The following is a 144179-nucleotide window of genomic DNA, read 5'->3' as shown; positions in this document are numbered from 1 at the left end:
AGAGAAAGATTTGGGTAGTGGAGTGTTATTTAAAAACCCCACAACTGTTCTGAAGCAAGCAGTGAATCCACCCAAATTGTCTTTCAGATTTGAAAGGCATCGGCACAAAAAAAGTGGGGGGAAAAAAAAAAAAGCTGGGAAGTTCAATGTTTAATAGAATCTCATTGATTTTTTTTCAAACTTGAGGCCCATTTTTAACATATTTAAAATATAAACAAGTCTGGGGCTTTGCAGCTATGGCAGTGCTTGCAAAATCTGAGAAGGAAAGCAGATAGATTGCTGTTAAATATTTCTCAATACAAGTCACAGCTCTGTGCAATATGCCCATATCAGAATTATTTCCTCATCTTTATCAATTTATCCCATCCCTGGCAGTGCCCAAGACCAGGCTATATGGGGCTTGGAGCAAGCTGGGACAGTGGAAGGTGTCCCTGCCCATGGCAGGGGTGGCACTGGATGAGCTTTAAAGTCCCTTCCAACCCAAACCATCCTGTTACTCTATGATTTATTTATTTGTTGTTGTTGTGAATCCTAAATTTAGGGACATGACTGCAATATTCTTTTCCCTGGTTCTGGAGGAAACTGAAGCATTAGAAGAGGCAAGTACTCGTGGTGCTGTACAGTTTGTCCCTGCCAGCTGATTCCCAAAGTCTTCTTCTGGGAGAGAGCAGAGTTTCAACTGCTTTGCAGGCAGATTGTAAACTGGCAATCTAGGTCATTGTAAATACAAAATAAACCAGCTGCCAATAAAACTGAAATATAATTCTCTATTCCCAGTACATGCAAGCAAAGAAACAAATCCAAGATATTGGCAGTGACAGCTGACATTCCCTCCTCTGTTTGTGGTGCTGTGTTCTTCCACTCACTGAGCAGCCTCAGGTGTTGCAAGGACAAAGAGATGATGGGGATGCAGCTTGAGAAAAAGTTCCCTTTTTGTGGCAATCACATTGTAAAGGACCTTGCTTTGCAACTAAGCACTTGGCTTTGAGTTGATGTATTTGTGGGGTGAGACACTGCCAGAGGTGGCTGAGGGCAGCAGGACTAGACACCGGGTTTATTCTGAAAGAGACCCAAGGTTTGTGGTGTCTTTTGGCAGCTCAGAGTCCCAAACCCATCCTGGACTCCATTAGCTTGCAGGATGTAAAAGATCAGGTAGGTGTTTAATTGCTTCCAAATTCCTCCCATGCCCACGTGCTGAGAGCTGCCTAGTCATGGAAAAAAATATAAACACAAGGGAGCTCTGAGAAGGTAATTAAAGGATTGTTGATCCCACAGACATCCTTTAATTTGTCAGTGTCACAAATTACATCATTTGTTGGTGTTGGTGGACTGGATGGTGCTTTCTGCAGCCCCATCTTCTTGGGTATTTTTCCTAATAATCATCTAATTGTCCCAAATGATGGACTTTAGTTCATCATGATGATTTTCAGCTGTCAAAGGAGGGGACACCAATTTTATTTATGGTTGTAATTTATGGATTTTCTGAGTTGTCAGATGAGATACAAACTTCAGCATTTCTTCCTCTGATATTTTCATTGACCTGAACCTTGGCCTGATTCTCATTAAAAATCCTGCATACGAGGATTATATCTTCACAGTTTTAAGAATAAGAATTGGTGTCACTAAAAAAACCAAATCTATATCTTATTTTCAATGTAATACTGAGATAAGAAGAACTACAGATCTGTTCTGGCAGATTTCTGGCAACAAAAGAAATCTGCTGAGATGCCATGGACTCCACTGGAGTCAGTTCTAGTTGCTTTATGCTGGGAGAAGACCCAAAACCATTTTGAGCAGCGTTCATTTTCTCTTAGACAGCATTTAATAATTTTATTTGCCAAGTTTCTCTCACAGCTGGATTAAGATTTAGCAATTTTCTTTCCTCTTCTCCCTCAGATCAGTCACGAGCCTGTGGGAGATGGCCACAACTCTGGAGCAGAGCCCAAAAGTGCTCAGACCCAGGCATGGCTCGTGGTGAGGCTGTTTTTGGCTGGAAGTGTGCTCAGGCACGGTGTCACAGGCATTTGTGAAACAGAGGGAAGGTGAACAGGCACAGCCTGGGAGGTTTTACACCACAGAACTCCCAGAGCTTGGGAAGGGACGTCAGAGAGCCCGCTTTGGTCAAACAAATTGGTGGAATCTCAGTCTAAAGAAGTCTGGCATTACTTGCAGAAAATAGGAATTATGAGGAAGCTCTGGAGGAGGGGGCAAAATCCAACTAAATGTTTTTTTTTTTTCTATAGAAAAAGATGATTTTTTTTTTTGTGATTTATTGAGGTAAACCCCCATTCTCCCCTTACCTTTCTTTAACCAGAGGCATCACTCGATGTTCCAGAGGCAAACTGGAAAAGAAAAGAATGATTAACAAATGAGTTCTCATGAAGACCAAGCAGCAAAGAGAGGTTGTAGTGCCTTTTCCACTGCCCCTCCTTCAGCAGTGGATCCAGGCTGCACTGGGGAGAATGGAAGGATTTGGGTTGGCAGCAGCTCACTCTTGGATGAGACAATTTATAAGCTGCAAAAGTTCAAATCCAATATTATGTATACAATTTATTCACAATGGAAATTTCATCCCCGAGTTCAGAGAGACCAGAACATTACCATAAAGAATTCCATATATTTCTGGTAACACTGATGTTCTTTCCACACAGCGTTTATTGCAGTCAACAAACTCCATTGTTGCCAGAGAAGCTCAGGAGATGCAGCTTATCTTAAATCCAGAGTTATCTGTGTGCCACACGAGGCCTTTTTGCAAGTTTGCTATGGTGATCTATCTATGTTTAAATTTTAAAAAAGAGAGAAAAAGCAATATAAAAGAGGGAGCAGAACACTGGGCTAGGGAATGAGATGTCTGGTTTCTCTTACAAACTCTGCTGGTGTGACCTTGCACAGCCTCTTCAGTGAGTTTCAGCAACCACCACCATAAAATGTGAGTAATGAGGTTATAAATGTATCATTTTTATTGAGTAATGGCGTTGCACAGTTCGCTTTTGTCCTTTATTTCTGTTTGCTGTGTAGTTTAATATTTGCCAGTAAAAAGCATGTGAGTGGCTAATTGCATTTCAGGGCCCTCAGTGCTCAGCTCAGTGCAGCCTACGTGTTTATTTGTTTCTGTGCAAAGGTGTTATTAATCATTGGCAAACTGCTGCAGCCAAGTTAACTAAACACAGAAAACCAGACGTGCAGGGCTTTTGTGGCTGCAGGTGCAAGGGAATCAGGTCTGAAACACTGGAAAGTTTTCTAGGACACACTCATCCCCTAAAACCCAATGTCAACCTCTTCCTGCCTCCAGTCCATGCAGTAAAATTCAATTTTTTTTTCCTCTTCAAGTAGTTTGCAAAGAATTAAAACCATCCCTTATGTCTTAATTTTTCTACATTCAAATTATAATTCCTGTTCACTTATTTAATTTAATCTTAATCTGTTCACCTTTCCCAACATAAGAAGTCACCCCTAGAAGGTTTTCAGTGCACAAACTCTACAGGTCATTTTCTTTGAAGTGACACTTTTGAAACTGCAAACAAGTGATGATAAAAGGCCCCAATGCCCCAATGTCAGTGAAATTATATTTGTCAATTTACAATAAATTTCCTGATAATAGCACAGTAGTAAATCTGTACAGGTTCTGCCCCTATGGTGTTATTTTTCTTTGAAATTGTAGCAGAAAGGAAAATGGTAAAAAACCAATGGACTTAGAGATCTGCAGAAATATTGGCAATAGTTTTGTTTGATGCTTAGTGTGTTATTTATATGAAAACAAGATCTGCTGTGCCCATTGTAATAATTTATCACATGAGCACTCCCCCTGGAAATTGTCAAGTGTCAAAATGTGCTTCAGAGTGGCTTTGTGGTGCAGTAATTAAGAAAAAAGGGCTTATGTTTTCTTCCCATTAAAAACCTTCTCAGCACACTTGTCATCAAAGCATTTGTGACAATAAATTTAGCTACACTTTTGTACTTCACAAAATTATTTTTGAGCTACATTAGAAAGATTGAATAGAACTTTCACATGAAATTGCTTTAATGATATTTTTGCGACTCTCAGTGTTTCTCTGAAAATACACTTCATCTTCTCTCATTCTCCCGTTCCTCTATATATTATTAGATACCTGTGGAGTTTAATAAAAATATACTTTATGTCAACCTTGTTGTTAACAGTGAAAATTCTCTTTTTTTTTTTTTTTATGTCAGCACACCCTGTGAAACAAAACTCATATTTTTTTTTTTTCTAGGAAGCAAATACATGGATTGTGTCTATAAACCAAGGGAGCTCATGGATGCTGGAGCAGCCTTTTGGAAGTGATGTTGGCTGTTTAAAGGTCTCCTTGCTGGAGGTGCCTCACTCCCCAGCCCGTGGTGGTCTCAACCAAAATCATCATTAAAAGCTGCAAACCTGCCAGAGCTCTGGGTGGATCTCTATGGAAAACACCGGAGCAGCTCTGCTGAGCTTGTCTCAGCATATTTTATAACAGTGATATTTCTACTTCTGTAAATTCTCAGCTTCAAACTTCTCCCTCTCATCTATTTGAGCCATCCTTTAAGTAAAAGTCTTTGATTTTCATCATTTAATCCCAGTTTTCCCCAGGCAAGCCGTGTGTCTTCCCCTCCATGGCCATTTGTTTCTGCATTTCTAAAGAGCGTGGTAATAAGGGAGGTGGGGACTTTTAAAGATGTTAAAAGTTGTCTTTGTAAGGGCTCCCTGAGTGTGAAATTCCCTCATTTGTTTAAATTGGAATGTTCAGTTTTTGAGGCTTTTCCATTGATGTGCCCTATCAATTAGTGGGTGGTAGGAGCTGCCAGTGCCATCAGCAGGTACAAAGACACATTTTACTTTTTGGGGTAAAATACAACTTTTCTGAGGTCAATTGACTCATATCAGTGTGGCTGAGATCTGGGATTTTTTTTTCCCCCCAGGTTTCTCAATTTATCTAAGATAACTTATTTCCTCTGTCCCTGTTTTTGTGCGTGTTCATCTCAAGGACATTAGTTTACCTACACATTCTTACATGGATATTTGCTTTTATGATGATTTTTGCAGATTTTCAGGCAGGAAATTTAAGAGGAATGGAGAAATCAGAAAAGGTAAAACTGATAAGCACAAATCACGGGTACTGTAAAAAATCCCAACAAAGCCAAACCAGCCACTATTATTTTTATTACAGCAGGGCATCAAAAATCCAACAGAGACTGAAGATTTATAGTGCTGAAAACTTCACGGATAGTTACAGATAATTGTTGCTTCAAAAGAATTAAACACAGCAGGTAAAAAAAAGTCATTTTCCCAAAGTGCCACGCTTGAGGCTGGTGGGAGGATGAGGAGCTGCTATGAAATCTCCTGGCTATCAGCTGAGCAGTCAATACTCAATCAATAATTCACAACACTGAATAGATTTACTTCTGGGGAAAAAAAACAACCAAGCAAACCACAATGTGTTTGATATTTTAATTTTGCCTGCCTGTTTCCTGTTCTCAGCTTTTGTGGTGGCAAGGGGCTCTCACTTTTTAATGATTGTGGCTTTAGTTAAAAGAAATTATCACAGAATACTTTCAGGTATTTTAAGCAGAAATTCTATCAGGCCTCCAAGGTCAGGCAGGTATGTATTTTGCAGGGAAAAGAACAAGAAAAATTTTCTGGATATGTTTTTCTTTTGTAGAAAATATTGAGAATTTGTGTGATAGGTGAAAGGAAAGATGAGAGGTACTGAACACTCATGACATGTCCAGCAGCTGAACACAGTTTCTGGGTCAGATCCATCAGGGAGTGACCAGGGAGTGCCACCGTGGGCTGGGAATGGTGTGAGAGGTGACCACATGTAGCTATTGGACACAAAATGAGTACACAGAAACTTGGTGAGTTCAAAAGAGAAAAAGACCCAATTTTATTTCTGACCTCGCAATGTATAGAATTCGAAAAGTGACGGTGGGTTGGAGGGTGAAATTGCCACCTCTCCAACCACACTGGTCAAACCAACAGTCCATCAATTCTCTCCTCCCACAAAGAAGAATGCAAAACAATCATTATCTACAGGAACAGTGCGTGAGAACTCCAGTAGAAATATGTAAACATCCGAAGGCATAGAAAACTTTTAAAAGAACTTTAAAACTTTCAAAAGAACTATAAAAGAAAACTTAACACTTTTAAAAATCAGAGCAACAACCAAGGATGAAGGAACAAGTCCAGGAGAATTGGCAACCTCGAAAAAATGTCAGGAAGATTTAAAAATTTTCCACTTTCACCAGTTCTAGATGTTCCTGAGCAAAAAGGGGGAGAAGAAGTTGAAGGGAGCTCAAATTACCTCTGGTTTGAATTTCTGGCCATTTTGAGAAACTGTTTCCAGTTGCTTCCAGCATGTTCTGGATTCCACTCATGATCTTAATGATGAAGGATGCCACATCCCATTAGCAAACTTCTGAGCCATGCAGCTCTCCTGAGAGCTTGTTTCAGGGAGGTGGCTGGTGTTTCGGTGCGATGCATACAAAATATATTTTACAATTAAAGTATTTTCTTCCATTCGTCGTCTAAATCAAATTACAAGGCACTTAAACGTTGAGTAATTTATATTCCCCAAAAAGATGTTAGGCTATTAAATAGCAGGAATAATGTTAGGTTTATTAGATTGTTGTAGAGGACTCTATCTTTGGTAATGACTCAAACTCATAATTCTTAGCAAATGATTGTTTCCATCTCTGCCTTGATTGTAGGGTTATTTCAAGAGGGTTTTTTTCTCTTTGTTTCTTTTACATTTTAGTGTTTACTGGGCAATTCTTTTCAGTACAGGCATTCCCCAGCTGGTTTACCCAGTCACTGAATTCTGTAAAAGAAGGTCCTTTTGCCCATGTAGTCTCTGCTTTTGGAGACAAATGCCCAAATCCTCTCCAGGATCTCTATTTCCCTCCTGGCAAAGGCATGTGTTATTCCTCAGATGATATATTAGCATATTTATAGAAATGAATGCATGTCTTCTGCTGAGAAGCTTTCAAAGAGATGCAGAGGCTTGTGGGGGACACCTGGTTGCACGTGGGTGGTTGGAATGCTGATCAAGTGAGAATAACAGCAAAAAGTTACGGTTGGTTTTGCTCCTGGATTTCAGCAGGGTGACTTCAGGACCCCCCCAGACTGTTCCAAGGCTGAGGCAGGATGCATGGGGATGGGAATTTGCCCTCGAGAGAGTTGTATTTATAGATAGAATTGTGCAGACACAGTTGTTGCAATCCCAGAAGAAAAGGGGGAAAGAAAATTTCACCGAGATCGGGCAAGTTAGTGCCGTGTTTGAGGGAAGAATTAAATCCACAGTGCAGGGGACATTTATAGCCCTTACCTGCTGCAGAACCACTGAGATGAAGAAAAGGCAGCACTCAGAGGATGATAACAAGGGTATTATTATGGGCAACATGACTTTTAAGTGCCAGTGGAATGGGCAATTCTAGAAGCCCTCAGGAAAACAAGTGTTGCTGGAACATGACAATTTATTGAACGGATTTCGTGCACCCTTGTTACCATTTTTTTTCCCTGCAGTACCACGGTGGATTTTGTCCTGACTTTTGTTTCAAAAAATAAAGGGAAGAGGAAAGAATGTCAAGCAAGAGCAGGGTACCAAAGCCTGAAATATCTGTCTTCCCAGATGAGGAAGATGAAGGAGTTGCTTGGTTGTCACTGCAGAAGACGGAGAACTTCTCCACAGAAGATGGAAGGTCCAGATTGGCCAAGGAATTTACAGTAAGATCTATCTTATCTCACTTAAAACATTTGGAATAGTAGTGGGAGGTGTATGTGTGAGGTGGAAATATTATTTGCTACCAATTTGGAGCAGGATAGTTTTTACACGGAGGGAAATGGAAGAGGGGGAAAAATCAAGGTAAAAAAACAGAATGGTTTGAGTTGGAATGGTGACTTCTAAATTTTGATTACTAAAAATACAAATAAATACATGCCACATTGAAAAATAGTTTAATTTTGAGCCCAACACCACCTGTTTTGTTTTATAGCAAAATTCTGTCAGTGGTTGCTGAGTATGAGGGCTGACATCTCTTGACTTGCTTGGACAGCTTTGGGAGCCACTCAGAGCTGTATTTGTAAGAAAGGCAGATCTCAGTCCATAAAAAACAGTGACCACATGGACCAGCTCTGTTCCTTATCCCAGTCAATGCCCTGTACAGCAGCCACACACAGTAATTATTGTGTTTATTGAAATAAAGAGCAGTTCATCCACTGAAGTGCAGTGAATATTTATGGTTATATTGGCTAGTTTGGCTGTGTCCAGTGACATCAGGTGACATCAACCCAGAGGTCAGCTGGTGACCTCCCCTGACGCTGTGAACTGGAGGGAAGGAAGTTAGGAAGCAAATGAAACATTTTCAGGGAGGAAATTTCTAGAGCTCATGAAATTGTCTGTGTATCCTTCAACACGAGAGAGGAAGCTGGCAATTGAGGGTTTCCATGTCTTCCACCAAAGCACTCCCAATTGCTGCCTTGAGGATTCATGTTAAACCTGGATTTTTGGGGCTGGAAAGGGAAACCTACACCCTTTCATCTCTAAGGTGTTTTGTCTTCCTCCCCCCCGCCCCAAATTGTGTCTGAATCTGATCACTAAATATGGGATATGGTGTTTTCTCTGTGAAAGAGGTACATGAAGTCTTTCCTGGCTGCAGTGGTAGGAAAGATCTCATCTGAACTATAGCTGAGGCTTAAAATCCTTTGGAAAAAGTCTGGGATTCATCGATCCTTAGTGAAAACAAACAAAATGGTTTAAAGTTTACAGATCAACATGCAGGAACATTGAGCTAACTCAGGTGTTAATGGTTCTAATGGTTTCCCTTAAGATTCTGTTTGTACTTTTCCCACTGAAACGGAATCTCTTGAGGAAATAGTTTTTGGTTTTTTGTTTTGGGTTTTGTTTTGGATTCTTTTTTTTTTTTTTTTTTTTTTTTTTTTTGGTACCAAAATGTTACAGAAAATACCTAAGTTCCAGCAAGTTTCAGCCAAACCAGTTGTAATGTAACATAACAGCCTTTCCTGGGTGATACTACAGTGATTAATGTTAGTATTAATCGCTCCAGGTTATGGCTTTAGCCACTGCTGATTAATACTCCAGTGATATGGCTTAAACCAAGGCTGAAATACTTTGTGGCCAGTATCTGTGAACAGATCCAATTTCTTTCTCAGCAACTGGATGCAGTTACAGTCACTTTTAGTGCTGGGTCCAGTCTTTTATGTGCTTTTAAATTACTGGGAAGCTCCTGGCTGGAGAGGAAGGGCTCAGTGAAATAAAGGAGATGACCACAAAGAGGGACCTTGTGGACATGACAGCACAGAAATATTTGTTTGACCATGAAACGGCTGAATCCCAGCACTTCCCTCTTCCCAGTGAGTCACTTAAACTCTCCACATTGCAGGGCTTTTAAAATAAAATCCAGTTAATTTCCTGCCTTCAGGAGGGGTTGGGAGACTAATGAATGAATGTTTGCAAAGTACTTGAACGCTGTAAAGTGCAGTACTGACTGCTGAGTGTTGTTGCCACCTTTTGGAGACAGATCCAGCAGGAGCAGTGGCTGCTGCTGTGGATTGGTGTGGAGGGCTCCGTGCTGGGTCAGACTCTCCTCTGCTTTCACTGATTGCCTCAGTAACCTCCAAAAGAAATAAACATAAAAGTACCTGAAAGCTGAACCCTTGGCTGCCTGCGCCTGTTGTGCACATTCCCAGTCTCAGGATGGTGTGACCTAAACTCCATCCTGCCCTGGAGCTGCCTGGAAAAGAGTGCTTCCATTTACATTTAGCAAAAGTTCCTGGAGTGCACAGAAAGTTTGCATGGAAGCACCATCATCGTGTGCCAGGCACTGGCAGTAGGGCTCACCAAAGACAACAAACATTTATAACAACGTTAATCCCTGGGATCTTGGAGAAAGCCTCCCCTCCTGCCTTTATCGTGTCCAGAATCCCCTTTTGTGTTTGTTTTCCTGACGGATCATGACCCATAGGGCCCAGGTGGATTTCCCATCCCACTTCCTCATGTCCTGTCCGTGGCCACCACCTGTCTCCATTCATTCATTTCTCTAATCTGGTATTCTGTGCCAGTAGTTTTCTTCTTCAAAAATCACAGACAAAATAAGACAAATGTGTCAAAATATACTAAGAGTCCAGTTTCCATAGCAATTGTAAGAGATATTCATCCCTGGGTATGGAGTTTTGTTGTATCAGCTTTTGAATAGAAATGACCAGGTGCAGGTTTCTGGAATTTTCACTGCTTTTGATGTGATTTCATTCCATTTACATAACACAGCTCCAAAATGGGTATCTCATGAAGAAAGGCTAAGGAAAGGAGTTAAGACCTGTAATTAATATTGCACATATCTTATAATATTCACACATATGGTATATATCGATTTTATATGATAGACGTACATATAGGCAGAATATAATGCAAAAATATATAATTATTTTATTTATATATTGCATATAATTATTTTACTTATATGTTATATAATATGCATTATTATTATTATCATCATTATTATTATCATTATATCTTTGGAATACATGATAGATTACCTAGAAAAGGTCTAGCTCACAACTGAAGGCTGCAAGGCTTAATTTAGAAAAAGAAAACAATATTCAAGTTTTCCTGACATATTTTTATGTTTATTTACATTATAAACTCTTTATGACCTTGATTCTGAAATTGTCTCCACAGACTTATCCTTGCATGCATCCATCTTCTACCACGTGGCTGCTACATAAATAAAAATATTTAATAGGTAAAAGTGGCAGTCTCATTGCTGTAGCCAAGTCTGGGAGTAGATGAATTGTTAATTCAAGTGAAATTGCTTTTATGAACTTCTTGTTCATTTATATTAATTGCTTGTACTGACCTGGCCTAACCTACTTAGGTGGAAGTACAGAAATTAAAGATGCTCCCATTTTGCATGCACAAAGTGCACAGTTTCTTGTTTAAATGCACTCACATAGACTTCTTATGCAAAAATGAATAAAACTCGTTGTTGGGGCACAATCAGAGTTGATGTGCCTTTGACAGCCATCCATAGAATCAATAATACCAGGTGGGATCACCTGAGCCAGCACTTCTTGGCCAAAACAGTCTAGACAAGATGGGCCAGGAACCTGTTGAGCTGGATCTTGAAAGTGTCCAATGTTGTAGAATCCCCCACTTCCCTGGGGAGATTATTCCAGTGGCTAATTGTTCCCACTGTGAGAAAAATTCCTTTTGTGCCTAATTGGAATCTCCCCTGGAAGAAGTCATACCCATTGCCTGTCCTCTTTTCCATGTGACTCCTTGTAAAAAAGGAGTCTCCAACTTTGTAGCCACCTTGAATACTGGAACAAAGAGGTCTTTTTTGAGGTTTTTTTCCTGTCAGGATTGAGGTTGTGCTTCACAGTGGGACAGGCTGCGATGGTTCTCTTGGGGTTTGAGTGTCCTATGGATTCAGAAGTGTTCCTGTTGTCCCAGGCGTGCTGGGAGGCAGAGCTCTGGGGATGGGGATTGTCCAGGCTGCTGATTTCTGATCGCTCAGCAGGGAATGGTGCAGCAATAACTCCTGAAGGGTGGCTTGTCCTCCTTCCCCACCTCCTGCATTTATTGGGATGGTTCCATCCTTGCTCTGTGGTTCACTTTGTGCTGTGTGGAACCTCAGGAGGAGGTTCAGTTCTGGGGATGGATGGGGACAGGGAAGATGTGTGCTGATGCCTCCACAAACAATTCCACGGGTGAGGGGATGGGTGTCAATGGCTTTAAAACGGGGCTTAATGGCTGCACTGACATTGGGCAGCAGGTTTGGACAGAGCCCAGGCACTCTGGCTCCTGTCACAGACAAGGGGGAGTTTCTGAACATTGGGGTGAACTTTGAGCAGCAGGCTCCTTACAGAGCCCAGGCACTTCAGCTCCTGACACAGACAAGGGTCCGCACAGGACTGAACCTCTGGATTTGGGGTCAAATGCCAGCTTCAGGGGGGATATGGGGTAGGTGATTGGGAAGGCTGCACCTTCCTGGTACCCTGGAGGGGGGAAAGGAGGAGGGAAATGTGAGGCCAGAGTTTGGGATAAAAGGAGCCTTTGCCCTCTGAAACCTCCAGAGAAAACCCGGTGGGCTCTCTCCTTTATTCCAGTAAAGCTGCAGGATTCTGTCTCCTTTACGGACACTGGCTTTTCCCAGTGGGATTTGCCATCCAACAGGATGAGGAGGGACTGGCCAAAGGCACAAGGAGACCCCCAATGTCTTACAGAAACGACTAATCCGAGCTCAGCTCCTTGGAGGATTTTATCTCTTCTCCATCACACCTCATCTCAGGACTTCTCTTTTGGTAAGCATAAATGTAAACACTGGTCGTGGAAATTTTCTTTCAAGTAATAACAGCTCTCCACAGGACCAGAAGCTTTGGAATAGGTTGACAAAGTCACCTCTAACATAAAGAGCTGGTGGAAGTTATATATATTATAATTTTGTTCAGTTATATAAACTAAAAAATGAAGGAGAATGCTCTAAGGTTCTCAAAGTAGGCAGGAGAGGGAGCACATGTTGCAGCAATGCCCAACATCTTTAGGAATTCTGTATTTTCATGTCTGGAGCTGGAATGGTTGCTGCTTTGTACCATCCCTAAGTGTCCGTGTATTACTACATTCATTGTGATTCTGATCAATTCCATAAAAACTTTAAGAGTGCAAGATTGAGTGGCTTCTGTAAATAGATTAGAACTAAATAATGGATATTTTGTATTTCACTTTTGTATTTTCTCTCCTTTGGATCTATATCCAAAAAAATAAAAAAAGGAGATTGAAAAAAAAATACTTGGCATTTCATCAGATATCTCTAAAATACTTTTCAAATCTCAGAATACCTTTTTATATGCAGCATTTGAGGAGCAGAACTATTACTGCTACCTTCTTATTTAACCATATCCTGTGTGCTATTGGCTGTTTTCTCACAGTATCAGCCTGCAGAGCCCCATGAATACAGGCATGAAACAGTTTTATTTTATACTGAAGCACATTTTTAGTCATTTTGCCTTCAGAGTGGCTGTGGCAGCCTTCATCCCTTGTGGGATCAAAAGCCAGAAAGCAAATACAATAAGACTGATAATAATGTTTATGATTGTCAGGTTTAGAGCTGCTCTCTCCCTTTTTGTAAAGCAGGGGAATTCTCACTGTGAACTTGCTTGTTTAGCCCCTTGGGTACGGTTAAGGCTTCTAAAAGGTTTACAAAGCTCCCAAATAAATATTTGTAAAAGGACTACTAGCACTTGGAGAGAGAACTGCTGAAAACTGGTGATATGGCAACTTAATGCACAGTAATTATAGATCTTATTTCCAAGACTTTTATTCCACAGATGGCTCCTTTGCAAGGGAAGGAATAAAAAAAGAAAACAGTTTCTTTTTCTTTTTTCCTTTTCTTTTTCTTTTTTTAGGTACACCAGAGTTTTTTAGTTTCAGAAAAGAGACTCCTCCACTGAAAGGAGTGGTAGTCTGTTAGTAAAACAAAATGAGCTGCAAATGAGGAGGTGATAGAAATCGAAGCCCACAGGTATTATGGAGTCATAGAATGGTTTGGGCTGGAAGGGATCTTAAAGCCCATCCAGTTCCACCTCCTTCCATGAGCAGGGACATTTCCACTCCCTTAGATCACCCACTGAGTTAATGGGTTTATATATATATATATATATATATATATATATATGTATATATTTATGGGTTTTTTAGGAGCTTTCTAGATTTTCCTGGTGGCCATGGTGAGATTTGACTCCTGTAACAAGAGGAACAATAACAGTGTGTCTGCATTAGGATAATAACTCTGCTGCCCTGTCCAGCTGGTGACACCCACCCTGGAAATTTGGGCGCCGAGCTGCTCTCCTGGAGTCCCCCCCAGGGTGAGAAACACGGCTCACTATTTAAAACACTTTTTAAATAAAAGTTTAATGAGGGATAAAAGGGACAATATCCAGCACTGGGGTGCTTGGCAGTCTAACAGCCAAAAGCAGGCTGTTAGCTTAAAACAATGTTCTTATAGACTTGTAGATTACAGGGTTAAATGCATATTAATGAGGGCTATACATATTCAAATATTCCTGGGGGTTTACGTGTTCTGGGAATCCTTTTGCTTGGTTTTAACCTTTGACTTGTCCGCATGCCATCCTGTAGATTAAATCAATATATTTTATTTCTTCTAGAGGCTCCATTCTGTTGTTTTGACACTTCCTGATAACTGGAGACTCAGTAAATTTTTCTCTTGGTGTCCTGGTTCTTGTCAGTGTTACCCTATCATTCAACGTAGCTATTTCATATCGTTATCTGAGTTAGTTACACAAATTAAAGTATTTTAGCAGTGCATAGTCTCTATTTTAATATTATGGGCAGGTCTGAGCTATAACATGATTTTCACACTTCTATTTATATAAACTATATGACATATACATAAAGCTGACAGATTATACCACATCAAAAGGCAGCTAAAAGGTATTACAAATTGTACTATATCAGAATCTTTGTGATCAATAATATCTTGCAAAAGCCAATACATAAACGCTAAAGTCAATAACTATATTGCCTTTATAACACCCAGGGTGAGTGGTGCAGAATTCAGTTAGCACTCCCATACCTCGGTACTGCAAATTCCTGGCCAGGATCTGGATCCTAAACCACAAAGGAGCATCAGAGGGTGTCTCTGAGTTCAGAGCCTGGAAAGATTTCCAGGGTTTGGCATTTGGGAGGCAGCAGGGTGGCTGGGGGGAGCAGGGCTATGCTGTGTAATTGATGCGTTGGACCTGTCGGGTGCATGCTAAATTATTTGATGGCTGCTCCTTTCCATGGATTCTAGACACTGATGATTAACCTTAAAGACTGCAGGAATCCAAGGGTGGGAGCTTTTCTTTCCCTCAGCCAGCAATATAGGCAAATAACAAGTAGATGGCATTCTACCTCTATTTTAAAATTAAGACACAGCTGCTTAGGATGGAGAGTGTGTTCCTTTCACTTGTTATGCTCCATTGTCAGTCTGAACAAAGAAACTTGCATTTATTTAATTTAGTGCTTGCAGCTTCTGCTTTTAAAAATAGAGCGATAAATATAAACATCGTGTTCAGATTAATTAAATTAGTTTGTGTTAATTAAACCACAGTCAATGAGATTTTTGAACTTTGCTCAGCTCCTGCCTGCTGGAGGAAGAGGTGCTTCAGGAATGATGGTAAATGTGTTTCCCTTAGCTGGATTTGTTTTTTCTTTTCCCTGTCCTGAGCCTGATCCAGCCATCCTCAGCTCCAGCTGGATTCCCTGTGGTCGTCACAAGGAAGGGCACAGAAAATAAAGATACTGATTCAAGTTACCCAGTTATTCCCAGCAGGATCTAGGGTCAGCACCAATTTTCTCTTTAGGCTTTAACCATGGCCTAAAGTACCTGACTTTCCTCTAGGGCTCTGCACTGATTAACTCATCCATGACAGATTGAAATCTATGGACTTCTGGAGTAATTTTTTTTTTTTTTTTCTGTGGGATCGTGCCTTTCCTAGCATCACTCACTGTAGTGACAAAAAAATAACTGCTAGAAAAAAGAACCTTACCTTAAAAAGAAAATAAAAAAGGAAGGGAGAAGTGAAATGTTGCTTTTCCACGTCAAGATTTCCTTTATATTCTCCCCTTTTTGGGCAGGTTTGGTTGCCAGGAGGAGGCTGCAGTTTGAGGGACTTGCTGTTCTTGCCTGAGGGCTCTCAAGAAATCACCTCACCTTCAAGTGTGGGTTTGAATAGAGGTTAAAAATGCAGTTTAAGCTTAATGAATAGTGATGGAGTGTTAAAAGGCAAGGTGTCTAAATGAGAAACAAAAACCTATTTCAACTCTAGTCCCACAGTCTCGTTAAAATCATATTAAAGTTCTCTCTCTCGGGAATGCCCAAACTGCACCAGGGATTGCAGCACTGATGGACACGATTGGTAATTTGGTAAAGTGCAGATAAGCGTTAATTTTATTAATCCAGTTTTTGATATTATTAAGTGCAAGACTTTTTTTATGAGCCTCGTCAGCTTCATCACCTCTGAGGATCCAGATTTTTGCAGGATGAGGGGTTTGTCTGGATTGGAACTGCACAGCACTGCTGGAATCCACTGGCCAGAGCTTCAGCAGGGGTAAAATGGGGCAACTCTCCCCTAAGGGAAGAAATTTGTGTCAGTCTGGAAGATCTACAGCTTTCATTGCAGGGAAATAAAGAAATCATCAAAACCTACTTGATTAAATAAATTAATTAATTAAATAAATTAACTTAATTAAATAAGTTAATAATGTGAAGGGATTATAAAATGCTGTATAATTAGTAAACAAAGTGAGATATTTAAAGTCAATTCTACAGCCTATGTCTATAAGCAAATTATATATAAAAATCTATATATACTTAAAGTATATAAAATTTTAAAAGACCTGAAGAATGTTTTCTAGGATAAATATGGTAAAATATTCTCTAGCTATCACAAACATGATAAATTTTGGATTAGGAAATGCATCTGGTTGGTGAGTGTCAGCATTCTGGAACGGTTGCAAACAGTGGCCAATTTGTTTTAAACTTGTAAATCCTCTGCAGATTGTTCAATATTCTCAGTTAGAAACGCCGGGCAGAGAAATGGTGACAGCAATTTTATTAAAATAACACTCTTGTAGATTGCTTCAGTAAATCTAGGAGATCATCAAGATAAATGAGAAAATTAATTAAAAAAGCACAAAGGCTTCATCCCCAGTGATATGACCTATTGTACAAAGAAGTGGTGGTACTTAAGTGAAAAAGTTCACAAGTTGAAGGATTCAGTGGAGTTTATTGTGAAATATTCCCCTTTATTCAAATTCTTACTGCAGGGGTTATGTTTCATGTGATTCTAGTAATTTTTTTGCTCAATAATCAGCAATTATAAAATGAACCTTTACCAACAGTTGCAGTCATTGATATTTGAGACTGAAAAAAGCAACATATTCATTGAAAGGAAGAGTGAAGCAGCTCAGAATAAAGATAGAAAAAAACCCAAACTTAGCAAAAATGGCTGCACCCATTTAGCAGAGGTTGGTATTTCCTTTATTCGGGTATTTTTCCCATTTTATAATGGATTAGAACAATAGGCGCAGCCTGTGAGCTCCAATAACAAAATAAATGAATATAATAATCCTTGTTTGAGCACCAACCAGCCTGTGTCACCTTGATCCTGTACGTGCCTGCTAGGATTTTGCCAAAAATATGTGTATTTTTTCAAACATGGGACTATAATATTTATCTATCAATTGATCAATCTTAATTTAACTAGTGTGCTCATTGAAGGAAAAAAAAAGATTTTAAGTAAGCCTAGAGTCTACAGAGAAAATGTAATTCAAAAATTATTCAACAACAACAGCAACAAAAATATCTAGAAAGTTTATTTTGAATGCCCTGGAAGGAATGAGAATTATCACAATTATAAATACATGACAACATACACCTGGTTTCTTTTCTGAGGATGTTGTTGACTCTGTTTTTCTCCATAAATGCACCTGGGATGATAACCTGCAACCGGTGGAAGGGATGCTGCAGGCATTTGATCTCCAGTTCTGAATCTGTAATGTAAACTTTGGAATGATTGTCATATTGCTGCAGGTTCATGCCGTGAATATAAACGACTGTTCCTGTTGGAAAGGCTTCCATTTGAGAGAAGTGGCTTTTTTTAAGGGAAAGTTTTGTAATTTACTCCAGATCTGCGGGTAATCTTTCCTAAATTTGGTGATTCAAATGTGGAACACTGGAATGTTCTTGGAGGAGCTTTGATGGGAGAACATTATTTTTGGAGAAATATTGCAGTGTGTTGAAAACACGTCCATTGACTCCGAAATTTGAGTTGGGTTTAATGATTTTGTGGGGCAGTGCTGATGTCAATACCACACCGGGACTCTTAGACAGCCATTTGCCAAAAATTTGGGAAGCTCTGAGGGTCAGAGCAAAGACATAATTTAATGGATGTTTTCATACCTCATTAGGTTATTTCCTGCTTTTTTTTTTCTTTTCTGATTGAATAATCAAGATTTAGATTACACATGTCCCACCTCCCCCTTTTATTTCTCTTTTAATGATATATATTTCATGCCATGACATTTTCCCCTTGGAAGATGTGCCATATTTTCTGGCTGCTCAATATTTATAGTTTTAGCCTATATCCAGCAATGTGGGTTCAAAGATTTTCCTTGGCCTGCATTGGTGATATAGAATGGCTTTTGCTAAAAGTTTAATTATGAAGTAGTAATAAAATAATACTATAAATGATGAGATCAAGCTAAGTTCAAAGCTCTATTGGGCTGTCAAACACTTTGCATTTGCCCTATAGGTTTTGTACAAATTGAAAATACAACTTGGTCCTTGATCTCCTTAATGCAATTTCCTCTGTGAGGGTTTTTTTTTTTATTATTTTTTTTCTGCCAAGGCTGTTCCCCTGCCTGTATTTTAAGCATATATACTGTCCCTGTTGCTGCTCCAGCTATTGTCACTTTGTAAAATCCTCCCTCATAGCACTTGTTCTCTTTCCGCTTGACAGGTGGCCTTCCCTTCCCTGTGCCCTCTGCGTGCCTGGAATGCTGATGGGAGGGATGGGATTTACCTGGAGCTCCAGGTAGAGAAAAACCCAACTTACTGTTGCCACTTTTATTGATAATAAAGGCTACAAATATCCCCAGCCCTTAAAGAGGAGGCTTCACAAAGCTGTGGTGAGGTAATGCCCCAAGACCTGACCCTTTATTTAGAATCTCTCAGCAGAGCTTTGGGCTCGTGCTGTTATTCGGGGCAGACATTTTATGGGATTTTTGTATTTCAGGAATGGAAAGGCAGAACTTTCTGCATTGAAGATGCCCAGGGTTTTATCTGCAGCTCCTTCTGGATTTGTTATTCTAAAGCATCTCACTGGCTTAGATATCTAAGTCCCAATGAAAGTCAGTGGAACTTAGATAAATGGATTTTAGGGACAGGGTTATAAGCATTTGCTATGAATTTCAGCACACTGCTCTCCACAGAATCTTAATTACTAACTGGGGTTGCCACATGCCTCTAACTTGATTTTGAGCTATAATAATTATCTTTGCAAGCTAACAGTCTTGATAACGGCGAGCTGGGTGCCTGGGATGCAGAGGTGAAAACCTCACTATTTATTTTTGACTCCCTCCTCTGCAGCTCTGGAAACCTCCTCACTCCCTTTGGCTGCATTCCCCTAATTTAATGGACTGTGCTTGTCCAGAGTGTAAATCAAACAGTGCAATCAAGTAAGTCCTTGTCATCTGTCAAATAATGGGGTTTTAGGTGCACTGAGGAAAACTTGGCAAAGTAGGGTAGGTCGCGTTCTGAAGTTTAAACCGAAGCTTTGTTTGCTCATAATACAAAAGGAGCATTAAGAGATTGATAGTCTATTTGAAATTCCTTTGAAAATATATCCCAGGCCGGATCTTTTTTACTGCTTGTCTCTCGTGAACCTCTTTTTGAGAAAAAGCCATTCTTTGAGATCCACACTGCCATAAAACCAGAGAGCTGTCAGAGCCCTGCTGATCCAATTACAACTTTAAAACTTTTAAGCTTTTGATTTACAGTAAGCTCATTCCAGTTAAATACAGAGGAATCTTTTTCTTAATCTCTACATTGTTTAGCAGTGTTTTTCGCTGTGTATTTAATCTCTTTTCCCCTTAGTTATGGAAAATCCAAATAATCACAGATTGATAGGAGGGTTTGGGTTGGGAGGGACCTTAAAGGTCACCCAGTGCCACCCCTGCCATGGCAGGGACAACTTCCACTGTCCCAGGCTGCTCCAAGTCCTGTCCAACCTGGCCTTGGACAATTCCAGGGATCCAGAGGCAGCCACAGCTTCTCTGGGAATTCTAATTCCAGGGAGGAATTCCTTCCCAATATCCCATCTAACCCTGCCTCCTGGCAGTAGGAAGCCATTCCCTGTGTCCTGTCACTCGTGTCCTTGTAGAAATCCCTCTCCGGCACCCTTGGAGCCCCTTTGGGCACTGGAAGGTGCTGGTTATCTGGTTTTGGTTTTTTTTTTGTTGTGTAAAACCATCAGTAAAGTGCTGGCAGAGCCGGTGCAGGGCTGTGGAGTGAAGCAAACCAGCTTTGCAGCAGTGATGTGAAGGTTTCCCAGGTTTTATTCACTTACAATGCAACCTTTAGACAGAATAGTTAAGGCAGTTTCGACTTGTGCTGCTCTAACTGAGCTATGTCATTAATCTCTCTTTTTAGGCTGTCTGGGGCTCTCTCAAACAAGAGAATTCCTTGTCTCCCCAGCTGTGCATTCAGAATTTCTTGCTAAGATGTACATGAGGAAGCTGGTGGGAAATTTGGTTATTCCTGTTCTTTTTTAATTTCCCCAGCACTCCTCAGCCCACCAGGAACTACAGAGCTGTGGAGTGTGGAGAGTTTGTGAAATTATTTCTGGTGAAGTCTGCTGGAGATGGTTTGTGTGTAGGGTTTGCTCAGCTGCAGGGAGGCTGCATTTCTAAAGCAGGGAAATTTTGTTCCAAAAAGTAGGTACTTCAGCTGTTTCAGCTTCCAGATAACAAAATAACACTTTTGTCAGTTTGCTGATAGAAGTAATTAGTATTTAATTTTATAATGCTCTCTATAAACCCCTGAATTTGCAAATCTATTTGCTTATCATGTAATAATAATTAAGTTTTCAGATGGAACATTTAAAAAATATTTTCAGAGGTTTTCTCTGCTGAAGATCTCAGTTCATAATGCACCCAGAGCTGTGTATGAAAGAATGGTAAGTTCATCAACTACAACATTACAGCAGATTTACTTTCTCTATTTACATTTAATTTCTGAAGAGATGCCATTTTTTGATGCTGAAATACTTTTGGCCTTAACAATGATGAAGATTACTTCCAATGTTTTAAAAGATGGACTCTGTGAGAATAAATTGCCTTGAAATCGATTCAGTACAAGGCAAATGGAATCAATAACTCTGCTTGTATGAAGTTCTTTACTCCTCTTTGTAACTTTTTACCAGATCAAGGCTGATAAAACATCAATTCCCTTCTTCACTAAGCCCAGACTGTGGCAGCTGCTTGATCTGTGGAGATCCCTACTGAGGAAAGACAGTGCACGGTAAGGAACCCACAGCTTTTGATTCCCAAATTTAGAAGAGTGAAAATAATAATAATAACAATAACAATAATATCTGGTTTAAATAAGAAGGTACATTTCCCTTCATTTTTTACCGAGGTTCAGGTTGGATCTCAGTAAATGCTCCTCATGACCCCTCAAAATTACTTTTTAAAATTCTTTATGTAAAGTTCAAGACAGGAACTCCTCCTGCTCTTTCTCTGTGAGCTAAAAGCTCCAGCTGAGCAAATCCATGCCATTCTTTCTGTAATTCAGTTTTTAGTATTCCTACTGTTTATTTCTTAAAATGTATTTTGAGTTTACAGAGTGCCTGTGCAGAGAAGGAGCATTCTCACAGAGTCTATAAAGTATAAATATTTTAGATAGAAATGTCAGCGTGGATTTTTCTTTAATGTTCTTTAAAAGCATCAATTCTCTTAAATAACGATATTGTTCTGAAAAGAAACATTCAGAAAACCCTAGATAAATCGTGGATAAATTTAGAGGATTAATCCCATGGAATGATGGTGGCTACCTGGGATCTAAAGAGTGCTAGAAATTCACCTGGCAGACAATGCTCAGTCAGAGGTGTCTGCAGTGACAATTCCCCTGAGCACCAAGGAGACCTTTGAGAGATCTGTTTGAGCTAGTGTTGGGATTGCAAAGGAACTTGATGAATAATCCTCTCTGGATCTCCAGAGCAATTCTCAAGCCCCGTACAAACGTTTCTGGGGCTGATGGTTTGTGTGGATCCTCCTCGGGGGCTGTTTTCAGAACATCACACAGGAAACCCTTCCAGGGCCTCTCTTCTGTGGGAGCAGCCATGCTGGCACACTTCAGGCACAACTCCTGTTGGGGAAGATGAAATAGGAAAACCTTATAAATATGATTGCCTGGCAAAAGATTTGGAAAATACAGACATTGAGATGAGAACTAGATTTGAAATAACAAACCTTGACTACTGAATAACTAGAAAACAATAGTATAGCCAGGTTGAAAGCAACACCCCCTTCTGATTAAACAACGCCCTTTACCTGCAGATAGGTCCAAAGGTCAAATGGAATGCTCTGTCTCACCCCCAATGTCTGGTTCATCCCACACCTGTGACCCTCCCCTGAAGTATCAGGTATCTGTGACCCCATCGGCCCAAGTCCTGCTCCAGCCCACCTTGAAGCCCCCTGATAAGGTGTGCCCGAGGGACCAGACTCCCTCTTGGACCTTCCCCTGGGACCCTCACCTGGAACCCTTGTTACCACTTTCTCCCTCTCCCTTTCTCCCGGGGCCTGCCACGAGTTGCGCCTGGCAACTCCAAGCAGGGCCTTTCACCCCTTTTAATAAACCACATCTTCTAAGACCTGACTTCAGAGATCTCTCATCCATCCAAACCATCCTGGAGTCCTGCGCTCCCTACAACTCCCACAGAGCCCAGAGGACAATGTGGAATGTCACACTTGGAACAAAATGCTGAAATGACAAAATCTCTTTGCGTTATAAGAAATTGGCTGGTTCGGTGTCATTGGTCCTTCCAGTGTTTGTAGGACTGGAAATGCTCATCACCCAGTGGTGAGGAAGGTGCAGATCACTTTGGCAACTCTTTAATCTCCTTAATCTTCAAGAAATGTGACTTGAGAAACCCTGCAGGTCCATTTCTCTGGAGAGAATCTTCAGTTCTGTTAAAAGATCTCTTCCACCTTTGGCTCAAACACTAAAACAAAGGGATCATTCTCTTTTTCCTAATCCTCTTTCTCTTGGCTGTACAAAGTTTTCAACGATGTAACCTCTCACTTCTCACATTTATTCTTTCACTATAATTCTTTCTTCTTAACTGAAATCCTTTTGTACCTGTGATCTGCTCCAGTCAATCTTGTAATGGCCATTATTGTCATTTCTACCCTAATTTTTCATCCTCTATTAACTTGTCTCCTCTCTCAACAACTTTGACAACCATTTCTTCACCTTGCTGTCCCACGAAAGTGCCTTTGGTGCAAATCCCTGTTCCTCTAGTGGTCCTGCCATCTGGAACAGCCTCTCTGAGTCTCTCTGCCTCAGTGACTTGCTGTATCTTTTAAAATATCATTGGAAAGCAGCTTTTCTCACTTGTCTGAGCCTTTTATTATTATATTTCATCGCTTCCATTATAAGCTATTTAATTTGGTGATTATAGTATTCTAATCTTTAAGTCACTTTAGAATACAATTTGGAAGAAAAATGTCTTGTGCTATAATGTTATACTATATTCTACACTTGCTTTACTGGAATAAAAATCACATTAGAATTTATTGATCACAATTTTTTGAATACATTCTTTTTGAATATGTTTTATTACTAGTAAAAATACAAATTAAAAAAAAAAATTAAGCATATTTTGAAGATGTGTAGGACAGGAAACTTGAGTGGCTGAGTCAAGCACACCTTCCACTAGGCCAGGTTGCTCCATGTCCCATCCAGCCTCATGAACACTTCCAGGAAAGGGTTGATATTAATTCGTTTTTAATCAAGAGGTACATTTTGGACTATTTGGAAATACTCAGGTCTGGTAGGAGGAAGGCTGGTCAGCCCAGCCCCAGCCACATGGCAGGAGCACAGCAATATTCCTGGTGGGTATTCCATGTTCAAAGGTGCAGCTAAAGAGAAACAAGTGACTGAGGATTGGAGAGGGGGTGTCAAATGTGTGACTGTCTCTTCCAAGAACTGCCCCAGGAAGCTGAAGGGCAGCACAAAATTCTCTTTCCCTGGAGAGCCATCCATTAATGGTGTTAATGGCTGCGGGTGGTGTTCAGTGTGATCGTTATCCAGCGATGATTGATCGCGGCCACGCTGTACATGGATACCACGAGCAAAACCTCCCTGAGGGTCAGCTCTCCCTAAAAACATTCCAGCAGGAGGTTCTGCTGCTCTTTTGTGGATGCTGCACGTGTTGCTGTTGTACATCAGGCAGGTTCTTGGCTGACATGTGTGAGGGGAATGTGGGGCTGGTGGGAAGGGAAGGCGATTTTCACTCCTGCACTGGCAGCTTTGCTGCCTCTCTCCAAAGCTGGCTTTGTCCACCAGCCTCAGCTCCCTGTGGGATTCCCTAAGTGAGGTGGGAATTGAGCTGCCGGCACCCTCAAAGATTTCAGAAGACCTGTTGCCACAAAGACTTGTAGCTCAGGAGAACCTGTGCCTGTGAATGAAGAAAGACACTCTCAAGTGTGGGTTTAGGTTCCATTGTTTGTCTGGAACGTCTTTGTCTGGGATGGGAGGTTTGGCTGAAGACCTGCAGGAGTCTGCTGCTCCTCTGGAATGGAAGAATGGAGCTAAGCAGGAAGCTCCAAGAAACTTACAGAGCTGGGAATTCATGTGTATGAAGTCACCTGAGTCACTCCTCAGATTTCTTTCTTGGGATTCTCTCCTCACCCCATTATTCCTGGTTAAATCTTGGAAGGCATGCCTTGTCATGCTCAACTCAGATAACCTAATTCACTATTGATGTAAAATCTCAATTTATCCCAAGTCCAGGGGGAGAAAAATACATAGATCCTGGTTTGGCATATTGCACAGTGAGGCACTTGAGGCAGAAATCTTGGATTTAGGTTGATTTCCATATCCAAACTTCCTTGAAGTTTCAGGTGTGGGATTGGGACCCATTATGTAATATGTAATAATGTAATGCATCATGTTAATGCTAAAGATGAAACTCCAGTCTTCTTCATAAGGAAGTCTTTGACATGATCTATTAACCATCAGCTCTGAAGTAGACTGACTAATTATCATTTAATGCAATTGAACACCAAGGTTTGTCATTTGCTGAGCCTGGCTGGGTGGGGAATATAAATCTGTTAGTACGGATATGGTTAGGAACTTCAGATGGAAGGGAGATTAAAACGCCCTGGGTGCAATATTTATTCACAGCCATTACTCACAGAGTGACGTGCCACAATGTCATAAAAAGGCCAACATCCACCTTTTTCGATTCATAGGTGATTTTAGGAGGAAGATGAATATGATCCTGATCACAGTTTATGTGCTCTTATTCTTTGAAGTGCTTCATGGTTAAACAGCTCTGCACGGCCCTGTATTTACCTGGGAGAATCCTGTAGGTGGGCAGTGATAGCCTAGGTAAGGCATCAAAATGCCAAAGGAATAAATCCATGCTGCCGTGGGGAAATTCAGCCTAAACTCATCAGTCCACTCCTCTGTCTCTTTCAGACGGGCTCAGGCCACCCTCATTTTTTGTACTGATCCTCATCTACACTGCTTTAACGAGTAATTTCCAGCATGGCCATTAATCAGGTGTTTTACTGAAGTCCAGATAGATTAGATTGATCTCATTTTCCCTTCTAAGAAACTAGTTCTTTTAGAGAAAAAAAAAAAAGATAAAAAGGAAAAACCAGTAGGTGAGTAGCACTGATCTTTCCTTAGAAACCCACTCTGTATCAGAACATCTGTAATTTTCTGTATTCTGAATTTTAATATTCTAAATTTCCATATTGTAAATTTCCATGTATTGTTCTTCAATGTATTTATGTCAAAGCAAATTCAAATAGTATCTGCTGATACCTAAATATGACCATAGGATCTTGTAGAAAACATTTTAAACAATCCCAATCAAAATTATTTTGTATTAATGTCTCAAAATAATTTCAAACCACTCTTTTTTATCATTTTATAACTCCTGAGAATTTCTTGCATTATTTATGTACAGTGATAACCACTGAGTTTTTTAATTGTATTTTTTCCTGTGCAGCTTTTTCATACTTTTCTTTAGTAATGATTTTTTAATTTACTTTTTCTGAAGGTTTTATTTTCTTTTCAGCTTAAGTCACACAGTTCTTCTGACCCTGCCTTCCCTTCACACTGTCTCATGGATTGCAGATCATATTAGCACAAGGTGAACAATGAAATGTGGGTTTTTTCTGCTAAAGTGTAGCCTCTGAAATGTGTCGCTCTTAAACTCTACAAAGGGATATTATGTGGGTAGATCCTATCTTCATATCAAACATGTTCCTTTATTAAGTGATGTGAAAGGCCAAATGATATGTCACAGGTTTTTCCTGCTTTCTCTGCCTGTTGTAACAAAAATAGAGAACTTAATTAAAAAAGAAACATCAAAACAGTCACAAAAAGGGGGTTTAATATCTGAGGGTGCCTATCTTAGAACATTGAATGGATCCCAATATTTTAGCAAGGGAAAATTAAACAATGGTTGTAGATGGAGTCACCTAAAGTAGCTGATGACCCAGCCAGGAGCCTTTGGTCCTCATGAACAGAATGTACAATCCACAGTCAGAATTAGACCCAAAGTAGAAACCCTTCCAGTTTTCACCTTTGTAGGAGTTATAAACACAAATACTTTATGGGTGACTTGTTGTTTTTCTTGGATCAGTTTGTATGAAGCTCTCTGGTGCTGATCTACGTAAAATTCACATTAAATTGTGCAACATTTAGTATAGAGATGATATTTTTAGGATAACAATCCCTGGAAGTGTCCAAGGCCAGGTTGGAGCACCTGGTTGGGATAGTGGAAGGTGTCCCTGCCATGGCAGGGAGTAGAATGAGATGAATTTTAAAGTCCCTTCCTGCCCAAACCAGTCTGGATTCTGTGACAGGGCTGTAACGTTATACAGTATTTATATTATTCCTCTAAAAGACTGTAAATCACATTCTGCTGTGGCGGTATGGATCTGCACAACCACACTTCCCTTTCAGAAAGGACATCAGCATTTTAAAGCCAGCTCCAAGCACTGCAACCAAACTCTCATTATTTGGGCAAATGTCTTGTGATTTTGAGGCAGTTCTAATGAATGATAGAGAGGCTTTGACAAATGTGAAGATGTTTAAGTTTAGAAGTTGCTAGATTTTTTAACCTATGAAATATTTGCTGCAGAGAGGAGGGGAGGTTTCAGAATCTGCTCTTCAGCTCCTAATGAGGTGTTAGATGGGGTTTTCCCCTGTTTTCTTGTGCCCCCTCATTTTGCATGAACTCAGGGGTGTCAGCAGCTCTGACATCTTGCTGGCCTGGCAGCTGTCTCCAAATCTGGTGTGTTGGAGGGCATGAACGAGCTTCAGACAAACAGTTCGGACTGTTTTCCAAATGACACCATCAAAAAAAGGGACTTAACTAAAATGTTTGCCCCAGCTCAACAGAGACCCTTCCAGACCTGAATAACCTTCTCTGTCACCAGAGGAGTTACTGAAGTACAGCAGCAAGAGTATGAAATGTGGTGAGGTGGGGATATACAAGGATGTACTTTCTGCCTGGTTAAGGGAGAAAAGTCTCTGAAAAAGGACTTTCAGGGCATAAGAGCTGAGGCTGTGAATTATAAAATCTCTCTAGTGTGATTCTCTAATCCATTCCTTCAGCAAACAAAATTACTGAGGGAAATAAAACTTGATTCCCACAGAAACAAAAGGCATATGACACGATATAATCGATTTTATTGTTATTTATTTTGTTCCAAGGGTGTACTTCTTGGAAACTGGTGTTATCTATTCAGCATCTATCACTTTCCCCAGCATAAGAAATTCCCACTGTCATGGGCAACAGGACTGCCTTTGGATTGGGCATAATTACACGGTTTCTTTTATATTCCATAGTGGCAGTGACAGTCCTACATGGGCTGGTTCATATACTAATGTTATTACCACGTAATTTTTAATGCAACTGTCCTTGCTGCCTTCAGTGTTGTCAAACTAATATTTCTTTTCAGCCCAAGAGGGGGGAAAAGCAAGTTAAAAGCTTTACAGATCATAATTTACGAGTGTGCTCATAAATATCTTAAAATATCTATGAATTTGTGATTAAACCAATTTGTGTGTAAATACAAGAACTAAAATATCCCTTTCAAAAATGTTCTATAAAACAAAGTCTCTGAGTAATGAACACGCCACAGGCACTTGCAAGAGGACATAGGACAAAAAACCCCTAATTTTTATTTATGACAATATCTTGCAAGCACTTTTCAATGAGGTCCACTTTTAGCTAGTATCTGTATTTCTGTCTCTAATCTCATGTGCAGTAATACCACCCAGTGGATTAGATCCTGTCAGAAGGTAAAAGAAAGGCAAAAATATCATTGTTCTCTGGCCCCACAGCCACTTATATTTTTCTGAGCCTTCCTTGAACAATTTAATTTCTGGTAATTAGAGTGGCTGCAATCTTTCAGGTTAGAAGGGATTAGTGTTTATTAAGAGGTTGCCTTCTGTGTTGCAAGCTGGTTGTCAGCATGGCTCCAGTCTGGCAGTGCCACAGACATCACATCCAGGGAGATGTTTTCTGCCTCCTGCCTCTTCTAACCTGCAGGAAGACATTAGATATGTAAGAGCTCCTCATCTTATTCATGCTCTGCTGGTCACAGATTTCCTCTACAACTTGAATCAGGAGGTAGGGACATATTTTATGGAGACACAGAGCAGATCACCCCAAATCAGCATTCTCCCTCTCTAATGAAACTCGGTGTGAGCTCTGGGAAATGTGCCAGGTGCGTGAGGGGATTGCACAAGCCGGGTTGGGGGGAGGACAGGGATTCAGCAAAAGACAAAAGGAGGTGGCAGGTTCCATGATGTAATCTCTTCTCATATCATTTCTGACAGAGTGGAAAAATCGGGTGTGTGAGCTCAAGGTGCCCTGAGGCATCTCGACTTGCCAGTGGTACTTACTCAGCCCTGGCGCCCGTTCAGGATCCCGTTTGCTCACAGATGAGCTGCTCCCAGGATTTTATCCAAATCCCAGAGCACAGAGGGGTTTATCCAGATCCCAGGGCGCAGAGGGGTTTATCTAAATCCCAGGGCACAGAGGCACCTGGGTGCTTCCCTCTAACTGCCTTCCAAACCTGGGCAGAGCCCACTGTGCTCTGCAAACTCTTGGTTTTCAACAGGCTGGCATTTTACTTTGGAAACCCAGCAGGAAGGGAAGTTCCCATCGGTTCTGAAACTTGCTGCCTAATGTTATCTGAGTTAAGCTGGACTTTGGTGTGTTGGAACCCTGGTTACTGAGAATTTCAGACTTTCTGTGCTGACAGGCGTTGACCCCCAGAGTTTAAGGGTTTAGAATACAGGAATAGATATAAAGCAAGATGGAGGTTTTAGGGTGGAAGCTGGTCCTTCTTCATTTTCTTCTGCTCCTTCTTCACCTTCTTCTCCATGGGTTTGGGTGGTTTTGTGTGATTGGATAAAAAGTTCACATTGTAGGCCATGGGTGGTTGGTTATTGGGTTAAAAGCAAAAATAATTTAGGTGTCATTTCTTAATTGGACAGTTTATCCTTAAAAGGCCTTGTAGAGAGAGAGATGGGGCTCCATTTTTAGTTTCTTGGAGTGCTGTAGAACTCAGGGTTTGTGAGACTGTGACATGGATAAGAGCTAACAAACATCTGAGTCCCTGGTCTAGGGATGTCTTCTCACGAAGTTTGGTTGGCTGTTCAAAGTCACCACATTTCTGAGAAGGACATCTCTGGTTTTTGTCAAAAAAACCCCAAAACTCTTCCACCTTGTGACAGAATATTGAAGTTATCTCTGGAAAAAATACACATCACTTGGTGAGAGGCTGGGGAAAGTAATAGGGTCCCTGCTATATATTAAATGTTTTAGAAATGACAGCAGTGCATTCCTAGATATCTTACTGCTGTTCAACTTAATAACTATAAAATTGATTTATTGCAGAATATCTGAATTTGTGGTTGTACAATCGGGTGGGATTCTAAGATACACTCAAATATCTATTTTTAAAAGTAGGATTGGTATTTTTCAAAGCCAGTTTTCTTTTTATATCTAAAGTGTTTTGAAACCTTGGCAGGTTACCTGATCACACTGCTGACAACTTCATCGCTGTGGAATTGTTACAAGATGTCTCTTTCCATGAGATTTAAAAAATACACGAGGGGAGTATTTTCTATCTCATGTCGTTAAAAGCAGAGCTTTGTCATTTCAGGTTTCAGAGGATCCAAAACAAGTCAACATCCTAAAAATAGTTCTAGATGGTTCTTGCAGATTTATTTTCCAAGGTTTTTTCTGATGGTAAATTATATTCTTCATTTTCTTTCTGCTAAAATTATTATTAATTTCTGATGGCTGGTTGTGATCTGAAAGTACTCAACATGTAATATCTGGGACATTGATCTAAAAATATTCCTTACTAAAATACACCAAAGTAGAATATTAGTGGCAAAATATTTCTTGGTGTTGTTGTAAAATTGTGTACAAACACTAAATACTCCTTGCTGCAATTCAGATCTTCTCAGCAGAGTAAAACTATGTCCTGAATGCAAAGAAAACCAGGGAGAGAAGAACGAGATGCTCATGCGTCATCCCTTGAGCAGCTCTTTGATCCCAAAGGATGTCATGGATCTGTTGTGTCCTTCAGAGTGCCAGGAGCTCTGGGAGTGTCATGGCTGTAAAATGCTCTTTGCCACCGAGGCCCTTGTTGTTCTTCCAGCCTGTTTTTCCAGGATTCATGCAGGATCCTCCCCCTGGTTGCTGTTTCTCCCAGCTCTGTCAGCAGTTCTGTATTCCCATTTCCCATTCCCTGTTTTCTCTAGTCACAGACTCAGCCCAACACTGGGTAATGTTAAGCACCTCATCAGCATTCCAGAGACTGCCACAGGCTCACCTAGGGATTCAATTCCAGGCCAGGAGTCACTGACAAGACATTTTCTACACTCTCCTTTCTTGCTGTTCCCTTTGTTTCCATTGGCAGCTCCGAACTTCTCACGTTCCTGTTCTTTGAATATTACTCCTAGCATCTCAAGCTCCTGCCGTGCATAATGCCATTCTCCACATCTCTGGTTTTTAGTATAAAGAGTGTTGCTTGTGTCACAGTGGGCTTTTTAGCTCAGCAGTCAGTAAACTGCTTTTGTGGGGGGAAAAAAGGGTGTCAAGTTGAACCAGCTGAAATCAAAGAGAAGAATGAGACATTTCAAGGTAGGGTAGGGGAAATATATGTGGCCTTTGCAATAAAGGAATGGAACAGCTCACAGAGGGCTGAGATGCTTTTGCTGGAACATCCACACTACTGGAGAAGAGATTGCAAGGGATTGGTGTTTTGGCTTGGCTGAATTTGCTGCAGTGGATTTTTCCAATGGACCTTGGTCAGAAGAATATCCTGCCCCTCCCTAGGCCAGCATCCTCCGCTGCAGGTTTAGGCTTCTGAAAAGTGCCTTTCTCCTTCTTAACCAGCTGGCCAGGGATTTTTGTTTGAGCATCTGCCATTGTTTTCTGAAACTCCCTCAGTTTTACTTCTCCTTTGCCATCCATGTAGGTGTCAGCCCTGCAAGTTGGAGGTACAGGAATGCCAGGAGTGCCAGTGCTGCTGGATCCTGTCTGGAGGCACAGACTGAGCCCAGGAGAGCCTGCTCAAGCAGCAAGTAAACCTGGGAGTCTGCCAGATCCCTGCCAGCTGAAGAACTGCATCATAAACCCCCCGTGTGGACACAGGTGAGTGCTCTCCAGCTTTTAATTACCAAACTGAGTGGGCAACTGAGCTGCCCTTACACAGCAACTTGGCTTCAATGATTTTTTTTTTTTTTTTGCTTTATTTAATTTCAGCAATAACAAAGTCTTGTTTCCCCCCTACTTTTCCCCTGTGGACTTAATTTATCTGTGGAATTTTTCTTGCTGGACTGTAGTTTTTATGCATGATAGGTGCCCAGGTGAATATGAGATTAAGTTAAATAATCTATACTCAATAACAAGGAAATCAATCTTTATTGAGATAATTGTCAGTAGATGGATTTCTGTGTGGCATTAATTAAAAAATTTCAAATTCCCTTCTGAGTAGTGTCTGTGTGTACAGATACTGTGCCTGTGTGTACCTGACTCCCCTTGAGAACTATGTTTGCCAATGAATTAAGATTATAATTATAATTCCTGCTCTTTGGAATGATGTGATTCAATGCACAAAGTCTAACTGTGATGGGATCTGATCTCCCCCACTGTGTTACGGGAGATTTTTGTTTCCTAACCCTCTGTAGTATTTAATTCCTCTTGTTTTCTTTGACTACGCTGTGAGGTACCTGAAATACATCCATTGCTGGTGGGACCTTTTCAGAATAAATTCAGAAAATTCTCTACCACCAAATTCCTGAAAAACATAGCAAATCAGAAGTATGGAAGTTGAGGACTTAAGATTTTATGTTTGCACAACTTGCAGGCTCTGAGTAAGGCTCGACAGTGTGAACAGAAATATTAACAGATTTTCTCCTGTGGATCTGGCCATTGAATATTTAAACAGCTGGCAGAAGTGTTTATTCTTTTATTTTAAGTAGTACATTCCAGCCCTAACCTTTACTGTTCATTTTCCTTCAAAAGTATAAAAAGATTTATTGTTATAATATCTCTTGCTAAGATGTTCAGGAGACTCAGTGCACTACAAAAAAAGCAGAAATTATTTCAAGGGACGTTATCACTGGAAGTTTTCTGGTTTTCCTATAAGCCCGAGGTTTTCAAAACTTAGTAATTACAGGAGTTCCTCACCTTCCCCATGGGAATTCCTTGCCTGGCTTGGTGGCCCTAGCACCATGTCTGATCCAAGAATTTCCATGATTACTGAGGCAGAATCCCTAAGATTCAAAAACAAGCAAAGGACACTATTTTTTGGTACTTGTTGGCACCTGGACTGGGTCAGGAAGTGCAGACACATTCCTCTCTTCTGGGTATTTCTGTGTAGGGATTGGTGCATCAGACCACTGGCACACAGACTACTGAAGTGAACAATAACTGAGTCACAAAAATTGTTGTGAAAAGGTGAATTAGTGAGGCTGCTTGGGACAGCAAAGGGCCAGGTGAGGACCTGAAGCAGACAAGAGCCCACCTGAGCCCTGGAACTGCTGGGAATGGGGGGGAGTAGCTGCAGAAATCCTTGTCCTGGCAATTCTGCCAGCTGTTGGACAAATCTGACTGCTAACCCTCTGTAGCACCACTGGAGAAAACTGCCCCATTTGTCCTCATTTTTCACCCACACCCGCTCTGGGATTTCCTCTAACACTTCTCTCCAACCAGGGCTCTCATTTCTCACTCCTCTACCTTTATTTTTAGCACCTTCATTGTCTTCACTTCTCCTTATCTGGTCAGGGCCATCTCCTGCCCTCCATGGCTACAGAAACCAGAGCTGGAACCTCTGTTTGACCCAAATTTTGTACCCAAACCAGGTAATTCTGATGTATTCTTCCTGGGGCTCTTGAGATTTTTGCTGTTGGCCATTTCTGATGATTTTGGCCCTTTCTTATCTTCTCATTTTAGTTATAAGACAGAGTTTCACACTCTTGGGAATGAAAGCCAAGATCCTGGCTCGTCCTTTGACAGTGGAGATGGATAATGGACACTTCAGTGCATTTTTTTCAATGCAAAACCAGCTGAGCTAACTGTTCCCATAAAAGTCCAATTGATTGCTGTAGGCATTATATTCACTCTGACAATGATAAAATGATTGCTTTAGTATCTGGCTGCGTAACCCACTTACAGCATGTGCACCAGGATTAGGAGAATGTTTCAATTGTGAAAATCATTGAGATGTAAATGTCATGATTATAATTTATCTTCATTAAAAATTCCGTCGGCGGAGGGGAAATTAATCCGTGTGCTCTATGGAGTACCAGCCACTAAAAAGTAATATGTTACAGTGAAAACAGGGATTTGGGAATGGAGAAAATTACTCAGGAGCACATTCTGGTGATGTGACAGGTGGTTATCTCAAGGGCACTGCCAGGAATATTTTATTGGCTCCCCGTTCCCATGTGGATGGTGGAACATTTCATCTTCCCCTAATGGCAAGCTTAGCACTTCCTCCCCTCCCCAGCACAGGCAGGAGGCACTGGCATCATTGTGCTTTAATGCCCAAAAATGATTGTATCACCTCAAACTGCCACCAGCTCCCAGCACAGGAACCAGCTCTCAGTGGCACTGGAAAGACTTCCACTAAATTCATTGATCGTCAGCTCGCATTATTTCTGCTGTAGCTGTTCATGGTTCTTTTCTATTTCATGTTTTCATTATTTTATTTACTTGTTGATTTAGATGATGACAGTGAAGTTTCTCTTTTAAGTGCTACATGTATTACTTCAATCTCGTATTACATTTCCACCACAGATCCAGAATTGTCTGACTAAATATTTATTGGAAATTGGTTTTTTTCCTCCTACCATAGATGAATTCAGTCTATTACCTTCTCATAGATAAAGTTTTGGGTTGTTATTTTTCCTTTATTCATTAGTTGTATGGTGTTCATTAAAAAATTTTTTTTAATCTAGTCTAAACAAAAATTGTGATTTCTGCTCTTTTTCATCCGTCTCCTCTTTTTTAATAAAATAAATTGTATTTGGTTGGTTTGAAATCAAATATTTTAATTGGAAAGCAGTGGGTGACCACTGAATATTTCTAGATTGATGTTAATTAAGTATAATATGTTTTATTGCTCTGAGATTTTTTTTTAAAATTTTGTCTTTTGAGAGCATGTCAGCTCCTTGACTGTGACTCTCCTATAGATGGAATAATCCCAGGGAATTTCTTCTTAAAAGAAAATTAAATATTTGTTGTTGATGTTCTATAATTGCCAAATCTCTCTTTAAATGCAGAATAACCACCAAATTAATGGTATAATTTAATTTTCTTATATGATTTAAAGTGTTTTAATGATTGTGCCAAGATGATTTTTTTAGGTTGCCTTTCTGCTTGTACCCCCACTGGCAGGGCACAGTCTGGTGGTGTGGCCAGAGCTGATACCAAAGCTTTGTGACGTGATAAAGATATTTTATGATTTGAGAAGTTAATATTAATTGCCATACTCTAGCTATTAAGAAATTTAAAGGTATACTTTTTTCCCTGAGTATTTGATTTTTTTGGATATCCCAGGTTTTTTGTCTGTCAGAGCTGTTTGAAAGCACAGTGGTGAAAAATCTGTTGGAACAGGAGAGGGAGCCCTGAGCCTGGTGATGAGGGAGGGAAGGGCAGCGCTCCCTCCGGGCTGGGAGAGAAGGGGAGCTCCCCTTTGTCCTGAAAAGCAGAGCAGAGAGGGGTTCATTTCACCTGCTTTAGCCATAATTATCATCCTTTAGCCATAATTAGCATCCTTTAGCCATAATTAATTATCATCCTTTGGCCACAGAAAGGATGCAGAGCGACTGACTTTGAAATTAAATTAAAAAAAAAAAAATGAAGAAGGCAGAGAGTGAATTAGAGGGAAAGGAATTCTTTCCCAAGGCGGATGATGGGGACAAAACTGACTTGGAGTGAATGTTAGAAAGAGCCTTTCAAGTTTTAATTACCAGAACTTTGTTCCTATTCTGCTGTTGATGCAGATTTCACATTTACTGGCTGGAGCTGTCGCCTCCTCTTCCCTACACATCCATATGCTCATGGGTATAGGTGCAGGAGCCCTTCTCACAGGCAGGAAACAAAACCTGGTGGCTGCTGGAAAAAATTGGCAGGACTTTTTTTGACTAAATCTCCACAGGAAAGCATCAGCTTCTTCATCAGGGCCTCTGAGCAAACACTTTGTGAGAGGCAGTTTGTCTTCAGTCCTCATTGACTTTTGTTCAGAGACTGTGGAAATGCTTGTCTGAGTTGTTTGGCTTCAACTGATTGGGAGTGAGTTACTTTGCAGTTAAATTATTTGACTTTTGCTAAAGACAGTGGAGGTTTTGAAGGCTCCCATAAAAATAGGAAAATACACTGAATAAGCAAAGAAAAGTGTTTCTACCATATTTCAAATAGAAATATTTGTTCAAAATCAGATTTTTACTTACTTTTCATATGCTGAGAGTGGAATTTTACCCTGAAGAAGAGCTGACTTAGAAATAGGAGTGGTACTTTGTAACCTCATAGGATCTGTCACCTTCAGTGCAAACAAAAAACTCCCCAAAACCCCCAAATATAAAGCACTGCTGGCTCATCAGAAGGCTTCATTTGTGTTCCCTAACAATGTACAGTGAAAAACCACATGGGATGGGAAAAAGAGTAAATATATCTGACGAATATATCTGATCTGATCAGATATCTGATGGGATATAGAGTAAATTGGTGCACATTCACTTCCCACCACTCAGGCTGAAATTCCCTGTGGAATAGGGCACAATTCCCTGTGAATTGTGAATAATCTGGATATTCTACCTAGCAGTGGTTCAGCTTGGCCAGCTCTCAGTTATCCCAGATTTCAACTATCTGGCTTGTTGAAATGGATGAGGCTTTGGCTTTTATAAGAAAAAAAAAAAAGTAAATTAATAGAATGACAATGAGAACATGGGTTTGATAATATGATAATAAGGACAAGGGTTTCAAGCCAATTGGAATTTTAATTTGGAATTTTGTTTATTTGTTTCATTTGCATGGGTGTAGAGGAAAGGGAAGCCCACCAAAGCCAGCTGAGCTGGAAACCTCAGGTAAATATTCCTTCACTTTATTGAAAACCTTTCCAAAATGGGAAGTTTTGGGCAGAATGTTGAAAACCACTAAAGAATTCTGTAGCAAAGCTTATGAATGGAACATGTACTGGAGATTTTGTACGAGGGGCAGGTGAGGTAATGGTCATGTCTCAATTTTTATGGTGGCAAAGGTTTCAGAAGTATTAACAACCTTTGGATTTGTTCTCTGTTTCCACCTTAGCCTGTGGCTCGCATTTATATCTGAAAATTGTGTGAGAGGAGGCTGTCAAATAAACCAAACGAGAACATAAATGAAAGCTGCTGCCTCAGAAAACAAGAATGTCAATATAAAATGGTTTAGAGGAACTCCTAATGATCTGCTTGATCTTTACGGAAAAGTCCTCAAGGATCCACTTGTGCAGCGTCAGAAATCCAACATCACTTTTCAGAGTGTTGCTCCATTTGTTGGTGTGTTTCACCAAGGAATGAACAGTTCTTTAGCTGACATTCAGAGTGCTGAAGTACCATTTTTAACTGAGTATAAATGCATATTATTAAAGCTTTAACAGCATATGGCAGCAAGTAATAACATCTGTGCCTCTCAGCCTCGTGCTTTCACAACATACTTGAGGCACATTTTCTTTTCAAAACTGTGTCAGAAGCAAATAAAAGTCTGTTTCAAAAGAAAACCAGTCAGGAATGTGAAGTGTCATCAGTAGTGACACCAAATCTGGGCACTGCCTGTCCTTGAATAGAGCCTCACACAAAGGTTTTCAATAGAATGAAGGAATATTTACCTGAGGTTTCCAGCTCTGCCGGCTTTGGTGGATTTCCTTCCCCTCTGCATGGGTGAAAATGAAACAAACAAACAAAAATCTAAATTCAAATCCCAATAGACTTGAAACCCTTATTCTTATTATCATATTATTATACCCATGTTCTCATTATCATTCTATTCACCCACCTTTTCTCTCTTTGTGGCATAAAAGGCAAACCCTCACCCATTTCAACAGCCAGGCAGTTGAAACTGATTCAAGTTTCAAGAGCCAAACCAAGCTCCTGGATCAAACCAGTTTAAATTCCCAAGTTTAGACCCTTTTTGGGCATCCCTGACCCACGGGGTGTTCCACTTTTTCAGGAAAACTTGCTTTTCATCTCCTTGTATGTTTGGCTGGATTCACCATCTGGACTCAGAGTTTTGTAGGAGGTTTTAAAAATCTGGTTTTGATTTGCTGAATGTCATGAAGGAATTGTTTAGGAGAGGGCAAGGTTTTAGATATTCTTCTCAAATAAAGGAGTGTGAAGAACTACTCAAGTGCATTAAAATGCACTTGAACAGTTTTTTGTTGTTGCTATTATTATTATTACTATTATTATTAATTTTCCACTATTGTACAATGTGCAACAGGAAGCACAAATCATTGTTATCCAAATGTAAAATAATGTCATTTTGAAGCAAAGTTTTTTATTACAAAGTGGAAGTTGCAGAGTCTTTTAAATTTTTTTTTCCCTCTGTGAAGTGAGGTCCCTGCTTGTGCCACCTGTTTCAACATCTTGCCATGAGATCTACTCTGCAATACAAATTCCAATTTTATGTGTGCCTGCCTTGGGTTAAGGCTTAATTACCCCTTAAGGGGAGTGATCCTAATTGACCCCTTCTGTAAATGTGCTCAGTTCCCTAGGACAGCAGTAGAAACTGACCCCATTTTTCTGCCTACTTTTGTCTACTTTCTGTTAAACACCTGTTTTTTGGTACTTCGTTATCTCTTATATGCTCCTCGAAGAAAAATGAATTGATGGCAAAATTCTCACCTCACTCTGCAGAAATTCAACCATTTACAGTGCAACCTATGATTGCCTTTTTTGTCATCATTTTTTGGTCATAAAGCTAGTGGTTGTCCCTGAATTATCTTGGAGTTCATTTCTTGAAAAATATGTTTTGAAGAATACATCATTTATTTACTTAAAAATTGTAGATTTTGTCAATGATCAGTCCATAGCTGTTGCCACCATGCAAACACAAGCTTTTATGACTTTTGGGTCAGTAACATAGTGGGATGTTGAAAAAGAATATTTCAGTTTTTTCCACTACTTGAAAAATAATATTTTTATCAGTTTTGAGGCCTCAACCTCACTTTCAGGTAATTTGTGGATTAAGAAGGATCCAATTGTTAAAAATTGATTGAGTAGTATTTTGTACTGTGGCTCGTGGTGAATATATAATAACTTGGTTTATGCAAGTTTCCTATAAGAAGTTAAAAATTTCCCTGGTGCCCTCATGTATTTTAAAACACCAAATAAATAGAAAACAGCTTTAATGAGTAAAGGACCCAAGAGCTTTTCCCTGTATACTTCGCAGGACATAACTTTAATGCATATAGAAATTTTTCTTACTGTCTGAAAGAACTAATTTACATGTGGATTTATTTGAACAACCATATTTTAAGTTATCTTACTGCTGCCCACTGTAATAATTACCATAATACTGATTTTTAGAGGTTGCTCTGATTAAGAACTACTTGAAATTTTGTATTAATATTAAGGACGGGGGTCATTAAGAATGTGATTGTGTTGAAAGCTGTGGCCTGGATTAATACTGAGAAGTGTTTGCACAGTAAATATCAGAACTGTGCGTGTGTTAGAGGCAGATGGAGAACTGGGAGAAAGCAAAATTGATGTCTTCCTCAGAAAGGCAAAATCCAGGAGCTCTGATTTGCAGAGCAGTTGGCTTTATTTCACTTCTCAGAGGTATCTCCAACATGACAAGAGCCAGCAGATTTTTTTTTTTAATAATGATTCATCTCAGACCAGTCTGATTTCTTTATGTAACAGAAGGCTTTGTGGGGGAGTACAAGCTTTGTTATGTGTCTTTTGGTGCAGTTAATATTAGATATTAAAAAATACCGAACATTGATTAGGAAATTACACTGGATGAGTGGATAAGAATAAAGACTGATCCATCCTACCCAAACATAAAAAAACCAGCACTGAGCAAGGCAGGGGTGTCTGGGAAGAACAAATGCAGTTTGGAAAACACCTCAGCTCTGTCAGAGCCTCCGCAGGATGGAAATTACCTGGTGTGGGGCTGAAAAAAACAGACAGCTGTGTTAAAATGTGTGCAAGAAGGGGCCAGCCCGGTGTCCTCAGAATGTCAAAACCTCGTTTGGGAGAAGCTGTAGATGAGCACAGACGGATTTCTGGTCAAGCTCCTTGTTCTGCTCAGACCATGCCCAGCTTTGAGCACTTCATTTCCAGACAGATGAATCGATCAGGTGGTGCAGCGTGGAGAAGGAAGAGTATCAGACTCTGGAAATTATTTTCTATTTTACATTTTGTTTGTTTGTTTCCGGTCAAGGGAGGCATAGCAAGACTTCTCAAGTGTGTGAAACAGTCAGGAAGGAAAGAGGAGCGTAAAAATCTACTTGGATAGACGGGGTGTGAAGGGTTTAGGTTGCAGGCACGAAGATTTGGATTAAACCTGGAGGGAAAGGGCAGAAAGACAATGCACCAGCTTGCTCAGGGTGCTTGTAAAGCCACCAGCAGAAGGTCAGAGCACGGTGGAGGGGCAGCAAGTGTCTGTCAGCACAGATGAAGTTCAAGCAGCTCTTCCTTTGGGCACGGGAAGGGAGTGGGTGACCTCGGAGTGCCTCCCCTCCTTGAGCTCCATGGCTGCATGGAAAATGTGTCTGAGACCTTCAGACAGCAGCCCCTGGATGCTGATTAACATGACAGGGGTTGTTAGCATTAACTGACTTAATCAGGCCTGCTGTCCCTTCCTGCAGGACGATAACGAAGCGAGAGGAGCGCCGGTGGCGAGGGGAGCAGAGGGATCAGCCTGTCAGCCACAAGCAGGCTGATTCCAGAAGAAAATGAAGTTTTTCATGAAGGCCAGGCAGCAAACTGACACTTAATTTTCAATTAAAAATCCTCCTGAACCAAACAGAGTGGAGTTTTGGGCGATGAGCAAATGGTGAAGGTTGAATGTTGTGTTTTATGGCTTGGATGATTGAACGGGGCTGGAGCTGAGGGAGTACTTGGGTCGTGTGATGTGTCTTAATCACAAAATCCAAGTGGTTTGGGCTGGAAGGGACCTTAAATCTCATCCAATTCCACTCCCTTCCATGGTGACACCTTCCACCATCCCAGGCTGCTCCAAGCCCCAGTGTCCAGCCTGGCCTTGGGCACTGCCAGGGATCCAGGGACAGCCACAGCTGCTCTGGGAATTCCATTCCAGGGCCTGCCCACCCTCCCAGGGAACAATTCCTGCCCAATACCCCACCTAACCCTGTCCTCTGGCAGCAGCTGCTTGAAATGGGCACCACCAGGTTCAACGCCACACCTTAGTATTGATTCACTTATTTCTTTGTGTAACCTCTTTGAATTTACTCTTTGAATTTACTTATTGTCTTTAAAACAGAATTCCATAACGGTGAGAAAACACCACACTTGCTTTGCTGGGGCCTGTGCCTTTAAAGCCATGCAAAGCAAATGGGCTAAAGCAGATTTGGGAGTCTGTCTCTTGTCTAGATTATAATCTTGATTTTTCACAGATTTTTTTCTAAAAAGGAAGGATTTTCCAGGCACCATCCATGCCAGGAAGAACAGGATATCTCTCTGTGCTGAGCCCATTGTCTGGGCTTCATTCTGATTGTTGCAGGCTTGACATAATACATGGGAATTAAGAAATTTTAAGATACCAGAGCACTCCTGGCCTTTATTCAAACAGCAAATCCACTCAAAGTAAAACATCTGTCTATAGATGAAGATAGAACTCTTTCAATCTCTCCACACAATACCTTTTAAAAAAAAATTTAATTTGCTACTGTGAACACTGACAAAAGGAATTTCCTAAGAAAGTGTTTGCTTTCCCTTTTCATAGACAATATTAGGAAACTTTTTATGTCATGATTTCATTTATTATTACAAAAATGCTCTTGTATGGAATTCATCAAATGACATTCTGAAAGTATGAAACTGATCTTCAAGAAAACATTGGGGGTTAATAAAAATAAACTTTGTTAAATATTTGAATCAGCCCTTCAAATTCCATAACAGAAATCCAGCCCTGATTTATTCCACAAGTTTAAAATTAATGCTTATTATGATAATATGATATTATATAATAACATGATGACCCCTTTATCTCACACTGGGAAATATTTTTCTGATTCCTGTTGTAAATTCTGAAAAATATGGAATGTTCTGATTTTGCTTTTCAGCTTGCTCATGGTGCTCCACAAATACAGACAAATTGTGTTTAGATATGAGGGACTCAGCCATCTCTCTCCCCTAGATTTGCCTTTCCCACAAAACAGTGAGCCCCCAAATATTCTAAAGGCAGCCTGAAATTGAGGCTGTTTTCCTCTCAGTATCTCATTTTATCAGCTTGACTATGATATTTGTGTTCACTGTAAAGCACTTTGAGCCTGGTATGGAAAAACACTACAGAAAAAGCTCAATTTTTTTCTCATTTAGCTTTTACAGTTTGATTATCACTGAAATAATTTATTGCTATGCAAGCACAATATTTATGTGATAAGGATTATTTTTGGGAAAGTGTAATCTCTTTCTGTACATATACCCCAAATATGAACATGCTTATTTGGAATTTTCCATGTTTTAGAAATTTCTTGTGCTTAACTTTAAAACCAGCAGCAAGGAACTCTTAAATTGCTCAAATTATATTTCTCTGAGACAGACAGTGAGTGTTACTTTTGCTCTTTTTTTGTAGCTGCAGCTGCTGAGCATAACTGTGACACAGCACATTCTTCCTGCTTTGGGAAAAATGAAACCATGTAATGGATCCACTCTGCTGAAGGAACAACATCCCCCACCAGCAAATTTATAAATTCTCCTTTTATACTTAGAGAGAAAGGTGGGATGTCTTCTCTCTTAAAAATATAATTTGCCTGAAAAGAGGCAGCCCAAGAGTCATACAATACCAGAATTTCATGGCAAAATGGTAAAAAATGTGTCCTTGAATCCACTTAGTGGGAGACCTCGAGCCTTTAAAGTTCCTTTACATTGGTATAAAGGGGCCTTAACACAGCTGAGAGCAGGGCTTTGATCTCTCTGAGCTCATACTTCCCTAAGAACTTGTTCCTTACATAATCCCCGAGAATTAAGAGTGCAGCAGAACAGGGGAACCCACCTGTGTCTTGTGAGAGGTAGAAAAACCCAATATTTCCCTGGAGTGAAAGGGCTTCATGTGGTGCAAAAATAGTTCAGTGGGGCAACACAGGAGAAGCCTTCCCGAGCCTGCATAATCCAAAAAATGGCTCTAGGGAGGGATGAGATGGAAAAGTGTCAAGGTTATTGGGGGCCCTGGGTCTTCAAAGAGACAAGAGCAGTTGTTGGTTGCTGTAAAGTTGTTTATTGCATGAACACATCAGTCTGGAAGGGAAAGAGTTCAGAGGATTAAAGTCTGTGCTAAAAACTTTCTGGCAGAGTCCTGAGCAGAAACAGAAGCAGCAGCAGCTCCCCCACCTTTTTCTTCTTCCTGCACCCCAATATGTTGCCCTGATTTTTAAAGGTTGTTTTCTTTTTATAGTTCTTTTAAGTTTTAAAGTTCCCATAAAACTTCTTTGGCCTTCTGATAATGTTTACATATTTGAGAGTCAGAGTTCCCACACAATTTCATGTATAAATAGAAAAGTTTACATATTTCTCTGTGGGTGGAGAGAAATGATTGGTTGACCTTTGGACCAGTGTGGTTGGAGAGGTGGTAATTCCATCCTCCAATCTACGGTCACCTTTGGAATTCTATAAATACCAGATGTGTGAGTAAAACTGGGTCTTTTTCTCTTTTGAACTTACCAACCTTCATTTCATGTCCAATAGCAACACCATTACAGGGATTTTTTTTCATAAATCATCCAATCCGCTAAAAACACGATTCTAAAGCATTCTTTCTACACCAATCTCAACTTAATTCTAATGTGTGAAAGTAGAGTCTGTTCTTACATAAAATCTACATGCATCATTTAATCTATTTACACAAACGGTACTGTCTGGTTTCTTAGCCAAAATTTGCATGTGTAATTTTATCTATTTACGTGAATAATTCTATCTATTTTATCTAGAATAGAATAGATAGAATTCTGCTAAGTTTTTGCTATGTCTGGAGCTAAGTTAAAGTAGACTTTAGGGCTTTTAGTAGCTAGCACAGTCTCTTAAGGCACTTAAGATATATTTCTATTTATTTAAAACTAAAACTTACACTTCTATTTCATATCTGTGTGGCTTAATATATTTCAGCTTCTCTAGAGGTTCTAATTCAAACCCTGCATTCTTTTCTCTCTCTGAGGGACTCAGGGAGGCTTCTATTTAATGCATTCCAACAGAAAAGTATTTTAGAAATGATGGAAGGAGAGCAATGATGTCCTGACAATTTAGGCCAGAATGTTAAGGAGAGTCTTTTAGGAGGGACTCTTGTGGTCATTCACAATTTAAAAGCCCAACGGTGCCCAAAATGCAAGAAAAATGAAAAAAGAGAGATTAAACAACAACAACAAAAGGACCCTGTTGCATGGCAGAGAAGGGCTGGTGAAATGACAGGTAATTACTCCCCACTGTGCCATGGAGCTCATCGGAGACCAGAGTGAAACTGCAAAATCTCATAATCAGAAATAAACAGCACTGGTGGTGTTTGCTCTGTAAAAATTACCCAGTCCCCAAAAGAACAACAAAAGAATCCAGGCAAGTTATCCTGGTGAGAGAGTTATTATTGCTGCCCAGGTGACAATAAGTGAATAAAATTCAATTAAAACAGCGAAAAAATGCTGGGATGAGGATAATTTTGTGCCACATCATAGTGGGAGAGACAAGGAATTTGCTTCAGAGCTGATGAATGGAAAAGAACCAAGACCCCCAAATTCCCTTTGGGGACTCACTGGCACAAAACTGTTCTGATTTTGGTGTCTGTGTCCTTATGGGAGGGAAGGAAAGGGAAGGAAAGGGAAGGAAAGGGAAGGAAAGGGAAGGAAAGGGAAGGACAGGGAAGGAAGGAAGGAAGGAAGGAAGGAAGGAAGGAAGGAAGGAAGGAAGGAAGGAAGGAAGGAAGGAAGGAAGGAAGGAAGGAAGGAAGGAAGGAAGGTAGGTTGGTTCTTTGTCTTGGTCCTGCCACTAATGGGATGTGTGGTTTTTGTGAAGTTGTGGCATCTTCCTCACACATATTTCAGGTTTACAGCAGAGAATCAGTCGAGGCTGCTTCTTCCTATACATTTACAAAATACTCAGGAAAATAATAGGTTTTGTCATGCCATTATAATAATAATCATTCACAGACTATTCTCATAAGCTTAACTCCTAAATAAGCACTATAGGATTTGGCCTAATTACCCAATTTTCCCTCTGCCGTAGTCAGCAAAATCTTTTTCTCTGACTCAGTGGAATGCATGGATTTCCCTGTGCAGATAGGATTTATCTGATTTTCCTTTTGTGTTTAACTGGCAATTGAGCTGATATTTTTTTCCTACTAAAAATAGATTGTACTGAAATTAACTCAAGATTTGTCAAAAACTGTCAGTTCCACCCTCTAAAGTTTGTACTTCGGTTATTTTGAATTGACAAAAAGCTGAAGAGAAATCACACTTATACATTGACTTCACAGTTATGTGCACAATGCCTCATTTATTATTTATTAATAATGCATCATTGCCATGAATAAGTGATGACATCATTGCATTCAGATGTAGTTGTAGAAACACTAGTTTGGATCCATTCTTGTGGTTTAACACAGCTTGGTTTTTATTTAAAAAGGAAACTCAATACAGTTCTAAGTCCAATTTTATTCATTGCTTGATGCATTATCTTTGGTTGATACCTGAGTGATTCTATTTTATTCAAATTATGCTGTGTCTTTTCTTCAGAGCCACACAAAGAGCTGCTTGCCAGTGTCCCACCAGTGCAAGTCCCAAAGTCATTCTGATTTGGTTTGGAAGCAGTTAATATATTTTATTTCTTTCAACAACTTTGGGTTTAGTTTTGGAGACTTTGAACACAGATCAAAATAAGGTGGTTTTAAGTCAATCTATATCAAAGCATGCTCTGAAATGTTAATTCACTGTCTCTGTCATTGGGAATAATTCTGTCAGAAATTCCCTCAGATATTAAGAGAAAAAAAAATGTTCTTGAGAAGTTTTCAGGTGAAACATAAATTTAATGCAAGTTCCTCTGTGTATATCAAGATCATGCAGTTCATGATAAAGTTGAAATGAAAGTTTGGTACTGGAGTTTAATAGACTCCCAGTGAATCAGTTACTGCTTTTAGAAAAACAGGGATATTTAACTGCTGTGGGTTCCAACAACTGGATCCCTTACCTTCTTATAGGATAATGGGAAAATCCATGAGGAGCATAGGGATTGGTTGGTCAGTTAAGTCATTAATTAATTTCTTCAGGAAAATGTGTGTTGGAGCCATAAAATATGTTTATTTTCAGTGGCACTTGGTATCTTGGCCACTCTGAGTTTGTATCTGGTGCATTGCAAGAGAAACACAGTGACACAGTTGGGAAAATAAAAAGGAGGAGGAAAAAGCAAATAAAATGAGTAGTAATAATGTAGAAGGCTTTTTTCCAAACCATGTCCTAAGACTCAGAAATTATCTTTTCAAAGATCATTTAGGAAGAAGTATTTCCATTGAATGATTTGTACTATTTTTTGCACACTATTATTTGATCAGAGTAGTTCTGTAATGTGAGCTGGTTTTATTGGTTTTGTCAGATTTTTGTTTTAATTTTTTTTTTTTTAATGCAAACTGTACAAGAGCATTACATGGATTTTTAACTTATTATGGACTTATATTTCTTTAGCTATTTCTCTTGTATCAGAAGTGAATTTGGATTCTTGTACTTTTTCCTCCTTGAAATCTTTTGGTCTTTCTTGGGTGACAGTCACTTATGTGTCTACCCATAAAACATTAAAATTGACACGTTAAAAATATCATCTTGCAGGACAATTTCCAGATCTGCAGGAATACTTTCAGCTACGGGATTGTAGCACCAAAATATTCATCCTGTTTACTCCAACCGTGTAAATTTTTAGAGATATTTGATTCTGGAGATTTCTGCTGGGACAGGGCACAAGATTTTTGGAAATCCCATTGTTCTGGAGTCATGGGATGCATATAGCAGGGTAGATAATTCATCCTTGAGTTTACTATCAAGGATCCAGGATTATTTATTATATTTTTAAAATTATTGTTATTTATTTATTATTTATTCTCTAACAGAATTGGGAGCTGGACTTGTGTACAGAGCTTGGCTTTATTACAATTGTTTCCCCACCTCTACAATGTAAAAATAAATACCCACCATATGGGGACACAGGGGAGGTTAATTCATTAATATTTATAGAGCACTTTTAGACATTTTTATGGAAGTGGCTATAAAAATGCTTATACAGATGAGGCTATAAAAATGGGAAATTGTATACCTGCTACTTGTAAATTTTTTGGCAGTAATGGCACGCACCTTGTTTTCAGTATTGGCTCTGTTCTTTTATACAAAGCCTTCATTTAGAAAGGGACCATTTAAATCTAGTTTTAGTAACCTAAAATTTAGCTGTGTAGTCTAAGGCAGTAATTAGTATTCCTGCCAGAGCTAGAGGAGAGAATTCTGCAAATCTAAGAGGCCAACTTGAAGTTAATTTTTAGGTTCTGGACATTTCTTTGATGAATTTCATCTCTGCAGGAGAAATGTCCAGTACCCATCACACCCCCATGGCTCTGACACCTTTCTGGAGTTTAGCAGGTTGCTGATGTTTCTGGACTGGAACTGCTCTGTCCAACAGTTTGGCATCAAATCCCTTCAGATATTCTCTTTATTTACTTGTAAGCCAATGCTAATTCCCAGAAACACAGCTAAAAATGCCTGTACTATTTAGATAATAGAAATGTGTATTATTTCTCATAATGCACGTAAGGAATACGTGCATATGTGCCTGTTTATCCTTTATATTTAAAAAAAAAAACATTTGTGCTTTTTGCCACCTAAGAATTACAAGCTGGAACTTGCCTGTGCAGGAATGGAAGGATACATTATCTTCCATGAAACTGGAAATTTCATCTTCCATGAAACTGAGGAAATTTCACTACAGGTCTGAGTGTGCTAAAAATAATAAACCTCTTAACTGTCACACTCATCACTGAAGTTCTTTACAGTGCAGCTTTTTGCATGAGCATTAACTAAAAACCCGGTTCCAAATCTCTGAATCGGGGGAGACAGACAGGGGAATTCTATCCATGGCTTAGATGACAAGCATTTTCAATAGCTTGCACTTGGCAATACAGAAGAATTTGATAAATTGCATTTTCAGATGGTTCCAAAGGAATTTTGCTTCTGTTCATTCACAAAATAACTCATCTCTGTCACAGAACTAAAGATTAGCATTGAATAGAATATAAGAGATGAATATGAATTATAATCACCCCAAAAGAAAAGCAAACTCTTTATTTTTTCATCTGGCATTTAAAAGTCAACTGGAATCTCTCTCATGAATGAGGTGCACACACATTTTCCCATAGCAGGATGAATCCCCTCAAGTGTGAGTTAGGACTGGTTTAAACCTGAGAACTGTAAGAAATTCTAAGCTGTAATAAACAATGATTTCCTTCTTGGAGGATCCTGTTTTCCAGCAGGATAATGATCTGACTGTAATGAACCATGTCTGCTTGTTGTGAAAAAGAAGCAGCCGCAGTTGTTGCTCAGCCCTCCTGTGTATCCTGTCTGACAGCTCAACTTGTTTTTCCCCAGATGTCTGGATTTGCTTGTAGGGAAATGGCAGAGCTTATCTCCAGCCTCAGTGCTGTAATGTGATAAACATGTTTTCCTTTATGCACAGCAGACAGAAATGCAGCCCTGCTTTTTGTTGATTCCAAAAGAAATCTGAGCTTTGGGGTAATCCTTTAAAAACCAAGAAACCTTTTCCATGGGAAAAGCCAACCCTCCATGTGTTCCTCTGCATCCTGTACCTGTGCTAGGTGAGCACAGCCTGCATGGTAGGTAAGTCACATTTCCACTGAGTTCATGATAGAGGTTTCCATATTTCCTTTTTTTTTTTTTTCTTGAGAAATACTGTGCATAGAATGGATGCTATTCATTTGTAATGACTGCAAACACAGAGAAAAGGAGAAAAGAACCAAATGAGAGGTGCATTTCTTCTGATATCCCTGAGACTCTGCACAGAATCTGATATTAACACTGAGTTCAGGTAACTCTTTCATGAATGCACTGTAATTAAAGCAATAAACTGTTATTTTTAAGCTCTATTTCTCATCTTTTCCAGGCAGTTTTTCTACATAATGAGTTTATGAATATGTCTGTATTTTAGTAGCTCAAATTGATGGAAGCAGCAATTTAATATTGATTTTCAAACATAGAAGCTCAGTCAGTCAAACAACTAATTCCCCACTTTCCAGTATTAACAGAAAAGCTGCTGTCAGTAGCAGCCAGCTCATAGAAACAACTCTGGAACAAAAGCAAATACCTTGGCTTGAGTTGAAGAGAGAATAGAACTCAACAGAAGAAAAGAATTGATGTCACACCTGTGCTGGTGACATTTGTAAATAAGGAGGGGCAGGAAGGTAAATAAAAGAGAAAAGTGTTGGTAAGCAAGTATTTTCTAGAAAAGGGAAGAATGGGATGTCTGGCAGGGCCTAAATTCATGGCAGGCTTAAGATGATGCCTTTTAGCTCAAGATTGGGGATTTAGGAAATCCTGGAAGGTGTGGGCTGTATGAGAAATCATTTCCATCCTCTCAAGGGAGCACACCCAGGGACATCTCCCCATATCCCACTCTGGTTTTCCACCCAAAAATCTCCATGAAGGCAGCCAGGCTGTACCTGGTGAATGGTCAAACCCCCGGATTTGTGGAAAATCCGTCCCTAGAAATGGTGTGAGTGGTGACACACTGGTGTCTGATCAATGAGACTCTTTCAGGCAGAATAATCTGCCCTTGATAACATGAAGGATGTGTCTCATGTCAAATTAAGCAAAAAAGGGTTGAGAGATGCCACAAACCCCTGGGAGTGCTTTGGAGCTTTCTCACTGGGCTTGTAAATATAATCAAAGACAAACTGGAGATGCTCCCATTTTGGAGAACACTGGGCAGCTGAGGGGGAGAGAGGTTTCTGATGAGGAAACAGAAAGAAAAGCAGAAAATTCCTACGTATCATCCAAATGAGGCCTTCAGTTTCCTTTCTTATTTTAACAGAAGGTAAATTTTTCATCCAGAAACTTCATATTTTTATTAAAGGAAAACATGTGCTTTCTTTATGTCACAAAGTTTTAAACTTTAATTAACTTTCTCCAAAGGGCTGAGGCCTTAGATACCAGAGAGAGAGAGCCTTTAATAAGTGTACAATGGCCAATGGCACCCCTGCCATCTGATGGAATCTTTCCATCTATACCCAAAATGATTTATGTTCTTATGAATAAATACTATTTGGTTACTAGATGAAAAATGGGAGCGAAGTTGAAAAATATAACTCACTGTTGTCCACCTAAAAAAAGTCCTGCAGAAAATATATTTCTGGATTATTCCAAAAGTTCATTTAGTTGTCCAAAAACTGATGCTATTTGCTGTTAGGAAACATAATATCCTGACAAATGATTTAGACCTCTATATAAAGGGGTTAATTTAGTTTTATTCTCATGCAGAAGTTTTAGATCTCCAGTATGAAAATAATAAATAAATAGGAGCAGGTCCAACACTACAAATTATATTGAAGTCAAGAGAAAATATAAATTAACTAATGCTAAAAGGAGGATCAGTGTGTTGGCTGAATCATCAAAAAATGGTGGGAAAATATACAGAGAAAATTACTTTCCTTAAACTGAATTCAAGGTAGTCGAACAATTTAAGAAACTGAAAAACCATACAGATATTGAGCCAAGACATGCTTTAAGTGTTGACCTTCTCTAAAATTCTGAAGATATTTGCTTCAATCTTCTGTGAAGGTGAATTTTCTAGAGCATGAAATGCGAATCAAGATTTGATCTGAATCCTGACTTTCTGCAAATTAAAAGGTGTATTTTCTATTAGGAAAAAATCAGGACAAATAGCAAAGAGCCACTGAGCAGCATAGGATAAGATTATCAGGAATTCCACATTCCTGTATTTTCCCTCTCTTTAATGGAGTAGTGCAATGCACATTAGGCCAGGCCTGTGTGTTCTGTCTAAATTTGGGATAATTTTGTCATGAATTTGATTGAATTAATGACTTTTGGTGATCATGTTCATATATATGGGGTCAGTTGGCAAAGGGATGGGCCAAAAGGACAAGTTTGGAGTGCTGTCGCTATGCATTTCCAGAACATATTTCTGATACCTAACAGAGGCTTTATTCTGGATATTTGATTCAAGTGCTGAGAATAACCCATCTTGTGTGGTTTGTGTCTGATAGCATTGATTTAACACTTCGGAGAACATTTAATACCAGTGTTATTAAATAATTTTAATGGATTGATCCATGCAGCTGATGGGCCAAGAATTATTTAGTGTTCAATGAAAAAACACTGAAAGTGAACACATTTTAGATGATCAAGCCTGATCATCTAATTCCAGTTTTACCATCGATCATGATTGATCAGTTCATGAGCTGCAAACACAGTGATGATATTTTACTCAAATATATTATCCCTGTAGATTTTTTCCCCCTGTGTGCCACAAACAATACTGCTTCATTTTCTCCAAAATTAAAACATGTATTGCTGAGGAAAAACGAGCACATTAGTTACGTGCTGACAAAACCCCAGTCCTCTGTGGTGGCAGAAGTGGAGTCTCTCTCTCATTACTGATTGCAACTATTCACACATCTTAATGCAGGCACCAACAAAAGTTGGCAAGAGCACTTGAATTCACCTTTTATATTGAGAAGCACAGCAAAAGAGACTCTTGCATATGAAAATGTTCACCAGGTGGCACGGCAGCTTTTCTTATATTAACAGAAAACTTTGGGAGTAGTTTGTGGCTAGTTGAACTTCTGTGTGCCCAAGGACGGCTTGGTTCCACTTTGAAATTTGATTTCAGAGCTTCTGTGAGCTTCTAGCATTCCACAGGCTTTTATTTATTTATTTCTTTGTTGGATTTTGCTGAACAGTGATGCATTTTTTGACATTTTCTAACCTTTAAGTTCAGGGCAGTCTGCACTCTGGGATGAGCAGTGAGCTGGAAATTTAAGTGTTCTTGGAATATTGAGTCATCTCCTTTGTTTCTTTACATTCAGCAATCACCCCCGTTCCTTGTACATCTTTATCTCTGTATATCTATGTATAAATCCACCCTTCTATACATGATTGTATGGAAAAAACATGTGAAAATGCATTTAAAACAGCTAAACTAAATTTGTGAGTAACGTTTTGGGGGAAAAGGCCATAATTGTAGTGACATTGTGGCACTGTTGCCAGAGATATTTAGCAGCTTTTAGCAGCTCTTGAAGCCACCTGTCCCATTTTGGTGGCAGACTTTTAGATGAAAAGAATATTAATTATTGTGGCAATTCAAAGGGAAGCTGACAGGCTGCAAGTGGGACTTGGCTTTGCTTCTCAGAGAAAATCCAAAGGAGGACCTTTGCAACTCTTATGACATAATTAACTTCTTCTTGCAGCCCTCCTAAATGCAGGTGTTTACATTATGCAAAATACACACAAGCCCAAGCATCTTCTTGCAGAGAATTCAGCAGTGAAATTAAAGGGGAAGAGAAAAGATTGCTCAGTGAAGTGTTGCTTTGGAATCCATTATGTGTGGAAAAGCTGGGAATAAAGGTTTGAGAAGTTGTGGAGTTGCTGTAAATCTGTAAAGAATTCCATCACATCATAGAAAGTGTTAGAGTACACTGATGAGCCAGGTGAGGGATCATTTTTTGCTGATCTCTTTTCTCTGGAGCATTTTGTGGTGACATTTCTCCCATCCTACCATGTGAATACCACACAACACCATGCCTACGTGATAAATGTTCACACATATGTTTGAGTTTTTAGATGTCTAGACTTATTTCTAAAAAATAAGTAACTGGAATTCACACAGTGGCACTGATTTACCCCAGATTTTTCTGAGTTTAGTCCAAACTGGACTACTAAATATCAAAAAGTCTGTGCCCAGAACAACTGAAACATTTTGATCCAACACATTTTTGAAGGATGATTGGAATTTCAGAGCAATTTCTTTGTGTCCCAAGCCCACAGCCTCAGGTGAAATGTTGATTAATGTTGTACTGCTCCATTTTCTCAAGGACAGCCTTGTAAAAGTGACTGTAAGGGCTGATTGTAAATACCCAGACTACAGATGTCTGGAATCAGCCTGTTCCCATCTGACTGGAATCATTTTGTTTGGTTTCATATTCATCAGTGCTTCATATGTAAAGTTCAGTGTTCTAATCTCTGGAAATGCAGTGTCTGGAAAGTTTAATTACAAGTTTTTACCTGCAAATGAACATCTGGAGCTTTTTGGAGTTGTATCAACTTATCTGTTAGAGTTTCTCTCCCATTTGTTGCTCCTGTGACTTCAGCACTAATTTTGCTTTGGAGAAAGGCTCATATCTTATGATTATCTGGTTTTGATTAACTTTATTGAATTGCTGAGCCAGGGCTTCTTTTCCATCTGTGGTAGAGAATCTGTAAAAGGTAATGCTGCAGCATGACCTACTTCCAATTTTCAGCCACAGAAGCAGAAGAAAAGGATTAAAAATGTCAGCAGCAAGGGTAACACTCATTTTGGTGGGTTTCAAAATGAAATTCTTTCCTAGCACAGGAGCCCTGCTCCATTAAGAACTCTCAGAAAGTGCAAATTCACAAACTTCCTTCTGAATCATGGTGGTTTTTTTTCTCCTGGAGGTCTCTGTGTTTCATTCCTACTGTCTAATAAGTATTTAAGGACTAACCTATTCTTGTGTGTAAATGACAGTAACAGAAATGAATATATGTTGAGAAAATTTAACTGAAAACAGGAGTCTTACACTTTTACCTAAGAATATCCTTTTTCTTTATCCATTTTAAGTAAACCCCCCTTCCCCCAACAATTACACTGTTAAAATAGTCATTCTCCAACCTCTCTTGGACTTGTGTGAGTCAGGACACGTGTCAAAATTTATCTTAAATATTGTAAAAATAAATAAATAAAGGCTAGAATAGGATTTAATAGAATAAGACAATAAGAATGGAATAAGAATGAAATAGAATAGGGATGAATTATGGAATAGGAATGAATTATAGAATAGGAATGAAATATAGAATATGATAGAATAGAATGGAATAGAATAGAATAGAATAGAATAGAATAGAATAGAATAGAAATATAGAATAAAATAGGGAAATACTCTTTGCCTCTGTCCTGGAGCAGCAATAACAGCAATGAGAGTTGAAGTCCTCTCTTCCCCTCCAATTATATTCTCAAACAAAATGTGGGGTGGTGGAAATAGTTCAGATGGCTCAAGAGTGCTGAGCTGGCTTTTTGGAGTGATGAATTGCTCCCAGCTACAGGCACAGAGCCAGCAGCTGTTTGAAATGGCAGCTCTGGAGAGCACACAGAGGATGAGGGAAAGGAGGAAACCTTTCCAAGGGAAAATTGCTCAGCACCTGTGTGCTGCAGTATGTTTTGTACCTCTGCCCAGAATGCCAAGGACTGGCCATTCCAATAAAATAAGATGCTGAGCAAATGAACCATTCATCTCATCACTTTGTTAGCTCATGCATTTCTGTGCTCCTCTTCAGGCAGGAAAAAAAATGCTGGTTGGGATAATTGTGTAATTAAGTAAAATTGTTTTCCATGGATCTGAAAGGAAAACATGGTTGGCTTCCCACCTGCTCCTTCTGAGGAGCTGTGCCTGTCTTAATAAACTGTTTCTCATTTACATGAAATATGATGGAGTGAGATGCTGAGCGGTTTTGCTCTTGAACAATGAATTTCCTTTATTCTAACCTGTGAATTGGGCTCAAAAACACAGGAACTTCAGGGCTTCAATCAGGATTCCAAAGGCATTCAGGTACACAAATAGTTTCTGTTACTCGACACTATTCCATATTAGTGTTTTATTTTCTTTATTTGGTCTTGGCTTCGTTTTGGATTATCCATGGTGGATGTTTTTAATTTCTGCAAAAAATAAAAACAAAAACAAAACCAAAAAACTCCCAATTAATTTATGGAGTTGATATTATCTTGTTGGAAATTACAGTCTGAACACTCAGTAGCTCTAAGGTAAGACTGACATTGATTTTCCCATCAGGTGCCACACCCAGATTGTATCAGTGGCTCCAGAGCAGTGGTAAAAGCCAATTAAGTGACTGGTTGCTAATTGCCTCAGATGACTGGTAGTAATTCTTTACATTTATGATTTTATACTCTAAACCTGATCTGCAGATACAGCTTGCAGCCGTGTATTATTGTCATGGCTTAGGATCTATTCCCATGTTTAGCTTCCAGATTCCAATCATCCTATTTGTGCTCTCTATAATGCCTTAATATTAATACCCGAGCTTTGGTGTTTAAATTAATCCTTCCTTTTCTTTGAAAACAAAACAAAGGGATGAAGCAGAAAGAGTAGAGTGGCAGAAGTAAATTTTTTAAAATATAAAACTGATACCTCTCACTCTCAAAATCATCCCATCTGTTGTGATAATGAATGTAATGGGAAAGAGTTTTAATTATGACTGGCATAACCATCAGCCACAGACTTGCTGTCAGAGCTGACTAAAATGAGTATATAAAAAATCTGCTACCCCACATAAACAGGGATGTTTAGGCATTACAGCTTGTTAATTACCTCTTTATTAAATCTCTTCCTACTTTATCATTGTAAAAATATTTCAAAGGATGATATTGACATTACAGAAGTGCCAGCTCTGATGGTGCTGTAAGAGAAATTGAAGTGTCTGGAAGAATGCTTCATATTTACATGTATTTTATACTTACTCATGTGAAGAAAATCTATTATCTTCATATAAATTGCATTTATCAGCTTATCTTTGTATTTTATTATGAAGTTATATACATATATATTTATCACACAGAGATTTTTTCACACATCCATTATGTCTTTTGCTCTAATCAGACAAATCAGTTGATCTCCAGCCAAATATGACACCAAACACTGTTAAAATGCATTGAATATACCAAAAAAAGTTCACAGATAAGAAGAAAATTGTTGCAGCTAACTTCATTCTGAGATATTTTTCATTGAACCACTTTAACTGCAATGTGCTTTTCCTGTGTGTCTTGCAGTTTTTTATGTACACACAAACTATGTGTAATGATCCCAGAGAAAGAATTATATCACATGTGATTGGACAAAAGGCCATATTTGTAAAACTTGAATTTGCAGCATGTTTAGATTTTCTTTAGTGAAAATCTCTACTCCATTTAATAAAGCAGCAAATCTCTATTCCTCTGAATGACCCTAGACAAATCTTTACTACATTAGATTGCATAGACACTCAGCTGGAGAGTTTTTAATTTATTTTTCTTGCAAAGCAGACCTGGCAGAACCTTCAAATCTGGGACATCTCACTGGGAGCAGGAAAAAGATCATTTAAAAAGTAATTTAATTTACTTTAAGTAGAGGTGACCCCTTAAAAGGTGAGTTGAAATAAGTCACAATGGAAGTCATAGTGCAATGGCTTTACCTTTCTTTTTGATCTCTATTTCCTTCTTTGTCTTCAGTTATACTCAGAATCAACAAAAAAAATCTTCTGTTCAGAGACTCATCCAGTTCACAGTGAGTGAGGATATCTGTCTCTTGTTAAGGCTGCACCAGTAAAATCAGAAATGCAAATATTCCAGGTGCTTAAAATGTATGAAGAGATCACAGAGAATTTGTAATGAAGCTATTGTGAGTTTGTCCTGTGAACCTTAAACTGCAGCAGGAATTTATAATTATGATGTCTACTCTTCAAATGAAGAGCTGAGGGTGTTCTGCATTTTTAACTTGCTTCAGCCCAAAGTGGACAAGGAGAAAATGCTTTTGAAATGTTTTCTTTTTTTTCCTGGCAGGAATTCATTTGGCCAAGTTACACTTAGAAGTGGAGGAGTACTCTGGTATATACGGTACATTTTAGAGATACCATCTCAAAAAGAAACACAGATAATTAAATGATCACAAACTGTAGTGCAATTAGAAGACTTTGATGAAAGATGTGATTTAAGTAATACAAGTTTTAATGGCAAAAAGAGCAGTTCTCCACTCAAATGCATATTAATCATCACAGTATGTGTGCTTTGTTGGCTGCTGATAAACTGATTATTTCTTCGGTTCACTCTGAATAAACATCTATTCCCAAATGCCAGCCATGGCATTGAATGGAAAGAATGAGACCTTCTAGAGCCTGACTGTGCTCAGCAAAGGGTGCAGAATCAGTACCACACCAGCAGTATCTTTGCCTTAAAAATAGTGGCAAAGAGTGGAGTAATGTTTGGGACCAGCAGACAAAGTTCAGAAATTTCATATATTGGAGTGTAGACTTTAAAAATTCCCCCTTTCCCTCAGGATCCAATATTTCTTTATTCATTTACCCATGAAATGTGCTAAATGAAGAAGGATTTTTTTATTTCTGCTGGTGCCAGCAGGGCAGGTTGGCTCTGTGAGAAGGAACATCTTCCCTGGGGAAGGGGCTCAGGAGCTGGGGTCAGGCTGGGAGCTCTCGAGGACCCTTTGCAGCAAGAGCTCGTCTGAAACTGATGCTGTTTGCTTTATTTGCCTTTTTTAAAATTGATATTCTCTATGTTCTTCACACAGGTATTTGTAACTCTGTCACCTATTGTATTAGTGACTCATTCTCCCAGCATTTTTCCAAGGCCTTTCCCGAGGCAGAAAGACAAAAATTCCAGAGCTCCAAGCCCCAGGGGTACAAGACCCCAGGGCTGCCTTGGCTCCTGCTGGGATCCAAGGCGGAGAACAACTCTTGGAGATCCATGTCATGGTCAGAGCACAGCCAGTGCCAAGGGGGGCTCCAGAGAAGCAGCTTGACTGGGGGGGGGAATTGCATCACCACTTGTGCTCCTAATTGGTGCTTTTTATCAATTATGCTAATTTCCTAAAACCTATAAAATGTACTCATCCCTGTGGGGATGGGCTTTTGTGGACATCTTTCCATGACTGCCCCTGAATGCCTTCAACAAAGATCCCCTTTTCTATTACCTCCTTGCTAAAATCATCTCGAGTTTCATCTCCAAGGTGAGAAAAAGGCATCAAAACCACCGAGGTGGACCAGGAGTGGCACAGCCCTGACCTGCAGGTCTGTTCATCCCAAATCCCCAGGGTTTGGCTGCCCTGCTTTTCATTAGCACAGCAGTGAGGCTCCGTTCTGTCCAACATCATCAACGTGTCTGGGAGGTGAATTTCAAAGTTATCGGCAGACAATTCTCTAAAAATGATATTTTTCCCCCCTCTGCACAGTTTTACACATTTTCTGAAATTGGATTTCCCATCTCATTTTCTTACTAGCTGTTCAAAGGCCTGTTTTGAATTAACACCTCAGTCACTAGGATGTGTTTGAAAGTAAATGTTCCATAAAAATGTAGGAAGGAAAAATTATTAACCTCCCATAACAAGTGAATTGTCCTGGATCTGGGGGTTATATTGTAGCCATTACATTATATGAGAGAACAGTCTTAGCTGTGGGGAAAAGGCTCAGACATCTGCAGCCTCATACAAGAAACAGAATTAAACACAAAGGGAACATAGAGAAACTGGTAAAAATTATGCCGTTGGATGGCTCAGTGAAACCAAATGTTGCATAACACGTTTTTTGTTTTTGCAGTGCTTCAGCATTCAAATTAATTAAAGAATCTTCCAGAATAAGGTGCAATGTTGCTTTGGAAGTACATTCATTGCTTTAGCGAGCTGAAATGGGCAACTCAGCATCCTTCTGTAAAATCGGTCTGTAACTTGTACCAATTAGAGTTGCTATGCTATAAATGAATTTTTTTTAAGATCCTTCTTTCAAAAAGCCTTTTTTAAATCATAGACTCGTTAATGCTTTTGCAGGCAGTTCTAGTAGCACACTATTGAAGAACATTACAGTTGGTTATCAGAGGTTAATAAAGAGATGATGAAATTTCACACTGATTTTCTTTTTCAATTTACAGTGGAGAGGAGCTCTCTTGTTTTAGTCCAACCATCAAAAGAAAAGGGATTAAAGCCACCACACAGCATCATAGCTGTTGTTGTTACAAACATCCATTTCATGGGAGATAGAGCTAAAGACTGGACTCCGAGCTTAAAGGTGGGCTGGTTTCTAAGAATTAGAAATTATGCATATTTAGATAATGTAGATGGAGTTGTAATTAGGAAAATAATGAGATAACAGCTCTAGTTGCAGCAACCATTTGGAACCTCTTTAGGACAGACAAAAAAGCCAAAAGAAGAGGAACACCTCCCTTCAATTTTACCTGACCCGTGATCAGCACGGTGTCATCTCCCCTCAGTTTGGGCCAATGAGAAAAATAATTTGCAAGTTAAAATGAGAAAAATATTTTGCAAGTTAAAATGAGGAAAATAATTTACAAATGAAACGGCCTTCACTGTTTTCTTTCCTTTAGATCCTTCAATTTGCTGAAATAAGAATGTTTCACATCGACTGAACATCAGCTGCTGGGCTCTTGTGTTGTCCTTAGCCCATTCGAGGTGCAGGGGAAAATGTGATGGACAAGTGCTGCAGTTTGAGGCCTGGACCCACAGATGGCTGCTTGCCTCAGGTAATTGCAGTATCCCAGTAAAGAGAGGCTTATCCCATAAAAAAACACGAGGAAAAGGGATATTCATAGGCATTCCAGCATGATTCATCCAAGCTCTGTTAAGTGGCTACCCACAAATGTTGTGCAAGGAAGCAGAAAAGGAAGGACCACTCAGTCTGAAACATGCCCAGAGGAATGTGTGAGGATGAAAGACGTGCACTGCCTTGGAACTAAAGGGAATTTGTGACTTCTTAAATGCTGGGTAAAGTATTTTACAGCACGTTCTTGATGTTGACTCTGGGTGTCGTTTTTTTTTTTTGTTTTTTTGTTTTTTTTGTTTTTTTTTTTTTTTTTTTTTTTTTTTTTTTTTTTTTTTTGTTTTTTTTTTTTTTTTTGCATTTAGGGCATTAAGGACAGATTAGAAACTCTTAAAGGTGATGTGGTGGCCACCACTGAGCCTGGAGCTTCTCTTGGTCTTCAAACTACCATGGTACTGCCAAAGCTGAGCTGAAAGACCAAATGATGAATTTTAGAGAACACTGGTGGGTTTTCATTCACAGAAAGGAGCTTTCACTTGGCATTTATGATGTTTTTAATAGATTTCTCCCTAGCAATAGTGTGTACTCCATGCAGGATCTCTTTTAAGGAGCTCTTTGCCTGCAGGAGGAGGGACCCTGCTCAGCCTGGCAGGCTGAGCTCCATGTTCAGACTGTTGGAAAGGTGACATTAACTCACTGCCCAGGCTCTTCTCGCCAAGATTTTTGTAAAGGTTAAGCTGAGATTTGCCACACTTGAGTGGCAGAGGCCTTATGGAAAGTTTATCCCACTAGACATTTAAAAGTTGGATATTTAAATCTAAACAGGTCATCATGAGATCCCTGCATTGGCTGACAGAGACACTCATCAATGTGAAAATTATGTTTATTTTCCTCTACTGACTATGCAGGCACCTAAGCAGAATCACACCTTTAGCCTCTTTGAACCTCAGTACCTACTTTGTAAAATTTTGATTTTTTTTTTAAATCTGAATTTTTACATTGTTTTTATTTATTGTTTAAATAATTCTTTGCTAAAACACTGTCCTCATCTATTTCTGATGGTTTCAGTAGAATTATGGTTCTATACAATCCTGTATTTCTTTTTTACTGCTCTGGATCTGCTACCTGAAAGACATTAACTAATTCTTCATCATCTGGAAGCTCATTAGCAAGAAAAAATACAACAACAAGAAACCTTGCCATGGTGTCACAGAGGAATTCAGCTTTTGATTGTTTCTGAGTAGTTTCAAGCACTTCTATATTTCCAGGATGGGGGAAGTAAGAACTGGCTCCTCAGCACCTCTCAGATCTTTTGTGTGGAATTCTTCCCTGTCTCCACTTGATGATTTGAAGATGAGATCTGGTGTAAAAATTTTGAATACTTTACATTAATGCTACTGCTTGCAATAGTACATCAAGTAAATCTCAGTTCAAGCAAAGGTCTTCACGTCACTTTTCTGAGAAATGGCGTCACAAAAACCAGACCTCTGAGTCTTCCAGACTGAAGGAATTACTCTTTTTTGCCTCTCAATGCCTCTCACTATTAGTGTGCCATTCAGGAGTGATGTTACACACTTCTGGCTCCTCCTCAGCCCAGCAGCTGCTGTGATCTCTCCTGCTTCATCTCCTCTGAGTCAATATTTATTTCAGTGCATTCTTAATGAAATTGGTTGTGACTATTCCGAGGGTGCTCGAGCTTTGTCACACCTTGTGTTTATGCAGAGACGTAAGCTCCTCTTTCTTTGCCACTGTCACTGCTGTCCTGGTTGCCCAAACATGGAAATAGGAAGAGTTTAGTGTGACATTCACACTCTCTGGACAGAGAGACACAATTCTGTCTCTCAGGAGAAGCACAGAGAGAAGAAGAGAAAACAATCTTTGTCTCTGCTCCTTTGTTTTCCCCATGTGGAATGTGGTGTGGAGATTGATTACCTGAAGTGATTGCTGGGTTGGATTCTGGTGGAGGTTGTTTGGTTTCGGTGACCAGTGGGCTCTCAGCAGAGAGTCACAAGTTTCAGTTAGTTAGGTAAGTTAGAAGTATGTAGAATAGTGTAGCATCTCTTTAAATAGTATATTAATGTAATATAGTATAGTTTTAATAAAGCTATCCTTCAGCCTTCTGATCTGGAGCCAGACGTCAGCATTTCTTCCCTGAGTCAGGGTCTGCCACTTTTTACTATAGTTTAGGACATGGAAAACTTTGTGCTCTCCTCTGCTCAGGATGCAGAGCCAGCACAGGGCTCACTTTTTCAGTATTGTAATTTCATTTGATCACCAGCTATGCAGTTGGTGAGTTTCCTGAAAACCATCCCAGGCTCCCCAGCACTGGTGTTTAATGTTCCACAGGGCTATGGAATAATCCTTCTCAGGGCTGATGTGCCAGGCTGGATGAGCCAGTGTGTGTCAAAGCAAGCAGGACTTTGTGAATCATCCACTTGTAATCTCTGCCGTGCACAAACCAGCCCAACACCAGCCTTAACAGGATTCCATTTCCATCAAAAAAGTTCAGCTTTCCTGCATTGCTTGGGCAACATTTCAGAGACCATCCCTAGCAGAGAATGAGTTACATAAACTTCAGGGAATATTTGCTGTTTGTATTCCACAGCCATCACTCTCAGAGCTGCTGTTGTTAGTTTTAACAGGCACAGTTTCTAAAATTTTTCATTGAAAGCCCTGACTAAACCCCCATCATGCAACACTTTTGAAAAGAAAACTCAACCCATGGAATCCATAAGGGCACCACAGAGTTGTTGTTTTTCTAAAGAATCAGAATGACACGTCTTCAGGGGCAGAAAATGAGCATAAAATGTCTTGAAAGTAAAGGCCGTGTGGGTGAAATAGAAAATAATTTATTTATGTGCAAATATGCACCATGTTGGCTGGGGTTGTTGTAATCCTAGTTACAGCACAAATATATGAGGAAAAACTGAAGTGTATAGCCATGCTGTACTGTGTGTTACATGTAAAAAAGTCCAAAAATTCAGTTTTTAAGAACATCTTACCCATGTTTTGTCCATTTGCTCTCTTATCAGTGTCCAGTGTCATTTATCTTCATTTCCTGAAATTGGCTGAACAACAGGACATTGCTCATCCCTATCTTTTTGGCAATCTCTGACAACGTTCATTACTGTCTGCCTTTCATCGTGTCACCACTTGGAGCTGACATTGTTTATCTTTGCTCACCCTGCCTTTATCTGGTGATTGTTGGGTAAAATCATCAGTCTTGGGTCACTCCTGCCCTCTTGGCCATCACCAGCTGACAGAGTTCACTTCTGCTGGGTCAGCTGGCATCAGTCAGTGCTGAAAGGAGTAAGAAAATCTTTCTTGGATGTTCCAGAAATTTAAATGGGAAGGTCAGACTCATCAAAGTCCTCATTGTTCTGTCCCAAAGAGAAAGGCTGAGCTAAGGTTTGAGGTTTCAAAGAGCTCATTAATTTGTTAATTGAGGACTGTGGAAAAACCAAATCAAACCAATAACCCCCTGTACCATATATGAAACAAACACAGAGATGTATTTTCTTCTCTCTGGACTTTCGACGTGTTGTATAATTTTTGTGGTGTGACTGCATCTATTAATGGGACCTTATTTTAAACCAATTTTAAAAAGCCAAGTTTGTTCCCCAAGAATCTACAGTCTAGAATGTCTAGAATGTAATTTTGTTTACTTTTAAGCCTTAGCATTGCTTTTGTCTTGTTGTTTCAAGTTCTTTTGTCAGCTGCTTTGGTTTTCCCACCTTAAAGATTGAATGTTGCTAATACCCTGGAAAAAGCCTTGATTTAGCAGTGCTCAGACAAGGTTTTATGTCTTCAAAGTACTTTGGAGTTGCTTTGTCTTGGTTGCAGTGACTGCTGCTGTCAGATGAGAAAGACCTGGAGGTTGATATATTTGAGAAATGTCCTTATTTTGTTATATAAGTAAAAACTATATATAGCTGATCATATGGAGCTTAAACAAATTGCATATGCAAGTGGAAAACACCTGCTGCCAGTCTTCCTTGGAAAAGATTCTGAGTCCAAACCCAAGCCAGAGCCCTGGCATATTTAACTACAACCAAAAAAGTGCTGAATGTGGGTAAATCCACTATTTGAGGGTTGAGCTGTGTCTTGGAAAGGTGACAACGACACCGTCGTTAAAAACCCTGCAATTTAAATAAGGAAAACTGAAAGTTCCTGGTTGGCATCCAGTCCCCCCTCTCAGAATTGTCAGAGAAGTGCTAAATGAAGAGGCTCCAAAATCTTGGAGCTCCAAATTGTGCCTTGCCTGTGTGGAACAAAGCCTGGCTGACCTCCGTTTCTCGGGGGCTGTTCCGAAGATGAAGCTGATGACAAGTCACAAAGCCTGAGCTGAGCTCTGCTAACAGCTTGGTGTATTTGAAACCATGACAAACAGTGTCAGCAACTTAATCTCAGCTGCTCTGGGATGCAAAATAACTCCTCTTATGCTTGATGTGGAATAAGACAGAGCACAAAGTCAGCCATTGTTGAGGAGCACCCTTTCAAAAGGTGACGCGTGACAATTTGAGCGTTATTATTATTTGCTTGAGAATTATTTAACACAAAATAATACAAGCATCACGACTTGAGCTGCCTGTACAGTTTTTGTTGTGATGTTTGTTATGCAGCATCTCAGAAATATAGGCCAAAATTTCATCTCCAGAAATAAAAGAGCTTTTGGGGGAGATTTATGGATACTTTATACTTTCTACAGGCTTTGTATTCTTTGCATGCCATTCTAAATATAGCTAAGCAGACTTGGAAGAGGGGGAAATGACGACTAGACTTGATTGTGCTTCAAATGTCAGATGCTTTTTCTTATCTAGTTAGATACAGTTCATATTGTTGATTTGTTCTGTAACCAACTCTGAACAGTTGGTAGACAATTTAGAGTGTCTGAGATACCAAAAACATTTATTTTCTTAAGAGAAAAAAAATGGTAAAGATCTGCAGCTACAATTGCATATACAAATATATAACCAGCCTCTAGTTTCATTCAAGAGAACATTTTTTTTGTTGAAAGTAAGAATGATTATTCCATAATATAAATTCTTTGATTTAACTCTTATTTGTGTTTGAACAGTGATTTTAGAGACTGAATCCAAATTCATGCAAGTGATGAAAAATGAATCAATTTGCTTCATACATGCACACTTTAAGGTGGGCATCATATCTCTTGAGCCATTCTGTCATTTTTTAGAAGAATTTGTCATCTTGCTTTACTGAATGATGCAGACACTATTCCTGCCTCTGCTGGTGCGACATTAGCTAAATCATTATTTTAATTCCTGAAATAACTGGAATTAAATAACTTTAATTGCTGTATTTATACATAGTAATAAATATATTGTCATGTTCTGCAAGCAGCAAGTACATAGAAAGTAAAAGAAAAAAAATTAAATGTCAGGAAATGATCTCAAAGTTGAACAGAATTTTGTGGACTCTCTTTGGAGAACATTAATCAGTAAGTTGGTCTTTGTGACAGATGCAGTCATATGAGATTGAAAAAAACCCAAACTTATCTTGGTTGATATTTTATGTCCCTTACACTATGAAGTGCACTATAGGTTGCTGAATAGCAAATACCTCAATATCCAAAGCACAGTGTCAGGAACTCTGGCCTCGTCCCAGAGGAAACTTCATTCTTTTATCATCTCATTCAGTCCCCACCTCATTTAGAAAAATCTCTCTAGCACAGATTAAGTTCAAAGCTGTAAATGGCTGGAGATTTTCTGAAGTGCAAGACGAGGTTGTCTGGGTGTCCTGATCCTAAAGATCTTTACAGGGGAGAATGTTTGGAGGAGAGGCCCTGTTAGGAGTTGGGATATCTGTGTGTGTGTGGCCACCTGCATGGCCAAGGCCATCTGTTCTTTAAAAGATCACATTTTCCTTACCACTTCCTCTGAAAAGCCTGGATTACCTGACCCCTGCCACCGTGTCCTCTTGTGCCACCTCACGCCACTTGGTGGGACTTGGAGGTCCCCACGGAATCAGGTGCAGCTCCTACAAGAGTGTGTTTTCCCCTCAGCCTCAATACTTGTGGTCAATGTCTTCCACTGCAATATTTTATATTATTTTCTCCTCGTTTTAACCAGTGACCTCCTCAGAGAGCTCTGCTGTGTCACTACAGCTCAAGACTTTTGTCCCTGGATTGCCTCAGCTCTGGTGTGTCGTGGAAGGGAGATGCACGGGTGGTTGGCACCTCAGGAGGTGGTGTTCACAGTCTGTCAGGGCAGGAGGAGGCAGAACTTCACTCAGCAGTTCAGCCTAAGTAGGTCAGCGTGCTGTTTTTGCTTTTGTGCCACATCAGCTCTTTCCCTCACTGCTACACTTCATGTTTCCTTGAATAAACATCTTCAAGTGTGAGCTGTAGCAAGTGTTGGGAAGGACTCTCTTCTCCACTTCGATGAAGTTCACTTCAATATTGTCAATGTGGAAGTAGCTTGCATTCACATAAGACATTTTATTTTTTAATTTACTGATTTGGCAGGTGCTAAGTGCCCCAACAGGCCCTGAATTCTCACTTCCAGTGGTGGCTTCTGCTGACAATCCCATGGTCCTGCCTGTGAAGGGCAGGGTAAAAAACATAACCAAAGGGACAACACCAACCATTATTTATACAGCTTGGAGCCTCTGAAACCAGGGTTTATTTCTCTCACCACCATTCACACCCAGGCTAGTAGAAGGTGCCCATGGGAGGGGATGGAATGAGATTATTTTAAAGTCCTCTCCAACCCAAACCATTCCATGATTCTGCAGTGCTAAGAGTGGAATCCCTTAAGACAAATTATAATTTTTGCTCCACATACTTGTGCTGACACTGATATGTCACTGAAGTGAGAGGACTTGTCCTTGATAGTGAAATAAGATTGATTCTTCCCATGCTGTCTGTAAATTAGTATTTGATCCCAAACCTCTTGGAGTCAGTGATGGCTTTTCTATTCCTTTGCTTTGCCTGGAATTACACACAGCTAAAAAAGCCTTTAATTTATGTAAAAAAAAAAAAATTAAAATCCTAATTTTTGAAAAGCACAGGTGATGGCAGACAAAAAAATTGTAGCAGTATGTAAACAAATTAGAGCAGTTTTTCCTTTATATCTTCCAACTCCATTTTTTTGGAATAATTCTTTACCATCTAGTTCTTGTTAGTAGCATTTTTTTCTTTTTTTCCCCCCTTTTCCTCACTACTCCAGCATCTGCACGACTATGGGATATTGTTGCCATAGTGAATGTTGTCTGACACCAAGGGGCTGGCAGTCAGGAGGAGTTATGAAACTAAATGATGTGCTGTTCAGATCATTCATCACAGCAATTCTTAGCGTGGAGACATGATGGGATGTGCTGGAATTCTGCTCGTGAAGTGAAAATAACTCTGTCCCTTTGTTTGAAGCTAAAAATCATTTTGTGGTATAACTGCGTATGTATGTATTTAATGAAGAAAAGCAGATTTTTTAAACATTTCTTTGGCTGCATTCTCAGGATCCTTTCCTCATGCTGTCACACTGCTCCAGTTAAAGTGTGAAAGAGAGGCTCTAATTAGCAGACAGCACCACGCCACTTGTGGCAATTGATATTTATTAGCTGAGGGATGCTAGGAGACACAGAGAAGCCTTTCATCCCTCTGGGGACTCAGTCCAGCTCTTATCTAGGAAAACTGACTGAAAAAGTGGTGCTTAATTTTGAATCTCTTACCTGGACTGGTCCAGCTACCTGTGGGTTTAGTATCGAAGCCCAGGAAGAATTTCATTTTTGTTTTTCTCCTGAAGAACAAGACTGATTCTGGAAGACTGAAAAGGGATAAACTATTCCTTAAAAACTCATCTCATGAAGAGATTGATAGGGAGGCATTCCAGGATCTCAGGCTCTTTTCTGGAAGGGGAAATCTCATAATTTTCATTCAACATTGCAGCTCACTGTACCTCCCTTTTATTCCTGTATTTAGGAAGGTTACAGGCAGCTATTTGTGTAAAGAAGCCTGATTCTAGTCCCACTTCTCATCTTCTGTGATTATTCAGTACATAAAAGAAATCAGCAGGTATGGTTTGCATCAGTATTAGTCATTTAGGCAGAAGAAACACAAAGAATGCAGGAAGAAAACAAAAAAAAGGAGTTATTTTCTTTCTGCCTTCCCTCAAAATAATAGACCTGCAACCTTTGCAGCCTTTGAAGTTTTTATTTTATGATGTTCCTGCAGCTAATTCACTGGAACATCATGCAGATCTCATGATTACAAATGTTAGTAGGGCTCCACTCTCTCCTTGAGTTACTGATTAGTTGCTAATTTTTGGGTAAAGTGGAAATTTTAACCTGTGATGTTGACAGATCTTAGTCCTCAGTTTGCCTGTGCATACAGTAAAATCTCCTTGGGTTGTGTTTGATCAGTTCACATTAGTGCCCCGAAACAATCAATATCACACTGTGTTTAAAATCATCTTTTAAGGGACACAGAGTATTCAGGTGGAAAAAAAAAATCTCAAGAGACCAGCATGAAACTAATAAGATTTACTAATAGCTTTTGCTTTCATAATTTGCAGGGAGAGCAAAGAGTAGATTCTGAATAGCTGGATTCTTAATTGGATATTGATCTAAACAAATATTCTCTTTCTAAGTAGCTGTTAAAATCAGTTACTGCTATTTGGGAGGACACATTATATTTATCCTGATTTCTGGAGAAGTGCTGCTGCTGTTCTGAGTTGTATAAAGATGCATTAGCAGAGCACTTTTAATAGACCTATTAAATTCACTTTGCTTTGATTTACTCAGTGCTCGAGTGGAGGCTGAGTATTGTATACAGCTGCAGGAAGAGGAGTACTGAAAATAATGTAATTATCACCATTTCTGCTACTATTTATTTGGTTGATTTGCAGGGAGCTGCACTTTATGGAGCATTTGTGCTGTATCTACTTTTAAGCATATCATATATGTGGCTTAATGCTATTTACGAGCCGCTTTTGGTGAAAGTTCCTACTTTCAGTGTGGTTTTCTGGGTCGGATTTTGTTTGCTTGCTTTCTTGTTTTTCCCTGTTGAAGTGAGACAACACAGCATTATTCCAGAAGCTGTAGAACATTCTTTTTCCAGACAGACTCTCTTCAAGTTAATATGGTATAACCATACAGGCAGAGCTGTGAAAAGCTGACAGAATATGCCAGTGGCCTTTTTTTTTTTCTTTCACTTTGCCAAGTTTCTTCACAATTAAAGCAACAAAACCCCCCAAAACCCCAAACCAAACCCGCAAAACCATTGAATTAAATCAATCATTTACTGTAAAGGTTAAAGGAATATTATGATAAATGCAAATATTAGTGGATTTGGCTGTGGCTCTCTACTATATAAATCAAGGCGGCAAATTTCAAATCAAACCCAGCTAATAATTTAGAGAATTGTGATTAATTCTTATTCTGCCCTACTCACACCTGATTTTATTTTTCTCTAAAAATGGTTAGAATAGAAATATGATATATTGGGAGATAAAAGAGCATAGAAGGGCAGTGTGTGCAGTTATATCTCTTTTAAGCAGATTTCTACATTTTCCTTGCAGTTGCACCATTAAAAAGCTCTTTTTAAAGTGTAGCTCAGCCCCCCCAATTTTTTTTATTATTCTCTTTAAAAAGCATTAAAATAGATAGCTTGATTTTACTTAGTTAGAAAATTACCCAAATTAATAGTGATTGTATCAGTTAGGGAAACTGAGAACAGGTTGCCCCCTGAGCCTCAAACTCTGGAGCTATTGACCCCAGATTAATTTGGGAATAGCAGATTTGGCTGCTATGGTTGAAAAATTGCTCAAAGAAAGCAAAAGTTTTGGCTAAACTTGAAAATATTCAATGTCCTCTGACTGTTCTTCTCAAGCACCTCTTTTTATTGAACTTGAAGCAACTCAATCATGTTCAAATCTCTTACTTTTCTATGGAATTTTTGAAGTCTGCCAGTGGGTTTGAAAGTGGCTGGGGGTTAGGAGGAGTCACAAATGGCAGCATGGAATGAGACTGGATAAATCAGCTTCCACAAGGAAGGCCAATAAATGGAATATTGTGATTTTTGTCCTGTGCGATCCCCAGCATGGTGAGAACAGACAGGGCCTGATGTGGGGTGGCTCCTTCCAAATGCTGAAGGCAGAGAAGGATAAAATCAGCTCTGTTAGGAGGAAAAATCCTGCTTGAAAGAGGAGCTCACTACACCAGGGGACTGCAGGGAGAATTTCTGGAGAGCCCTTTAGTGGATAAAGCTCCTGGTGTGGAAGAGGTGGCTCAGGATGGGAGATGCTCAAAGCAATCCTGTTTGAGTTGCTGGTGTCAAGATGCAAGAATCACCCTGCAGGAATCATCCTGCAGAAATCCCAACCTGCAGAATCACCCTGCAGGAATCATCCTGCAGAAATCCCACCCTGCAGAATCACCCTGCAGGGATCATCCTGCAGAATCTCATCCTGCAGAAATGATCCTGTAGAAATCCCACCCTGCAGGAATCATCCTGCAGAAATCCCACCCTGCAGAATCACCCTGCAGGAATCATCCTGCAGAATCTCATCCTGCAGAAATCATCCTGCAGGAATCCCACCCTGCAGGAATCATCCTGAAGAAATCCCACCCTGCAGGAATCCCACCCTGCAGGAATCTCATCCTCCAGAAATCCCATCCTGCAAAAATCACACCCTACAGAAATCCCATCCTCCAGAAATCCCACCCTGCAGGAATCCCACCCTGCAGGAATCATCTAGTAGAAATCAACCTACAGGAATCATCCTGCAGAAATGTCATCCTGCAGGAATCCCACCCTGCAAGAATCTCACCCTGCAGGAATCACATCCTACAGAAATCCCATCCTCCAGAAATCCCATCCTGCAGGAATCCCACCCTGCAGAAATCATCCAGTAGAAATCCCATCCTGCAGAAATCACACCCTGCAGAAATCACACCCTGCAGGAATCACACCCTACAGAAATCCCACCCTAAGCCTGCCAGCACCACCTGGGACAGCTGCTGCCCCATTCCATCCACATCTCCAGAAAAAGCTGGGAATGTGTTCCCATCTCCCACTCTGAGGCTTCTGGTGCCATCCCACTTTGTCAGGAGGCAAAATCCAAAGGATCTTCACAAAGGCAGCATCAAACCAGTGCAGCTGGTTTAAAAAAGCTCAGTGATTTTTTGTTATGCTCAGATTTTAGAACAAATACACTGAAACATGGGAGGAGGACAGAGCTGCATTTTGAGGTTGTTGTGGGTTGGTTTTGGCTTTTATTCTGCAATATATTATTTTGTTTGTGACTAAGATGAAGAAATACCTTTGTCTCTGTTCCAGCAATGCTATTCTGTGGGGATTTTTTGTTCCAATCACAGGTTTTTTTACATGATATTTATATTTAGCCTAAAATATTGAAACTTGAACAGACTGTACAGACTTCAGAACTATGCCTATATCTGTCTAATTTATTTGTCCTTTGAACAAATGTTTTCATAAAAAAACAGCACATTTTAAAATACCAGCAGTGACAGTGACTGGGATTAGACTGACAAATTTGGAAAGACCTGAAGAGGTCATTTGTTTTGTCTCCCCATTTTCTGTATAATTATCCTTTTCTGTGTGGTTTTCTTTTTTTTTTTCACTTTTGTCCTAATTATTTCTTCAGGAAACTTTCTCTATTTTTTCCTTTTTTATTTTTTTACTATTTAAAAATACTTCTAACTTTTTTATTTACTATTTTTAAGTATCATTACATATTTTTACTCTTCTAAATATTTTTAGAGCATTCCCATATTTTTTACTAATATGCCATCTCTCTTTGGTCTTCTCCAACAAACAACTGGAGAGTCTTTGTAAATCACAAACACTGATTTAAATAGCAATTTTTTAGTCATTTACCTTAGATTTATGTGGTTAATTATTCCTCTCTGAGTTCTGCTTGCTGCTTGCAGGTTTATCAGACCCCATCTCAGATTTGCTTCAGTAACTCTGACTTCTGGCAACTCTGTTGCCCAGAGTAGGCTCTCTTTCCACTTGGCTTTTTAAACGCACATATTTGAATTACTGCATCAATCTATGCACAATCTCATATAAATTTATATTAAACTTGCACAATTTGTTACATTTTGAGGGTGGGGAGGGGCTGGGATGGAATTCCCAGAGCAGCTCTGGCTGCCCCTGGATCCCTGGCAGTGCCCAAGGCCAGGTTGGGCGTTGGGGCTTGGAAATTCAGGAAAGGTGAAAGTTAAAAAGAATGTTTTGCTCATTTATACATTCAATTCTTTCCAAGTCTACCTCTTAGCTGCTGTAAGTCATTATTTGATTGAATGTTTCTGTCACATATAAATAATTTCACTCAAACACCGTTGCCCAGCACCCTCAGGTCCTGCTGCCATTATTTAAATTATCCTGGCCAAGGCATCACCACTGATTGTTGTGACTAATTTTTGATTTCATCATTGAAACTGTCATAATAACTCAACAAGACCTTGAAGCACAGCTCATTTCCAGTTAAAAGACAAATAAAATTAGAAAGGTCTTGTAACTTTGGAGAGGAATTAATTTTTAAAAGTCAGCTCAAAGTACCACGGAGAGGAAAGCTGAGCTGGAGGACTCGTGTCTCTGCAGAGTTGGATCAGGGGACCCAAGGGATTTCCATGCTTCTATTTAATAATGAAAAATGCTCCTCAAGGGAAGGGACTGTGCTTTCCAAACATCTGTACATGGTTTGATGATCTTCATGATTGGATGGCCACAATGACTGGCTCTGGGAGCACAAGCAAACAGAAATCACAGCACAACCCCCTGCTCCATCTATCTCGATACTCACTCCTCAAACTGAAGGGCTTGAGACAAAGGAAGTCACAAAGAAAAAGGAAATGTAGCTCAGGAGAAAACTCAGCCAAGTTTAGAAGGAAATTCTCACAAGATTAAATGGATTTTTTTGTCTTCTTCAACAAGTTATGGAAGCATTCCTGGGAATAACCACATCCAAATGGTGTTGAACCAAGGCTTCTATAAGTTTCCTCTGGAAAATATCTTGACTACAGTGTAGAGGTGTTTTCTTGGGTTTGTTTAATCCTGCCCCTATAACTGTGTCAAGTTTGGTAAATTAAATATCAGATATAGCTGCCATGGTCTGTTCTCAAATGGACTTGAAGCTGGAGGAGCTGAAAACTTTTTTCTTCCCTTTTTTCTCTCTAGAACACTGTGCATTTTTATAAACTGTACCTTGGAGTAAATATGGTAATCTCAACCTTCGAAATGGTGAGTAATGTGCCAAACAGCAGAGACACGAGATAAATCTGTTTATAAACCAGTAGAAATTTACTGAAGTGGATATAAATCCCAGAGAGATCTAGAAAACATTGTGTGTTATCAGGAAGGCAGGTTAGATTAAATTCTCAAGTGCACTCCCTCAGCAGCCTCATCTGTGCCAAGGGTTGGACAAAGAATTGTAGTGGCCTGAGTTGGAAGCTTTAAAGCAGAATTCAGTTGTGAATTCTCAAGTTTTTTGCTTATAATGTTAAGAATTTTAAATAGTCAGCAGTGATAAGCAATTAAACGTCTTCATATTCTTAGCCATATTTATATCTCAATGAATTATTAATTACTTGATAATAATTTGGGCTAAAAATATCAGGATTTTGTTTAAAAATGACAAAATCACTGAAGTGGAAATAAAGATGAAAAATGTGACAGAATTTAGCATTTAGGAACATATTTGTCATTTCAAGCAAAACTGGCTGGTAATTTAAACAAGAATTTCATCATTATGGAGAAGGCTCTGAATGAAACATAACCATCCTTACTAGAATATATTTTTAAAATACAGAAAATATGGAGATTCCTTTGGCTCCATGGCATGGATCTGATGTAGTCAATCAACTCCTTGAACAGATAACTTGAATTTTCCAAGCTTCTCCATAGATGAAAAAAGCCAAGTGAGAGAGCTTTTGTACTCTTACATTATGAGATATTTAGTCTTCTTTACCCCAGAGTTTTGGGGGGCTTCTGCTCTGATCATTTTCCAAATGTCCAAAATAATCATGTGGGATAAGAAGGAAAGCATTGCAAGCACCACATAAGCCAGCAGTTTATTAAAGAGCTTCTCCTTCCTGTTGTTATTGTACAGATTACAGTTCCCTCCAGTTCTTTCCTAAGGAGCCCATCAGAAAAGAGCGATATGCACAGATTGTTGGGACAGTTGAGCCTGAAAATCCCTTTCTTTCCAAAAAGTGACTGACCCTGGCTGGCCTATGGTTAATGAAGGCATAATGACAATTGTTGTTCTTGCTGTGTTTGTTAAATGAGGCTCGTCCCTTTCTTAAAAAAGTGGAGAATGTGAATTTCCTTGTATAAAAAGGAGTAGCTGAGCATATCCAACCCTTCAGGAGAAATCAGCAGCAGTCAGAATTCTGTCGCCATTATCTGGTATTTCACATCATTTAGAGAAGTTCAGACTGGTCCATGACAAATCCTGTGTTCTGCAGGGACTTGGTGCAGACCTGGTTAAAAGAAATTCTTGTGCCAGACAAAGTGAGCAGGCTCCCTGTATTGTCAGAAAAATGTCACTTCAGGCAAGTTTGGATATTTCTGAAAAATCCCTCTCTCTTTTTCCTGTCATATTTGGTGACCCCTGTCACAAGTGATTGGTGACTACAGTATAATTATGTAGATTCAATGGCACCATGTACAAACCCATTGCATACAGAAGCCCTGCAGAACCATCTTGTTCCTCGTGTTATTGCTCATTATTCTCATTTCTTCACATTTTTGGTGAGTTATTTGAATTACCACTCTGTGTTCAAAAAGACATTTATTGTTTCACCTCCTTTTCCCAGTTTTCTGGATAGATAATTATAAATAAATTGAACTCTTGCCTCAGTCTTCTACACTGAAGTATTTCCTGCTCACCACAAGGCTGTTGGGATCTGTCTTTTAGGTTTCCCAAACCTGATGGGGGACTTTTTTCCAGTCTTCATCTCTTGCAAGTGACATTTGGGCTGCCCCACCTGCAAAAATCTGATGACATCATGAGCTGCTGTAGGAAACCTCTGGTCTTGAGGTAATTATATTATTTACTTTGGTTTTCTCCTCTTCATCCAGGCTTATTTTAGGATTAGTTGAAAGAAATTAGTGAAGTTAATTTTTTTTTCTTTCCTTGGGATGCTCAGCTTCTCTGGAGCAAAATCAAATCAGATCCAGCCTTCTTGAAAAACACTGAACACACCTTTTCATTGTGTTCCCCATCCTGATCAGCAGGAGGAAAACCTGCTATTCAGTATAATTAATGGAATATAATCCAAGTTTTTAACTCCTAATTTCAGTTCTAAAAAAAATGCTTGAGGCTGAAGTTCAGAACTCATTTATATCTCAGCATTTTAGGTACCTTGGCTCAGAGCACATAAGTAATTTGTATTAAAATTTAAAATTATAGCACTGAAGTAGAATTGGAAGCTGTCTATGATGAAAACTGTGTTTTGAAAGTGGAATTAAAAAAATAAACTTCTAAAGCTCTTCTTTCTGTGAATACCCAGTACTCAGATGAAGAATTAAAGGGTGCTCTGGACAAAAGAATTAATTGATACTGCCATGAAATTTTAGTGGGTTTATGATCTGTATTATTCACATTTTTTATTTCATGTTTTCAATTTATTTGTCATTCTGAGAAGTTGTGATTATTAAAATTCTTCTAAAGCTATTTAAAGCTTAAATGCATCTCTGAATTTTATAGAAAGGCTTTGTGGCAAATCCTGAGTTCATTGCTTACTATACCAGCATTAGACTGGGGCAGATCTTGGTTGCCTCATTTCACAAAATAATGCCAACTAAATATTCATATCATCGAGAGCTGTCTGTGGGAAATCTTGCCATATTAAATGTGCTTTTTGGTTTAATTCCTTCTAGTGTTGCATTAAAATTCATGAACATCCATGTAAACAGAAAGTTTCCTTTCATCATTCATTAAAAATAACAAAATGCACCCAAACAGCTGAAATTCTAGCATCATATGAAAATTTTTAATGCATATATCCACATAATTACAGATACGTTCCATGAGTGGTTTTGGGTAGGATTTATTCGGAAATATGTTTGCTTTTATTAAATTCAGTTGAATACTGAAGTGCAGTGAAACAAAGCTCCCAGTAAAGACAAATGAGAGGATAAATTATTTAATGAAGTGAGCTTGACAGCTTAATTAATGAACAGGTTTTCTTTACATGAGTTAAGTCTTCCATGCTCTGTATTGAGCTGCTTGAAAAAGTTTTCCTGGCAGGCTCTAATGCTGATTTCTTCTGCCCTTGATGAGAGACACATAATACAATTTATTCTGGTTCCAAACTTCATCCAGGACATAAGTTTGCCAAACAGAGTTCCTACAAATAACTCCTGGCTGACATTTGCTTTAGGAGCACACACAACAAAGGCAGGAGGATTAAAATACCACCAGCAGGAGCCTGAAGAGTGTTTTCTCTCCAAGGGTTTGTAGGAGGTGTAGGTTTTGTTGTAGCTGCTGTCATTGGCGCTGGATGCTTCTGTCTCCAAGGGTTTGTGGGGCTGGAGCTTCTTGGTGAGCTCATGTGAATTTCACTGAGATGTCAGAGTGGATGAACATCAATAAAACTTGTCTGGATGCTCCCACCCAGGGAAAAGTAAGGGAGAACCCAGGTGCGAAATCTAATTTGACTTTTGAGGGAAGCTTGTTCTTTGAATTTTATCTTTCAAGCAGTCTAACCTATTCCTGCTTTGACAGGAAGGTGGGGAACTTCATGCAGCAAGCAGGAGTCATTTGGGAAACTATAACCAGGTGGAAAAAGTCACATCAGAAAGAGAAAGTTCTGTATTTCTCTTATGGCCAAGGCAGTATCAAATTACCTTTAATAATTGCCAACAGCAGGGAGTGTAGGAAGAGATGGTCTGATCAACTGAATGGGGATTTTATCTGACTCCATGGGAACATGAGGGACTGTTGAGTTCATTTTGAAGATCCCATCCCTAAGGAGTCAAGGTTGGCCTTAGCAGCATGTGTAAATGGTTGTATTTATCTTCTCTCTCTGCTACTAAATTACGCTTTTCCCTGAAACTCCAGTTATAGTGCCAATTTCCTCTGAATCCGGGCCAGAATTTGAATTTATAAATAAAAATAATGAGGTGTAACTGGTATTTAAGGCTCCTCTAAGGAAACATTTCATAGCACAGTATGTCAGAAACACATTTTACAAATTCTTTGAATTTTCCACAGCTCAGAGCACACCACTGAACTGATTTCAGGATAATTCTGAAGTTAAACCCTCTGTCCAGAATCCATCACTGGTTTATGTTTATCCTTACAAATCCCTTTCTTTTGTGGGGCTTCACCTTGCAGCTGGTGTGGCTGTGCTGGAGGGAAGTGAAGCATTCCCAAATCCCTGCCTCCCCCAGCTCAGAGCCTTCCACACCACAGAGCAGATCAGAGGCACAACACCTAACAGCACACAGAGCCCTCTGTGTGCAAGGACTCCACCCATAAAATGCATTACTGGGGGTTTTAAATCCTTTGTCAAGAAATTCAGTTAATTCCCAGGGGATTCAATTGTGCAACATGAGGACTTGCTGTCACCTTGTGAAGCTGCAGTGTCTCAGGCCATGGTGGGATGAGCTTTGTGTACAAACATGGCACGAAGAGCTTGGCTTAAGAGGGAAGATTGTATTTCCTCAAGCAGGAGTGGAGCTTTATGTAATGACAGAGTGTGAAATAAAGGTTCCAAGCCCATGCATTGACCAGAAATATCTCAGCTCCCACCACATCCCATTCCTCTGGGAAAATCTGGAAGAACTTCACCTCACGTCCTCCATCTTCTATCTTCCATCCTCCATCTTCCATCTTCCATCCTCCATCTTCCATCATCTTCCATCTTTCATTTTCCATCCTCCATCATCTTCCATCTTCCATTTTCCATCCTCCATCATCTTCATCTTCCATTTCCCATCCTTCATCATCTTCCATCCTCTATCTTCCATCTTCCATCCTCCATCCTCCATCGTCAATCTTCTATTTTCCATCATCTACCATCTTCCATCTTCCATCCTCCATCTTCCTTCGTCCATCCTCCATCTTCCATCATTTTCCATCATTTTCTGTCTTCCATCCTCCATCTTCCATCCTCCAATTCCATCTTCCATCCTCCATCATTTTCCATCTTCCATCATCTTCCATCCTCCATCCTCCATCTTCAATCTTCCATTTTCCATCATTTTCCATCTTCCATCTCCATCTCCATCTTCCATCTTCCATCTTCCATCTTCCATCCTTCATTCATTTCAGGCTCTTTTCTTGAACTTTCACTCATCCCAATGCACATTTTTATAATTCTCACTTTTTTTACACCAAATAATTTCTTTTAATTCTCACATAGCTGCTCTCTGATTTTGTGATTTCAATCCATTGCTTCTGCACCTGCACAAAGCACAGAAATCACAGGGAATTACTCACCTAAAGGATGTCCGTGATTTATAAACCTTGTTGAAACAGGACCAAAAATAAAGCAGTTCAATTTCACTGTATTTTAGACAGTTTTATAAGAATCATCTCTAATCTGTAATCACTTTGTTAGGGATGAAAACTAAAAATTTATTCTGAAGCAAAATGCTTATTACAAATAAGGAATTGTAATGGTTAGAACATATGAGAAAATGCATTTAATTCAGAGAAGAAAGGAGGCAAAGACAAAGTAAGAAAGAAAGGAAAGCAAATTTGTTTTAACAGAGGAGAAGTAAAATATTTTAGACATTTAAATAAACAGTGCTCTTTAAAGCAACTTCCAAGCTTTTCTATTGAATGTATAAAACCCCTCCAGCAACAATTTTAGTTTCAACATGGGAAGATGGAAGGAGAGACAAAAAGCTCCCGATTGCTTTATTAGCTGCCAGCTCTTCTTGGAGTGATAATAAATAAAAATATTTCTCATGAAATAACTTCAATATTTCACCAGGAAAAAGTGATTCTAAATTTGTTTTTGTCATGACTGACCTTAATGAGTCTCAAATTTTAAAGGCTCTTGTGATGCTTATGAGCTATGAAAGCTTTTATACTCGTGAAAGAAATACAGTAATTTAAATTTTGTATTCCTAAAACCTCGAGGTGGAGATTGAATCAGATGTTGAAGAAATGTCTTCTAACAACAATTAAAATTTCTTCCTCTGGAACCCTGATAAAACAGTGACACATGAGAAAACGAACAAACAAAAACTTTTTTTCAAATTTTAAGCAAGGCTCAGCCACTGCCATGGACTCCTTAAATACATTGTATTTTGATATTTTCCTCTGTTAGGAACCAGACTTCCTCAAATACATTTTCCATCCAAATCCTACTGCTGGGTTGGTGCTCTCTACTTCTAAAGTCTCAGGTTATAATTCTAATTTCAAATAAGTGCCTTTAAATCCACATGGTGCATTAGAGACTGGATTAAAAAATAATATATACATATAAATTAGTGGAGCATAATTTACTGAAAGTCCAGCTGAAAGAGCTGATCCCAATTGTTTTAAATTTTCAGCTAGAGCTCAGTTAAAGTCACTTTTGGTATTATAAAAGGCAAGGAAGCAGCTAATGAAAAAGAAATTGAACTAATTAGAATGAGAATGAATGTCTCTTTTTTTTGTTGGTTTAAAGAAACCTTCCCAGTGTCTTTAGGGCAAATCAGGTTAAAACAAATCTTCTGCAGTCGAGTACAAATCATTTGGAACTTTTTCTTGGAGCGGTCAAGAATTATTTTCTCTGGATTATGTGATTAAAGGGATCAAAGGGTTCATCACTGCTTTAAGTAAATGCCAGCAAAGCTCCATTATTCCAAATGCCAGGAGAGCAGGTCTGCAGCTCCCCTCCCCTAGCCCAGGGCTCGCCCCAAAAGTGCCCTGTGCTCTTTAATTAGGGAGGGATCAAAATCATTTTTCTCTAGGAGCAAAAAAAGGCAAAGGGGCCCTCTTTGCTCTCTGCTCTTCCCGTGAGGATTTAGGGGAATTGTGGGGTTGTCCAGCTCTGTCTGGGGACAGAACTGGCACCAGGAGGAGCTTCGTGGCACTCCAGGGATGCATTTTTGCTGCTGTCCAGCATCAATAAACTACAGAAATGGGGATTTCCCCCTTATCCTTTCAGCTGGACAAAACCTCTCAGAACTGTGTTCTCCAAGGTGATTTTTTGTTTGGATCAGAAAAGGCAATTCCAAGATGTCACAGGAGAAAGAACTGGAAATACTTTCATAAATTTATTTAAATTTTTATGGATCTTAGAGCTTAAATGAAAATAAAATCAAGAGGAAATTATTCTTAGTCTTATTCCCACATTCTCCCTATGCATTGTAGAGAGTATTTCTCTGATTTACATTTAGAGAACGCAGACTCCTGAATTAATGCCTTTTACTGGTGGTGCTTTTCTATAGAGTTTATGTGACAGTTCTTAATTTTTCTGTCTGAATGCTCCTGATAATATTTATGGGAGTCTTTGAGCCATTATTTTGAACACATGCAGAGGAAATGGGGAGTTGATCAGATGTTTTTTTCAGAAATCAGCCTGACAATTCCCAGTTCCCAGGACTTTATCACCCTGGCTGCCACAATCTGAGCTCTGCACTGCTGAAACAGTCAGATAAAATAACCAGCAGAGAAAGGGAACCATCTCCAGAAGCTGAGCTGGAGATCAAATCTGACTTTTTATAGAGGTACATGACAGATCTGAAATGAATATTATTCCAATCCATTATAAAAGTGAAAAAGAGAAGTTGAATGGAAAATGGAGTGAAAACAATTTTCTAAATGCAGCGGGAGAGCTGTACTTGAAAAGCATCTGGATGATTTTGAAGCTCAGGTTTTAAAAGTATTTATTGCTTAATTTCTTATTAAAGCACTTAATGTTAATGATACAATAATGACTTCTTAGTCCTGGAGAGAAGAAAAATAGAGAAACCCGGGCATGAAATTCAGTGTGTTTCAATGGATCACACTTTGTGGACAGTGCTCCTCTAAGTATTTATGTCTGAACTTATAATATTTAATAAAGAATTTCAGAAAAAGAAAAAAAAAAAAAAAAAAAAAAAAAAAAAGCAGCTTACTATTTTGTTTCTCTGAGGTTTTGACTGATCCAAATCGCTTGATAAAGGATGTCTTAAATTTTTTTTTTCAAAAATGGTTTGTAAATGAACATCCAAGTTCTGCAATACAAATTGAGAAGCCAACTCATCAAATTCACAAGGTAAGAAAATATCCAGCCAATGTTACTGTCACTTCAAATGGACTTTCACATAAAATATTTACATTTTCTTCTAAGCTAAAAACTTATATTTTCCTGCAACTATCACATTTTTGATTTTGCCATAAAGGTGCAGTTCAAAGAGGAAGGAACTCTTTTAAACTCTGAATTTTTCTTTGTTAATTTTTGTTTTTTTTATGTTTTTTTTTTCCATTTAAAACTTTAAAAAATCCAGAACTGGCTGAATACATTAGGAATAAAAGAGAATTTTAAGATTTTTTTGTCCAGTCATTTACATTTTTCATCCAATCTAAAATTATTTAGATATAATATATCTATATATTGATAATATATAATATAATAATATTATAGATATTATAATAATATATATCATTATATGTATTGTCTCTAATATATAATATTAGAGATAATATAGACATTATTGATATATAATAATATATATCATAGATGTATATCTATAATATGTATTGTATATACATATTTAGATATATTATTTAGTATAGATTATTTAAGCCAACGCTATCAGTCCTTGCACCTGTATTTTCTGACACTGGCTGGAGGACAGAGTAATGGAAAGATTGATTTTAGTGAACCTTCCAATTTGGAAGATGGTCCTTGCAGAAGGATGAGGAATTCATTGACAGTTTTAACATCTGAAGTTATTTCATTAAAATCAAATTCCTTCCTCAACACCAATTTTAATTTTCTGTTGAATCCTTGAGTTTAATTTACAGTCTTGTGGACTTGCCTAATTTGTTTGATTTCTTTCTCTCAACCTTGAGATGGAAGCTTTTGCTAAATGCGGAATCAAAAAGATTCAAAGGGAGCTTCCTGTGACTCAAAATATGAAATACCTCAGCACTTCCTGTGTTAAACATTTTCCTACAAAACCATTGTGTGCATTATTAAAAGAAGGTCCACTGTCCTGGGCTGGGGAGATACAGAAATTTCCTGTCAGTTATGGCAATGCAGAGTAACCCAAATGAAAAATAAACCCATTGAGAGCATAATTCATTGTGGATTCCGGGCTGCAGAACAATAGAAATTTAATTGCTTGCATTTCACAGGCTGAGCAGAGGGAATCCAGAAAAATTATGGCCCAAGGATGTGGTTTGTCTCTTTAAAAAATCACCTTTTTGATGTGCCGTGTCTACAGCAGCGCTGCAGAGTCCAAATGACTTTTTCTTTTGCATTAGGCAGCGCTGCCCACCCAAATTGTTTTTGTTCTGCGGAAGTTCCAGCTGTACCACAAGCACTCTCCCTTTCCTTTTAGACTCCTTTTTGTCTCTTAAGGACTAATTATGCACATGTGTTAATTAAGCTAATGGAAGTGGCTGGTGAAGGCATCTTCCCTCTCTCAGGCACCCAGCAGCTCTGCAAAATGAACAATCCCTTGTTTGAAGGAAAAGGGAACTGAAGAGCACAGGGATTTTATGGCAAAGCCTTTTAAATAGCTTTATTATAATTATATAATAGCTTTATTATAAATAGCTTTATTTATTATTAATACATTATATTTATTGCAATTTATTTTATTATAAATACAGTTAGCTCTTACAGAATACATTCAATCCAATTTGCACACAACCCAATCACCTCAAAAAAAATCACTTTTTACTCTATCAAGCTTGAGGTTTTTTTAATGGCACTTTGGAAATATGAACAAACTTTGCTCTTTTCTCAAAATGAACTCCCTCTTGTAATTTTTAGAAATAAATAATTGATGTGTCTCTCTAGGCACTTGTGAAAATTCTCCTATTTTTTTTTCCCAAATAAGTACAAACTCTAAACTTTCATTTATTTTTATTTTTACCCATCACAGTTCTTGGGTATTGCAGAATTGGTGCATCTCTAAACATTCTATTCTCAAGGTCATTGTTCAGATCTATGTCTGTACCTCTGTGTGTACAGATATTTGTAATTAAGAAAGAGAGAAGCCAAGGAAAAGTTCATGGCCAGAGGAGGTGGGATTTTCTTTAATTCTCCTATATTTGGTTGGATATAGTAAAAATTACCAAAGCTTAGGTGACTGTGAGTTATTTCACATGAAGAAAAGTGATTCCAGTTCCACTTGAGTCAGGTCTTTAGAGATTTGATCAACATTTTTCACATCTCAAGCATTTGATCTAAACAGGAAGGATTTTCCAAGCCCCTCCTGCAGTAGAATGTGTTTTTTTCTGCAGGCTCTGTGCCTTAATCAGCTTTTTTCTCGTGCAATGGCAACCTTGACTGAAGAGTTTGTCGCTCATCCTCCAAGGAGCCCTGGGCTGTTCAGAGAGGTCCCTTTCCCAGGAATTCAAAGGAAATGGTGGCTGGCACTGCCAGAGATTAGTGGCAGGCTCTGCAGGATATGTGTGAAAATTCACCTTTTGTTCCCTGAGGTGTTTCTGTCTTATCCTTCCCTCACATCTCCTCAGCAGCCTCAGGTTTGTTTTGTTTTGTTTTTTTTTTTTTTTTTTTTTTTAATTATTTATTTATTTGAAAATGCTGTTCTTGTTCAGACCAAGAACTGAAGAAAAGAAAGAAATCCCAAATCCTGATTAAATTATACAATTTCTCCTTGCCTACAATATGGGTAGGACCTGTATAATCTTCTATTTTAACTAAATTTACCTTTTTTACTATTTCAAAAGCTGTCTAAAGAGGTCCAAGGCATATTTGTAGTTCAATGTCAGAAACCAGCACAGTGAAACGAAAAGAATATTGTGTAAATATATCCTGAGATTATGTACTTTCTGCAAGCTTGATTGCATATTTTAATTGAACCACGATCATTAAACACATCTGCTTACAATAATTCTATTTTTTTTTTAATTAAATCCAAATTCTTGGTGTCAGACGAGAATTCTGATGTCACATTTACAATTCATTAGAGTCATAATTAAAATGTGCAACCAGACTGGAGAATTAGAGAATATTGAATTTGAGAAGGCATTTTGTTGCATTGCTTCTGTAACAAGCTAGTCCAGTTTTCAACAAATAAATTGTAGATTTAACAATTACAAAACGTTGTCGGATAGGAGGATTTAATTCCTTTACTAGCAAGTCCATGGATATAAGAATGATAAATAAATAATTCTAAAAATCCATATGGTGTGAATGATTCCACCTCAGTCTCACAAGTTTTTCTTGTTTCTTTCTGAATTCCAGGCAGTCGCCCTGGGAGGTTATTCACTGAGTCCACACAAATAATAATTTGTATGAACCAAACCACAGTATCTGGAGTAAACGTTTAAAACTTTCTTCTCAGGTGATGAACTGTCAAGCCAAACACTGATGTTTTGATTTCTAGAATGTGAATGTGCTCCTGGCTCTGTGTCCAGAGAGTTTGGTGGTGTTTTTTGGATGCATTGCTCCACTTTTCTCTTAGTGTCGATCCCAAAATTCCATTTAAATGAGCGTGCAAACAGTGGTTAATGACAGGAGATGGGGGAGGGCTACAAACAGCAGTAAAATTCAATACTTCAGGAATTGTGAGTGCAGCAAAAACTTTACAAAGGCAACAAAAATAGGAATAATTGTCTTTTGTCTGAGTGGAAGAAGAGCTGGAGAAAAGTTTCACAACTGGATGATGGAGATGTTTCTATAGGTTTAAATACTACCAAGTCATGAAAACAAATTTGTCTCCTGACAGGGCAATTGTCTGGATTTCTACATGTGACTTTTTAATTGATGCCAATAAAATATTGCCTCTAATAACATCCATGCTATTGAAACCTTATGCTTTGTCTACATGCTCTGTGAATGAGTAATTAAGAAATTATATATGATTTTTGAATTATAGATATATTATATATGATTTTCATTATATATTATATATATATGATAATTATATTTTTTTCAGATATCTTCCCATACATTTGAATTAAAAGTTAAGTTGTTTTCAGCATACAGGATGTATAGTGAAAAGAGGTCGTTTTAGTAATGAGATCATTCCACTGGAAACCAAGGTTTGAACAGAAATTCTTCCTTTTCAAACACAACTCATAATTCAGCAAGTTTGTAAGTTCTGTTTCATTCTTTTATTAATAGAATCTGTAAGTGATAAAGTCATAAAATTATTATGTTTAAACCTTTGAGAGAAAGGAATGAAAATCCTCTCATTAAAACAAAGTTCCTGTGTGTGGTTTCTCTGGTGGAACATTGTATTTGACTGCACTGAGACAGAACCTCTCCAGCCCATTTTTTTCCTCAAACATTGTCTTTTAAATTTTTTATCTCTCAGTTCCAGCCACAAGTTATCAATTCCTTCTAGGCTCAGTTAAATTTCTTATATATAATTCTTTTTTTTTTTTCTGACACAGGTGATGTCTCAGAACTTTCTCTTTGTAGAAACTTAGTTGGGTTTTGTTTGTTTGGATTTTTTATAATTTTGACTCGGAGTTGAAGCCATAATTTCAGATATTTATAATAAAATAGATGTGTGATAGCCCCACTTTGAGTTCCATTCTGTTCCAGTCTATCTTTGGGCCTCTTTGAGCCCCTCTTTTTACCCTGAGCCACAAATATTTGCAGTCTCAGTGAATATTTCTCTGCTGTGCTGCAGAAATACAGCAAATATCTGATACTCCTTGCACTTATTAAATTAATTACCTCTCTCATTTGTCACTGGCAGCTCATAAATACTCAGTTCTGTTTCTATATCAGCTGATAATTTAAAATAAATCAAATAGAATCACAACTTTACCTGTGTATCAACTCATGCAGGAGCACTAAGAGGAGAAAATAGTAATTTATATTATGTGATTGAAAGAATCAATTTATTATTTCAAATAAAAATTGAAATTATTGTTTCAGGGGGGTGGAAATAAATCAGGCCAATAATTCAGATAACTTCAAGGAAGCTGCTCTGGTTTGGTTTTCCTGGGTGACTCCAGGGCTCTCCCACCTGAGGATGTGTCAGTGACACTGATTTTTCCATGTTGTTTGCAGAGCTCTCCACTCTGAGTAGAGAAAATAACCCCAAGCTCCAAAAGGAGACAAAATGTCAAGGAATGTTCATTAAATATTGCTACATTTGTCACAGTAATAAAGAGATAAAAACCATCCTTGGTATGAAAGTGACACTGCACATGAAACTCCTTTGATAAGTAGGGTGATAATTAAGTTTTCTCAGTTATCTGTCAGGGTTTTTACAAAGATGTAACAAAAATTCTGCAGACTTGGTCTGGTTAATCCATGTCTTCATCACTAGGGAAGCAGTAATATTTCCTGTATGTTTTTTGAGTTATTGCCAGCTTTTTTTCTTCAATGACTGCGCAGAAATATGGAATAACTTCAGGAACTCCTCCTGGTTTACTCTGAAGTTGATTCAGATTTTTTAAAAAATAAGTAAACTTTGTCTTATTTTAAAATTTACACCTATTAAAGTGTATTTCTAATAATTTTCTATTTTCTAATCAAAGTGATTTTTAAAAAAATAGGTTACCCTTATTTCTGCTAATATTCTCAGAAATTATTGCACCTGTACTCATGTCCAATTAAGTAAATTGTACCAGAATGGTCTTTCAAAGTTTAAATGTATTTTCCTCTTCTTGAAACTAGGATTAAATTGCAGTGACCCAGATGGTTAAAATTTTCCCTTTCATGGGTTTTAAACACTGAATTACAATTAGTGTTTCTTTTTGTTCTTCTAAGACAGGAGAAAAAAATCTTGCTAGGTCTAAATATGATTTAAGATATTGTCTATTATTTTCAGCTGGGAGATTTTTTAAATTTAAAATCTATTTCTCTGATGAGATCCCTGGGCTGACAATGAGACTTTCATAGAGACTCACCTGCACTCTTGCAACAAATTTTGGGGACCACAGAGCTCTGGTTTCACAAACCATTCCAAGATAGTCACAGATTGAAAATGGATCAAAACTCTTTTGGATCCTTACTGAACACACTGCTAGAATGGTAGATTTGAAAAGTACAATTTTGCTTCTTCTGGGAGTTTTTTTGAACATCATTTTGAATTATGACACCACAAAAAAAAAAAAAAAAAGCAAATTTTATTTCTTATTGATAAAACTTTGGCTCTCCAAATGAGTGAAAGGAAGACTGAATGTTTTTGGATTAAGATGGACATCCTGGGAAATGGTGAAAATTTCAGCAGGTCCTTCAGGAGCAAATTTAACTTTGTTTTATTCAGTGGTGGATCAACCGCGTTTTTCAAGCCCGTGGTGTTTATATGAGACATGAAGTTTATTAGCACAAATAACAAATCAGATTATTTGAGAGTTCTGAATCAAAGCAATGCCCCAGTTGTTGTCAAACCACTGGAGCCACTGGGTTCTCATCCTGCCAGGTGTCCCCACAAGGTGACAAAATTGGTCATTTATTGACCATCCCCTCCTGCTGATGCTAGGGAACATTTCACAGGCCAAGGAGGTGCTGATTAATTCCCAGCAAGGTGGCAGAGGGATTCCCACAGGAATCTGCTGCAACATCCACCTGATCACCAGCAGCAAGGAAAAGAAGAAGAAAAAAAATTAAGGTATTGAATTTGTATTTAGAGAAGGAATTTATGGTTCACGTGTTCTAAATGCAGCCACTTTTTAAACTGCATTAGCATTTAATAAAAGTTATAGATTTTGACTAAAGTAGTCTCAAATAATAAATGAATAAATAAATAAATATATAAATAAAATGCCATAAATAAATATATCAATTAAAATCAGATTAAATACTCACACTGTGAAGGTAGGAGATCTATTGAGCATGAAAAGCCCACTCAGGGCATTGACAGAATGTGGCTTTCTGGGCTCTCGTGTCCCTGACGTGGTGCAAATCCACCCCAGACCCAGCTGATTTCAGGACAAGGTTGTTAAACAAAGAGAAAAAGTTCATTATGCAGAGCACAGAGCCCGGGGTAAATTGCCTTCTGCTTTATTTGGAAAATGGGCTGGAATGTTGCAGGAACAAGCTGATTTCAGCCTCTGTGTCTCAAACTCCAGCTTTAATTGAACTCTGGGGATGTGGGGACTCAAAGTTCTAATTTACTCTGGCATTCAGTGGAAGGGAATGTAAAATCTCAGCTATCTGCTGTATTTGGGTGTTGTGAGATAAATTATGTGAGATAAATTGTGTGAGATGAATTGTGAGATAAATTATCTCTTACTTCTCCAGGCAGGGGCTCAGGTATCTACTCACAAATACGCACACATGATATCTTATATATATATATATTTATATATATAAATCTCTATTTTCTAAAGGATGTGCCATAAAGCACATGGAAGAGTTCTTTCCACTCTTTCCATAGTTAATTTATGCAGAATTTCCAGCAGTTTAAGAACAAATTATGAAAGGCCCTGCATGGAAAATGGGAATTTCCAAACTGTGCAGTCCTTTCTTTGGTGGAATTCAATGGCATTAATTTATATTATATCTATATTAATGTCACAGTTACATCTGAAACAATTATCAGTGTTCAATTTTCCTTCCTGTTGGTGGGTGTTTGGTTTTGGGTTTTGAAATTACTAATTTTACCGTTAATATTATTTACTATTAAAATTATTTAATATTAAAATTGCTATTTTAAATTGACAGAAGCATGTAGGTTTTAATTTAATTTTTAATTACATAGGAAAATTGTTTAAAACCCCCTGTAATTTCAGGAATTTCTTCAGAGGAAAACAGATGGACTTAATATTTCAATTTGCAACAAAAAATACTAATTCAGCTCTCCAACTACCAGCTATTAAGGTTATTCCGTTGACTTTAATTATTTTTCTTAATTTAACCACGTTGAAAATACATTAAGTGTGAAATCCAAGACATAATGGCATATGTTCATAAGGTTTTACAAATTAAATCTGGTTTTACATTCTCGAAATGCTGATCACTGAATTAACCTCTATTTTTTTTCTTCACTGGACTCCCATTTAAGGAGCTTCTGGAGATTGTGTGGGATGAATTTCAAAAATTGTAATAAAAAGTGGATTTAAGACAAAGTGGGGTTTAGTGGCCGTGGTGGTTGAAGTTTGGACTCGGTGATTTTGGAGCTCTTTTCTTGCCTTGGTGATTCTCTGATTCTCTGATTTGTTCTGGGTTGGTGAACAAAGAGGGGGAAACTGGAACTTGTTGATTTTGTGGCAATTTTCCTCAGTCCACAATATGGATAACCACATCCACTGAAAGGTAAGATTCAAGAAACATTTATTGCTGTAATCCCTTAAATATTGTGATTTACACAATTCACATTGCTGTAATCCCTTAAATTGTGGGATTTACACAATTCACATTGCTGTAATCCCTTAAATTGTGGGATTTACGCAATTCACATTGCTGTAATCCCTTAAATTGTGGGATTTATACAATTTACTTTGCTGTAATCCCTTATATTCTGTGATTTACACAATTTACTTTGCTGTAATCCCTTATATTCTGTGATTTACACAATTTACTTTGCTGTAATCCCTTAAATTCTGTGATTTACACAATTTACTTTGCTGTAATCCCTTAAATTCTGTGATTTACACAATTTACTTTGCTGTAATCCCTTAAATTCTGTGATTTACACAATTTACTTTGCTGTAATCCCTTAAATTGTGGGATTTACACAATTCACATTGCTGTAATCCCTTAAATTCTGTGATTTACACAATTCACATTGCTGTAATCCCTTAAATTCTGTGATTTACACAATTTACTTTGCTGTAATCCCTTAAATTCTGTGATTTACACAATTTACTTTGCTGTAATTCCTTAAAATCATCTGCAGGCAACAGACTGCACAAGTAACCTCCTATTAAGAAAACCCCAATTGATTAATTAGTTAAACTTGCCCTTTCAAAACCAATTATTCACCTCCTAAATCACCTTTAAAAGCTCATTTTAGACGGTTTAGTTTGGAACTAAAGCCAATCTTTAGACCTGAGTGCCTTAAAATGAGGTGTTAAAAGGAATGTTTAACACAGGTGTGTGTGCATGGGGTCTTCAGTGCTCCGATTTCTTCGGGATTTGAATAATCTGAATTCAGATCAATTACAGCACCACGAGCCTTGGACAGCTCCTAAAATGCAAGAGGGAAAAGGGAAAAGCAGCACTTTAACCTTTTCCCGGAATGTCTTTTCACCAAAAAAAAAAAAAAAAAAAAAAGCTATTTTAAAAAATATTAAATGCTCACACTGCTCTGAGCAGAAACTGAATAGAGAAAACTTTCCCATCTCTTCTTCTTCTTCTTTAGTCACATCTGTAATGTTTCTCCTCTAGTATTAGCAGAACTATATGAAAAGTGTATTTTTCAAAATGCTTTATTTGAGGTTTTTTTCACCCAGTAGAAACCATTTCTTAACTCTGACCTGTGAGATGTAAATGAGAAATTTGTTAAAAGTTCTGTGACTTTGTGAGAAGTGTCTAAATTTACTACCAGTTACCACTAATTTTAAGTGGTTTTAGAAGTAATTTTTTATTTCATGGGTTTAAAAGTATCTAAATAAAAATTTAAGTAGAGAGGAGGTGTTACCAGAACAATACGAAGGATAGAATTTTTCAAAATGCTGGTTTTTATTAGACAATCCATTCTGTGCTCTTTCAGTCCTGCCTTGTTCAGGACCTGCAGGGAATGCTCTGATCAGGGTGGGTTTTTCTCACTTTTAGTGGTGGAGTTGCACCACCAGAAGTGTGAAAAACTGGTGATGGAGTGATGGAGGGAATGTTGGTGCAGCTGTTCTGCTGAAGGGCAGGTGCCAGACACTGATCTCAGGGAAGTGCCCCAAAATGCAGAGGTTTTGGAGTGGGAAAGGGATGCCCACAGGACTGCTCCTGCCTGATTTATGTGGAAATATGTGCTGGGTATTCAACTGCCCGGGGTGAAAAGACTCAACAGCTCTTTTACACACACTTCTCTTACATAGCTCACCTCATTGCTGGCCCAGGAAATTCAAATTGTCACCACTCTACAGAGCTTCTGGGTTAAATTGCAGCTTTAATTATTGGGGGGATGGTGCAGACACTGACACGGCCGGGTGAAAGTCGCAATAACTGATTTTCCCCTTTCCCTTTCCTTTCCTTTCCTTTCCTTTCCTTTCCCTTTCCCTTTCCCTTTCCCTTTCCCTTTCCCTTTCCCTTTCCCTTTCCCTTTCCCTTTCCTTTCCTCTCTTTTCAGATTATCAGCCCAAATGCATTGACTGAAGAAAAGATTTTGGGTTTTTAAAACCACAGATTCTCATTAAAGTCATCACATGTACTTGAGTCAAGATTTGCCTTTGCCCTGATGCTCATAAAAACTTTTTGGGCTTGCAGTTGGCGCCAGGTAATGTGAAGTACAAACCAATATCATTTTAGTTATTTATTTTGCATAAATGAAGCCATCCCACACGCAAATATGTGTATATATGTATATATATATATATATATATATGTAAAATGTAAATTTAGTAAAATGCTCTGGTTCTAAAGAAGGGGAAGCAGAAAATCCACATAAGAGTGAACATTTACTTGTGGTTTTATATGGATTTAATACCAAATCTGTGCTTTTGCTTTGAAACAGGAGCTGCAAAACTATCTCTCAAGGCAAGAAAAAGGAGTTTATTGCTAAATTTTTTTTTCATATTTAATAGTTGGGCTTTTTCCTGACCTTTCTCACACAGCCCCCATTTGATTTCCTTCTCCACAGTGCTCCTACCACAATGTTTTTATTAATATTAAACACAGACTTTGGGGCACTCACAGAGCATCAGAAAAATGTTCTGATTATCACCACAGAGATTAGCCTGTTGTTTATCCACTCTTTCCAGATTATTTGCTTTTTTTTTTTTTTTCTTAAAATATTAGGTTCAATTTATATTGTACATTTCCCAAGCCTATGGTTGCATGAACACCTAAAAGTCAGAAAGCAGATATTTATGCTTTGAAAGTAATTTTTTGTCTTTTCCCCACACCTCCTCTCTATTTAAATTTTTACTTAGATACTGTTAAATCCATGAAATAAAAAATTATTTCTAAAACACTTAACATCAGTGGCAGCTCGTAGTAAATTTAGACACTTCTCACAAAATCACAAAACTTTCAACAAATTTCTCATTTACCTCTCACCAGGTCAGAGTTAAGAAATGTTTTCTGCTGGAAGAGAACTTCAAATAGAGCACAAATGCTTTCTTTGGGGGGTTTTGTCTACTTTGTTCCTAGAACATTTTGATTGAGAATTTATCTGAAGGCCAAATACATCTTTAATTATGCAGTTTTACCCCTAAAAACCAACAGGGGCAGACTCATGAGCCAATTCCATCCCTTGCCCTGTGGGTCCCCTTAGATTTAGTCAATAATTTCATTTTTTATCCACCTCTTGAGCCATAAGGATTGCAGATGGATTTGAATTGGGAACCTGGGGTTCATTTAGAGTGATTGGCTTTTAATAAATTAAATAATTATAATATAATGAATTAATTAATTAATCAGGGAGAGCTATTTTCTACTGGTGCGAACTCCCAGCATATCTTTTAGAGGTAATGGATATTTGATCACTGCAAATTCCCAGTTCCAAGTTTCCAGGCTGGGGATGAGCTGCTTCAAATTAAGGGGAAATTTGAAACAGTTGACAATCATCAGTATTTTATATGGCTCTTGGATTTGGAGCCATTTGTTGCATGTTTAATTGATTTTTATTAAAATTATTTTCTCAATTGGTGTTGTAGACAGCAACAGCAACACAGGGGAAATGAGTTTAGGCATGGTTGTCATCTTTAAGTGTAATTTTTGAAAAGGTAGAAATACTTTGGGTACCTCAGGACAGAGGTGGTCCATGCCCAAAACTGAATCTAAGATTGAGAGCTGGTTATTTCCTCTTGCCCAGGAATTTCTGCTCTTCCAGAGGAAATAAATCAGCTTTTCTGAGGAGAAATGATAGAGCTGTTGCATAAACAGAGAGAGCAGCTTGCACTAAGGGGGAGAAAGAAGGAAAATAAATTTGTAGCAAACAAGGATTTTAGTTAAGTGAGCTTGAGCAGGGGGATTGGACCAGAGGAAATCCAGAGCTGCCTCCCAATCTCACCCATCCTGTGATTGTATGAAATTGCAGTGTTTGAACCATTCTGTGATTTATTTTTTCCTTAGAAATGTAAAAAGTCCGTGATTCCTATTTTTGGAGTTTGCACCAGTTCTACCCATGATGGGAAATGCTGGGAATCAAAGCAGTGAAAAAGCCAAACCAGTGTGACCTCAGGATTACAAGGTAAGTGTCTTGGTCTGAACAGACAGGTGTCTGCTAAGGAAGGCAGGAGCCTCCCTTGAAATGGAAAATGTAAACCCCCTCCTTTTGAATTATTATAATTTTGAAATTAAGGGGCTCTCAGGCAAAGATATGGGAGTAGGTTCTTTACCAGCAAAATTTAAATACAAATGCAGTAGTACAAAACAGCACTGCCAGAGCCAGAGCAGGCCCTGGCAGCCTGTGGGTCAGGGTGGTGGCAGCAGTCCCATCCCATGGTGGCTCAGCCCTCCTGCAGTGCCAGCTGTGCTTCTGCTGGAGCAGGGATCCTGCACAAGGCTGCAGTTTTCCGCTGAAGCTCCAGGGCTGATGGAGATGGGCCTGGGCTTCCTCTGGGAATGCAGTGGGGAAGAAAGCTGCTCCTCTGGGAATGCAGTGGGCAAAGGCTGCTGTGGTGCTCCAGGAGTCAGATTGTATCCAGGTAGGAATGCTTGGCTCCTCCCCTGGGTGGAGCATCTCCCCATGGGATGATGGAATTTTCTCAGCTATGCAGGGACACTCACTGGCCATGAACAGAAGATAATTAATAATTAATAGCCCATTAACAGGAGATATCTCCTGAAGGGAGGATTGGCTGTGGGAGAGATAAAGTGTCCCATGAACAGCAGAGAACTGCCCCAGCTCTCACAGATGGGAAATAGAACACACACCCCCAGGCACAGCTTGTAACCTCAGACAGTAAGATTTATTTAAGATTGGTCACACCTGTTTTTTTTCTTGCTTTCCCTTTGACTGATAAATGCATTTGAGATGAGTATAATCTGGATTACACCAAAGAAGGAGCCAAATGATGAATAATACTGTTTGTATCCCCTCACCAACTGAATAATTTACAGTAAAAAAAGGCTTTTGTGGTTCCTGGTAACATTCCTACTGAGTAACTATCTATTGAATTTCATGGGATAATGCAGCAAGTTAGAACATCTGAAAGGTGAACTTCGAGTTTCTCAGAATTCATTGATTTTATCACAAATTGTACTTTTTGTAAATGCAAGAAAACAAAGAAGCAAAATTTAAAAAAAAATATAAAACACTAACAATTTTTTGAGATGCTGCTGGAAAAAGAGCACATCAATACACAATTATACATTACACACAATTCCAATTATTTTAGAACTGTCACTTGCAGAGAAGCTTTCTTTTCAAAACTCTGCTAGTTTAATTAAAATTAAAAAAAAAAAAAAATTGTGGTTGAACAATGCTTCAGTTCCAGAATAGCTGATACGTATGAGCATGGTAGGATGTCCTTTATGACACCCTGAATTCTCTTTAATTGCTTTTAGTCTGGTTGAAACAGAAAGGAAAGGCAGTAAAGGGACTAACTTTTTCCTGTTAGCTTGACACACAATGATTTGCAATCTCCATTCCCCACTGCACTCTGGAATGCTCAAGCCTTGTTTGTTTGAATTTAGTATTTATGATTATAAATTATCAACTCATAACCAAAGTCATTTGCATAAGAAAATTATCTTCCATCAAGTAGGGTTTTACTGCTTGTGTTTTATACTGTAACAGCCTGTTAGTATGGAGATAATGAAAGGGATCCTGTAAACTCTAATTTAATCTAAAAGTTACTCTAAAACAAGAGAAAAAAGCTGGTGTGGAATTTAGCACTCCCCCTAAATATTCTCATAAACTTAACGGGGAAATGTTTTGGTGAATTTAAAACTCAAAAAGCTGAAATAAACAAAAATCACTAAACCAGGTTCTGCATCACCAATATCAAGGAAAATACAAAATCATGGAATCGTAATGGTTGGAAAATACCCGAGTCCATTTCCTCCTGCTTTTGTTGCTGGTGCCTCTCCACATGCACCACCTGGGAGAATGGAATTAACTAAATTCCATGTCCTTCACATATTATTGATTGTGAAGGTACCTCAAAGTATTGTCTTCAATCAAGTCCAAATCCTTACATTTTTTCCCACTGGATGCCCAGCTGAGAGTGGGAATTTCACTTTATAAAAGCTGGAAAATGTTTGTTTTTAACTCATTATATTTTTTAGGCCTTTACCAAAACTATCTTGAGATAATGCAGCTCACTAACTGTGGGTAAAAAAAAAGAAATCACCTTATTGCTTTTTCTCCTCCTGTTTATTTTTGTCTTGCAGGAAGGAGGAATGTTTTAATCTTATTGCTGTGTTATCTGTCTGGAGAGAAATTAACCTTGGAGCCTTGCCCCTCCAAACCTCTTTAATCCTTACAGCAATCCTGGTGCTGTGGTGCCCATCGGAGTGACCTCAGGGTGGGTGAGTCTGGCCCTTCCAGCATCTCTCATTCCAAGGAGAGGGAGGAGACCAAGGCTGGGGATCACTTTTGGGTACCAAGAGTCATTGTGCAGTTGTTTGTTGTAAATGAAAGAATCCTGGAATGATTTGGGGTGGAAAGGACCTTAAAGCTCACCCAGCTCCACCCCTGCCATGGCAGGGACACCTTCCACTGTCTCAGGCTGCTCCCAGCCCTGTCCAGCCTGGTGCTGGGCACTGCCAGGGATCCAGGGAAGCTTCTCTGGACACCCTGTGCCAGGGCCTCCCCACCCTCATAGGGAACAATTCCTTCCCAACATCCCACTAAACCTTCTCTGGTTCAGCTGAAGGCCATTCCCCCTTTTCCTGTCCCTCCAGCCCTTGTTCCACATCCCTCTCCATCCTTGAAAGGCCCTTTGAGTGCCTGTGTTATCTTATATTCTTACATTATCAATTATTGTATTGTAATTATTGTATTGTAATTATCTTTGTTGTTGTCATCCTTGTAATTGTTTCCTTCCTTTTCTGTCTTCACAAGCTTCTCCTGGCTTTTCAAAGCGGTCACTGTGAATTATCAGGCACAGTAGAGCCTTGTTCTTCTCAGATGAATAATGCTAATAATCATTAATAATAAGTTATCAATAAGCCATAATGATCCAATTTCCAGGAATTTTCCCCCAGTGCTGAGGTCAGAGTGTGGACTGGAATATGTGTTGTGATCACTGCAGCAAATACTTCTGCCTCATGGAGAAAGAGAAATAAATGAGAGAAAGAAATAAATGGAATAGAAAAGGGTTAATGGAATGAAAAGCCAAACAGAAGAAGAAACCTCTCAAAGTCCCACGGAAATGCGTTTTGTTGATTTTTGTTTTTTTCATGTGAACAATCAATCCCACTTATCTCTCGGAATCTGGCTTCACTGGATAATGATTCTTTGTTGGTATTTTCTCTTCATCCCTGCATTCCAAAGGAGGTTTTTTGAACACTTCAGGTTTTCTAGGATTTGCAAATTTTAACTTTAATTTCCCCTTTTGCTGATACTTTGTCTCTCCACCGAACTGAGTTCTGTTAACATGCTATTATCCCCATAAAACCCACTCCCCACTCCCCAGCCTAAAACCACTCTTTCCAATCATTCTTTTCCTCCCCAGTTTTGCATTCTTCTGCTCACACCAGAGGTCACTGCCTCGACCTTGCCATTATTTTATGATGGATGCATTTTCTGGGACTCTTTGTGTCATTTGATCATTGATCACTTCCCCCTCTCTTTACAATAGATGTGCCAATACCAATTAATCTTGAACCACTTGTTATTTTGTGACCTTTAAAAAGGCCACGTCTCATGATTTATTTGCTTCTGCTGGGTGCATTCACAGATTGTTTTGCTGAGGGAGAATCAGGGGCTTTCTGTGATTTTTTTAAACTCATTTCCTCTGCTCCAAATGAACCCCCATCAAGCCATATTGACATTCTCACTCTGCTGGAGACTGGTAAATGTTATCTGGAGAACTGTTCTGTTTCATTTCCTAATTTTAATTGCTCGAGGCCATTCCTCCAGCACTTAAATGAATTATGGAGCAGGAGGCTGGCAGGCACTGCAGAGGGAAGGTGGTCCTGCTGTGGGGAGCAGCAGGATGGAGCTGGGGATGGGCTGGGAGGAGGCAGCTGTCAGATGCTGGGGATGGGGAGGTGGAAAGGAAGGAGCAGAAAAGGAGGAGCTTGTGGATATCTTCATGTGAACAGGCAGAACTCTGTTTTTAAAAGGTAAGAACTTGTTGAGGGTTTTTTTCCTATTTTTTTCTCTATCTGGTTACAAGTAAATAATTTATTGCTTTTCCCTGTTGTTTTGAAATTCATAATTTAATAATTTTATAATATTTTTTTTTCAAATAGATGAAGAAATTGAAATATTTCAAAAGTAAGTTTCACTTATTAGGTAATTTTTTTAAGAAAAGGACCATTATCCATTCTCCTGTGTAAGTACAGCTATTCATGATTTTATGTTAATATGTTTCTCCAGATTGTAATAATCATGTTCCTTTCTATGTAATTCAAATAGACTTCACTGGAGAGATCTTTGCCTGGAGGAGCTGGAGAGGGCAAATATTAATATAAATTTTACTACTGGCAACTATTGCTATTTGACCATCTCATAAGTTCTTGTCTGTCCCCTCTGTGGGATCTGGAGTCCCTATTTTTGACTGACTTGCAGAAAATTAAAGTTAAATGTCAGCCCACCAGAGTATGGCTTTGAAAGTCAGAGTTTTCATTTCTTTCAGACCTCATATACTCATCTCAGTATATGGCATCTTGCTTTAAGGTGCACTTATACAATTTATTTATATAAAATGCTGGATTCAAATCTATTTTTACATAGTAAGAGAAGTGCCATGGGCCATAGTTTGAAGTCCTGTCTCAAAAGAGAAATTATAAATGAAAATAAAACCACTTGTCTGTGAACATTGATCAAATCCACAGCAGGTGTGGATCTGTTGCATTCAATGAATGCCAAACCTCACGCTGAATTTTTCAATCCCACACCACGAGATTTTGCTGTTCACACAGAAGGAAACTTCTGTAAAGGTTGTTTTACATGCTGGGATTTTTTTGATCCAGATCAAAGAACTCCAGGCACAGGCAGTGCCTCAGTGACTGACAGCCAAGAGTCACCTGAGGAAAATGAAATGCGTCCAGGCTGATGGAATCCTTGCTCCTGGTGATGCCCATGAAGAGCTCTGTCTGTGGGGTTACAGGCACCAAACCAGCCTGAGCTGAGCTAACTGTTCCAGGGATTCAACAGATCCTTACAGCCTTCTTCCCAGAAAGGTGAAGATGAAAATGATTGGTTCCTACTTTGTTCTCCTGGATGCAAAAGCTAAAAAGCTTAAACGAAGTTTAAAAAAGAGTGTACAAAGCCCAGTTTATAAATAATCATCCTTTTCTCTCTTCTAATGTCCAAATGGGAAATCTGCAGCTGCTTTTGCTGCCTGGCCAGGTGAGGATGGACTTCTCCCTTTGTTTGTCATGTTCATTTTCTTAAGGACCGGACAAAATTTGCTGAAGGGGGTGAATTGTGGAAAATCTTCATCTGAGCAGGGGAAGACAGATAAAGCTCTGAGTGTCCCTGGCATTGTGCACAGTTTGGTGGCATTGTTGTCATCAGGTGTTGGTGGGCATGAAGTGATCCTGGGGTCTCTGAGCAGGTGAAGCTCAGCTCAGGTGTCCAACACCCGCTCACCTGCACATTCCTGCTCCACACAAGGGCCAGGTCATGCAGCCCAGCCTGAAGTCTTGACTTTAAATTCAACCAAATTACCTCACACTCCCTGTGAACTGAGAGCACACCCAGGGACCAAGTGGACTAATTGGTCGGTGTAATTAGGCTGTGGGAGTGGCTCTTACAGCTTTTTTGAGGAAAAGAAGAGGAAAATATGAAGAAAAGCACTTGAGGAATGTTTGTCATATCTGATGGGCTGGGAGGAGTTAGGCAGGAGATGAATGTCAGAAATTTACTCTCTTTCTGAGAAAAAAAGGGTCTGGCACTTGCTTTCAGATCCCCTCTGAGTCCAAGAGGCAGTTTAGACCTTTAAGACCAGATTTCCAGGAAAGAAAATTCTAATGGCACAATCCTAGAAAGTGTGAAGCAAAAAGCCCAGATTAAGTGTGGATTAATCCCAGTTATGTTAAATACTGCCTCCAGTTTTCACATTTTGTTGCACTTGCAAGGACTGGGGAGATTTAAGACCATGGTCCTGAACATGCACAGGATAAATCTTTGTACCTTAAAAAACAAACAAGAATTCCGTAAAGGAAGGTGACAGGTCATCCCAGATATCCAGGTTTACAGCCCTGCCATTATTCCCAGGACAAACTGTCCTTAGGTGTCCATATCCACCTCTGGAAGAAATTCCATGGACCTTCCCAAAAGCCATAACAGGCATTGGGAACTTGCAACTGGCTATTTTTCTGAGGTAACCCCAAATCTTACAGAGTCTGCCAACCCAGGATGTCCTAACAGGGAAGATTCTAGGTTTTGCTCATTACTGAAATGAAGTTTGAAAAAGAAAATATATTACAATGACAAAGAAATGGTTATAAATGGGGTGTTTGATCTTTTCCAGACCTTTCCACAGCTCTGTCCTGCCTGTTTCTCATGGATGGACCTTCACTGGAGATGCAGGTGCTGCTGAGCTAAAAGGGAGCTCCTGCAAAGGGCAGATCTCAGTTCACAGCAGGAGAAACTCCTCTTTTCTCCCTCTCCATTGAGGCTGGAGGCAGTTTTGTGCCACTGCAGTGCATGGAAAGGTGTCCTGAAGTACAATGTCACCCAAGTCATGCTTGGATCCCACTCAGGCTGCCACAGGCTTCTCCTAAAGTGGGTTGTGGACTCCAAAACCCTGGACAAATGTGCTCCTCTCTGAGCTGACAGAGGTGTCAAGCTGAGCACAGCTATGCCCTGGCTTAGCAGACACAGCTCATCTGTGTCACCTCCTCTTTGTCATCTCAGGGAATAATGAATTTAAGGCCTCCACAAGGACAGGAGCCTATTTCAGCTCTGGCTTTCTTTATTCCCTGTTAAAACTCCTCTCCCTCCCTCATTCATCTCTGACAAGTGCAATGTTTAGGAGTCATGTAGAGACCTCTGCAGCTCTGCAGCAGGTGTGATTTTAGATCAGTGGTGTCCTTCCAGAGCGCCAACCCATCCCATCCTGCCTGGGAGCTTTTCCTGGGTCAGGAATGGGGCACTTGGCTACCTGTGCTAATTCATCCTGCATTTTCAGCTAATTTCTTCCTTTGGTGTTTCAGTCTTGTTCATATCACTCCACAGCAAACCCTTGCTCTTTTGGCAACGTGCCCAGGCTCTGGGGAAAAAAATAAAAATAAGACAAAATTCTTAAATTTCTCAGCCCTTCAATACACAAGTTAAAAAAATTTCCAAACTATTGCTGCCATTTCAAAAGCAGAAGAGTTTCTACCTTTCTAAAAACAGACAGCTCTGTACTCCTATAGTGTTTGACATTGTCTGTGCAGCAGATATTGACTCCAACATTCCCTTGACAGAGCACAAAAATTCATTTTGTGAATTGTATTGACAGCCTAAGTAGGCTCTTTCTTCTCCCTTGAATAAGCTTCTCTAACTTATTAACTCAGCCTTGAGGGGTTTGAGTATTTACATCCAAAACTGAGATCTGTTTACAGCCCAACATGTATTTTGATATTCAGGAGACATGGGATGAAAGTTCCCATGAAATCAAACTACTGTAAAACTTCCCAGTGATCAGGAGATGTCCTTGTACCTCAGGCCCTATATCATCATATGGATAATCAGCTTCAGGCACACTCCAAAGTGACGTTTTCCTCATTTGTCATGGTTTTCAATCCCCAGAACAAGCCTGCCTTGTGATGCTGAGGTAAAAAAAATGGGAATTTTAGAAATTCACTTCAGGTAATTTTATCTGTTGAAAAGGGAACTTTGATTTAATTGAAATAAACCCCATGATTTTGTACTAGAAAACCCACCAAATACTGCAAACACCCCCCACAGCCATGCCTCTAATTTTGATGACAAACAGAGAAAAAAGAGTCTCCAGGATTATTATTTAATGAATCCTAATTTGATTAAAGCTTCTTCTACATCCTACCTTTAACAGCACTCCTGGAATATATCAGCTCCCCCAAGTTTTCCAAGGAATAAAAACTCAGCTTTCTGACAAGCCAGATTTCAGAGATCTCTACCCCTCAGCTCATCTCATAAACTAAAGAGACCAAGATAAGTTGGGATTTTTTTTTTTTTTTTTTTTTTTTTTTTTTTTGCTTATGGAACCATCCATATGTGCCTGGATAAACCAAGATGAAAATTGGCTGCCTTTTCAAAGGCTAATTCAAGAAACTTCCAAAGTCTTCTGTTCTTTCTACTGATCCGTCAACATTTTCATAAACCAACTGTTTTCTTTTCAAGCTGTGGTGGGTTCAGTCAAATTGGATAAATCTGTTCAGATTCTTTTTAATTGGTAGAAAGTGAGGGAACAGCCACTCTTCCTTAAAATCTCTTTTTGGTGAAGTGCAGCTGTGGCAGCCAGGGGAGCTCATTAAACCCCATCCAGAGTTTTCCAGACTTAGCCCAAGTGTTTGCCTCTCAACCTGCTGCTTCCTGTGAAAATTCCTGCTTTTTTCACTGCATTCTGCTCTGTAACAGAAATTGAGATTTTGGTGTGTCCCTATTCCCTGATCAGGTCGTTGTGCTGTGTCATACTGAGCCTGGAGCGGTTTTTTGGGAAGACTTCTCTTCTCTTCTCTTCTCTTCTCTTCTCTTCTCTTCTCTTCTCTTCTCTTCTCTTCTCTTCTCTTCTCTTCTCTTCTCTTCTCTTCTCTTCTCTTCTCTTTCTTCTCTTCTCTTCTCTTCTCTTCTCTTCTCTTCTCTTCTCTTCTCTTCTCTTCTCTTCTCTTCTCTTCTCTTCTCTTCTCTTCTCTTCTCTTCTCTTCTCTTCTCTTCTCTTCTCTTCTCTTCTCTTTCTCTTCTCCTCTCCTCTCCTCTCCTCTCCTCTCCTCTCCTCTCCTCTCCTCTCCTCTCCTCTCCTCTCCTCTCCTCTCCTCTCCTCTCCTCTCCTCTCCTCTCCTCTCCTCTCCTCTCCTCTCCTCTCCTCTCCTCTCCTCTCCTCTCCTCTCCTCTCCTCTCCTCTCCTCTCCTCTCCTCTCCTCTCCTCTCCTCTCCTCTCCTCTCCTCTCCTCTCCTCTCCTCTCCTCTCCTCTCCTTCGTGCAGCAGGAACTTTGAGCTGCCTGAAGCAGAAATTTGTGCTGCAAAGAGCAGAGAAGTGCAGGATCCTGCAGTAACTGCTGGCTGACTTCCCACTGACTGAGCTTCCTGAACTTTCCCGAGGGCACAGCCCCTTCTGCTCCATTTGGGATCTTCTGTCAGAAGTGGCTTGGCTCTTCCAGAGCTGCAGAATGAGAAGCTGAAATTTCTGTGCTCTCCCTGAAGGCAGGAACTACAGGTAGCAGTGGAGTGCCCTGAGTTTCCTGGCTGGTGTCAAAAACTGCAAAAATTCCAAACTCTCCTCGCTCTCCTCAAAGGACTGGGGTTGCTGCTGCCATATTTCCATATGGCAATAAATAAATATTTCCATATTTATTTATTGCTGTAAAATCAGAGTTTGGAATGAAGTTCACACATTCCTAATGCCCAGAATAATAAAAGGATAAAAAAGTGTTAAGGCTGTGGAGTGGCTGCTGTGAAATAGTCTGATCCCTGCAGAGTCCTTCGAGGAAAGCAAAGGGAAATCCAAACTAGCAGCAAGAGCTAAGATGAATTTTCTATTCTACAGACTTCTATTCTGCAGAATTTACACTGTTAAATACATCTGTGGGTCGTGAAAATGAAAAAAAATACTGACTTTTTTATTTTTAACCACTTCTGATGTAAATAGCATCCCGCAGTATATTGGGAATTGTGGGGGAGTGCAGGGTTTGCAAGTTCCCAGGAACCCAAACAAGCAATTGAGCAGCAGTGAGGAAATGAAAGCTCCTGTGCCAAAGGCAGGCAGGGAATAGCCAGAGAGATCTCAGGAAACACTGCAGAGATGTCTAAATATGTGCAGGGCTGAAATCCTGCCACCAGCGCCCAGGAGAACCCAAGAATGAATCCAGTGAAACAGATACTCCAGGCCAGAGTGCAGGATCAGCAAATTCTGAGAGTTTACAAACAAATCCTGTGTGGCTGTTGGAGTACCATCCCAAATATCCCATGCAATGGTCTGCACAAAAATCTTCAAAATAATCCTGTCATGGGAGAAGATTGGGAAGATCAAGCTTGGAATTTGCTGCTTTGCCTGTGGAACACGGACAGGAAAACACTGGAGAGCATTTCTGTGATCCCAGGAAGGTTTAATCTTTTATTTGAAGTTTCCCAGTACCATGTTGCTTAGGAAACCTTTGCAGTATAATTAAGGAGGAATAAAATATCTTGTAGAGTTGCACATTATCCCCGTGCTAAAATGGCTTAAAAGCCATCACTAGTGTCAAGAACTGAAAATACAGCAGCATTCTCAATTTATATTTCAGTGACTATCATCTAGAATTTATTTTTTCTTTGGAAAGCCTGGGAAGGCTCAGTGAAGAGTCTGTAATATCATTGGAAGATCAAAGACTTTGTTTTTAGTTAAAAAGGAGATCTATATGGAAAGCAGTCACAACTTTTACTATAGCAACATTTATTATTTACTGGTAATGTTTACAGTAAATAGAAGTAGCAAATACTAATATTCATGTTGTGAATCAAACTGAAGGAGAAATCATGCACCAGCTGAAGCAAAATAAATATGTACATGTTATATCCACTCAAAATAAAGAAAGTCAATCAGCCCTTGGATTTCTAGGATGGAATATATGCTGAAGACAAGACAAAGGTAGATATTGATCAGCAGTATGAGGATAGGAGGATAATTGGATTTTAAATGTCACTAAACTAATTCTGGGTTACTGAACTGGACCTTCTGATACTCTGGATTATGGTGAAAATATATCTAGTTCCTATACATCCATCCACACCCATCTGAACCTGTCAAATTAATCCTCCCCAGCTGAAGAAATGAGAAATGCCATCATATTTAAATGATTTCACAGCAGCAGAAATAACAACACAAAGATCAGCAAACCTACTTTGGTTAAAAAGAGCAGAAAATCAAAGCACAAAGTTTCCTGCCAGTCCTCCTCCTTCCTTTTCAACTTTATCTGGACAAAAACCATTTGGTGACATCAATTCGCTGTCCTGGTTTCTGTTAGTTTTATTGTGTAAATAAAGAAAATAAAAATTCTTTTTATAGGTATTAATCACATATTTTTCATCCTTTATCCCTTATCACTCAAATGGAAAAATACAAATGGAGAAAGTCATGTTTTTAGTCACTCTTCTTTCTTTGATTATGCACCAGGTTTGAGTTTCTCTTCTCCATTATACAATAATTTTCTTCTCTCATCTCTTTGTTCCAGAACTCAGAACAGCTTGAATTTGACAGTGAATTTGGTGAGTGTTAACAAGCTAAAGTCAGCAAAACATTTTTCCAAATAGTTTCTTACAACTGTAGCACTGATAGATGGGTTTCGATGATTCTGGCAGCCCCTGGAGAAATTAATTTGCAGTGATTCCCAATATTTAAAAATTTCCTAATACAGGGTTTTCATGGAGTTTCCAATGCTGCAACTGATTTAAGATAATCAGACATTGTGGTTTTACTGGGCTGTGAGGATTCTTCCTCATTTCCTTCATAAAGGTCATTTCATTTTTCTTCTCTCCACAGTGAAAAGCCATAAAAGAGAAGAATCCTCATGTCCTCCTGCCTTCAGCTTCACCCTGGTGTGGACATAACGTTTATTTGTGTGCTCTGTGGAGTGGGGCACACCAAAGGCACGAGTTCTCCAGTATTTTATACCCAATTGTGGCCAATAATTGGTGCCAAGGAAATAAATAAAGGAAAAAACACAACAGGGTAAGCACCCGTTATATTCTCTTAGTTCACAGCCAGATTTACGGAGCCTCAGAGCCTTTCCACTTGTGCCACTTTATTTCCTGGGTATTTTGCAAAACATTCTTGACAATGCTTGGCCAGAGTGAAAAATGTTATCTTGAAATAGAATCCTGGATTGGATGCTTTTTGTACTCCCACCTGGATGTCAGGAAGATCTACATGATCACCACAAGTTCTGGTTCCTTTTGTCATTGCTCACCCTGGAAGAATGCAATTTAATTAAAACACTGATAACACCATTTTATCATCCTGCTGAAAAGAGAAATATTTCTAAATTTTAAGGGAAAGGTGAATTCAAAAGAAAAAGTATTCCCTTATCATGAGTAAAATAAATGTACCAGGTCATGTGTAAATGCATGTTTGATTTATCAAAGCTCTTTCTCTACTACAAATCCCCAAAGTACAACTGGAGTGACCCATCTGGTTTGATGTACAAGAAAATCTATTCCAGTGAATAATTTGAGATGCTGGAGAAGGCAAAGTATCAAAGTTTCCAAATCCTGAGTGCTAACAGGATGTTTGTGCTCTATTACTCCTAATTTTGTCTGAATCTGTTTCTTGTAGAATCCACGAGAAGCCTAAGATGTCTTTGCCAATCTGCTTAAAAAAATAAGTTTGTTATTACGTGTTAAATTTGGAGTCATTACTACTGTGTGAAAAGTTAATCTGTTTTAAAAGTTCAGGCAAGTCAGTTCACAAAATTTTGCTCCAGATAATTTGGATCTGGACATTCATGGTTTCCTTTGGAAAGCAGAGGTGCCATGCCAGGATTATTTGATATTGCAACCAGTTGAGAGAACATCCTCCAAAACCTAAGGAATATTTTTTCCCAGAGTAGACAAAAACAGTTTATTTTTTTTTATTAAACTAACAGCTCAGAGCCAGTTAGGAATTTGAAACAGAATTCCCTGGTGTTTCTATCACTGGAACAAACAGCAACAGACTTCAGAGTAGATAATGACTTTGACTCTGGCAGATAAAGCAGCTCCTGACAAAATTCCCTGCCCATCCCATGGGGGAGTTTAACCACACAAATGCAAATAGCAAGCCATGCTTTTGCAGCCCTGAAGGTGATTTATTGCTCTTTTCCATAACAATGACACCCCCTCTCCTTGCTCTGGGAGTTGATGGTGGAGACTGTGGGCTCCTTACCCCTGTGCCACTTTGCCACTTGCCAGGGAGGTTTCTACTGAGCCAAGCCAACAAGACACCATCAGATTTTCTGCATTTTAGCAAAAAAGTGTGGCCTGGAAACCTGTTAAAAGTCAAACCCCGACAATCCTCCAGAAGTCAAAACTCTGCAGGGCACAGAGCAGTTTGGAGAGGAAACTCCAAGCAGGGATTCAGGGTGCCTTTAACTTGGCTGTGATGTCTCTATGAAATACTAATTCCCACTGGGGTGGAACAGAGAGTTAGACATTAAAAATACGTGTTTTACACTGCACAGATCCAGAAAATTGCTCTGTCCTAATTACCCCAGTGATTTGTTTCATGTGATTTCCCAGTTCTTTTAATTTACTTCTGAAAAGTACCTTGTGTGTCAACGTTTAACCTTTTCCAGCCAAAATGAAAGTTACTTCAGCCAAAGGAAACATTTATTGGGATGATTTCTTTTATTTCCTTAAATTTCAGTAGGTGACTTAACATCTGAACAGCTTTTTCTTGGAGCTTTTTTTTTCCCTTTGTAAAAAGTACTTTTCAAGGACTCACAGCGAGTTGAAAAATACACAAAACATCTCTAAACTCAATTCATTTCACATCTATATGATGGCAGAAAACATAGATATGTCCAAAAACCTTACTGTGTACAGGAAAAGAATGTGGGGAAAACCTTGCTTGATATTAAAGTTGATTTGCAATAACCTCATTTGTCAAGTTTTTAAATAACTTCTGAGGCTTTTGAGATTAAAAGCTCAAATCTCACTCCCACTCTCCTGAACCTCCTATTGAACACACTGGAAATAGATGGCACATGCAGCATTCTGATAACACCTAAGGCATTGTAAACACAGCTGAACAATGGATATTTAGAACAATCAGATGCTTTATCTTCATTCTTTCCTTTCTGCCTCAAGCCATGCTTTTCCATATTTTACTTAAAAGCCAAATTTCGAACCCAGAATTACTGATCTTCCAAATGCTGGTACAGAAAGTGTTGGCCTTTTGTGAAAGTACAAAATGCCAACCTGCAACAAGTTCAGTGAAGCCACTGAAGAGATGCAGCAAACAAGAAACTCTGGAGTGTTTTTATTTGGAAAGAAGCACCTTTATCCCAAAAAATGTTGCTCTATTGATCAGTTAGGGACTATGATCAGTATGAGGGATATTTTATCTGATTCTGCCTGAAATCAAAAGGGACTTTCTTCCCCTTAAGTAAGACTTCTTTTTCCCTTAAGTGTTAAGACTTCAACTGTGCTACAGGAAAATAGCCCAGAGCAGCAAAATGAGGCAAATTCTGTGAAATGTCAGAAAATGTTAGAGCTGTTGAACAGTAACAGGGAAGAATCATATTCCTAAAATCAAGGAATGCTTTAAAAAGTAACAGGGTAAAGAGAAAAAGAAGAAACTCAATGGATCAAACAAGGAATCTCTTAGGAAGCAAGTACTAAAAATAGGATGCTACAGAGGTGACTGTAATTATTAAATAAATGTTGAGGAGAAATTCCCAGAAATTGCCCAAACCAGAATTTCTACACATTTCGAGCTGGGGCTCTGGTAGATTTGGCACTAAAGAAATTACTCTTATGATTTTGGAAAACAGTCTAAGGAATCTGCTGTATTTGTAGAACACTCCTGAGGTGAAAGTCTGGTTCCTTTCCCAGCTCTTTTGCACAATTTATTGTCATGACCAAGGCTGGAAAATCGAGGTCCCTTGCTTGAGCCCTCATGTTCCATAACATGCCACCAGCACCAGTCAAAATCCTGATGAGTTCAATCCCATCCATTTCAACTCAGTGCAAACAAATTGCTTTTTGATTGAAGGCCCAGAAATTATACAGCCTAATTTATTCACATGAAGCTTCAAAGGAAGGAGCCTCACAACAAAGGACACCTCGAGCTTGTGCAGGATGTCACCCTTGAATTACTGTGCTGAAAACCTGGCGTGTTTTGGTCACAAAAGGTCAAATATGTGGGTGGCAGAACAGGCAGTGCTGATTGAGGAAACATTAGTGCAGGTCCCAGCTATCGGCACAAATCTGGCTGGGAGCATCCTCTGCACGACTTGTCCACTCAAGGAGAGGAACTGGAAACAGCCCAGGGCACAAAAGAAGAGTGGTTTTTATCCAGGCTCTGTTTTCTTGTAGGCTGAATCATGCTTTGGGCTAGGGAAGAGCCATTTCTGATTGGGCTGAGCAGATTTTGGAGATATTCAGTGGTTTCTGTTTGTTTATTTGTTTTTATATCTCTTTATTGTGTTTTCTTTCTTTAAGTCTCTTTTACAAGCCCCTCAGTCTTTACTTCCAGTTGTTTGGTTTGGAAATGAGCTTGGTCATTTCAGGGCTGATGAGAGCAGGAACCTCTTGTGTGACGGAATTCAGATTAAAAGTGTGATGGAAGTGAAAGGAAATCTATCCTTATACCTCCAGAATAAATGCTCCAGAATTCCTTTAATAATACGATGTTTCCCATGGAGATGTATCATAGTTTCTGGTATTAAAAACTGCTCCTCAGTGTTTAATTATTTTTAAAGAGGAGAGAAATTTTAATGCATTTCTTTTACCAGATAATAACCAAATTTAACCACAAATTTTTTTCTTCTTTCTGTTCTGTCTTAGAATACCAGGTAAAAACCAATGGCTATGCCAATCCCTTTCTATTTTTATCTAGATACATCCCTTTCTTTTCTATTCCTGGTTAGAATATTGTACATTAATGAAGTCTTAAATTTGCACCTTAGAAGATATCAGTGTATTTTTTCCTCCAAAGGATTATTAAGCTATTTTATTAGCTGCCTAATTGGAAATAGATCCTCATTTTTATGCACTTCTGATAAGTTGTTTTCCCTGACTGGAACATATCCCTATCTCTGTATAAGGATATAAGAATCAACTGTTGAAAAATAATAATGTGCAGTATAATTATTCTAATTTCCAGCCAAACTGTGAAAGACCAGGTAGTTCAAAGTGCATCTGTATTTAAATAAGACTCTCTATCCTCTAACTGTTAGAATATTAAAATGATTCTGCTCTTTGCCATTGGATTGTGGAGTTAATTTCTGTGGAGTCAGGAATTAAGTGATTATTGCAGCAATGCCTTGCATGGATATTGGCCATAAAATCTTACAAATTACAATATGGGAGAGTTTTAAACTTTAACATCTCACATTACTTTCATCACATTCAAAAAAATGTTTTATTCTTCCATGATGTTTCATCAGGATGTGTGATTTCATTATCTCCATGTTCCAGACACATCTCATGAAGGGAATGTTTTAAATCATCCCCATGATGAGTTCTTCTCATATTTTCCTTATTCCTTTCAACAGATTTCACAATTGCCATGTCCCAGAGGAAATTCTTGGAAACTAGTCTGGCAAGGAAGAATATCACAACTTTCTCTGGCAAAAATTGTGAGATGTTCATTTAAGTACATGGAGCTAAAGCAGGTAAGAGGAAATATACTGCAAATATTGTGTATCGTACCACACTCAGAGTAATTCTGATGTTCATATTCTGCATGATAACAAAGGAATTTGGACTTGAATAACCCTTGTGGGTCCCTTCCCACTCAGGATATTCTATGATTTTTATGATACTAAAAAATTAATTTACCAAAGTGAACAAAAGACTCAATCATTTCAGAAGAACTGTGTAATCAAATGGGATTTTATTTTTTATCATGACAAATCCTTTATTAGAATTCCTCTATTACATGATAAACTTTCCAAATTCTCAACCATGCCCTTTCATTTTTCGTGTTCATGAAATTACTTTTCATTTCTAAGTTAAAAAAAAAAAAAAATTAAAATTAAAGGTCAAAAGAAGGTATAGAAAGTGTCAAATTGTTGAGGACTCCTTAAAGATTACCAGGTTTGACTGGAAGTTATCAGTTGGTTAGACAAGAAACAGAGTTTGATGAGACAAAACCAAATTCCCAGAAGGCAGAGCTGGGGTTAGAAGACAGAATTAGCTTTGAGGAGTGTGTCTAACACATCACCACACCAATGGATGGATTGGGGTCAAGAGAGGAGTGATGGGGCATGACTGGCAATAGCAGCCCATTTAATTGAGACGACAGCTGTCCCCCAGTTGCTGTTCCTTGAATAAATTATTTGATTTGATTAGTTTTTCTCCTGCTGCAGGATGAGATGAGGCTTTATATTAATTCTGAGAACTCTCATTTATTTGTACTCCGATGACGACTCCTCTGTCCCAGCTGCAAATGCTTCCAAGTCAATCTGGACATGTTTATTTACCTGAAAAATCTGCTTTTCTGCTGGGTTTTCAGCTTTCCAAAGCAGTAATTATTGTTTTGGGTCATGTCTTCATGTTTTTGGCTGCTATCTGCTCAGCTCTGGTTGTTCTTGGTGCTGGTAATGGGAATGGGCATTGCTTAAACTTCCAAGGTTTTTTGGGATGTGCTGATTTATTAAGTCAGCTTTTAACTGAGTGGGCATTTTTACTTCCCCCAGATATCCCAGAGCAAGGTGGGAATGAAATGATGGGAATTTATCAGAGCAGATGAAAATGATTGTTTACCTGCTGGAAAGGTGAAAAGAGCCTGGACTGGTACTCAGGATTCTCACAAAAGTAATTTGTATTTGAATAAACACAGACAGCAGGGTAATGTCCTTGTGGTTTATTTCTGTTTCAGATGAATCCTCCTGTTCTGCATTGCCACCTGTGCCATCCCTTGTCTGACAAATTAAAAAGAAGCATCACAGATATTTTAATAAAAACCACAGAGTGCTGCCAATATGTTAAAGGACAAGGAGGTGCCACAGATTATTGAAATTCAGAGTCACGAGTAACAGCTATAAAATGTTTCAGCCTCTGAGATTGTTAAACAGCGCAATTCATCCCCTTAAAAACAAATCAATAAATGCAAAACCAAGTAAAACGATATTTTAAAAAACAATCATCAAGCATGACTGTTTATTGGAGTAATTTATTACTGGATCATAAATAATCTTTTATTATCACATGTTTATTCGAGGAAGAATCAAAGAGCAAATAATATATTTGCATGTTCACCTGTTATGCTTCTGAAAAGTTGAGCAAGAATGGACAGAAAGTTTCACCAACAAAACTTTTTTCAGTAGAAACTTTGCTATCAGTTTCCAAAAAGACACCACTAATCCTGACTCCTTTACATAATCCTGCTGACAGCTTTTATCATCTTCCCATGAAGCACGGAGTGATGTTGACTGAAAGGATTCAGGCGTGTTTCCATTATTAATTTTGGGCTGGATGTATATGAGCAGTTTAATATGATAGCTTATAAAAACTCACTTCTACATGCTGATTTTTAAACTTGCTTCATTCCCCTGCAACACTGTTAGAATCTGTTTCATGTGTCTTTTATTTGGGGAGATAAAACATGTAGTTTTCAATCAATGGAATCCTCTCTAAATGCACAATTGACATCTGCTTCATAATTAACAACCCAGATGTTAACATGGTTTTATCCAAAGGAAATTAGTTTACTGTTTGAAGTTCCAGAGGAAAATTATGACTTCTTGACTTCCCTTTCACATCTTCAGAAGGAAAGATGTTTTCCTCTGATGCGGATGACACTGCTGGTGTGTGCTGGGTGTTTACAGATTTCTTAATTTCCAGAGTTTTGCCCTTTTTTGTCACACTCCTTTTCCAGCTCTTGCTCTGCCTCCTTTTTGCCCCAGAATTTCAGCCTCTGCTTGGTTCTCCAGACACTTGCACTGATCTGGAGATCTCTCTCAATAAACCTGATCCTTGAATGAGTACTAACACATTTAACTCAGAAGTTAAATGAGATTCATTTCCAAGGTATGTGTCTCACAGTGAACAGCACTTTCTGCGTTGCTAAATTATAGTTGCAAAGCAGATATTACACAGAACAACGGGAAATAGACTTAGGAAAGACCCTCAGCTACATCTTGTCTGCTGTTTTACCTTTAAATATCATCTCTCATCTGCAGATGGTTGCTATTGAAAGGTAAAATATCTGTGTGCCTCCTCCTTCCCTGTTCCAGGCATTCATTCCAGTATTTCTCTTCCTGGTAGAATCTTGTCTGGTGGTTTCCTGTTGACATTTGTTTTCTTGGAACAAAGCACCTTGATTTTGCTGTACTATTTCATCTCTTACTGAAATGTCTGAGAATTGTCAAATTTGCTGCTTTATGGCGGCTTCACCACAAGTTTTCAGCTTCCCCTTCCTCAGGACAAGGCAGGGATGAACATCTCTGTGTGGTTCTCTGCTGGACCCTAAAATCACTATCAGTGACTGTGAATGCAGCTAAACTTTGGCTTTATTCCAGTAGAAAACCCCCAAAACCTGTCTGATCCTGAGTAATCCAAAAGGATTTTCTAATTCATCACAACATCCTTTTTCTATGTTTCCTTTCAGTATGTGATAGAGACTAAATTTAAATGAATCAAGAAAAAGAAAACCTGTACTTCTTATTGTCATGGTGCAGTTCTCCATCTAAAAAAAGTGAATTAATTTTTCCTGGATTGCCAAACAACCACTGGCTGCTAACACAGGATTGGAACTTCACTACAGCAAATGGATGTTGATAGAAAAGTTCTCCCAAACTCTTCCTGGTGCTTTGTATGAAATTTCCTGTGCCCTCAGAAGCAGCTGGGTTTTGATGTAAATACTAGAAATCTCCTTTGATTATTTTCAAAATAGGAAGTGGAAATAAATTCTGGTTAAGAAATCTGCCACAGGTTGGAATTCTTTGATTAAAATCCCTCGTTTGGCAATGTGCAAGATGGTGGTCTCTGGCTGGCAGAGGGAGAGGAGATTTTGCTGTAAAAGGGAACTTGGAGGTGGCAGAAGGTGGTGATTGTTGGAGATGGATTTGAAAACTGAGAGCTCAAACCCACAAGAAATATTGCACCTTGGGAATTTCTCCTTTGTTGTTTCCTTTCCCCTTTTCTTTTGGGGAGGTTTGGAATGGTGATTATGGTAAGTGTAGAAAATATTCCGAGTAACATCTATTGTATAAAGGATATTCTTTGAGATTATAAACTGGTGAACAAGCTGCACTTTAAGGGAAAAGATAATTAAAGTTGCATCAAATGTTTGAGGGGGGTTTTACCTTTTTATGTTTTGTTTCAGGACTGTCTTTTCTCCTTATTTCTGTTAAGGAAGCTGAAATCCCTACTTTATAAAAGAGTTCTGAATAATTTATATAATGAGCTGATGGAAACAAAAATGGAATTTGTAATTCAGTGATATTTCCCTGCTTTTTCTGCAAGGGGAGGAGAAGTTATGTGAAAAAATGAACTGCGAAAAGGAGAGCTAATGGGATTCAGTGTAAAATGTGTTTCATGAAAAGAATTAATAGGAGAACAATTTGATTACATAGAAAATCCATTGCTGTTTAGCATTTAGTGCACATTTCTGGGTAAAACCTGATTTTTAGCAGGCATTTGCTGAGGTATTTGGAATTCTCTGCTTCCTACAACAGACATGAAACCCTGTGCCTGCCTGGAAGGCTGATCTGGAGCCCTCAGTTAAAAAATCACAACCTCTAGTCAGTGCCTTGTGACTTTTATGTAGGGTTGGGGGCTCTTTTCCCTCGCTAATTTTTGTTCCACATGTGTTTATGTGCAACAATTCATTTTCTACCCAAAAAATCTACTTTAAAAACAACTGACTTAAAAAAAATGAAGAGTTCAGGTGACTTTACCCAGCCCCAGCAACCTTGTGCCTTGTGCAGCCTGGTGAGATTTTCCTTGCCGTGAACCCTCCCAAGCCAACACTTCACTCTCAATTTTATCTCTCTGCCCACTAGACACCTCTGCTTTATCCTATTTGCTGCACAACATTCACTGGAGATAAATATAGAGCAAGCATACATTGAATTTCCTGCGGATGACACAGTCCAGGAGTGACCTTCAGCTCTCCTGAAATCTCATTGCAGGGAGTTTCTTGGGCAGAAATTACAGAATTGGGTGAATTACACTGAGCTGTGGTGGCCTGGAGATAACAACAAGCCAAGTGGGTGAGTTCATCCCACTTCCTTACAATCTGTTTGCTCTTTCTAACATCACCCAGGGCAGCAGAGGGGCAGAAGGGGAGGTTCAAGGTGGCCTGGGGAGGCTTTGTCATCTTTACACCTAAAAATGTGCGACAATAACAAGGGGAAGTTGGATTCCAGAGCAGCTTTGATGTGTTAAGCTGAGATCAGGGCACATTTACTGCTGGAAATGTGGTTCTAAGGGAGAAGCTTTGCAAGCTGGAAGGGGTTTTAATCCTGCAACCTGCCAACAGCAGGACTTCCTGCAGAAACGACAGCTGGGATAAATCTCATCCCTGTTTTCCTCAAAGAGAAGGTTGTGAGCTCCTAGTGCACTCCAAGTTCTGTCTTCAGGTGGAATTTCAGGTGAAATCTGAGGTGGGCTCAAATCAGGGAGTCACTAAGGTGATAATGTCACTGGGAGTGTTTTTGGATAGAGATTACAGGGTTTGACCCCATTTGTAATTTAGCCAGGAGAGATTTCTTGCAATTCCGTTCTCACAATGGCAATTTTTGTAATTAAATGTGGGCAGAACTTTAGGCTCACACAAAAAAAGAAAAAAAAAAAAAAAGAAGGAGAAAAAAAAATTCATGCTGGAGATCACCTTCAGTACAGATCCATTCAAGATCTTCCTTCTGGGAGTGACAGAGTGTCTGCAGGGTCAGCATCAGAAATAGAAACATGTGAAAATATGTGATCTATAATATCTGATGTATGTGGGAACGTAAAAACTCCTCATTGCTCAGTTACATTGAATCCCATGTGATTTAAAAAAAAAAAGAGGAAATGCAGAGAAGAAAAAGCCACAGAGCAGCAGGGGCTGGGACGTGACACCAGCACTCAGCCCTGGCAGCAAGCAGGGCCATGGTCACACCTGGAACTTCACAACCAGAAGGGGGAATTCTGCTGAGGGACACAGAGAGAAACTCACAGAAAGAAGGAAAAGTGGTTTATTCTGTACTGATTTTCATGGGGTAAAATAAACTACCATTAAAACCCAGCAGGCTGCTTGGTGTGCAAGTGGAATTTTCTGCCCAAATCCCAACTAGTTATAAAAGATCTGGCTGCAAAGTGAAATGCTGAAAAAAACTCCTTCCTGTGCTCTTTGGGTCCTTCCAGCAGAAGCTTTCCTGGGTTTAAATGTTCCACCACACTGACTTCACTATTAGTTAAGTGGCAGAGCAACACATATCTTTTCCATGAAAATAAATTTTGAATTAATTGAATTATTTGCAACCCCTTCACGTGTCAGAGTTAATCAGAGCGGTCCAATTTACTCCAGAAAGAGGAGGATTCATGAAAGGCTTTCTATAAAATATTGTTTTTCTGAGAGTTTGAACCTTTGCTTGCTACAATCTTCTGCTGATATTGCAAAAGTAATTATCTCCTTTAGGTTGCCTTTATATTAAATATTGAGTTTGTTGGTTAATAAGAGGTATAATTCAGTTCTGTGTGACTGGTGAATCCATCCTGATGATGTGATTTATGCCAAATTTCTTGATTTTTTTTTTTTAAATCTCGCCTGGAGGCAGAATGCAAAGCAGAGGAAACATGCAGCTGGTTTATTTGAACTCCCCACTCCTTTGACATTAAATAATGACATTACTCAAGGAGCTGTTCAGGAATCCATAAAATTAGCATTATTGAACAGAAATATGGTATCTTATAAATCAGCAATTATTAACGAGCTCTTTGGTGATGCAGAGATGATGAGTTCCTCAGAGAAGTCCCTGATTACAGCAGACAGGCACAGCAATATTCTTAAAATCACTGCCTAATCATATAGATTTTCCAGCTGGCATATTCAAAAACACCTGTGTTTTAAACTTCAGAAAGTTTTAAAAACACCTGAATGGAACTTTTGCCCCTCAGTGACATCCTTGCTGCTCTTAGAGGATGCAGGTTTGTAGGTTTGGCTCCACAAATTGGTGGGGAAAGCATCTTCTGGCTTCCCCATAAATTGTTCATCCGGAGTGTAAAGAGCATAAATTCTTTTTTTGGGTCTGATTTTTTTCTGTACTCATAATGTCTTCCCTCACAGGTGATTTTAGTGGATTTTTTTCAGCTCTTCAGCTGAGGATCCCTCTCAGTGCTCTGAGTTACCCCACTGAGCAACAGAGTCACTTTCAGAGGCTGTTGCAGAATTCCCAAATCAATACCTTCTGATCAGACTTATAAAGTGTTTATTGCTCTGTTTCTGATTATCCTTCAGTTCTATCAGCACAAGTGCATTTCAGCTGGAAATAAAAAGGGGTAAAGATGGAGAAAAAGATTTATGACTGCAAAACTAAATATGGTTGAATTTGGATCTAATGTCCATAAGTCACAAATTTGGGGGAGGATCAGGTTCTAAGACATACACGAGGTGCATTAGTGACAAATTCACTACTTTTCCATCTGTTTATTAATGATAATTTTGGGAAGTTCCTGGCTCTGAATCAGGGGATGTAACCCAGTGCTGCTCTATTGTTTTAGTGGAGTTATAATGGCCACAGACCACCTGAATATCCCTTTTAAGTCTTTTCAGGAATCCTAAATTGAGATTAAGAAAGTGTTGTGAGGCTTGTGCATTTATGGAGTGATTCCAGTTGTCATGCCATTTGGAAAAAAAAAAAAAGATAATAAAAACTTGGGCAGAAGTTTTATTATGTAGGATTGTGCCGCAACTGCAAGCACTCAATAAAAAGGCAGTGGGTGTATTATAGCCCTTTATCTCACATTTAAACTTGTAGTGCTAAAGGCTTTGTGCAAAATGCACTTCTCAAGTTGTATCAGGATAGAAGAGCCCAAATCTCAGCACGTTCAGCTGGATGGAAAAGGCAAAAAGAGACAGAACTCTGATTTCTTCAGCATTTCCACAGCCTCTGAAAGTAATTTCTGAGGGAATTTTGAAACCCAGATATTCCCATGAACCATATTTTTTTTTAAATGAAGGACAAATCATTCATAATTTGAGTTCAGGCAATTTGGGATGTAGAGGATGTGCACAGTCAGATCTCCTGCCTGGTGCTGTGACCTGCAGCACCCCTCCCTCCATCCCTGCACAAAGCCATCCCAAAACGTGTGAGACTGTGGCTTTTTGAAGTGCATATTACATTTTTCTTAATTCTCTTTTCTCAGCCTTTAGGGTGCCTGGGTTGTTTTTCAGTTTCACTCTTCAGCAAGTTACTGCAACCACTAATAAAAAGCTGTAAAAAAGAACACATGAATAACCTTTGAAGAAGTCTGCCTCTGAATTAGATGCCAGATTCAAGATGGGGATGTTTAATACAAGACTAATGCTGGTCAGGATTGCCGAGTCTCATTTTAACTCGAGGAAGTTGGTTAAAAAAGAAGAATCCTGTTTATCTCCCAGGTAATCAGAGGGACTGGCTTCCCTTCATTTTCTCCATTAATCAGTCTCTGACTTCTTCATGGCCCCCTTGCAGTGCAGAGGGTTTTAGTGTTGGTAAACAAAGTAATGAATGAAACAAATAAAAGGAACCCTGGGCTGCTGAGAGGGGTTATTTCAATATTCCCTCGGAAATTCATTACCAGAGCTTTTCTTGGATTGCTGGACCTTTTAAATTCAGTGCAGTGTGCTCATCTCCGTTCAGCTGGAAGGAATCCTGTTTGATTTAGTTATTTCACATGGTAATGTGTGTCACTTGATAATTTTCCTTAGCTCTCACAGATTACATATTACTTTGAGCTTACATTTGCTTTGCTGGCACACACCAACATTCAGGAGCTGGTGGATTAAACAGAAATGGAGTGTGCCTGCTTGCCAGCCCAGTTCCAGGGAATTGATGGCTAAACGTGAGCCACAGCACCCTGGGAAGGTTACAAAATGTGTGCAAGGCTGAGGAGCAGAATGTGCACTGCATGTGGTGCTCTCACAGCTCTCCCTGTAGGCCACCAGGCTTTTCCAGGGATGTTGGGACAAATACTCAGCCTAATTTCCCCGAGCTCAGAAGCAGATTTGTGTGCCTGCTCTGCAGCCCAGCAGCAGCTGTGTACGATTCCACCAGCCCTGAACAAAATGCAAGTGTGTCGTGGTACAACAGTGTCAGCACAAGCTTCATCCCTGACAGAAAACCCATTTGGGTGACAAAAAAAACTCCCTGGCTAAATAGCCTAGAGGGAAACCAGGGCCTTTCAGCTCTCAGGAGATGCTTTAGTTTAAAACTGGCTTCTGTCTGCAGGTGCCTCCCAGGGGAAGCAGCCAGAGTCCATTAAACTTATGCTTAGGTGTTTTTAGCCCACAGGCAGGGATTCAGCAGGAATTAATTGGCTTTGGTGAGCTGCAGGCACGGAGGATCAAAGGTAGTTGATGGTGAAGTATTAATGCAGCACTTGTACCTTCAGTGTTCCCCGTTAGTGCAGCAGCAGTGTGGGTTTATAAGGAGCTAATCCCTTGCAGGAAATAAATGTGATGCCTTATTGCCAGCATTTGGAATGGTAGGGGGTGGGTGAATATTTGCTGGAGCAGGAAAACAGGTGCACTACAGGATATTTAGAGTATTTTCCCTCTGGAAGAAAAAATAAATAAATATAGAGTTCTACTGAATATTGGTGACTAGAAAAAAATAAAAGGAAAAAAGAAAAGAACATTCTCCAAGCAGGACTGCTGGCATCCTCTGCATGGTGCTGACAGCAGATCCAGCATTCCCATCGTTCCCACATTCCCACATTCCTCACATTCCCATCATTCCCATATTCCCACGTTCCCTTGGAGTGCAGGGCAGTCTCCATGGCTGGGTTCACTGAGCTCTACCTGCCCATGGGCTCCTTCAATGTGAGGGAAAATCCATCTTCACATCCTGCTGGATTCAGGAGTGCCAGAGACTGTGTCCAGCCTGCAGAGCACTTCAATTCTAGGATCTACTTCATGCTCTTAGAGCATTATGGTTTTTTCATCCCCAGAGGACTGTGGTTTGTGTCTTTTTCCCCCCAGAAATTGTTCCTGGGCTCATTGTGACATGAGGTCTCATCAGATCCCCCAGTTTAGGGACAGCTGGCAGGGCAGTGAATCTCTTTGGGGTTGTCTTCACACCCCTGTTGGCACCCCCATAATCTGTGCCCATTATTCCGATTTCCGCTCCCCCACCCCACAAACAGCTTTGGGCTGAGCTCTCCCAAAGCTGGGACCCAGGGCCAGCTGCTGCCATCCCTTCCACATGTGGATCTCTGCCAGACTGAGTTTGAAATACCATTCTACAACTTTGTGGTGCCCTTTTTGGGGTGATACCCACAGCTTGCAGGGCTCATTTAGGATTTCTTCTTCCAAAGCTGCCCTCTTTATAGGTTTGAGAGGAAAGCATCCTCACAGAGCTCTGTCAGACACCTCAGAGTCTCTTCTTTTTTTGTCAATCCCTTCAGTGCTGGATATTTGGGTACCATTTCTGCTTCCCAATTCATTCTCTTGCTTTCCTTTTATTTTTCTATTTGTTTTCTAACTTAAGATGAGGCAGTGCTGGCGTTCCTGGCTGAAGTTTGTGATCCTTGGTTGTTTATGGCACATAGAGTTCCAAATTCCAAGCCCTTGATTGTTTCCAACCTCTGTAGAAGTTCACTGGAAATTGTTAAGGACTGTTTTTTTTACAGCTTTGGAAGGACTTTATCAGACACACAGCACACTATGTTAGCTCTTCAAAAAGTTCTCTGAATGCACTGGGAGAAGTAACATCAGTTTCACCATTTGCTTCAGGGAAATTCTAAGTATTTGGAAAAAAAAAATCTGCTTTTTCTGACAGGCTTTTTGCCTCAATTGCAAAATTGCTTCTGTTAATCCATTTTACCCACACTGAATTTTGCCATCTGAAATGCTGCTGGAAGAAAAGAAGATGACCAACAGCAAATCTCTCCTGCTGCAATTGAGTCCTGTCCACTTTGCCTGGCAGAAAGGTAACATTTTTAAATAGTTCAGAAATTCAGAACACTTTGTGCACTAGCAGGATGGGATGAAAAGGACATGAGGAGCTCAGTCCCATGGAAATCCATGAAAAGACTCCAGGTATTATGTAAAGGTTTAGGTTCAGGCCATCAGTGGGCAATAAATTTATCACACAGATGTTTTCTTGGTCTTGTGCAGCACTTTGGGACTGCAGGTGTGTGTTGTCAAACCATCTAAAGGGGACATTTACCTTCAACTTGATATTCCTTTTCCTTTTCCTTTTTTTCCTTTTCCTTTTCCTCTTCCTCTCTTCCTTTTTTTCCTCCTCCTTCTCCTTCTCCTTCTCCTTCTCCTTCTCCTTCTCCTTCTCCTTCTCCTTCTCCTTCTCCTTCTCCTTTTCCTTTTCCTTTTCCTTTCCTTTTCCTTTTTTTTCCTTTTCTTTTCCTTTTCCCTTATTCCTACCTTAGCTTGGTGTCTTGTGCTCCTCCTTTGTTCCTTTTTGCTGTCCTTTCTTGCATTTTTCAAGGGCAGACTGTATTTCATTCTCATCCCTCTTATTTTCAGCTTACTGAAATGAAAAAAATGTTCCAGTCTTCAACAAAGGTATTGAAAATTTACTGATATATTCACTTTCAAAAGTTTTCTAGGAATACCCACTCACTCTTTGCCATCCTGTGCACTTGGTTGTGGTTCAAAGATGACAAAGTTGAGATTTTTCTGAGAGGTTCAAAAATTATCCTGGACTTGGTTCAGGCATTTCATTCTACCAAGAATAATTAGGGGGGAAAAAAGTGAAACAAGCACAAGGTTACAGAGGGCCAACATTGCAATCAAATAAGTCATTCCTGCAGATTTTTTAACAATTGCCCTTCTGCTTATTTGTCACAACATCACATAAATCCCTGAGGCTTCTGTCAAGAATCCAGGCTCTTACTTAATTTTAATATGTGTTATCACTTGAGGTTGGCTTAGAGTGATTCTTACATAATTATAAGCCAAATAACTTTAATTTTGACTTTTTTTATCATTATTTAGAAATGCCCCAGGCCTTGTAGCATGTCCCTGTGAAAATGTGGCAGCCACCAAAGCAATGACTAAAATGTCTTTACTTTGCATAATGCCAGCAGTCAAACCTCTTAAAAGCTCAGTGATACAAAACATTAATGGCTGGACTTTTTTTTCAGGCATCCCAGCTCCTTTAGCAGCTGTAATATTATTTGCTTCTTCTGTTCACAGTAAATTAGATATGCAATAAGTAGGGGTAAGAGACAGATTTAGAGAATACAAAGAAGTCCTGGAAAAGATTATTCACAGTAGCAATTAGGATGGCTGAAACTTGGGGCATTTTTGTGCTTTGTAAACAGAATATTTTGGGGTTTTTTTCCTAGAGGTTAATTCAGGCCAAGCTCTTTATTTTGGACAGCTGGTGCTGTTCTGGGGGTGGTGGCAGTGCCTGCCCCAGCTCACAGCCATAGGAGTTTTCCTGATGCTCCAGGCAGTGGGAATCTGTGTTTTGCTGAGGATTCTTTGTAGGGCCTGACCTCCACCACCATTCCCTGCCTGCTCTGGCCATGGTGGTTTGTCTTTTCCTGGCCTTAGTTTGGCAAAACCCCCTTGTTTCCATCAGGCTTTATTTTGGGGATGGGTTGGGTTTTCTAACTCAGCTCCGCTCGGTTTAACTTGTGCTGTTGGGCTGCTGAGAGGGACATTTGCTCTGCAAAACAGTTCATTTGTGGATGGTGATGGCAACCCCTGTGAACAGCCCTGCTTTAGGTTCAGAACTGTGGCTGCTGTGCAAGTTTTCTTAATTAAGTCTCCAATAATTCCTGAAATGTCTTTGTGGGATGTTCTTTTACTGTAAAGCAACAACCTGAGCCAGCAAGTTTGCCTTGAATCAGGGACAGAACTGAAGCTTTTCTGTTTCTCAGTCCTGCATCATATTTATTAAATCTCTTCCTGAAATGTGACAGAAGTTGAGGGGCTGGGTTCTCACTTAACATAAAACCCAACCATTCTCAGAATTTATCCATTCTCAGAGGCAATTAGGGAGACCACAGTGACTTGCAGGATCAGGTTCTAACTCCTTTCTTAAAATCCTCTGTTGCATTTTCTATGGATTGGCTGGCTAAACTCACTACTGCTTAATTCAAAAATGAGGAGTTGTCACCCTGAGCTTTCCTTTTTTGCCTCCTTTTATTTTGAAACCAATTGAAGGAGCAGTGTGAGTGTATAATGGTGTGATAAATCACTCAATTTACATTTGGCAGAATAAAATTAGCATTGCCATTACTTCATAACAGGCCATGGCCATGACTATGGAATTGATTTCAGAGTCAGGCTGATCCATTACAATTTTGTTAATATTGAATTTTAAATAGGATGATGAATTGCTAATCAATGAAGTTAAAGAAACAACTTAGGGGAAAAAAACCCCTACTATTTACTTTATAAATTGTCTGTCATTTACTGTGTCACTTTCCTGGGCTTCCATATTAGGAACTCCATATTTGTAATATTGCAGCTTCATCAAGGACATTTGTGCAATTCAGGGAACAGCCTTTGTTGGGCCAAATGAGGAATTTTCCACTCGTTTATATTCACTATAAACTTCTACCATTTTTGGTGCACTAATGGTACCAAAATGATGGCCCAGTGCTGTTGTGCTGTTCCATAACCTCAATGAACTACTCGAAAAACAAATGGAAGGAAACTTCGCTCAATTCCGTCTGTGTGCAAAATACCATTTGTTTCTCTTAGCTGTGTGTAGTTCTGGTTCTAATCTATAGATAAGAGTTTAGATTTATGAGTTTATCTAAAACCTGAATCTTCTTAGGGTAAAATCAGGCAAAGATCCTCGCAAAGTTTATGAAGGTCAGAGCTTCCCTTTTTTTAAATTTTATTTTTTATTTCTTATAATTGTAGATAATATTCTTGTTTGGGGTAAAAAATCTTGCAAGTACCTGAAAATCACACAAATTTTGGGAGCTGTGCCTAGCTGGGATGGAATTAATTCTATCCTGTGACACTTTCTTTCTACTGGACATATTTTTTGGGTGTGGGGATTTTTTTTCTGTAGTTGAACTGAGCCAGATACAAAGACAGGCAGATACATTGCCATATATTCCCCTTTCCTGGTGTGTGACAAAGAGCCATCCAGTCCCTTTAATGAGAACTCAGAGCAGTAGATCACCTGGCCTTTAAACCTCAAAAGATGACCAGGCAACAGTTCTAAATTATTTTTTTCTGTCAGGAAGGTGTGGAGCAGTGCTTGAGGAGCAGTGGATGAAATAACTCATCCTTGGCACACAGAATGTCAGGATCAATAGATACAACATTTTCTGTGACTGGAAACTGTAAACAGAGAAATAAATACTTCTTGTGCAGTTTGAATTTATTCATTTGTCATTGTTTCTGCTTTTCCTCCACCACCTGTAGAAGTGCAAAACCTCAGTGTAACCAATTAAATCAGGGCTGTGCTAACAAATCTCTCCCTTTGGGTTGCTCTCCAGTAAAGGTTGCTTCTTTATTTAAAAAAAAAAAAGCAATAAATTACTGCAGGAAAGTCAAGCATAAATTTCAGCAAGATGAAAGCATGGGAATATCAGGAGAGATATTTCTTTAGGATTTTATTTAGAGCTACAGAAATCCTGCTGTCCCAGCCTGTCCAAGTCACGCCTGGTGCCACCCGTGTCACATCCTGTGCTTCTCAGCACAGAGAACCCTGACTTTCAGCACCACAGGTGTGAGTGTGTGGGCCCCGAGCTGGGCAACTCCCTGGGGGCTCCCCTGGCTGGGGAAACCCTCCTGGAGCAGTTCTGTGCCAGGAACGAGAGACGCATTGGACTCTTTCAGTCTTCTGCTTCTGTTTATTGTTATCTTATCAAAACTTCAGCACACGGTCTGCACCAGACTCTGCGTGCAGGAAAAGCAGCACAAAAATGGCCAACAATCTCCTGTTACAAGGCCTTTTGAGTCTAATCAAAAACTAAGCTACCCAGTTAAGAAGTGGCACCTAAATGATTTCCCTTTCTAACCCAATAACCGACCCCTAAAGACCCGCAATGCGGATTTTTGTACCCAATTACAAGATACCACCCAAACCCAAGAAGAAAGAGGAAGAAGAAAGAAGAAGGGAACTCAAGACAACACCCTATATCCTCCATCTTGAACCCATCTATAACATACTAAAAATCCTAAAACCTATATTTCCCACCCATGTGACATACTTGGGTTTGGATTTGGATTTGGATTTGGATTTGCTGTTCCCAGAAATTGGTAGCTTTGCCTTTTTCTGACTTTTTCCCAGCAGTTGCTATCTGCACACGGAGGACTCTCATCTCTCTAACGTTGTGCCATGGAGGAATTGGCTGAAGATACATCCCAAAAAGTGCACTTGAAGTTCCCTTTCGTTGTGCAACATGGAGTGGGAGATCTGCTGAGGAAAGGGAATTTATTAACCTTTCTTTTCCTGGAGGTCAGAGCTGCAGGATGAGCCTGTTTTCAGTGGTATTGAGGGACTTGCATTGTTGGTCCTTCACCTGGAGAGAAAATGGAACAGAAATGGGAGATATGGGTAGGATAATGATTTCCGACCTTCTTCTGAGGAAGATATTTTAGGAAAGTTTCCTTACAAAGTACAGACTGTGTATATAGAAAATGGACCATTCATTTTTGCTAAACATGTCATCTGAAAAACCGGTGCCTACACAAAGGGAGCAGAGGTTTATGGATAGAGGCACTTTTTATTCTGCTTTGAGGAAATAATTCTTTCATTTGCTAAGTATTTTTCTACTGTAGTAAAGATGTCCAGCACTACTGAACTGCAGTGAATTATACCTGGAATTTTATAAACTGTAGCTGTATAAACAAGAAGATGAGTACGTGTTGTACCACTCAATATTTCCCCCACTGACTGCAGCAGTATTTCAGATGAGTCCCCAGAGAAATAGAGCAACTTCCTTTTGTTCAGAAAGTCATCAAAACCAGGCAGCTTATGATCTTTATCAGCAAAATTATTTGCATTTCTTTTGCTACAGCCTCAGAGAGAGGAAAGGGGGGGACAGAGAATAAAACAGAAGAAGAGTGGAGCTGTTTGGCAGAGGCTCTGAAGCAGAGCCTGAAGTGTATTTATGGTTATAATTTTGCACAGATCACTTGGTGCTCTAGCACCATGCTACTGATCACAACATACATCACACTTTAATTTTAACCTTTGCAATTCATCAATAGTTTCAATATCAAATATAATTCAGCACTGACACTATTGGTTTACAGGTAAGTGGAATAAGAATGGAGGAGACTTAGTAATGGATTAGTTGGCCTGTCAACAGAGGCAGAAAGATTCATGTTGTCTTCACTATGTTTCTATCACATGCACAAAGCTATAAATAATGGCAACAGCTAATCAGACACAAGAAAGATATATGCTGTCACTGAAAATCAGTTATTTCTACCATGTGAGCTCTAAAAATTTAACCACTGAAAAGGAATCCATTTAATAAAACAGCATTTTGCTGCTCCTTTTGCAAGCCATGTATATTTAAAGGATTTTTATTTTAAAGATTTAAAAGAACTATTTCCTTTGGTCATGGTATAGTAGTTCTGCTTCTGAATAAGTGCTCATACAACTCCAGGAAACCAGCAATGTTTTTAGGAAAATAAAATTGGCCAAGAAATTATTTTATTTTTCATTGTACATGAAAAAAATCCAAGATTTGTCTTCTGTGAGGTTTCTTATTCTAAACTGTTCACTCTGCTACTGGAATTTGGAAAAATGGCTGACCCCTAAGAATTCCCAAGTTTGCAACATCTCCCTGAATGCTTTCTTCCACTCTTAACTCAGAAGTTCAGTGGGATGAACAGGGCACTAAATCTGCTTTTGGTGGTGATGGTGGTGATGGAACATGGCCTTGCAGAGGCTGATGAAACACTGTCTTTGTAGATATTAAAAATTTAACCACAGGTAACCTGATTTAACCCCCAAGTCAGCCCTGCTTTAAGGGACAGAGTGGATCAGATGACCTGCCAAGGTCCCTTCTTAAATTATTCCATGTGGTGAAAAGTTTCACATTATCTCCCACTTTTTCCTGTCCATTTATCCTAAACCTGTGGGGTTTTTTAATCACATCCAAAGGAAGCACAAAAGCCCTTGAAGGCTGTGCTGGGGATGAAATGTCCTAAATACTCAGAGTTTAATTCTTCCTTGTCCTCATCCATTATGCTGAACGAATTATTTCCATCATACTGAACTCCCATGTAAAACTACTCATTCAGTGCTCATAAGAATCTCCCTGGTGGTAAATTTTACACCCAAATATTGACACGTGCATTCCGTTCAGTCGGTCGGTGGTGCAACGTCGATGCGCTGGGATGGGAAGGACTGCGACAAATGGCTCTGCACTGATGTGCCTGGGAGGGAGCCTCCTTCCCCCTCCTGCCTCTTCCTGGGGCCAAGTCTGAAACTCTTCAGCAGCACTGACACCCCTCTATGGGGATAAACCACACGAGACTCTATTTTCTTCATGGTGGGAACAGCCCCTTCCTTATTCACATTTTTATACAATTTGACAGACCTCGTGTGTGACTCCAATTGGTCAGAAACTTTCTTGCCAATTAATTTACTGGTTAGTAAAATGTATTTTACTTGTCCATCAAATCTCTCTACTCTCCAATTGTTTACATATTTTCTTCACTGTTTCTCAGGGGTTAATGTAAGTGCTAGCTGGTTCTCACCCAGGAGCAGATTGTTATGTTACTGAACTGCTCACACCAGGATAGCTTTCACATGGGAATTTATAAAGTGCTACCTTGACAAGGCCGGCCACTAATTTAACAGAGCAAGTTTAATTTTATGAGGCCTTTCTTTGTAATTTTTATATCTTACTACAACACCCCTCCCTCAAAGAGTTTCAGGTATTTTAGAGAAATGGTTGGAAATCTGCCAGTGCCGGGTGTGGGATCCCCATCTGCACTGATGAGATCACAGAACCTGAGCTCTGCAGGGCACGGTGAGACAGAACTTCCCTCTGTCAAAGGTGGGTAAACACTCCAAATATTTCTGTTTTACCTGCTAGCACCTCCAGGCAGCTGCTGAGAAAACTTTGACTTTATAAGAGTGTCCTAATCCTGGTGAAAAGTTTGGGCTGTTGGGTTCTTCTGAGGGAGAAGTTGATGTGTAGGGTTTGGGGATTTTGTGGTTGCTCTAAAAAGTGTTACCTTTTAGGAAAATCAGTCTCCTGAAAGTGCTTAGGTGTGTATGGAGTACATGATAACTCTAAGGGTGTATATTGGCTGAAGAAAGTGAAAGGAATCCTTTAAAGACTTCCTACTCTTGTAGGATGGCATCACATACAATTTATCATTTATTGTGTATTTTCATTTAATCAGAATTTCCTTCCTTCCTTCCTTCCTTCCTTCCTTCCTTCCTTCCTTCCTTCCTTCCTTCCTTCCTTCCTTCCTTCCTTCCTTCCTTCCTTCCTTCCTTCCTTCCTTCCTTCCTTCCTTCCTTCCTTCCTTCCTTCCTTCCTTCCTTCCTTCCTTCCTTCCTTCCTTCCTTCCTTCCTTCCTTCCTTCCTTCCTTCCTTCCTTCCTTCCTTCCTTCCTTCCTTCCTTCCTTCCTTCCTTCCTTCCTTCCTTCCTTCCTTCCTTCCTTCCTTCCTTCCTTCCTTCCTTCCTTCCTTCCTTCCTTCCTTCCTTCCTTCCTTCCTTCCTTCCTTCCTTCCTTCCTTCCTTCCTCTCACTTCCCCTCCCTGCAATATTAATCCAGTCCTAGGTGTCCATAAATATTGCAAAAAAAAAAAAAAAATCAAGTTAAATTGAAAATCAGTCTCCTATATGAGGATTATACTTAAAAATTGGGACTCTGAATCCAGACTACTGAAAAAGATGTGCTGTCAACATGGCTTTTGCATTTTGCAATGGTTTGTGTCATGTCATGGAATTCATACAGATGTTTCCTGGTTTTTCTCCTGAAAAACTTATTCTGAGGAGTTTTGTGTGATATTTCTGGTCTAAAGTGAGACATAATTCTGAAGGCAAAATGGTGCAGTGTCATTGCCAATGATTATAACATCAGATAGCAATGTGGAGGAAAAGGAGCCTTAATTCAGATGTAATTTCAGGTGAAATGATCTGCTATCAAATATTCCATCCTCATTCAGGGATTTGAGTGTAAAAATGTAAAATGTGCAGCAATGATGGGTAGAAGGTTTTCCAACCCCAGGTTTTTTTCCCATACAGGATGCACCCTACAGACCCTGCTGGCATCTGGAGGGGAGGGGAAATCCCAGCTACAGATCAGAGCCCTGTGAGGGTGAAATGGTGACGGGACTGAGTGCTTGGGCATGTAGAGCCTGCTGCTCCTCGTCTTTACAGCAGACAAATATGACTGAAATGGACTTTCACAAAGGGCCTCAGATGTGCTTTTTAACCTTCAGTGCTCTCTGGACAAATCACTGCTTATGACAGGCTTCATTACTGCTGGAAGCCTGGCCAGACGCAGAAGGAGGGAAAGTAGAAGTGCTTTTTATCATTTCTTTGGAGAAACACTGCGCACTCACCACACAAGGCAGTAATTGTCCATCACTTTTCTCTGACACGTTATGGAAAAGAGAAAAGGCATTAGAGAGTCAGGTAAAGAGACTAATCTTGTTGAAACATTCCATTCAAGCTAACAGCTTGTGTTAGAGCAATCCCATACTTTGTGCTCAGGGAAGCAGTTCAGTCCGTGACTGGTGTGCCAGAGTTAGACCGTGGAAATCTGAGTGCAGGACCTCCTCCAACACTTTGTGTTGTGATTCCCACTGAAGGTAATCAAGGATAACCTCATCCATATTCCCTAGTTAGGTACCACAGTGCTCACTGGGATAGATCTTGAGTAGGGCTTACTGGTAAAACACAAATAAAATTGCATTTCAGGACCTGAATTTCAATGTGAAGTAATGTGTTAGGTAGAAAGAGATCAAAATGATCCCCAGAATGTATTCTGAATATTCATGGGCTCCTGGAGGTACTGCAGTGTGAGCAGTCTGCAGGGCTGGGACAGCTGTCAGTTCTGTTGTAAGGTGGTTTGTTGTTCAAAAAGCCTTCACTAAAGGCAGGAAAAATGCTGATTGTTCTGGAATGACTCCAGTGCCAGCCACTTCATATTGTTCAGCAGTGAGATTACCAACTCCTACACCTCTCTCTTTGAAAAAGTCACTGAATTCATCTCTGCTTCAAAAGACCAGACCATAAATACCAGTGCCTTGGATAAAGTCAATGCATCATTTCCCTGTCGTGTCCCACAGCGTCCAAAGGTTTGGTTGGAAATGGTTATGATGGCAATTTCAGCCTCTCAGCTCCAGGGAAGAAGTGCAGATCCTGTCAAGGCGTTGGAAAGAAGGAGTAAGAAGTTTCTGAATGTACAGGGAAAGGATGGTTTATGTGTTCTATTATTTCTCCTTGACTTCCAATTGCAGTTTTTTAAATGCTTCTCTTTGTTCTTTGGATCACCATTGTTATCTGGAACTGTATTTTTTTTTAATTTTTTTTCTTTATCTCGAGATCAGCCCTCAAGAACACCTCAAGAATCCCTTTTTCCTTTCCAGCCACGAGCCACCATCCCCTGGTCCTGTCAGGGTGTGTCCCTCCATAGGCCCCATGCTGCAGAATTGTCCTTGCCCCTGAGCACTGACAGCAGATATTAGCTCTAATAAGGAAAATCCTGGCAGCTCTCAGTGTTCCTTAGCTCACCCTCATTACTGATAGCTAGGGAAAGAACTGTGTGCTAAATTCAAATGGAAAAGGCTGCTGCCATGCTCCCCAGCACCTTATCAGCAATCACTACCCAGGCTTGTAAAACATTAAATCACTTGTGAAGGGTGGGAGATTAATAAGAGGTGTTTTAATCTTCTCTTCACTCACTGCAGCACAAACAACACAATGTACAAAGGTGAAGGAAGGGAGGAAACCAAAGCTTTTTTTTCCCCCCTGAGCTGCTTGCTAAATCCATCACTCCCTGAAAAGAATCTTCAAGTGTCAATGGCAGTTCAGAAGGGCCCTGACAGATTGAACCACGTGCAGATTCCTGCTGGGAATCAGATCAGTGCCAGCAGTTGTAGTGGGCTCCCCCTCCAAGCATCCCAAAGCAGCATCCAGGGGGGGACATGCAGTGTGCTGGGGCAAGCTGAGAGCTCCCGCACCAGGATTAACACAAAATTTCACCTCCTGCTCCATAGGAAATGTGTTTGGGCCTTCAATCGGCCCAGCCAAAGCTCTGCTGTCTCTGCAGATCAGCACAAAGCTCTGCAAATCGACACATTCAAAGCCCTGCTTGGGCTGTGAGAGAGTGGGGATTCATTATTCCAAATAGATAATTTCTAATATTCAATTTATAAGGCTTCTGGCTGTTAAAAAATCTGTTTGGGACCATTCAGCCAGTCGTTCCAGTGTCTGGTATTGGGAATTTTTAATTTGACTTTGTGAAGGAGAGCTTTGCTGCAGACTTGCTTGGAGATGAAGGGAATATTCATACAGGTCAATATTCATCCCAGAGCTGGGAAATCGATGCTAAGCACTGCCTGGAGCTGAGCTGAGGCCCTCTGGCCCATCAGTTTGCAGAAGTCTTCCCTAAAATTGCCATTTTTGCCCTATTTCAGTCTCATAATTGCAGTGGTACCGTGTGTGTCCCAGGAGTGACACTTTCACAGAGCTCTGCAGGAGCTGCCAGCAGGGCAGGGAGACTTTCCCAGGCCTTTAAAAGTAGTAAAACTTCTTTGTGTGCTTCTCTCCATCTCCCACCCTTGGCTCTCTGTCTTCCCAGGCCTTCCCAGAGCAGACAATCACTGCCATTAAGACAAAGCACTCGCTTTTCCCGAGCTGGTAGAGCTTGTACAGAGAGAAAAAAAGGAGAAAGGGAAAAGGAATGGAATATTTCTCTGCAAAGGGCACCTGTCTTTTGCAGAGGATAAAGTGTTGCCAGATGAGCTTAACAACATTATTAATCAATCTGTGGAGACATCTTTCTTATTTTTTTTTTCCTTTGTAGGAGAAATCTTTAGAAGAAAACAATTCAGGCAGAGGAAGAGATATAAACCTCTGCAGAAGCAGACAGGGGGATGAATTTCCTCCTTGATAAGTCAGCCCTGCTCTCTTCAGTAGAAATTCCTTAGGGAAAATATACTTGAAGTTTACACCAAGATACAGGTTTGGAATGTTTGTAGGTTTTTTGTTTAACAGAAGCTGATTATTTCTTTGAGGGGCTCAACTCACCACTGGAAAAATGTTCATATTTAATTGTTTGGTCCTGCCAGGACCCTTGATTGAAAAGCATCACCTTTATTGTAGGTGATGTCCACACATGGCAGCGTTTTCCATTGAAAAGACTCAGGGAAGTGTCTGTGCTAATAACTCATTCTTTGCAGAGGTTTTCAGTCAGCTATTGGGAATTGTTGAGAAGTGCCTATCAGTGTATCAAAGCATCCTACAAACTCTGGGAAGCAGGGAACTGAGGCTTTGCTGCTGCTTGTTTGAGCCTGCCAGCAAAACTGAGTGATTCACCCAGATTCCCCTGACAAAGAGTGCCCTTCCTGCACCGCCACTGATGCCTCAGGTTTTAGCTTTTCTATTTCTCACATTCTGTGCTGCTTTAGTGTGCAGTTCTGAGCTTCATATTATGGGATGGTGAGCTCTCCTCACAGAGCAGGGAGACAAAACAATTCCTTCTCCAGCTGGGCACCAAGGACAAATGATCCAAACCTCAGGCCCAGGAGCACAAACAACGTGGGCTGGAGAGAGAAAAACAAGCAGGATGGGACTGCATGGGCTAAAGCTGGAATGGGACAATGAACTCCAGTGTGCCAGTGGAGCAGAGCTGATCCCAGTGAGAGCCCCCGGGAGCGCTCGTGCATTTTGGGACCATTTGGGTTCATCTGGGGTGCAGCCCTGGCTGGGCTCTGGTGCTGCCCAAGGTGGATCCATGGAGGAGATCCTTTTAATGAATCCCTGCTTTATTCTGTGACTCTGCCCAGCCTCTGTTCTAGGGCAGCCTGCACAAGGCATCATCACCAACCTCCCTCACACATGTCCTCACCTGGCTGCAGAGTTCTGCAGCATGGGCAGAAAATGCTTCCACCAGTGGGAGATTTTTCACTTTCTTTGTGCTGCTTGAAGGAAAACTCCCACTGCTGCCAGGGGGTGAGGATGGATGGAGGCAGGAGGCCGTGGCAGAGCCCACCCTTGATGGAGACAGATGGAGGATTTGCTGTCTTACAGCAAAGGTAGTTGAAATGCCTGAATAAACACAATGAAAAGTCAGAGTGGAAACTAAAGAAAGTACTGAAGTTTTCTTTAGAAATGGGGGGAGAAGCCCTCATTTTGCAACAAAACCAAGTAGACAGGGAGTCAAAGACTCAAGTGGTTCCAGAGAGTCAAAGACTTTTCAATAACAGGTGGCTCTTCCACAGTCTTATTTTCTGCATCTCTAAACTAGAAGATATGTCACTGGAAGAAAGACAATGTCATTTAATTAAGAGGAAAATAAGTAAATAAAATAAATCCTTATTGCCCAGGCAATAAGTAAAAAAAAAAGTAAAGTACATTGAAAGCACTGAGTGAGGTTGTGAAGGAACATTTGTGCACTGCTGAAAGTGTTCATTTCTACTTAATCTCCTATTAAAATGTCCCAGAGATGCAGTAAAAAAAATCAAACTTTGTGGGTTTTTAGTTTCCATATAGTTTATAAATTTTACCTAAATCCCCATGGACTCTTTGTTCCTTGCTTGTTGTTTTGTTTGGCTGTATCTCTTTGGAAAGAGAGTTAATAACTAAATAGAAAGGGTCTTGTTGAGATTATCATTGAGAGGATGAATATGAAAATGGGGGTAATAAAGTGAGTACCTTTCTTCTCTGCTTATCAGTATTAGAAGCTCTTTCAGAGTGCTCCCAAAAATCTTTTTCCATATAATCCATAGATTGACAATGAGCTTTATTTTCCCACTGTTTAAGAGGGAAGATAGATTCAGTCACTTGCAAATTTCCATATAAACCTATCGTTATATTTTGATTTTTTTCCTCTCCCATCATGAGCTGCTAGAGAATGAAAATGGTCTGGGAGATATCTGTGTTCCTTCTGGCACTGCTGCCATCAGAAATCCTTCACCAATTCCTGCTTTTCATCCTGTTTGTCACTGCCCTTAGTGACCAGAGAGCAAAGACTTCCTGAAAAAAAAAAGCAAAAATCAATAGAAAGTTTATCTGATTCTCCCTCAGATTCATTGCCTTCCCATCCTTCCTTCCAATCAGTGAAATTAATGACTGAGAACCCAAACTAAAGGAAAACCAAACAAGTTTTGTCCTGGAAAAGCTACGAGGCAAATTGCTGGCAAAGGGCAGGACAAAAAAACCTGGAGGGTTCAGAACTTGGATTAAATCCAGGGGCTTGTGTCTGAAAGTGGATAAATGCAAAGCATTTCTCTCAAGGTGCAGGAAAAAAAAGAAATAACAAGCAGAAATAAAATACAGGAGAGCAGAACAGAGGGCAGTAATGCAGAAAAGATTCCGAGAGAGACAGCAGGTAACAAATTAAATATAAGTGAATGTGAGGCTATTAGGGGAAAACGCCACAGCTATTTTGGAGTGCATCCCTCACGAGCAGAGAAGAGGGATGATTCCCGCTCCCAAAGCCTGGCTGTGATGGGAACCAAGCTCTTGTGTTCACTGGGGGAGAGGCAGGAATTAATGGTGCTGAGAAACTGGAGGTGGCCAGGCAAGAGCACCTGCACACTCCCACTGCTAGCAGGGCAGAGCCACCAGGGTTTTCCATGATCTGTGATGGCCAGCAGGAGTGAAAAGGATGCTGTGATGCCAGGGAGAGTTTGGAGAGGGAAGATTCATTTAGCACCTGGGCAGCACTGTGATAAAAGCCTTTTCTGGGGTGTTGTGGCAGTAATTGACTCTTCAGTTTGAGGGGCTAGGGAACAAGGCTCTCCTTGCAGAAGGAGAAGAGTTTTGTGCTCAAAAGAATCCCCAGAAATTCCAGAAGGAGCTGAAGATCAGTTCAAATAGGTGAGATTTTTCTGCTCTGCCCCAAATTTTCTCTCCTCCTCCACAATTCACACTGGTTCTCAGCACCATTTTTGTAGCCAGGGAAGATCAGAAATCAGCTTTGTGTCAAGCAGGAATCTGAAAGAAAGGTTTCATTTTTGGTGTGAATTTTGTCCTGTTTTGGGAGATTTCAAGTCAGGGAAGTGGAAGATAATTTTAGGTTTTTTGATTAATCCTTGGTGTGTATCAGAGATGATTCAGTCTGTCAGCTCCAAAAACCTGCACTATTTCTGGCACTTCAGATTATTTTCTATTAATATTTTCACCCCAAAGACTTCAAAAATATTTCATAACTAGTTAATGGATGTCAGCAACATCAATTGATGCAGAGACTAATTAGTGCAGGTTAACAAGTAACATAAAGTCCCTGGTTTAAAACAAATTATTATTTTAAAAGTTGACTTATTTGCTGTTGTATTCTGTAAAAAATGTGCTAGAAACTCTCTTGCTGTGCTCAGGCTCTTAGAAAAAGGAATCTCAAATCCTCTAAAATATCTTAATTTAAAATCAAACTGATGTCCAAACTCTTCTTACATTTTCTGCTTTAACTTTCCATGGTTTTTGAGATCAGCCTCTTTTCCTTTTATTTCTCCTTGCATCATCATTCCAAAAATTCAAGGTGCAAGAGATGGAGGGGAAAAAATTAAGGAAAAATAATCTTTCTATCAGTGAAAGGTGAAGTGTTCTCAGTCTTCCACTCCTATTGGAATTCACCTTGTAGGCAAGCTACAATAATTTTGTTAATTAAGACTTGTAATTTTTGAAGACATCCCACTGATGGCATCAGGCGGTGACTCTGCTTGGCTCAGATATCTCAATGTATTCCTGGTTTCAGGTTTATAATTATGCTGGAAAATGCAATAACATTCTGGTGCATCATACATTATGTGTTAGAAATTCAATATTCTTCAATAGCACTCATTTTTTACAGCCCTTTGCAAGGGAAGAGGGTGATGAAACCAACAATCTCCTGCTTTTTTTCAGCCTTCTTAATTCTTCATGCTTGAGGCAAAATGGTTCTAAAATTACCTTGTAGATGCTTTCTAAAATCCTCTCTCACATTTGTTTTCTGCTCGAATCATACTTTTATTACTGTGAAATAAATAAATGCATTCACATTATGCATATAACTCCCCAATTTCCTTTGAAGTATTTCTTACAGGCAAAAAGGCTTTGATAAGGGATGTCTAAATGTTTACAGATTTTCACCAGAGCTACTCTGGGATGTTATCATATTATTGTCTCATACTGGTGGGTTTGCTCAGGGTTTTTTGGTTTGGTTTATTTAATAAATATTAATTTCTAGTATCACAGAATGGTTTGGTTTTGAAGGGACTTTAAAGTCCATCTCATTCCACCCCTGCTATGGACAGGAACACCTTCCACTGGACCAGGTTGCTCCAAGTCCTGTCCAATTCTTGGTGATTTATTTTATTTCTTTGATTTATTTTTATTTTTTACCTTGGTGATTTATTTTATTTCTTTGATTTTCTTTTATTTTTACCTTGGTGATTTATTTTATTGGGATGTGAGACAACCCTTTTTACCAGAGCAGTTAATTAGATTATTCTTCAGTCCGAAGAGCAGTGATATAATAAATCATTCGAGCAGATTTAGTGCATCTGTGACTTGGTGCACACGGGAGAGGGAAGAAACCTCTTAAAAACCCTTTCTGTTTTTCTGGCCAGTGCCTAATTTCACTGTTCATCCACTTGCCCTTGGAGTTCCAGTCCATAAATTCCTTGAATTATTCAGTGTCCCAGGCCAGGCTGTAGTTTGGAGCACCCTGGGACAGTGGAAGGTGTCCCCATGTGTCATTATTGGACACAAAATGAGTACACAGAAGCTTGGTGAGTTCAAAAGAGAAAAAGACCCAATTTTATTTCTGACCTCGCAATGTATAGAATTCCAAAAGTGACGGTGGGTTGGAGGGTGAAATTGCCACCTCTCCAACCACACTGGTCAAACCAACAGTCCATCAATTCTCTCCTCCCACAAAGAAGAATGCAAAACAATCATTTTTTACATGAACAGTGCGTGAGAACTCCTGTAGAAATATGTAAACATTATCAGAAGGCATAGAAAACTTTTAAAAGAACTTTAAAACTTTCAAAAGAACTAAAAAAGAGAACTTAACACTTCTAAAAATCAGGGCAACACCCATGACAGGGGTGGCACTGGAAGAGCTTTATTGTCCCTTCCAACCCAAACCATTCTGGGATTCTCTGAATTATTTTCTAGCAGCTGTTCCTCCTCTGGAATTCTTACTCTCCCCACAGTAATGTGAAATTATGGGGTTTTCCCCCAGAAATGCATGACAGCTGCTGTGAGAGCAAGACAAGGGCAGGAAAAGGCAGGCCAGGGCAGGGCAGTTTGGATCTGCACTGTCTCCTGCAAAAGGGGAAGAGTTCTGAGCCAGACTCCAGATTTCTGCCTGGGCAGCTTCAGGCAGACTTGGCTATCTCTGCACTGCACTGTGGGTGTCTTTGCACTGCATTTTATTATCTTTTCCTCCAGGGTTGATAGGGATGGAATCAGCTCCTTGCTGTTTCCCTTTGTGCGTTGAGCCAGGATCAGGCTGGGCTTGGTTAAACCCCACTGCCTCCATCCACACCCTCCACTCAACACCTTCATAGTGGAGCTCCTCTTAGACACTCAGTTTCTAATCAAAATAAATAAAAACCCCTCAGCTGTCCCTTTTGGAAGGAATTTCCCATTAGTACTTGTTCTTATGCAGGAGAAGTTTGCTCCATAAAGACAGCTGACATTTGAAATCCAATCAATTATGATCTCGCTTCAGATTTTGTGCTAACAGAACCAAGCACGAGCAGTGTGGAATAGTTAAATTATAAAACAATTAGGAATAATAGCTGCTTTAGGTCATAATATTGTTAAATAAAATTAAGCTTGGAATTAATTGTTTCAGATGTATCGAACTGACAACTGTTTCAAGTCAGATTTCAACAGGTTTTTAGCTCAAATTTTACCCATAAAGAATAGGATTTTTAACCTATGAAGAACAGTTGGTTTTATCTGTGTATTTTATCTGTGATTACCTGGATTCTTTTGCACTTTTTAAAGAAAAAATATTCTGAATGAATAAGTGAGAAAGACCCAGCATGCTGTCAAATACATAATAGCAAATTTATGTGACACAAAGTAAGAATCACTGAAATAAAAACCCAACTGAATTATTATAATGCAATTACATTAGGAAATTAATTTAGAAACAAAACCTCAATGCCTGATTGTTAAATTTTGAAAATGGACCTGCATTTGTGAATTGCAGGGAACTGCTCCAGATTATTTTGTGTATCTGAGCCAGGATCCTCTGTGGCAGAAGCTGAGTAAAACTGGGATTTCTTCCCCTTTTTTTTTCCATAGCCAGAACACACAAAGCAACCAGGGTGTTTTATTAAATGCTGCATCTTTTAAAAATAGTGCTTGTACAGTGAAACCATCCTGATTGTTTTCCCAGCCATCTCTTGGAAGCAAAAAATAAGAGGAGGAGATAAGAACATTAAATTGAATGAGTCCTGTAGTTAAAGGTTTTGTAAACTCCCTTCCTTTACAGGTTGTTACGAGCTCCAGAGAGTGTTACCTCCTAGGTCAAGGCAAGACAGCTTTTACTGCAAATCTTTTGTTTTTCTTTCCAAAAAAATGTTTATTCCTTCCACACAAATGTTCTCATTTCTTCCCCAAATCTCAATAAACTTTCCAACTTGTTGATTTCTTTTATAACTTTTTTTTGATTACCAGTGAAATGCAATTTTTCTTGTTTTCCTCCCTCTCCCTGGCAAAGCTCAGTTTTACCAGTTTGCCAGAAGAGTTAAGACTTTTTTTTTCTCCTATTTTTTTAGTACTTTATCTTCTATGCTTCTTTCAGAGCTGATAAACCTGAACTGTGTTCAGGTAAGCTCAGTCAATAACCAAGCTCAGTCACAATTTGAACTTGGGGTATTTATCATGATTAACCAAGATGATAGTAATACTAATAGCAATATATAATAATATACAATAATATAATAATGACATAACAATAATAATAACAATGATGCTAATAAGAATTAATAAAAGTAATAGCAACAATAGTAATAATAATAATTTCATTTGGCAGCGCCTTTGCCTTGCACTGTAGGGATGTTTCCAATATAATCCTGCTGAAGTCCTGCTGGAGCTCTTGGAATGTGTCATAACAACACCAGGCAAATGTCCATGTCTTGAAGGTGTTTTACAAGCAATTGAATGATAATTTTAGCAGGACTGCCCATCCCCCTGGCAGTCAGGGGATGTGACCTCTGAGCACCCCCTGCAGCCTTGTCCCCCCTTCAGAGTCCTCACTTTTTGATATAATGAGGTGCCAGTCTCATCAATTTAAAATCTCGTGCATCAACATCTCTGGGAGATGCTGAGGCCTCTTGAAGCCTCTCCCTGTGACCTTGGAGGAGCAATCCTGTGCTTCTGCATCTCCAGAATTCCTGGGGGCTCTGAGAAACCTTTCAGAGGGCAGCTCTGAGTGCTGCCATAAAAAATCCCTGCCACAGGCTGGCAGAGGTGTGTGATCTGCTCAGGCTCTGCCACGGCAGGTGGCACCTGGAGGAAAGCTCTTCACCAGGAAAATTGCATCACGAGGGGAAGGGGAGGGGGAGGGAAGTAGGTTTGTATGATTACACCGAGGGAGAGCAATCAGCTCAGGGGGTGAGAGGCAGGATTTGGGTGTACGCCAGACTGCAGCCAGGCAGAGCCGCGGTGCACTGGGAAGTTGTGTCTCCTCTCAGGAAGGTTAAGGAACATTTAGAAATGAAATCCCTCCTTTTTTAATATTCTTTTGCAGCCCTGCCTGAGGAGGATGGGCACCCACACCAGCTGCAGTGGGATGAGCACCTGGAATACTGCCCCTGGCTGCTGGGGCTCCCTCCTCTCTCCCCATCCAGGTGTAACTGATGGAGAAATCTCTGGGAACAATGCTGGGACTGAATTGGAGACACTGAAGGATTCTTTTACAAGGGAAAGAGGTATTTATAAAAAAGTAAAATGGCCATAGAGTTGCCATTCTCCAGCTTTTTGTCTTTCCTCCTGAAACAACTCGACTGGCTGATGTTTCTTGCCTGTTTTTCCCAGATCTGTTAATAAATACAAATTTGCATCTGCCTCTGAATAGTTCTGGAGCATTTCCTCTTAGACACTCACTAAGAGACTCACCCTTTTTAGGATGAGGGAAAGGCTTGTCTTTCCTGGATAAATCATATGCAGGCTCCAGGCAGACACTAAAATATGTGCAAGGCATTGGACATGTCTTGTCCAATTTGTGTTAAAATGTAGAGACAAAAGCTACCTGGGCTGAGCCTGCACTGGGCCAGGCTTTAGATGGACTTTTTAAAGCCTTGCTGGAAGCAGGATTTAACAGAGCACAGATTTCACATGAAGTATTGATCTCACATCTTTGTAACTCGGAGTTTTACTATCTTTAATCAACCTGAAGCCCACGTAGTTATTTTTCTCTCTGATTTGACAAGCAGGCTAACATTAAGGTGGAAGTGTTATTAATACTGCGAGATGAGCTGAATGTGCTGCAGGCCATTGGAGTGAAAGGTGGCCGAAAAAATGAACAGGTGAAATTATGGGAACTGCAAGTACAGTTTATTGTGATGGCTGCAGCAAAGAAAATCCAGGGAGCAGCTGAAATTGTTCATGGTGTGTATTATCCAGAAACAAATCTCAGGCACTCAGCTGTTGCCACTTGCACAAAATAGGTGATAAAGTGAAATATGAAGAGCCACAGAGCCATCAGCCTCCTGTCCAAAGCCCAGAACGTGGCTTTCACTAAAGCAAATGGTGAAATATATTAATGGGGTTTAGTCAGCCAAAGGAACCAGTGGACTTTCAGTCAGCTTCTCCAGTCACTTTTATGTGAGGAGTGAAATAGTGATTTCAAAAGTTTGAAAGAGACATATCTTGGCAATCCCTGGAAATGGCTTCTCTGCTAAGCTGGGCTGTGATTTATATGAATTAGTATCAGTCTGGCTCGGCTGTAAAATTAAATACTTCTAGTCCCAAGATGTTCAGGTAACTTTTATTCTTAATTTTCTTTTGAGAGGTGTAGTGAGTACATTTAAAAGTGGAACAGTCATTCGAATTTTTCACAGAAAATACAGCTATGGATTTTTCTCTCCCTTAGTCCTTGGTGCTTTTTTTTTTTCCCCTTCTCGTGTAATAAAAGCTGACTTCTTCCTCTCTCCATCAAACCTGCTGTGTGTCTGCCTTCCTGAGGACCTGGGCCAGTCCTGTCTTTCCACTCGTGAGTATTCCAAGTTTCTTGTAGAAGGAAACAGTTTCAACTGATACATATTTATTAACAATTTAGTTTATTGTGTCTGGACGTGGGAGGGTTTGGGGGGTTTTGTTCTCTTTTTTTGTTTTTTTTTTTTTTTTTTTTTGTTATGGTGGTTGGTTTGAAGGGGGGTTTAGGAGGGAATTCAGTGAAGAAACAATTGACACTATTAGGAAATAATGAATTCTCTTTAGGGGTAAAATGGTGCATTTTTAAATACTCTAATCATGTACTCTACTGTAGATGTCTCAGAGCAAGGAAATAGAACTGAAATTGTGTCTCTGTACCACATTGCAGAGACCCCTGCTGTGGTGCAGGGCTTCTGCTCGGCAGCAGGGTTTGATTTAGGAGCTGGAACGTTTTAGTAGTGAGAAGGATGAATTTTGTGTGGGTGGGGGATATATCAAGCTGTTTATCATTAGCTCTGACTCTCACTGCCATATCCATGACTTTTTTGACTACAAGAGAAAGCAGCAGTAAAACCACATGGGTTTGGCACTGAGATCATCTGAGACAAAACAATTAGAGAGCAGCACCCTTCAAGTGTTTCACAGAACTCTTGTTTTAGTATCAATATTGGCAAACAAATGTCACTTCAATGTCACATCACTGCAGGTGATGAATTCTGACATTCTGAGATATTCCAATTTTCCAAACCTGGATTGGGTAGAAACTCCTTCCCAAGCCCTTGAAGGAATGATCCCCTCTTGTGGAAGAGCAGTCACCAAATTCAGGTTGTATCTTTAATTTATATTTTATTTCAGTTGTGGGTGCAGTGCAAGGGTTTTCCATGTAGGTTTTTCACGTAGTGGTTTCAAAGCCAGTCATCACTGTAGATAGTTTGGGGTTTATCACCTTTTAAATTAAACTTTGTGCATGAATCAGGACAGCTGGGGAGGAATCACCTTTAGCTAAATTTAATCAAAAGCTACACTTCAATCCTTTTGCTAATTTGGATGACAAAATGCAGGGCACAAAGGAAGTGCAAGAAGTCTGTGATTTGTCCTCCTGGTCCACAGCAAGATCAGCTTTCCTGAGGTATTTCTGAGGAATTTTTATTGAATCTCAGTCCCTGAATACTTACATGGGGATCTCTGTGATTTTACAGAGGAGAGACTCCTCCAGTACCTCCCCTACAGTGCAAGAGAGAGCTGCTGAGATCTCCTGGCTTCATAAACATCTTATCAGATCCAGAGCTGACCTTTGGGAGTTGTACAAGACGCCCAGAAATGTAGGTGTCATCGCAATGTTCCTAATATAAACTTCAAAATATATTTTTCTACAAATACTCCTGGTCACCAGGGGTATTTACACTCATTTTTTGCAGTCCTGGGAGATCTGTGCAATACATTAGTGAGAAATGACTGATGGGTGTATTTTTCATCCATCTGAGATGCAACAGAAGCTTTTTATATGGTGAAGCCACTGATGCCAACAGGGCTGTGGGTGCAGTGGATTGGAGATCACCTCATGAATCACTCTGCTCCTTCCTCCGAGGGTTTGGAAGCTTTGGAAGGTTTCCTTGCAGAAATTGTGCTTTTTGTGAGATCTCAGTGCTGGGGAACATAAATAATCACATGTCAGGCTCCCAACATCTCCCCCTCATAGCCCAGGAGTGTTTGGGCACCGTGGAAGTGCACAATTTATAACAATTCATCAGCTCTGGTTCGGCACACGAGCGTGGGTTAAGCTCCCATCCTGTGTTTGCTCCATTTGCCAGCTTCAGGCTGGAGTGAGGAACCCGTTAGGAAGCACCTGGAAGAGCTGTCTGGTAAATAGGATAATTTGTTAGCAGGCAGAGAGGGGGAAAGGAGGTTTATGGTGCACAGTTCTATCAATAAGTGCTTCGGTTTCAATCACAAGTGCATCGCTTTTTTATTTCTCCACATAAAGTGATAATGAAGAATGATGACCTCATGTCTAGACCTAAGCTTTTAACTTTGTTGCAGCTCTGGGGGCTTTAATGTTTTTCAAAAAGCAATCAATCAAGTGCCAAAACCTGTCTGGCTAATTACCTCTGAGACTTTTGAAAACTCTCCTCTCTTTTCTCAGAGAAATGTAGTATTTATAAATTGCTTTGTGGAAGCACAAACCAGGTTATGGCCTCTTCTCCTCTCCACCTTGCTTCGCTTCTGCTCTGTGCTTAATGGAAGTGCTAATGTTGTGAATCTCAGCTTCTGACAGTGCTTCTGGCTGAGATCACCATCCCTGTTTCCTCCTGGGAAAAAGCCATATCTATCTCATGAGATGAGAATAGCTCAGCTGTATTTGGGGGAGGGAACCTAAGAAATGCAGCTGGTGAACACCCTGTCTCCCAAAGGTTTGGTGTCACCCAGACCAAAGGGGGTTATTCGACTAAATGTGAAATTTCTTTTCACTCTCCATTAACCTAGAGGTATTTCAAATGGAGTAATGTATAATCGAGGTTGAACAGAGAGGAAAAAAGGAAAAAAAAAAGCAGAAATGGATTTCTGGAACTGTGGAAGTTCAATTTCCTGCTTCAAGAAGGCCAAACCCCAGTCCTACAATGGGGACATCAAAGCTTTCTTTGCCAATCCATTCCAATTCTTGATCACTGAAGAGATTTTTCCTTCTGTCTCTCTCTACCTTCTCAGTATCTCTCCACAACTGGGCAGCACTGACCAGCAGTGCAAAGATCTCAGTAAGAGGTAAAAGCAGCTAAACAAGATGCTGGCTTTGGTCCAGATACTTGAATTGTTCTTTTTTTTTTCTTCTTTCTCTAATACTTTTAAACACTTTTACATCAGAGAGAGAATATTTGCAAATGTCCCAACCCCAAATGTCAAGGAGGTTGGAAACAAATAATGTTTAAAGTCCCTTCCAACCCAAGCCATTTTATGAAATGTTTGTATTTTGACAAAAATGAAAATATATGATTTAAAAAAAAAAAACACCAAAAAAACCCCACCAACTTTTCTGTAAGCATTATCTTTAGTGGAACAGATTAAATGTCAAACCCAACATTTCAGTCTTGAAGTGGTGCTCACACTCGTGAAAACCCAGCCAGCAGCACCAGTTATGAGAAACTCAGAGAAATAATCTACACAGGAAGAAACAAAGCGAAGATCTCTGAGCTCTCTGCCAAACAGAAAAATAATTTGAAATTTCAGGATATTGGTAGAAGAAAGCAATCCATCCATTTTTGTAGAGCAGCTGTTTCTCCTGTTTGGGTTTTGAAAATTCAGCTGTGAACTCCTGGGCTGTACAACTGTGTCACCTTTATTTAAAGCACAGAGATACTGACTGCAATTCAAGTTGGATTTTTGTCTAATCCTTCAGAGACTGAACATTAAACAGATCATAGGACAATTCAGATTCAGCGGGACCTAAGGAGGATATTTAGTCCAAACTCTTGCTTAGAACAATTAGTGTGCACATTTTCTTGTCAGTCAACATATAAATGGGAAAATTTGAATATTTTTGCTTTATATTTTTCCCAAACTCAAGGTTGTGCTGCCCAAACACTTCTGAAATAATGGGTGTTAAAAAAAGCCCTGAGCTTTTTAATTAATGCATTTAATATGTGTGATGGTTTTTGCGTCAATGAAACTTCAAATGATGAAGAGTTTGAAGTTTGTCATTAATTTAAATACAATGAAGTGAATGCACAGTTTGTAATCACATGAACTAATTTCTTCTCCCAATAAACTGAAGTATAACTCCAATATTCTTAGAGCATCAACAAAATCAGGGAATGATTGCAACTGGCATTTATAACAAGCACTAGTTATGGTTGATGTATGAGATAATTATAATGCTTTGCAGGAAAATCTAATAAATCCCAGAACAGTTACTCTGTAAAACCTATTTTTATGGAAATTAGGGTGTGAATATCGCATCCATTACAGCAGGAGGCTGCACAGGCGATTCTGACAGCCTCAATCTGCAGCAGTGTCCACTCCTGAAAGGTAATTGTTTCTGAAGTTTTGCACGGAGGAAATAACTGTGCTCCATTTCCTGAAAGGAAGGGCTTAATATTAAAATATGAAAATCTTCATAATTTGCACAGCCTGATGAACTTCTAAAGAGACACTGCTGCTCTGACACAGAGGTTGGGAGCCTGAACAAATAGTGGGGGATGTAGTTTGATATTTTGGCAATAAAAAATGCATCAAGATTTGGAGTTATACTCCTGATATTTGAAGCATCCCAGGAGTAACCAAGGTTTGTAGGGACATTTGTATTAGATATGAGTTCTACTGAACAACAACCTTTTAAATTTTTATTCTAGAGTTAAATTGAAAATTCCCCCCTTTGTTATGTTTTGTTTTGTTTTGTTTTGTTTTGGTATGGTTTTTGGATTTATTTTTGTTTAGATTTGGGGGTTTTTTTGTTTGTTCATTTTTCTTTCTTTTTGTGGATTTGTGGTTTGGTTGGCTGGTTGGTTTTATTGTTGTTTTGTTTTGTTTTGTTTT

Source organism: Anomalospiza imberbis, chromosome 10, assembly GCF_031753505.1.
Source record: "Anomalospiza imberbis isolate Cuckoo-Finch-1a 21T00152 chromosome 10, ASM3175350v1, whole genome shotgun sequence".
Taxonomy (NCBI): domain Eukaryota; kingdom Metazoa; phylum Chordata; class Aves; order Passeriformes; family Viduidae; genus Anomalospiza; species Anomalospiza imberbis.
This window is presented reverse-complemented; position numbering follows the sequence as displayed.